The sequence below is a fragment of the Eutrigla gurnardus genome (genome assembly GCF_963514095.1).
Source record: "Eutrigla gurnardus genome assembly, chromosome: 14".
NCBI classification, from domain to species: domain Eukaryota; kingdom Metazoa; phylum Chordata; class Actinopteri; order Perciformes; family Triglidae; genus Eutrigla; species Eutrigla gurnardus.
In genome coordinates this window covers 5,366,077-5,487,972 of record NC_139937.1, presented here as the reverse complement: position 1 = coordinate 5,487,972, position 121,896 = coordinate 5,366,077, and the positions used below count along the sequence as shown (strand labels likewise).

Genomic DNA, 121,896 nt, shown 5'->3' with positions numbered 1-121,896 from the left:
GCAGATGAAGAATTGAGGAAGCCCCGTCACAGATTAAGTTCTGCGGGCTATTATTTATTTACACAAAAGGATGGGGATCATTATACTGGCAAAAGTGCAAGGTCAACGAATGCACTTTAAAATCACAGGAAATATCATCTCAATGTAAATCACAACCTCGCACTCAGACAAATGAGTGAGTTTCCGTGGTTTTGTGTGCAGATCTGTTGGGTTTCTAGCATGCGTATAAGCATCCGTGTAAGTTAATTCCCTCCCTATGTGAATCACCGTTGGCACATAAAGAGATATTCCATTGCTTTCAGCCACGTACCTGAACAACGGTTGAGAGGATAAACATCAGACTGTTTGTTTTGTTTGGAGTTTTTCTGACATTTTCAAACCGCTTGTAACAGTGATAATGCCCTGTAACAATAACGCTTTTGACTTTTCTTCCTTCTGAGCCTTGATCGCCTTTTAACAGCTGCCTGGTTTTGGAGCAACTTCAGTCAAATGGGGAAAAAAAGCCTCCAGACAGAACAATTATGGTTTTATTTACCACGTTCCACCAGCTCTCCCTGTCTTTCCCTTGACTTTGCGATCATTGATCAAATGTAGAGCTTCCTCATGTGATTCATGACAAAGTGTATAAAAATGGGGGGCGCCAAACAATTAGCTGTAACAGATACAGTGCAATTAAAGGGAATATTCAAACTAACAACAGTTATGTTTCTTTAATGAAATGGGGGCTCTGAGGGGAAATCCATTCTGGGTTTCTTGTAAAACCCAATACTTAAGGGAAATATGTCCTTGAAGGCCTTGATTAAAGTGTAATTCTTTTTGCTTGATCTTCAAGGCGGACAGTAAAGTCACCTCCACCAAATCTATCACCTATCACGTGAAATGTGCTCAATAGATCACCCAAGATAGGTCATTTTAAAAAGTCCAGGATTACAGGACTGAGTAGAAACGCAGCGTGTGAATGAGGATGCACTTCAATGTTTGCTTTCCTTTCACATTCAGGACCAGCCTACAGAACCCACCTTTGAAGTGGAGTGAAAAAGCTGTTGCTCAACAACAAACAAAGGGCACATTGTCTGAAGCCGGCAGCTGACATGCAAAGCAGCGGAGCATTCACAGAATGCAAAACATGTTCACACGAACAATGGAGCCACTGATCTGTTCGTGTAAACCGTGTATATGAGCGATACATTTCATAACTGAATCATCTTTCCAGACAGAGTTTTTGTCTTTAGGTCAAATTGGTGCTTACTGTTCATAAACAGACGTCGATCACTTTGAGTCCCATCGCAGGATCCTGACTGCAGCACCGGCTGCACAATGACATTAAGTTAAACATCAAGTTTTACATCAAGATATTAAAAAAATAATTAAAATTATTTGTTGAGGTTTATTGTTTTGCTCAGAAAAGTTATTAAGATAACTAACATGAGGCAGGCTCGAGGTCAACTGTACGGTTTTTATTGCAGTGGGCCTTTTCACTCACTGCTCTTATTGCGATTATCACATCTCATAAAAAACTAAATAAAATCAGTCTCTCCATGTTAAAATGATACGACGGCCTCTCTGCGCCACCAAGTGGTGGCCTTAAGGCTCTGTCAAACTCTCCCAGGTGCATCTGTAGAACTTCCAATAACACACACGAGCGCAAGCGATATTATTTATTACAATGTTATATACAAAATAAAGTCGTTATGAACGCATAAAGGGAGTTTAAAGATGATCTGTTGTTAACATAAATATAGAACTGACAAAGACCACTGAGCATTTTTAAGAGATTGTCCATGAGGAACATCCCTTTAAAAAACATAACACATAAACAGTGTACAAGAAACCCCAGCATGTTTAAGGGACAGTTCATAACACAAGCTGGAAGTTTACATGAACGTTAGCTCCTTCCACAGATCCTGTGGATGTCGACACCTCAGTGAGCTGGAACCAGTTAACAGAAACACATTGCCATCTCATCGGGATACCGCCAATAAAATCCAGACTGAGCTAATGTGTATGTAGTGATCTCAATTAAAGAGAGCAACTAATGCAATTCTGAACCATCCCTTTAACATGGGAGCCAAAACAAACGGGCACCGTTGAGGTTAAAGCTGAACGTTACATAAAAACATCACTTTGAAACTAAGAACAGAACAAATGTAGAAAATTCAAGCATTGGGTATTCCATCTTCAACCAAAACCACCTACACCGAGACCGACATGGTCTTTAAAGGTATAGCGTCACCAACAGAATATACCTGAACAGAACTTATGTTATAGATAGAATTTGTTAAAAGAAAAAGTTACTTGCCAATATATTTAACACATTGCTGCCAAATGAACCGAGTAAGCTTTGTAAAAGATGTGAGGGTTGTAGTTCTCCAGACTCCAAACAAACCTCGTCTTTGGGCATTGTAGTAAGTTCAGACACCGTTGACCAAATGAGCTTTTTCCTCCCTTTGTTTATCCACTGCTTGGTCCATCGCCTCCAGAAACCTTTCTAGAGAGGCTGTCGGAGTCTGCAGGCAAACAAACTGCATTAAAAAAAAAAACATGAATATTTTCCTTCTACAATCTGGGGAACAAAATCAAATACTTACCTTTACAAACAGTGCATGAGCTAGGAACGGTAACTTCCTGAGTGCTCTTCCACTAAAACCTTTGCTTTTTCTGGAAATGAAAAGAAAAACAAAACATTAGCCTGTGGCTGTTTCAGTTCTGACTGGTACTCGATTCGGTTATGAGTCGAGCACAGAGGCTGTGTGATTTGGGCTCTATTGCATTATGGGAGGCTATACTCACAGAGCAATTTTCCTCAGGTTCAGACTGTGTTCAGACACCTCGCTCTTTGCAAAGCCCATCGTCTCGAGCTCAAACATGGTAAACAGCTGCTGCCGGGGGTAGATGACCTGGCACTGCACACATCACACATCATGAAGCATGGGCATATGGGAAATGTATCATCTCACCCTATTAAATTAAACATTACTTTTGAACTGTTGCTGCCTAGTAAAGCTCAACATTATAATCATATTTTACATCTCATTTATATTTTGCACATACTGCTACATATACTGTATATCAGTATTAATTGGAACAGTCCAACATTTCTATTTCATGCAAAAAAAAAAGTTAAATAAAATGTGCAGCTAGATTTGTTTGTATTTCAAGACGTATACATTTTTAAAATAATTTTCTGGAATCCGGTGCTGTCCTCTTGATATTAGTGCAGCACTCCACTTCATTATTGCCTTGCTGTTTTTCCACCTTTCCATCACAGGAATCCACAAGCATCCTCTCAGTCATGTTCTGTGAATGGTTGCGTTTTCTGTTTTGTCAAACGGAATGGCCAAAAGGATTTGGAGAGTGTAGAGAACCCTTTGACACTTTGATAGACGATGCTTGGGGTCGAACCACCCGCCAATCCTTCTATTAGTGGGCAACCTGCTTGATCTGCCAGGCCTTTAGAGTGCGACCAGTTGGGCGTAGTTTTAAGAACTGATCGTTTGATTCAGTCCCTGGTTTGCCGTGGGCGGGCCGATATTATACATTTACTTTCTTATTCCTGTTTACAGTCGCATTATGGCCAAATTATAGACCACATGTGCTAAAGATAATATTTTATATATAATTTTTACATACATCCACAGAGCTTTTAGAAAAGGTTCAGAATCAAAGTATCACTGCTCGTGAAAAAACATTTTTCATTGTGAATTTATCATTTGAAAAAATGTTGACAGGTCCAAATTCAATGTTTTTTTTTACCTCTGTGTGATGTGTGGCTGCGGCTTCTAGCAAGGCATGTGAGCCAACAGAATAACAACGTTGGTATCACATGGTATCTCTGCGTAGTCAGGGGTCAAGAGTCTTTGGGGTTGCCAGTTAGTGTGGAAAAAACGAATGGAAAAATGGCTGAGTTTGACGGTAAGTGGGAGGCATTCAGTACCTAACACCTCCATACAAAGTAACCCACATGTATAATAGCTACATGTTGCAAAATGAATTCATGCCACGAAAGATTCATCACTTCACATGACTGAGTCTGTCTGAGTGTCACGCCACTCGACCATGAAAAAGCAGGTTGTGCAACAAACTGGCAACCCATTGAGGGTGCATGGCTTCGAGCAACAGCTGTGTTGTGACATGAATGCAATGGAGTGCGAGAGTGACATGTAGTGGCTGGATGTTATCAATGTTGTCAACAGCACCTTTAAGAAATGACCATATGGGAACTATAAAGAAAATGTATAATATTTGTATTGCACCTAAATTACAAAGTTAGGCGCACCAGTGCAACCAATGTAAAATGTTAGTCTGGAGCCCTGTCTGCTGAGCCTTGCAACTCATAGGCATCATGATTCTATCTTATGTCAAGATATTGATCTGCAAAATTCCCCCAATAAACATGTAACACCATCACCCACTGCAACTGATGTGGTTTTTTTTTTTTTTTTTTTTTTTTTAAGAAAAACTTGGACAACATGGCCTTTTTGAAGACTTTGTTGGCACATGTTTTGCATTATAAAAGGATGAATAATGAATGAAGTAATGAGGTTCATAATTATGTTATTAATTTCAAATGCGTTTCCTGAGTATCTTTTCTAAAAGGGGAAAGAAATTGCTTCATTGCAAGGTCACCTTCATCAGCTCCTCCAGGCAGGAGAGGTAGATGTTGTAGATGCCCTTCTCAGATGGAGGGCCGATGTACTGCTTGATGTCAGCTCTGTCCACAAACGCCAAGTCTATCTTTTCTGTCACATTGGAAGTTGTCAGGATCACAACGTTGGAATGTCTAAAGTATGAAAAGTCAACACAAAACAAAATAGGACAAAATAAAAGTGTGAAGGAAGTATTTTCAGGTGAAAACAATAATTAAGATTGCAAAACTAAGATCTAAGGTGTCATATTCTACAAGGGAGGTTTTCAAAACGGTACATAGACTATTTTGCTTCCTACCGTTTGATCTGATCCAGTTGAGTAAGAACAGAGTTGACCACTCGGATGGCATCAGAGGGCTCCGTTCCCGCCTGGGAGGCACTCCTGGCTGCTGTCAGACTCTCCACCTACCACGAAACAGGTTCACAAAGGAAGCCGCCTTAGTCACAGCAAAGACACTCTTGAAAATTAGATAACATATAACACGTGCACAAGATGGCCTTCTGTTTTATCTCAGGGAATCTTGGAGCAAATCAATAAAGAAATTAAATCAATACATAAATTGCTCAGATAAGACAGATTACAATATCATGTTCATTTCCAAGAAGCAGATTCTTTACCTCATCAATCAGAACAAACACAAGAGCATCTTTGTCATCAATCAGTTGTTGGATCTTTTGAAACATCTTCGTGACCAGCTTACCGCTCTGTAACAAAGAGGCATGATGAATAGAATACCAGTTCCATCTAGAACATCCTCCAATTAAACCATTTAACAAAAGAAGGAGCCAGGTGTACCTCTGAGAACCACTTTGAGAACAAGCTGTGACTGTTTATCTCGACAAATTGCCCATAAGAATACCTGCAGGGAGAGGATTCTCTTTTGAAATGAAAAAGCAGGTGCAGTTGCTGCTGAAGTGGTTTCGGTAAAATGTGGATTGCCTTACCGACTTGACATTCTGATTGACAGCTTCTGGGCGAGAGCTTTGCACAGTGAGGTTTTCCCTGTGCCTGGGGGTCCTGAATGTAGGCACACACAAAAGCGATCATTTAGTTACATCATCACCAACACAATCTCAACCAATAACATGTCACTGAGATTGCTAACTCGTTATTTACCATGAAGAAGCACAACGCGGTTCCACGAAATCAGATTGCTGTTGACATTTTTGTCTGAGAAGTAAATTGTTGTTGTGACGTAATCCAGGAGCTAAAGAAAAAAGAAAACAATGTGAAGTTTAGCTGCTAGAGGCAACATGCTTCCATCCATCCATCCATCCATCCATCCAATCATCATCCATCCATTCATCATCCATCCACCCATCCATTCATCATCCATCCATTCATCATCCATCCATCCACCCATCCATCCATCCATCCGTCCATTGGGTGAAGGCGGGTTCACCCTGGACAGGACGCCAGTCTATCACATGTATAGAGACAAACAACCATTCACACTCACATACACACCTATGGGCAATTTAGAGTCACCTATCCCCATCCTGCATGTCTTTGGACTGCGGGAGGAAGCCAGAGAACCAAACCGGGAATCGAACCCGGGACCCTCTCACTGTGAGGCGACCATGCTGGCAAAAAGCTTACTAACATTTTTCTCTTGATGGCCATTTCATTTTTACCTGGGTTTTGACTCCACTCTCATATACCAGACTCTCCCAAATCCCATGGAATTCAGCTGAAAAATAGAGTTATCAAGTTATTTTTGTTAAGAAAAACAATCACAATCAGCCAACTAAGGCTAAGTCATACTGAATTGTATATTGAACGCCTAGTAATTCTTTGGTTAACACTGTAGAATGATCACTTCCTATATTGACTTTTTCCTGACTGCCCAACTTCAACTGGAAAAATAAATCATTATCAACATGATGTTCTATTCAACAAGCCATCCTCCACGATGTCACCTGCTGGCAGCAACCAGTGATTGGCTGCTGAAAGCTCCTCATCCTCCTCCAAATTGAGCGTGCTGGGTCCATCCTCATTCAGTGCAAAGATATGAATGGAAACAGCGCAGCTCTTCAAATCAAAGGGCTGAGTGTGGGAGAGTTCATGAAAATAACTATTAATAATAATTAAAAGCATCTTTACATCGTTCTGAAAAAACAAAGATAAAGAAGATATTCACAAAGAAAACCAATATAACAGACCTGTGCTGCCAGTTCCTCCAGATCAAGTATAGCCACCGATTCCACGTGTTTCTGCAGGAAGTCCTCGTCAAACTCGGTCCATCTGTAGTTTCCAAAAACCATGCTGTGGCGATTCAGTAGAGCCAGAACATGCATCCTCACCTCAGACTCTTTAGCCGTGCTGGAATGTGAACAAGAATGATGATTTTGTTATCAGTAGGATAATAAATGATGATGTTCCCAGCTGTGAGTGTTGATATCATATCTATATCAATATGAATACTAGTTTCTAGACTCAAAAATATGATTTCAGGCATGTCCCAATGTAACTGTTTGGAAACTGAGACTTGATTCAGTGGGCAAATGTGTGCCTTTTCTGAATGCATGGTAGCCTCTGTGGTTTGACCTGGACTCCTTATCACATCTGTATTGACTGATACTGAATACGGACTGATATAACGTTACTCGACGAACCCACCTGTGTGATTTAACATGGACCTCAACGTGGATGTCTTGTTTCGGATTTCCGATTTCCATTCTGTCACCGTCCATCACTGTAAACCCCTGGACAACAAAGCAACATTAAGAACATAAAAAAGGGCATCGTTTCCATTTCGTTAACGTTAGCCAAGTCTTAATGTTGTAGCTAGCTAACATAGCCGGCTAACGTAAACGTCCGTGACGGAGTGGATGTAAACCGTCTCGGACGTGGACAAAACTGAAACCATACCTTAAAACATGTATGTAATCGATACGAGCACTTGCATCCAGAGAAGGTCTGGCACCCAAGAAACTAGCGACAGTCGGCTGTGCTGTCAGAGAGCCGACGGTCACTCGAATTCAGCGCGCTGATTTGTTACACCGGAAATATATCGTTTGTTTTGGGGTTATCACTTCCGGTGTGTACTACTAGCCTTCTTGTTGTCTATTTGCTACAGCTAGAGTAACGACAGCGACCGGTGGCGATATCAATGGAATAAACGCACGTCTTCGGATGTAAATACGGAGAGATGGGGAAAAAACACAAGAAACATAAACCGGAGTGGAGAACAGTTGATGGTACCCGAACGCATATTTTGCTATTTGTAACTGCGATGCTTTTGTTTCAGCTAGCTTTACGTTAGCTAGCTTAGCATAGCTAGCTAGTTCAACTGGAAAAGACAGCAGATTTGCATTGTTTTTTGTTTTTCTTAAAATAAATCATCCCTACCAACACGCTGTTTATCCCACATCTGTATGGTATAATGTAATGCTAAAATCCGTTCGTTTGAATTTAATGTATTAAGTATTCTTAGTATGTTTGTTTTTGTCTGTGACAGTAAGTTATAACCTAGTCAAGACACCAAGTTACTTTCTGAAATTGTAACTTAGTGAATATTATGGAATTACCTCCAACAAAACCGCTCAGTAGAATGTATTACAACCCAATAACACAGTAGAGAACCTACAACTTATTATAAAATACACAACCTATCTATATCTAAAGTAATAGACAAGCTTACAGTATTCCTACCAGCTCACGCCAACATCATCCCACATGCTCATCTATTCCTTTTCCTCTTGCACCTTGAATTAATATCTCAAATATCACCTGCCTTTGTTGTAGACTATGAGGACAAGGCTCTTGAGAAGCCCCTGAAGCTTGTGCTCAAAGTGGGAGGAAGTGAGGTGACTGAGCTCTCCGGTTCGGGCCATGACTCCAGTTACTATGATGACAGATCAGACCATGAGCGAGAACGCCACAAAGACAAGAAGAAGAAGAAGAAGAAAAAGTCTGAAAAGGATAAAGACAAATATGTGGATGATGATGAGAGAAGACGGCGTAAGGTTAGTTTACGAAAGAAGATTATACCATATCTGCCCTGCCAGTGTTTTGTGTCTTTGTGAGTTTTAATTTGTATTTAATCCCACCATATAGGAGGAAAAGAGGAAGAAGAGGGAGCGAGAGCATAATGAATCAGAGGCAGCAGCAGCAGCGTCTACTGCTGCCAACACTGGTGTGCCTGTTGAACCTTTCACATTGCCGAAAAGTATAAATATTGGATTAGAGGTGAGTAAACTTAACTAAAACCTGATGATATGACCAATACATTCTTCATGATTTTGCTGACAACACAATTCCATCATGACTGTATCTCATCAGCCGGAGGAGAAGAAAAAGAAGAAAGAGAGAGAAAGGGAGAGAGACAGAGATTTTGAGCTAGAGCCTGAGCCTGAGCCTGAAGATGATGACTTTCACTCCAGTGACAAGGACCTAGATCAGCAAGGAGACAGGCCGGTCCGAGCATGCAGGACACAGCAAGGTAAGAATGACCACCTATGAGGTCAATATCAACCTTTTTATAAAACGAACCTCACATTTTGTTAAAGCAATTATTCTCTTCTACAAATGTTGATAAATCAAATAATTGTATTTTTTATGTTTGCCCAATGCAGAGAGTGAATCCACTCCTCGTCAACAATTGCTGGAGCACTTTCTGAGGCAGTTGCAGAGGTGAGGAACAATGATTCAGTTGAACTGCTGCATCCACTTCTGCCACAGTGCTGCTCCTGTAGAGTTTTAACTAGATCACAGTTGATACTTTAAAGAAACAAAAACACTAAGAGTTAAGGGTAAGGCTGATACTAGTCCTTGAAGATGAATCCTGATGGTTGTGGTGAACCTCTTTTCAATCATCTAACACATGTACACAAGAAATATCATAAATTAATAAAACATTGCTTCCTCTATGGGCTGTTGTTTTGGTCTATTCCAGCATGTATTATTGTGAGTGGAGCATTAGCCCTGTTGTAGCAGAAAAGTTGTGGGTGACCTTGCTGATGTATTAGCCATAGTTTAACTTAAATTCGGCCAAATTCCAATGTGGTGTGGTTTAATCAAATCACAGCACGAGCAAGATTGTTTTTACCTGATGGATAACTTGTGCTGGCATGCTAGGAGCACTTGCACTCAAGTCTAAACAAATCTGGAGGTTGGTGCAATACTGAATAACATCATGCATCACTTGTCCTTCCAGGAAAGACCCCCATGGATTCTTCTCCTTTCCAGTAACGGATGCGATTGCTCCTGGTTACTCAGTGATCATCAAACATCCTATGGACTTCAGCACCATGAAAGACAAGATAATGAACAATGACTATAACACGGTGACAGAATTCAAGGTGAGGATATTTTTCAACACAAATAGAGAGTTTGGATGGTTAAAAAGTGAAGTGTGTGTAAACCAGGGTTGCCTTCATGCCTGTCTGATCACTGTTTTTGCCTTCAGGCGGACTTTAAACTGATGTGCGACAATGCCATGGTGTACAACCGACCAGAGACTGTCTATTATAAGGCTGCCAAGAAACTGCTCCATACAGGATTCAAGATGATGAGCAAGGTAATGAGGTCAAATTGACATATATTTTTGTGACACCAACTTTGTTCACGTTAGCTTGTTTAACTTAACTTATTAGTGACACTTGTATTAGCAATTCAACTCTATTTATTTTTGCTTTTGATCGTGAAATATTTATCCATAAACTGAAAATAAATAGATTAAATGAAAATAAATCAATCAATTTTGCACTTTAAATTTGGGAATTTGAATGTGTTAAACAACAGACAGATGCAGTAATGAGGTCACCGAGAGTCAAATCATGGCACTGTTTAATAATAGAACAATAGAACATATTCAAAGCACTCTGACATTTTATACTTCCCACACACACACACACACACACACACACAAAGCTTATATAGATATAGGAACCAAAAAAGCCATCACAAATGTCAATGTCAGTTGACCAGGGCCAAATATTGTTGCCCAAAGGTTTTAGATATTGACTGTATTGTCAAAAATCATTGTGATTTAAGGTGGATTTCCCCTTTTTGAAACAATGCTGTTATCTTCAACATCTATCCACTATCCATTTCTATTTCATTTCCTCTCAACACATATTCAGTTAAGCACACGACGTTAAGTGTTGCTTCTTTTTTTCTTCTGCCCTGTGCGCAGGAACGTCTGTTGGCTTTGAAACGCAGCATGTCTTTCATGCAGGAAATGGACTTCACCCAGCAGGCAGCCATTTTGGGAGATGAAGATCTTGCAGCTGATATACCTCCTCCAGAGATAATCCCCATCCCAGTGGAATCAGCCAAGAAGTCTAAGAAGCAACCAGTCAAAGACATGAAGGAAGTCATCAGGTATTCCTTATTTGTAATATCTACATTAAATGTTTTTGTGTATGATGTCAGTATAATGATCTGGTGATGCTGTCGCTGTCTCAGTTACCTGTTTGAACCAGAGGGAAACGCTTGCAGCTTGACTGACAGTACAGCAGAGGAGCATGTCCTGGCACTGGTTGAGCATTCTGCAGATGAAGCTCGGGATCGGATCAACCGATACATGCCCAACTCCAAGGTTTGTACTGTGTATACATTTCTGTTTCTACACACGGTTTCTACAAGTGAACATAAAGTCTGCGAGTTACTTCCTATGTGAAGTTTGTAGTGACGATATATTTTCTCTGTTCTGTGTTTTCAGATGGGCTATTTGCGTAAAGAGCAAGACAGTTCTCTTCTATACACTGTTGTAAATCAGCTAGACCCTGAGGCAGAAGGTTTGTTATAACAGTGTTCGTCTTTTAAACATCTTTCTAAGCCTTATGTTCACACCAGACCTGCTCTTCATTAGTAAAGCTATGTGTAATTTTTCTGCAGAAGAGGAGACTCAAAAAGTGGACCTGAGTTCTCTGTCAAATAAGCTTCTGCCTGGATTAACAACCTTGGGTTTCAAAGACGACAGAAGACAGAAAGGTATGACATAACATGCACTGTTGTTGATTTAATACATATTAGTCATTTTAGTTTAATTAACAATTGCTAAAAATTGTCACAAAGTCTTTGACTTTTAAGAGATAATGTTTTTTCCTTGCTCTGTGTAGTAACGTTCCTCAGCAGTGCCTACAACGTTCAGACCCTCCAGAAGAACTCCATCTTTCCAGACCTGCTACCCGACGAGGTGGACACGCTCTATTCAGCTTATGGAGATGACACGGGGGTACAGTGTGCTCTTAGGTAGGGGGACTTTTCCGTCATCAGAACTTAGATTTGATGGGTCGAGTTTTCAGCCTGTAATGTGTTCACTTTCACCTGAAGCATACAGGAGTTTGTCAAGGGCTGCAGCAATGTCACCAAGTGTTGGGTTGACAATCTTCTGGACAAGATGACTGCAGACGATCACACTAAAGCCGTCAGTCAAATCCGACAGGTATCCGACTTGTACATAATATACAGCAATATGCAGTATTGCACACTTTGCTTCCATCATTCTCGTTGTGTCCAGGGTTGCCTTGAACAATTCTACCGCTGACTGGACTTATTATGTGCTTGATGCTTGTTTTACATTTCAGAAAAGAAACATTATGCTCAAACCTGATGAAACCAAATCCAACATCTGTGACTTGCAGGTATGCTGTAGCTTGTTAAACAGTGCTTATGCGTTTACATGATCACCCAGCTGTCTGATTAAAGTGGTGTATTTTGTTGCTGTTTTTTTTTTTTGCAGATGGCAGATGGCACTGGCCTGGGAGAGAGTGGCTCAGTCCTGGACTTCATGTCAATGAAGAACTATCCTGATATGTCTCTGGATATGTCCATGCTGAACTCATTAGGTAATTATCCTCACCAACGCTCTAAGTGGTATTTACATGTACACCAATAATCCAGTCCTAACCTGCATTAATGGGGTAAGGCCTACAATGATCATACCATCTCTCTTTCTTTATCAGCTAAAACGGTGAAAAAGGAGCCGGGCAACGACGAGGGCCAGCAGCAATTTGACGAAGCGGACAAACTCCTGCAGGAATTCCAGGAGGCTCAGGTGGACAGAGTCGGCTCCAGACCCTCGTCCAACCTGTCCTCCCTCTCTAATGCATCAGAGAGGGATCAGCACCACTTAGGTATCTGCAATAAGAGTAAGAATAAAAAACAAAACTAGGTGCTCAGAAAGTAGCACTGCTGATGAATTTTAGTTCAACTGTTAACAACATATTATTGTCTTCTCCATGCTAGCAAGCCATAATACTGTGTGTGCTACTAGATATGAATTAAATGTTACACCTCTGGTTTTCTGCTAAATTCCCGTTGCTTTCCACAGAATTGTAACACCAGTGCAACAACATAAGAGCCCTATGTTCTTTTATCCACAGGGAGCCCGGCACACCTGGGCGTTGGGGACCAGTCTGAAATGGTTCACGACCCCTACGAGTTCCTGCAGTCTCCGGAACCAGAGAGCACAGCCAACAGCTGACCACACTCACTGCCATGTTGTTGTCCTGGTGTCCACAGCACTGGGCAGCCGGTCTCGAACTGTTTGAAAACTGTGACCCATTTTAAAGACTGAATTTGATCGCCCGCCTTCTTTGTAGTGTAATTGTATGGTTTTGTATGAGTGCAACAAATAAATGCTTGCACCTGTATAAATATGTGTGGTTTAATAAGCAAACTATTATCAGCTGGCTATAAATGTGTGTGTGTGGGGGGCAGATTTTAAAAGCTATCAAGCTGTAATAGTCATCCAAAATGTACGCTACGGTAAAGATGTGCTCAGTAGTCGTCCGTCGTTCTTTTGCTATTGTTTCAGTTTGAGAGACACAATAGGGAAGTGAATATAAAGCAGTACACATCCAGTATACATTGACATTAGATATAATGTTTCATGTTAATCACACCTAAGATGAAAATCTGTCATGAATTGAGCTTCATTTATACAAGCAGAAGTGTCGCATGTATTTCTGGTTGCAGTTCCATCTTGCTCGTATGAGAAACACTGGGCGGCAGGTGAATACCTGGCTCTAAAAATATGAAAATTAACTGCAAAGTGTTTGATAAGCAAGAGACATGCGCAGTGGCCCAGTCAGTGAAGGGCCACAGTAACGAAAAAAAAAACTCTGCTGTAGTAGGTTACGCATGCGCAGTAGGACGGTTTCCATAGCGCCGCTCCGACCTGCCGAGCGAGCCGTTTCTCAAACCTCTGATTCACGTCCTTCGGTCACACTATTCTAAGGATGTCGGAGCACTTTATCCGTCATTACGGGAGTTTTTCTCGTTTTTAATTGTTTCGCGACTGTCTGCCGTTGTGTTAGTGTTCATAATGTGACTTTTCCTTGTAGCACCTGTTCGGCTCAGTGAACTTCTCACGGGATATCAACAAATCTCCGTCTGTATTTGAACACGATCCCATGATCGCTTTCTTTCAACGGCAAAGTAAGTAATCCTCCTTGGATCAAAACTCCAGAGTTGATCTCAAAGTATATTGGAAAAAAGTTGGCATGAATGTGTTCTTTAAAAAAAAAACCCGTAAACAAAATATTAAAATTGTTAAAAGGTCATTTTTATGTTTATTTCCACGTTTTGTAGTCAATGTGTTGAACTTTAAACCTGTTGTGTCTGTCGTAAAGCCAGGAGCAAAAACATTGCATGTGATTACAAGACCTTTTACAGATTGGGATGTAGCACTCTGTTCCTCTGGATCAGCTGTTTTCTGAAGGTTATGTGATAATGTGAAGATGGGGAAAGGCTCCTTCCACTGCCTCTGTCACACAATACACAGCTCTGGCCCTTTATTTAGTCCAATTATCTCGACCTAATGACATTTAATGCTCTACCTTCATGAAGTGTATGTTTAGTCTTTGTTCAACTTTACGGTGTCTTTGTTCTCTGCTTGGTATTTCTGTGACTTACATTCCTAATATTTTGTCCACCCTTTTTCTTTTACAGCAGCTGTGTTATTAGTTGCCAGTGAGCTAAACACAGTCTCTAGGTGTAGGTCCATAATGGCTGAACAGTTTCGAGGCCTGTATAATTTCACTCAACTCATTCTCCCAGCAAATGCATCTACGCTGCTCTGGAAATAGACTTGCGTGTAGTATGTCTAATGTGTGGATGGATGTTCAAAGTGCCTAGAGGAAGCTTTTTTCTCATCTGACTGTGTCTATTCTCTAGATGAACTGCCTCGGTCAAAGGCTGAGACGCACATCTCCCATGCACGGCAGCAGCAGAAATGAGCTGGTCCCCTCCAAGCCTGCCAGGATGAACGGATGGTCATGGCCCCCTCAGGCTTTCCAAGTGGTTGGCTGGCTGGTGTACGGCTACCTCGCCACAGTCAGCTTCGGCGTCTGTATCCCTCTTCTGCCTCGGCCGTGGAGCCACGCGGCCTATATTGTATCCTTCACACGCAGATGAAATCATGTCGTCATGGTAGCTGACCGGTAAGTGTGCAGCAATGTGTGTTTAAGATTTGAATACGGAGCAAATGTTAGACTCTGCTGCGTTTTTTTGTGTGGACTGCTAGACAAGACAAGGGTGTTGTTGTGTGGTCTGTGTGTATGGGCTCCAGTCACACCAGACGTGACTCTCTCTCTCTGTTACTGCGGTCTATTAAGCCCAAAATACATTATCAGTGGTGTTTTTGTCGCGTGTTGAATGCTGCATGATGTCAACACTGGTTCATTCAACTAAGCTTCATGCAGCCATAAGAACAGTTGATTTCTTCACTTCTCACACAAGCGTTAACACTTTCTTGTATATTGGGTTAATTACTATTCAGAAGTGTTTTATCACACATTGCTATATTCCTTGACACTTGTGTCCAGCTGACAGGCTTGGCATTTATTGTCCACTTTTTCGCCCACATTGCCGCTGCGACCATCGACCCGGCAGACGTCAGTGTGAGGGCCAAACGGAGTTATTCCAGTCCAGTGCCACTTTTTGACAGGACGAAGCAACCACACGTCATCCACGACCTATACTGTTACCTGTGTGATGTCAAGGTGTACGTTTTGCAGTATTCTCTAATGTGATTTGGCTTCTTTTCTTTTCCTTTTTTTAAAAACGAATATTGATGTCATTTGGAAATCATGCGTTGTGTTTAACGATAATAATCACTCATCATGTAGCGGCCCCAAAGTAAAACACTGTGGTGTTTGCAACAAGTGCGTGGAAGACTTTGATCACCATTGCAAATGGCTGAACACCTGCGTGGGCGGCAGAAACTACTGGTAAGACGACCTTTTGGGTGGACTTCCTGTTTCGGACTTCATGGCCGATGTTTTAATGGAAGGTGGAATGTTTTGTAAAGTGACTTCAGGTTTTGTGTGTTGCCTTCAGGTGCTTCTTTGTGGCGCTGTCCTCTGCCTTGCTCGGCGTCTTCCTGCTGGTTGTTGTCATCTTGTTCATATTTATTCAGCATTACCTGGATCCAAAGAGCCTACGGACTGCCCCGCAGTTTGACAGTGAGTCACCACAATAATGAGCTTTCTGGTCATGATTTTTGTTAATAACACCATTAAAAGCTGTTTGTTATCTGTCTTCTGCGCCGTCTTTCTATAGGTATGTTGGGAAATGGTACCTGGCTGGTGTTTTTACCCTTAGCGCCCACAAAGATGAGTTCAGCTGGTCTCCTCATATTAGCCTTCATAACAGCCTTGCTGAGCATCACCTGTATGCTGCTGCTCGGCCATCTACTGGGCTTCCACTTTTACCTCTGTGAGTCACAGTCTTCTAGACAGACATTTATACTCATCCAGGCATCAATGCTAACCATTCGCCTCCTGGCTTGACAGTTTACCAAGGCATAAGCACATTTGATCATGTGAAGAGGAAGCGCCAAAAAGAAGCCAGAAACACAGAAGCTGCAAATCAACAAGATGCGGAAATCAAAAACAAGGCCGTTCAGGTGAGTCCTTCTGTTTTGTCAGTCATTTGTTAAATTCTGTCAGGTGTTGTAAAACATTGTTTTTTTTTCCCTTTTTAAAGAGTCAAGAGAGCTCAATTGACTGTGAACCAGCATTATCAGAGGTTTCAGGGTAACAAACAATAAATAACAGTTCTTATTATATTATTATTTAAGCTGATTTTGAGAGAGTTAATGCCACTCTGGTTTTCCTCCAGTACCTGTAAATACGACGATAAAGACCCACTCACAAGCCGACTTTCAGGGTCCTTATGCACTGAGGTACGCATATATACTTAGATCTCAGTTGAATTATTTTACATGCATCAAACAGGTGAAACTGCACTCAAATTCTGTTTTGCTTTATAGGTGGAGAACTTTAAGAAATCAGCAGATAAAGAGAATAGTTTCCATTATGGCACCGATAATCCCACACAGGACACAGCAGGTAAGTATTTGACTGCACTTATAAGAGAGCGCTGCAAGAATGAGTCCTAAAACCCCCAAATTCCTTCGAAAATCATTAGTGCTGTTCATTTGTAAAGATTATCTTGCTGAACAAAATGTGCAAGTATCATAATCTCTTTTGCCGCAGAGCTTATGTTCTGCAATAATCCACGCACACAAAAAATCCCATTGGCTTTTTGTTGAGGGAACCGCTGCTATTTTCTAAGGTTGGCCTACAAAAATACATCTTCCTTGCCGCATTCTATTGTTCACCTTTCTTTGTGTCACGCTCTTTTACAAAGATAGAGGAGCAAAGGTATTGGAAACGCAAGACAAATAAATATGCCACAAAATACAGGCTCAGAAAAGTTTCACATTATTTGCAACAGGATTGACTGCAAAACGGCGTAATTGTAATGTAAATAGAGTATGCATCTAAATCTATTGTACACAGGACTTTTGTTAGTCAACTTAATTAGTATGGATGACCAAAGAATATTATTCCACGGCGTAAGTAAATAATACTCCTCTCCTCTTTCCTATGTCTGAAAGGGGAAATGTCTATGAGGGACATCAAAAGCTGGAGGCCGGACACCAAAGAGGCTCAGATCGCCAGTGTGAAGTCTCATCACCACGTCCCTGAAGTGCAGGACCCTCTGGGCAGTTTAGTTATGATTCCAGATGATACTGAGCAGTAACTGCTTGCTTGGTGGTGCATCAGCATATGCTGCTCTGAGGTGAATTTATGATGAAGATATGCATCATGGCACTGAGCCACGCAACCACGGAGCGTTGTGGATGAGGACAGAGGACGACCTGGACAGTGGACATTTGTATGCAGTCTGAGTGACTGCGTACCCGTCATTGTGTTTTGTTCCTCTTTTTTATCTTAACAATGTGTTTTTATAATGGTTGATTTATTTAAAGCAGGGGTCTCAAACTCAACTTACCTGTGGGCCGCTGGAGGTAGAGTCTGGGTTAGGCTCAAGTATTCCACAAAAAAGTAGGCCTACAACCAAGATCCAATCTTCTCAGTCCTTACTAATAACAATTCAGAACATGCAGAACATGAACGGTTCTTCTGAACATGGGCTTCTCTTACTTCCTCCTACTATGTACATACAATACAATATTCAGGCGCACTCATAGTCCGGAAATTACGGTACAAGTGACCAACGTTGCTAATTCATGTTGTTGTCACAAGCCTGAGCTATGGTAGCACACAAGTGTTAAAAAATACAAAACATACAGGGCAACGACTCACGCAGATAAAGTGAAAAAAACAACAACCAAGCTTTGATTTCAGGTAGGGGGCCGCAAGTCTGAGACCCCTGATTTAAAGCAATTTTTGCTGACATGCATACAGTGTAAAGTCCAGCCCAACGTCCAGGCTAGCCTCTGTTCCACGGGCCAGAGACAGACAGATTGATGTGTTTCACATATTCTTGAAAGTGCATTGTATTTTTCTTGAATGCTGCATTGTTAAGCCTACTTGACCACTCAGTGGCACCCTAGACAGTCAAAGTCCCACCACCTCCCGCTAGTGTCTTGTGTTTCTCTCTATAGGTCTCGAGATACTGGGTGGATTTGCCGTTGAACACCCCTTTATCACCAACAGCTGTGTCTATAGCTGAGAATGTTGGGTTGAAGACACAGCATTAAAGAGGGTCTTTGTACACGGAGGTCCAGATAAGGTCCAGTGTGTTGATTCAGCTTGAGCCATACAAGATAGAAAAGTCAAATTGAAATGGATATCCCGACTGTTAATCATGTGGTCGTGTTTGCAGAGGAAGAGCAACAGATTATGAGGTACGGCAGACACGTTTGGTAGGCCAACAGGAAGAAACGGGGGATAAGAAAACTGGAGTGAAAATGACTTGGAAGAAGACCTCAAACACACATAATTAAGCAGTTTGAGAACAGAGCGATGCGTGGCCGGATAAGAGGGCTAGATCACATGGATTGCCCGTGGTGTTGTTGTCAGACACCCAGCTGGTGAAATTAGCTTCACTATAGTCTTGTAATGTCTTGTCACATATTTTCACCACAAGAGGGCTCTAGGCTGGTATTCAAATGACAGGAACGGTTTGAGTGGAAATTAAAGCATTTTGTTTTCTTTCTTCCACAGTCACCTCGACGTGACCTACTTTAAATTGGAGAATATTGTTTAGTTATTTCTTGTAATGGCTTTAATTACATTTCTAGTAGTTCAGTTCTACAAATTGTGAGATATAATTATATTCGGTGACATGTATTATGGGTAGTGTGTGTGTGTGTTTTGTTCAGCGATGGTGCCAATAGTCCAGAGCAATTTTTTTTGTTAATTTCCTGTTATAATAATGTAATATTACTTCTTGTTATTGTTTGTCTGAAAGGAAGACCATACCTGTAAACAGCACCGAAAGCTTGAAGCCTCAAACAGTGAATTTTATCGTTATTAGTTTATAAAATAAGACCATAAATCAGTGTTTTAATGACACAACTAAACACATTGCCTGTAAATAATAGTAGGCTTTGCCCTTCCATTTATTATTTTCCATGAAATGAGAATTTATTGAGAAAACAAAAATGGGCCAAGGGCGGCCATTGACCACACAGTGGCGCAATTGAAGCAGCATGAGATGGACTGTTATGTCATCAAGTCATTTCACTCCGTTCTGGCTGTTTTTCTCTTTTTCATAGACATGCATCTTTTTGCCACTTGCCTGTGTCTTAATAATACAGTTTAATAGAATAATAGAACTGTATATCCGAGAGTTTGCTACTACATCATTTGAACCACCAGTATGACTAGAGGTTACATAATGTCCATCCATGTCCAACCATTAGGCTACTGGTTATGCAACACCAGTTCATTGGACATCACATGACTCCAGATGTTTGGAGGGCAGTCTTGGGGAAGATAAACATCCTTTTTGCCAACTGAGAATTTCCCATCGTGATATAAAGTATTCCCTGGAGTCGATCCCTCCTGGAAACCAACAGACCAACTGGGACATTAAGACATCCTGTGCTTGGACAACAGCCAGGATCAGTGTGCACTCAACTTTCAAAAAATATGTTTTTATAGCTACTGTAAGTGACCACTGACCCCTCATGAACACACACTCATGCTGGCTGTTTATTAACGAGGCTGTAAATAACCCTCAATATGAAACCATCCACGTCCTTTCGTTTACGTCTTCAAAGCAGCAGAAGATGCTCCGAGCTCAACCCGCCTGTTTATCAGCGCCGCACTGAGCTCTGTGGCTCCATCGCAGCCCGCATCAACCCAGGCAAGAAGAAAACATCTCCGCAGCCAATCAGCGCGCTGGTTTCTCTTCAGCATCTCGGAGCGACCGAGCCGCCGCGCAGACTTGAGCTCCGGCAGCGGGGAGGAAGGAGCCTTCAGGAGCCTGCGACGCGCAATTATGCTTTTGTGATTATTGTTTTAAAAAGCAGGTGGAGGATTACATCACCAGGTGATTAGAACCGAATTTGGCGTCATTGCTTGAATTCTTGCTTGTTTTGGCTCATGGTAGACCTGCATGGCTTCACAATACGACAAGAATTTGACGTGTGTGTGTGTGTGACAGCCCGCACGAATTCAGCTGATTCCTGGCGGTGCTTTTTGTTTTGTTTCCGTGTCTTTGCATGCACCGTGTGTGTGCGTGTGTGTGTGTGTGTGTGTGTGTGTGTGTGTGTGTGTGTGTGTGTGTGTGTGTGTGTGTGTGTGTGTGTGCGCGCGCGCGCGCTACTGCATGTGCAACCTGCGATGCCGTTACAGATGTGAGGACGTGTGGCGGCACGCTCACCCACACTTCTCTCACATTCACCTTTTAATGCCACGATCTGCATTGACAGACGTCCATCAGGGGCCGACAATAACACGCCGATGACGTAGACGTGGTGTGAATCTGGCGTTTCATTTGCACGTTTATGTAACTGACACAGCTGCAGCCATGTCCAGTGAGAGGAAAACGAGCCTTTCCTCTGTTTATGTTGTGAACGCGGGCTCGCTGAGAGCTGCAGGAAGGATTCTCCTATAAGACCGTTAGAGCTCGGAGAGAACGACTACAAGGCGTTACATAATAAAGCATCATGCCCTCTTTTATTAGCTTCCTGGTCCTCTGTGAATTGAGATCTGAGGGGTAATAAATAGAGTAATAGGAGGCCATGCAAAGACCGTGTTACTAAGGAAGGTAATGTGTTTATATGTCCTCAGCAAATGAGTTTGGTAACGACGGTCTCCCCATAGGTTACATTAAGTATGCATGAGGAGAAGACACAACCACTGATTTTGTCCCAGATTTCATTTGGCCCAAGAGCCTTTGGCTTCTGTCACACACGATTCATCTCAGACTGTAAATTACTCTATTTTGTTTGTGATGACTCACATTCAGGTCAGGTTTACAAAATAAAAGGATGGCTTCAGGGCAAAATTAAGTGTTGCAGTGCGACAGGACATCAAGGAAGTGTTGCCATTGTGTTTTTGGCGAGACATTATACAACACAGTCTGGCTTCTAAACATCTTAAGATCTTCAGATCTTCAGAGTTAATTTGCTGCTGGATCCACAGCCCCCCTCCTGTCAGGGACACTTATGCTGTCTCTGACATCATGTATTCCTCACAAATGCAGGGTTGCACAAGGACCCCCGGGCTGCCTTTGCACTGCCTTATACCTCTATTTGGCTTGCTGCTGCTGCTGCCGCTGCCAACAATAACCATTTTAACTGCTTGTTTCAAACATCTTGTTTTTCTACCGCACAATGCCAAGATCATTGACTCATAGAGTAGTTAAAGTTTAGGGAGTCGAGGACTGACTAGAGACAGCATGGTGGTGACCTCAGACCCGGTCTGCAGCATGCTGATGTCATACCCACTCTCCTTATGTCTTTGGGGGGGTGAGTGAGGGTGGAGGATTGTGGCCAAAAAATTGCAAAGAGGTTGTATTTAGTGGTGTTGAGTGGTTGTTGAGCGTTAGGGAGTCCACATTGTTGCCATGCTGTCTGTGCCACTGGTTTCTACTGATGATGTAAATCGAAAACAGCTGGGCACTGTAGTTTTTAGTAAATGTTACATTAAAACGAATAAACTGTAAATAGGGCATTTGTTGGGGACTACTTTTTGCTGCGTAGTAATGCACAGGTGCATTCAAATGTAGTCATATTTGATGTCTTTATGAGGTTGTTTACAGTGGAGATGCAAAGAGGGGAGATGACATGGTAATGATGTTAAACCACCATGAACCCCACTAGAACGATGGATGTGGGCTTCAATGTCAAAATAAACTACAATCCACACATTCATTGTAATGAAGCAGCATAAATATGATTAATTAATTAATTATTAATCAGCAGATTATTAATCATTCACTCATTTGGTCTATAAAACATCACTATTTCCTTGAGACCAAGCTGATGTCAACAAATGTATTTATTTTTTGACAAATATATCACATTTATTATAAATTCTCAAATTTAGGGCACTAATGGTGGTGTCTCACATTGAAGAAATCACTGGTATAAAGAGCAGAAAGCTGCTGTGACCACACTGGGGGGCTTCAGTGTAGTAATGGTGGTCTCTGTTTTACACTGATTGACTGACACTGTCGGCAACAACAAGGTAAAACAGCAGCAGCCTGGAAATGACATTTATAGATCGAAAGCAGATGGGATCTCAGCATGCCCACTCATCACGATGGAGAAGTAGGCCTCTGTTAAACACACACACACACACACACACACACACTCATCACTCTGACCACAGCGTCATCGGGTTGTGAGTTAAACACCATCTGCCAAACTAACCATTTGAATCCCAAATGTAGGTTTTTGGTATTCCAGCCTTGGTATTCCTTCCAGTTGTCTACCCGTTGATCTCCTCCCTTGAGAATGAATAGAATGTTCCAGCCATGGCGGCGTATTGTTGCTATGAATAGACGCGGTTCGAAATGGGTCAATTTATGGTTAAAGCACTCATCTGTGCAGTGTTTTGCCAGAAGGCGAGTGTATGTAAGCATGCTGTCATCCAGTCACAGATTTGTCTCTGGAGATCTGCCCTTAACCAAATGGCTACTCGTGTGTGTGTGGAAATGTAGGACAGGGGAAAAAGGCACAGGACAAAACTACAATGACGGTTATACTCGGTCACATTTTTGAAAAATATATATCGGAGTAAGAGTTGCCCCAAAACACCCTATTGGTAAAGTTCAGCTTCACAAATGGTCTCTATCCACACTGTCTTTACAGTTATAATGATGCTATATATTGTCTGTTCTACTTCAGGCCGCTGAACTGTGTTAATGACCTCTCGCTCATGTATTGAACATGATGTGGTTTGAGGAGGCTCGTTGTAGTGAGGGATGGACACTTGAAACTAGCGACTATAAATTGGAGGAGAGTGAAAAGATTCCTTTGTTTCACATTGATTTCGCTGCTGTCAGTGAAGCACAAAGGGAAACACACAGCAAGCCACTCCATTTAAAGCATGTGTCTCCCCACTCTACTGTAAACTTAATTATGATGGAACCTCAGTGTGGGCATCACATGAACAAACAAAGCAGATTTAACTTCATAGTTTACCTCCTTCCTTTGAATGACAGTATAATGCTATTGATTATAAATCTGTAAATATCCCCATGCGATAAAGTAACAGCTACACTTAGATGATAAATTGATTAGGTATCAACAGAAAATAAATTGCAAACAATTTTGATAATCAATTCATCGTTTAAGTTGTTTATCATGAAAAATGGACAAACATTCTGTGGTTCCAGCATCTCAAATGTGATGATTTTATGTTTATTTCTTATATTATCTTAAATTGAATATTATTTATAAATTGTGTGTCTTGGGCTGTTGTACAAAACAAACTAAATTATATAGACTAAATGTATGGTTATTTAAAGTAATTATATATATATACTATATGTAAATTGGTATTGATGCGAGAAGATAAATATACATTTTGTGTGTACTTTAGAGGTGTATGTATGCTAGAGAAATAAAAGACTGAGGCTTCAACAACCTCGATTACTCTATCTAAATTGTCTTGGCCTGAGTCCTCGATGACATATGACTACGAAACCCCTGCCATCAATAGTGGTACTCTGCGATGTCACCATGCGTGTTTAGAAATGGCCATGGGTCAGACAGAGAAGCCACGAGCGTTGTACAATGGGTTCCCAGTGTCTGCTGCTCTGAATGCCATTATTCATTGACATTAATAATCTCTTTTTTCCCCCCCTAAGAATTGACACCCTGATTATAATGGCTTAAAGCAGTGTCAATCTTGGAACTTTTGTACCCATTTAAGTGTCAACTGTACTTAGCGAGGTCACATTTGTGATTGTTGGCCACGGGGTCGTGGAAACAAAACCCTTCGCTTTACGCGGTGCCATCGGGGGTGAGTGAAACATTTCATTGGCATCTTCCCGGCTTGAAACTTTGCGAGCTGGAGCAGAAGGTGGGATCCACGGGGAACGGCGTTTCTCTCCGCTCTGCAGCTTGTTTGTACCTGGTTTTAATTGTAGCAAGTGCAACTACTGGTTTTAGAGACTATGTTGGGGATGTACTTTGCCATGGCAACACACATCCTGTAAGGATGCTGAGCTCAGTATGGGAACAGCTGAAAGGTGAGCAGAGCACCATCACTTATACAAATATAGTTTGGGGTTGCATTTTCTTCATAGAGGGGCTTTTCTTGTTGCTGTTTTGTGTGGCAGTTATGTGACTTCGATGGCTAACTGGAGAGACTTGAGTTGAGACAAATGCTGCTGCTGCTGTCCACAGAAATGCAATCATCTTAAGCAACAGAGGGAAGAAATTTAATTGCTCAGCGTGCAAAATGCAACCTTTGAAGAGGCGTCACAACAAGCAGTGATTAATAGACAGTGATTTGACGAGGATTTTGATCGTGTTCCTTTTCTGTGGTTATTAAAGCGGTTTTCCTTATCTGTAGCCCTGTGTGTCAGACTGGATTACTAGATATTATGTCTCGAATAATTGGAGCACGATTAAAGTGACAAAGACAAGCATGGAATATTGCACTTTTTGTTGTGATGTGTTAATTGCTTTGATTTCTTTTCTGCCAACACATCCTCTCACAGTATTCACCTCCGGTCTCGTCTTTTCCACAGCACAAAGAGAAAACAAAAGTCAGCTAATCCAACCACCGCACAGAAGAAACCAAATTCCTGCACAAACATGGCAGACCAGAAGTAAGTCTTAAAAGTCATGGTGCGAGCCTTCGCCTCACATTCTGTGCGTTTGAGCAGATATCCATCTGCTCTCTTGGTTCTTGAAGTGTACGCCTTTCACCTTTGTGTCAGAACATGCAAGACATTGTTCACAGGCGGTGTGAGCACAGAAACACACCTCTGGAGAGTCATATTGTATACAAAAAAGGGACAGCCAAAGACAAAAAAGCAAGTTGTGTCTTGACATAAAGGCATGACGCATTATTCACTTTCCGCAGAAGAGCTTATCCGATTCAAATTCTTGTAGAACTACATCAGATATTCTTCCTCCTTTTTGAACAGGCTGTGACTAAATGTCCTTTTCTCTTGTATCTGTTGATTTTGATCTCTGTTAGCTTTCCCTGTAAACCTCGACAAGAATTAATTCATGTTGTGACGTGATGTACAATCAACAGGACCACTTGTCTTCTAAATACTCAGTTGTGTGATTCAGAAGGCTTCAGTGCACACACTCATTTTTCTCTGGTAACACCTCCATGCAAAACTGCCATGTACACCTCTTACTCACACGGGTGATGTTTTTTTCCCCCCTCAGAGACAACATAGAGGACTTTAAAGTCCAGACAGCCAAGCATCCCAACATGGCCTCGGTCCCTTTACGGCCGCACAGTGAACACTCTAAAGACCGGCTGTCCAAAAGGCTTTCAACTGATTCTAATGGGACCAGCGACGGAGGCGCGGGCTCGTCCACACCGGTAGAGGTGACCGCTTTGGAAGAGTCGTTTCGCCGCTTCGCCATCCACGGTGACACCCGCGCTACCGGCAAGGACCTGCATGGCAAGAACTGGTCCAAGCTCTGCAAGGACTGCGGGGTGATTGACGGCAAGAATATCACCCTCACCGACGTGGACATCGTCTTCAGCAAAGTCAAGTAAGAAAGGCAATGTTGAAGTTTGATTTTCCTTTCATTGTGTAAAGGTCTGTGGCCCTTGATTAAGATCTTGTAGCAGGCGTGTCACTACAGGATTCTTTATGGTGTGACTTTACTGTTGCAGCAGCAGAGAGGACTACAGGCTATGTCACCCAGATAAGCATGCCCAAAAGACCACTAGAGTGGTGCAAGCATCATTGTTAAGAGAAAATGTGTCTTCTTGTTTACTTCATTAGTGTTCAGCGAAATTAATCAGCAGCATCATCTTTAGTACAGTCAAGTTAAACAGCCACTAAGCTGGTTAATAACACCTGATTAATGTGTCGATTGCTTCATCATGTCTGCCAATGTAACATAAAGCAAACAATGTTTGTCAAACTGAAATTAGCATGAGCATGATAAAAAACACACATACTGAGTAGTTACTGAATTCCATGTTTTCAGTGTTTTGAAAGATGCCTGTTTTTCTTACTTATTAGTTTATTTGGCTGTAAATGAGAAGCAGTAGCCGGAGCAAGAGGCCAGGATGGCTCATCCCGTATCTCCTCAGGTCACATTGATTCATCCTTTACTGCCCGACCCAAGTGATGTAGAATTTAATAATAATCTGTGACCTCAATATTATTTCACCAGAGAAGAAAAACCTTTCATATACAGCTGTGCTTACGTTTACCAAGGGTACTGTGAGTGTTTGAGCTAACACACAGTGACACAGTGTAGATAATAAGGCTGGGTGGCAACAACAACAAAAATTCATTGTTTGAGTCATGGTTTAAACTTTAAATAATGTGGTAAACTAGGCTGGCAAATTTAATCGTGTTGGACCAAAACTTAAAACTCCTATTGCAAATGTGATCCACTGTAAACTATAAACTTACACTTGGGGAGGATTAACTTTTTAAATGGCTGTCTTTTTATCTATAGATTGTGCAAAAATAATCTACAGGTAGTTCCTCAAAGAAAGTTACGGGACTCATCAACTGGCTTAATGATGCTGCTGCTGAATTTCTCTCACAGTACCGGTAACTGTAATGGAGCTGAACAGGACGATTGGACCAACAGGCAGTTGGTTTTTCCTTACTGTGCTGTTTTTTTTTTTTTTAAATCTTATATTACTGGGCGATATTTCTGTAATCATTTAGCCAACAAGTTTTTCTCAAGGGAGGAATTAAAGCCTCTCTGACAAGCCATAATGAGTAACATTAACAGCTTACTAACTAACTTTTTAGCTAGCTAGTTAGGAAACAACACAACACTGAATGTTTATTCTGATAGCATCAGAACAGAGGAATGTGGCTTCAAGCTACTCATCAAGTCGTCAGGAATGAGAATCTCACAATGATCTAATGGATTTTCCATCTGAAGTTTAATCTTAAGTCACTTTGTGTACACGCTTATATACAGGAGATTCCAAAATATGTTTCTGTGTTTCAAACTGTTTATTCATGTTTTTCTAAAGAGAGTGTTCAGGAAATACAGTGCTGAAGTCCTCAAAAGCTAACTGCAGGAAATAAGGTCACATCCCACTCCATTGGTGAGCAGATTTAAAAATGTGCAACCAATGAATACGGTGTGTCTCCTGTCACGTTTCACGGTCAACCTGAGCAGTGTTGTATATATTAGATGCTCAGATGTGGGTCGTCTAGGTTCTGATGAGGGTCCCAGTCCTAGTCCAACATGCATTTTGAATCACGGCCGTGTCAAAGAGGATCGTACAGTAGAAGGTTATGTGTGAACACTTCAGAGGCAGCATAAGAGGTAGACTGGGGGAGGGGCTCATGTTCATGTGGTTTCTGACTGCAGGCATGACTGAGCCGGGCAGGGCTGCCATGCACGAGATGCATATCTCTTCTTTCCCTTTAATCAGTGTCAAAGCTCTTTGCTTGCACACGAGAAATTAAACAACTTAATGAGCACTGGCTAATGAGAGCACGGCCGAACGGAGCCTTATTTATTGTGGGTTCGGAGGTCTGCTGCGCCACGTTGACTCTCTGCTGTGCTGTCTGCCTGCTTGGAGCCAGAACAACAAGGCATAAACTATGGATGAGGTACAAATCTGGTGTGGACTAATTACTAGCATGGTCGTATGGTGACTTTTTCTAGTCTTTCCTAGTATTTCCTCATCACTTAACATGATCATATGGGCGTTGCAGGAGCATGAGAGCATGAAGATGCCCTACTACTGCCAACTCCTGTTGTGTGAGATCATATGGATCAGGGCCGGTGGTTGAACTATGAAAATAAGCAGCTACCCAGTATTATAAAACAAAACTAATAAAGCTCCACTCACCCTCTAAACTTTGTCCTTCTTAACCTTATTACAGCATACACAGATTGTGATTACATGGACTTTAATAACTCAGCATGGGGATATGTGCAGAGGACGGTTATCTTCCTTGGACAGAAAGGGCAGCTGGAAGACCAGTTTCCCTTCTGACATTAGACAGCATGGAACAGGCGCGGTGGAATGGACCGCTCAGATGTTTAACACTGATGGATCGCCCAAACACTACTCACTGGATGAGTCAAATTAATAATAAACCCAAACATCCCTGTTTACCGTGGCTTGTTGCTATGACAGCAGGTTGCCCAGGAACAGTGTGGGCTTTATATGATGTTGTTTAGGTGATTTATCACCACGGCAATGGCTGTTTGTGTTTGTGTTACTATGCACTTTTTGCATGGAAGTGAAACGGGCAAATGGCCAGTTAAACAACTGCAGCACTCTCAGAAGGAGAATGACTGATGATGATGACCTGTGGCGGTGTCAGCGTCTGTCAGCGGTTACGATGGCTTGATCTTATAAATGAAAATAAGGGCATTCGGCAGGTCTAATGTCCCTCGCTGGAATGTGAAAACATTAGGGCTCACAGTCCTGACTACTTCAACTGAAATATATAGCTGAACACAATATGATACACAATATTCAGACACAGTCATATATACAGCCTTCAGACGTCTGTGTGTGTAAGTCTGTGGGGTTGCTCAGACAACAGTTAAGTACAGACATCCAAACAGTGAACGGTCTCTCGTTGTTTATCTCAGCAGGATACCATCTCCATGCTGTGACAGATCTCACATACCTCTGTGTACACTACTGTCCGGGTCTGCGCTCATTTTACACTTTCAAACTCTGCTGACAGGCTGTAGAAAAGGGGATGAAGCAAGAGGAACTGATGTGCTATAGTGTTATCCCACATTTAAACTACTTTTCCACCTGACTTCCAGGAAGAAATCCTGCCGCACCATCACATACGATGAGTTCAAGGCTGCACTGGGAGAGCTAGCCAGGAAGAAGTATAAAGAAAAGACTGGAGAGGAGGCCGAGGCAGAAGTATTCAAGCTGATTGAGGGAAAGACACCCGTCATCGCGGGAGTCACGGTAAGACTCAAAGCGTGAATATTAGTGAACTATCATACCAGCAATCACAGAATAAACTCATATATTTGACTGAAATTCCTCGCAGAGAGCCGTGGCTTCGCCGACAGTGAGCCGTCTTACGGACCCCACCAAGTTTACAGGGTCACACAAGGAGCGGTTCGATGACAGCGGCCGCGGGAAGGGGAAGGCGGGACGAGTGGACATGGTTGACACTTCTGGATACGTCTCGGGGTACAAACATCGAGGGTCATACGAAAAGAAAGTGAATAAACCTACCGTGGGCAAACCCATGTGAGGGCGAGGAAATAAACATTTGATCAGCTACTAGGATAATTTTCTATTAAAAGAGTACTCAAAGAAAGCACAAAATAATAGGATTTCATATATTTCCCCACCCATATATGTTGTGTGTGTGTGTGTGTGTGTCAGAGAGATGTTTTTGAGTTCCTCGCGTGAGAAGTATGAGAACTGGAAAACTGTTTACATCTATTTTTACTAAGTCGTCACCAGCTGGTACATTCCTGTCTGATTGCAAGTTACTGCCAAACACTGAAGAGAACAAGCGAGAGAAAACTGCCATGCTATGAATATTCAAGCTTTGTTGTTATGATAGGGCCTTATATTTATTGAGCACAATGAACATGCCAGGAAAAACAAAATCAGGACAAGTTTCATGAATTAACAACATTGCACTTTTACTGAAATGTTTCTAAATATTCTAAACTTAGTTTTGCAGAGTTTCAGTGAGAATTGGCGCTTTTTTGACAGAGATGTTATCATTGTTTTTCTTTTGAAATCTTAAATTGTTTAATTGTCATCATTGTCTGTCTTCCATAACCATTTGTATGAAATTTGCTGTTCTTTTAAAAAAAAAACATTTTTCTTATAAGCTTACACTGTCATCCAAATAATTTGCCTTCAGCACAAACCAAGAAAATATATTGTCAACTTGTTTTAAAATGTTTGCAGACTCAATTAATTTAGTTAATTCCATATAGTTTTACTTTTGTGAATATGTAAAACATGAGTTCCTACTGTGCAAACATTTTAAATATGCCTGCTTATAACCTCAACAAAAAATAATAGGATCATCTATTTTCTCTCACAATGTTAAGACCACAAGCCATTTTGCCAACATGCATTTTGTTTTTTAAATTGGTGAATTCAGCTGAAGGAAGCTCTAACAACAGAGCTCAGTGGTACAAGATTGTATTTTTAACATTTTACTTATATTTCCTCATCAGATTTCTATACTGTAGTTCTAATATATTTGTGGTAAGATTGTGCATATTCTAAAAGGTTATAGCCACACGGCTTAATTTATGACACTGGCTTTATGTTGTTTTTTCTGTATTGCTGTACTTTGTGCATGTTTATGTATATTGCATTCGATTCTGAAGCATATAGATGACTGTAGGAGTTTATGAACTGCTGTTGAGGACAGACTACTGCACAGACTTCAATATTTTCTTGCTAAATTTGATATTGCGGGATCGTGATAAAATCTTGTAATGCTTGAAATCAATATGTATCAACTTGTACATACGAAATCAGCTACGCTCCAATGCTATTATATCTTTCTGTTGGTAAATTACCTTTTATGTGTGGTACTCTCATCCAAGGCACAAATTCAACTGAATAAGATAAAAAAGGGAAAATTGCAAACAAGTAATACTTTTCTAGAATATTTTTCCAACATAGTGACAGTGTTTGTCACACACACTATCTGTAGCCTTAGCTGATGAAGAATCATGCATCAAGTGCAAAACTAGCAGCTATCAATGTGTTAGGTTTCTGTCTGCTGCAGTAGCTTGATCTGTTTTCCGTGCTTAATACCAAATAACGTGCACCTTTAATGTGGAGGAACAGTATTGTGTTACCTTTTTTCCATCAAATAACTTCTAATGTACTATTGTGCCCTAGTGCATGCAGTGTTTTGGTTCTTTAGATCTCTTAATGTGTGTTCATGATTTGTAGTGCATTTCTGAAAATAAAAACGCACCCTCCAACCTGCTGAGGTTGGTAACAGGGTGTCAGGATCAAACAGTGTTTTTCCTTTTATATGGCTTTTTCAGGATTACTGTGAAACTCCCCACCAGTAGCACCGACCACTGACCTGTAACATTCACACAAAAACAAGAGCTACACTCAGTGTATGCAGTAGCATTCACAAGCTGGCTTGCCAGGTCTTGCATTAGTGTTTGTGAGAGGAGAGAGAGAGAGTGTGTGTGTGTGTGTGTGTGTGTGTGTGTGTGTGTGTGTGTGTGTGTGTGTGCATATCTCTCCAGCCCTTCAGGCAGAGGTATAAATAAAGTCACAGTGCAGCTGGAATCTAGGTGCATTCATTCCACTGCATCATACAAAGCAGATGGAGACACAAGTGACCTAAAAAAAATAATAACGGTGGAAAGCAGCTAAGAGACACAATCTTGCATCTGATCCAGGAAATACATTATGACCTTCTGACTAACATTCCCTCTTGAAATAATTTAACATAACAGCCCTGTCACACACTTATACACAGTCTTCCTTGAATTAATTGCCTTCCCCGTTACGGTTTACATCAAACAAACGCAGCCTATACAGATTTCTTTCTCCCAAAAGAGTGAGGAACTTAATACACACACAAGTGAAATGTACACTGCAATGATACAAAATATAAATAAATAAAAATATAAAAAAACAGTCTATAGCTGCTGGGCCTCAAAGGCAGCCAATGCGATGCTGATACGACGTTCTTCGGTATTGCTCTGATGTTTTCATTCCGTTCAACTCTTCATTCAAATTCATCTTTAAAGTTCCCCATTTCCCTTCAGCTCAGCAAACAAACCCTCACTGGTAGCCATCAGGGACCTGGAGTACATACACACAGACACAGTTTAGGGCTAGTTTAGGTGTGAGAACATCATTGTTGTGGGTGTGTGGATACAGCAAAACCAAGTACCAACAATAAGATGGTCGCATCTTCTTACCTGTGGCTTTCTTGCAGGGTATTTGACAAACCCTCCACTTTCTCAGCCTCATGTACTTTCACTCTCAACCCCTCGATCTCTTTCCGCAGCTCCTCCACTTCGGTCTGAGCTTCTATGAATGTGCAAGTAAAAAGTGTGTGAGTTTGAAAGGTAAATGCCAAAATCGTCACTCGCACAGTGCCTTGCAAAAGTATCAGCCAGCCATATTCATTCCATTTTGTTAGAATATATGTAATGGTGCACCTTGGGATGTTCAAAGTTTCAGATATTGCTTTATAACCCAACCCTGATCTGTACTAGATCCTGATGCACAACTCTGTCCCTGATCTGTTTGGAGAGCTCCTTGGTCTTCCATCTGGTGCCTTTCAGAACAGGGTTGTACTGATATCATGTCATGATGACTAAGACTGCACCCACTGACCCGGGTGGAATTTATTTAACTAATTATGTGAATCAGAAGGTAATTCTTAGCACCATATAGTTAGGTCTTCAGATATTTAGGGGATCATATGCACAACTTACATATACAAATATATTTTTTAAGGTTTTTTTTTTTTCACTTCACCAATTTTGTGTAGGTCCATTACATTAAATTCAAATGAAAATCAATCAAAATACTAGGTTGTATTAAAAAAATAGGAAAGACAACATGGGGGTTGAATACTTTTACAAAGCCTTATACATTTCCACCCACCTTTAATCTGAGTAATAGGTGAACTTTTCATCATAGACTTGAGATACTGCCGTTCTAACTTGATGAGCTGTTTCTGTAGAGCGACATTTTCCTCCAAGACAATTCTCAGCTGCTCATTTAGTTTGCCCTGCGTTAGAGTAAAGACATAAATACAGTGTCCTCATCAACACTATCAAGGCTTCCTAATGCTCAGCATTGTTCTCTAGTGTTGATTCCACTCACAACTGTACTGTGACCGTTCTCCAGCTCAGCGGAGAGGTTGCAAATTTCAGTTTGGTGCTCTTTCTCTCGTGCAGCCGCTTGACAGCTCAGTGCATCAACTTCCCGTCTTAAGGTCCTGACCTCAGCCTCCCGGCTGGAAATATCATTTTCCATCAGAGAAAGGATCTGGACCGCCTGAGCTAGAGCACAAAAATAGAAATGATGATGGCCATTACCTTCAACCTCCTGCAATCAGATAGCACATTTCCCAAACCAAACCCCCAACTCACACAGGAAGTTGTTGTTATGATGCAGTGATCTCTCTCCGGTCCAGTGTTTGTCCACGAGGTTGAGGAGCATCTCCAGGGGTTTCCTATAACAACCCTGGGAGGTGAGATAAGAGATCGGTTGATATGAGAAAAAGAAACAAGCACAATTATGTTATGTACAAGTAGTAAGGACAAATAAATAATGATTGAGTGTGTTAATTCACCCTTTTTTTCTTTTCCCCTTGCTGCGGCCGGCTGGAGTCCCCTTCTGTCTGGTTGAAGCTTGAGTAGGTCAGTCTTGGAGGATGCAAGATGGGGTTGAAGGGGTCAGACAAATTCAAACCAGGGTGACGAGGACTGGGTGGCCGGATGTTAACAAATGAGGAACTATGACGATGACTTTGATCTGGGAAAAATATCGAAAACACATTAAAAAAAATGCAGAGAAATGTAATTGTGGATGTATACTAATGTAAATGAATATTTGAAAAATTATATTATTAAATACAGACATTGTTCTTACCAGGATTGGGGGTAAAATGTCCCTTGGCTGCATGTCTGCGTTTCTCTACATAGGGACCAAAGGATACCTTTGGTCTTTCAGTCACTTTTAATGAGGTAGAGCTTCGTTTATGGGCTGGTTCTTTCCTGTGAGGCACTTTGGACTCTGGGTTACCCGGTCAAATTACAAATGACATAATAAAAACTGATATTAATTCACCCGAGATGTTCATTATTAAAAAAAATAATAATTGGCTTCTTTCTCCACCTAGTGGAAAAAACAGGCTAATGGTCAGGATACCATTTATTTAGTGCCCCTTTTCCAAAAGAAGAAGAAAGTGTTCACCTAAAAACCTTCAAACACCAAATCAAAATTATGAATTATGTTTACAAAAATGCCAATTTTTAATTAATTGATCATAGATCATAATGTCTTTTATCAACAAAAAGTTGCAACTAAAGAGAAATGACGATAGAACCACACAAATTCCATCATAACTGTTGCAATTATAATAACTTTATAATAAATCCCTAACATGCACTTGACTAATTATATACCTCCAATTGCCTCTCTGTACAGAGGACTGAAAAACCTACCATATTTTGTGGAAGGACACCTGAGGATGGACTTAGCAGTTCCCTGAAAAAAGAGCACATACAGTATATATGATAATGTAAATGTACAAATGATAATATTGTTTGACAGTGAAATAAAATCACCTGTTTTGGAGTAGAACACCTCTGTTCTGTACAATCTTTAGATATATCCTCTTGGGTTCCTGTGACAGAAAACAGTTTTAAAGGAATAGACGTTTGAAATAAATACTACTGGTTTTGTTTTGATTTGACAATTAGCGTACGGAAATTGACATCTTACCTTTTGCATCCTTAAGAACTGCGCGGGGCTGAAATTCACTTTCGCTTCCGTGATTTGTCGCAACAAAGTTCAACACAATATCAGAGTCAGTCAGGAGAGAGAGCCTCTTGGTTACGCGATCAACTGAAGCCAGTCTCTGATCACTGCTTCTGGGAACCACAAGCAAGACGGTAAAGGTACAACTCAAGCAAATAGTGGAAAGGTATTTATCTTAATAATGGTAACTTTTATTGGGTGTTTTTGTCATCTGGGGGTTCAATCATAGACTATATTTATAAAGTAGATGTAGTCACTGACATACTAAACCTCAAGTTCAGTATTTTGGCCATAAGCCACCTTGTTTTTATTTTGCAAACAGAAGTGACATGAGAAGAATGTTGAAGTTAGTACAACCAAAATAAGATATTTTTAGTTGAGAATAAGATCTCATGTTCATAATTCTTACTAAGGTTATAAATCTAGTGAGAAGTAGGATCATTTTCTCAGAGACTGCTATACAATCTCACTTATGTCCACGTCCTCAAGATCACTGGCAGACCTTCTATCAAGGCAAAACTGAGCTGCAACACCTAAGCATCTGACAATCAGTGTACCTTTGGTGAGCAACTTCATTCAAAGATGAGCTCTTCTGCCGAGGGAGAAGGTCAGAGGAGAACTGCATTATGGCAGCTTTGCGCTCCGTGTCTCTGACTGAACAACCATCTGAAAAAGGCAAGGGAGGACACTCGGTTATCCTGAAAACTGACCTGGGGGAAGCACAAACGGGGCAATTTATCTATGTCTTACCTAGTTTGCGCAGGTTGGGCATGGCATGCACCAGACGAGGACGGTATTGTGGGTAACTTTTGATCAGAGGATTGAGCCTGAGGTCAAGCTCTCTCAAAGCGGGCAGCTCGTACAGCACTCTCACTTCTTCAAGAGAAGGTATGCGGTTATAGTACAGGATCAACCTCTCCAGCACTTTCAAGTGTTGAACCCCCTGGGGGAAGGAACAATTCAGTTACAGTTACTAACAGAAATGTCATAACAATAATATATAGCAAAAATCCGTTATATGGATGACCCTTTTAAGTTACATTGTTGTGGATTTTATTTAACACCCACATATACGTTTACAGCTGAAATACACGACCCAGATTTGAAACAAAAATCAATTTACCGCGATGGAGACGAGCGCGTTGCAGGAGAGGTCCAGAGACTTAAGACGCACGAAGTTATTCAGTGCGTTTCCCAGATGTATTATCTTCTCCTCAAACGTCCCCGGGAGGCTCAGTGAGCGCACATCACCTGTTTGAAGAGCATAATATATGTATTCATGAGACCTCGTCGCGTTATTTGCTTCTGTGGGCTTTGGTCTGTGGGCTTTGGTTTGCAGCAGTGATCATTTCTACTGGCTATGTTAGCTTCCGTTAGCTTAGCCACTGAGGCTAAGGCTCGGGGAAAGTAACTAGCTACAACTGCTTTACATAACAGAAGCTAAACACCGCGGCTTGACCCGCAATTTTACCAAGTGTTTACTCCTACACAACGTTTGTATGAGCATGAGGTAGCATTACCGAGGTAGGGGTGTTTCAATTGCAATCTCTCCCGTATCCATTGCTCTGTTATGGTTGTCAAACACTCCGCCGCCATACTTTTCGAACTAACTTTAGCTGCCTTCAGGCACGTTTGGTTTTCCAACCCGCTAGACACGTATTGTGTTTAATTCACATAACCTGATACAGCACTAACGATTCAAAATCCTATCAAATTATTTAACAGAGTAAACATAATTACAAGATCGTGTGAAGGCTACTGCACTGTTGGAACAAAAAGTTACTTTCACAAAATAAATGCCACTTGTTTTATACAAACTCAAGTAATATGGCTTTAGAGAATGACAGTAGAAACACTAGAAATCAATACTTTGGTCATTAACAGACCATAAATTGAATTAAGAACTCCAATTAATTCCCTTTGGTCGGGAGTACAGTTTGCGTTTCGTTGGGAACGTTATTCTGCTGGTAGAGTATCAGAGATTACGAGCAGCAGGGAAGGCATCTTTTGGGAGCATGCGCACTGTCCATATCCGGACTTGTCACGTGTCAAAACAAACCTGAAGTTTGGTCCTGTGTGTTTAGCAGATAGCAGACTGATAAAATACTACGACATTCAGATACATGCAACAGTTGCAGTAGTTAACATCACACACGCTCGTTACGAACCACTTTCTCTGTTGCCGTTAGTAACGGTAACGTTGCCACCAGATCAATGGCGTCATGTGTACCAGAGTGGATAACGTCTTGTTCAAACATTGTTTTGTCTGCCACAGCTTTGTACTCTTCTTACAGACTATTTAAGGTAGGTGTCATTCACCTTGGTGCAAATGTAGATACAGTTACAGCATATTAATGTAATAATTACGATCAAACTGATTTCAGTATTTATTCTGGTCTTTGTTTATCTTTTAGGGTTGGACTTTTATTTGGTCAAAACAAGCAGTTTCAGTGTCAATTTGGGCTCTGGGATATTGTGTTGGGCATTTTCTCACAATTTTCTGATATTTTATTGACTTTTCTATACTAATCAAGGGAAATAATTGGTAAGTTAATTGATACTTTATATATCTGTTGGATATTTTGCAGCTAAATTGTCATATCCATTTGTAATACTTAATGCATGTATGTATTCTGGTCACCCCAGGGCTGAGATCTCTGTTAGTTTTAGTTAAATAAATAAATAAATAAGAAAGATAATCAATAAATCCATGTGTAAAACTTTTGGAATTTTACAATGGCCTCTGCATTTGCCTCTCTCGGCAGGATCACAGGGCTTCTTCAGTGGGCCTTTTCCTGCTTGGACTCTCTGCAGCATTCTGCCTCTTGCGTCCCTCCAGCTCATACCTCGTCTCTATCCAGAGAGAAGCAGAGTGGGCTGGCGAGGTTTTGGCTCCAACCCTGGTCTCCTTCGACTTCCTGTGGCTCAGTGAAGACCACAACACAGCACATATTCTCCTGTGTGGCTCCTGTCTGCTGCTGGGATTTTGTGACTGGATTTCAGCAGATGCTCTCACACTTATGACACGCTGCTTAGGTTTATCCTCCCTGTCCTGCTGCTTGACGGTGTGTCTGTTTGCCGGTAATGCTTTAGGGGCCTTCGGCAGTGTGGTCCTCAGCCTCCCGTTGCTTATGGCTCAGAGGTTCGGAACAAACACTTTTGCTCCACTCATTTCTCCAGCTGCAACTGAGGGTCTCATCAAGTGGCTTTTGAAGGGCTCCATGTCTGTTGGCTGTTGGGCCTCCACACAGGCCCTCAGCAGGTTTCTGTTGGATATGACGGACCGATGTAACATAGGCATTTAGACAATGAATAAAGATCTGTGTATGTTGATGGACTGTCAACTGGTGCAGAGTGCAAAAAAATGAATGTGCCTAACTCAAAAGCATATCAGGACATTTGCAAGGATTTGAGTTGCCTTGTGGTTAGAAATAACATTGTTAGGGATTTGCCTTGATGAGCTCATAGTGCAACAGAACAGACAGGTTAACATACTTATAATAAAATCATCATATACATAAGGAACATATTAAAAAAGACTAACATTTAACTTGTATTTTAATGTAATTTTCCAATAGATTAGTGGATTAAATGATTAGTCAATCGTTAGGCAATAAAAAAAAGCAATAATTAAAATGATATTGAAAACTTGAACAATTATTAATCATTTAGCAAAACAAAACAGCTGGTTCCAGTTTCTTAGATGTTTGCTACTTTTCTCTGTGTTACGTCATTATAAATGAAATATCCTTGTATTTAAGAGAGTTTATACATCAACTTTGGCTCTAGGAGAATGCAGGCATTAATAAAAGAAGACAAAAATGCAGTTCTAGATCCTAAATTGGAGACCACATGATCAACAGTATAACTTTGCTTTTATAGATGATTAAGGACATAATGCAAGCAGTAACCATTGAGCAAAAGCAATTGGGCTGAGAAATATTGAAAAACAAATATGATGATGACTGCTTTCATACAGTATTACGCATTGTGTTTAAAAGTGGAAAAAGTCCAATTGTCTGCATGGAAAAATGATTTGAAGGTCAAACTGGAGCTGGAATTTCCAAAATCGTACCAATTAAAAGGGCAGGTTATTCCAAGATCAAAAATACATAAGTTTCGTTACCTATAGAGCTATCTTCATTTATGGAACTGCTCACAGCAAAGTCTGTGGATGATTTTGAGTTACTGGGTCATGTTTCTGGAAAGAGACATTGCTGTTGAGTTTTCCCAAGCCAAGTGCCACATAGTTCCATTATATTATTTACAGACATCTCTACACACCTAAACAATCTGCACTGATAAATAATACGTCAGAGGAAAAGTATGTTTTTCCTTTTGGGGTGGACTGTTCCTTTTTTGTTTCACATTGGGTTTATTACTGTAATTTACAGTATCTGCAAAGCAAAGACCTTGGCTGAACTTCATTTGAATAAAAGCACAGAATTAGACGAGTCAGATGCCACTGAATAAACTCATTTGCATGAGAATATGTGACCACACTTCACAACTGATACCTTGGTGACATTCTGCATCACTGTGATGCAACAACAACCTTTTTAGACACGTTGAGAGCCCTGTTGGGTCGAGGAGGCTCTTCTTTCTCTCAGGCCATATATATCTCTAGCAGTTTTGCCTCAGAGTCTAGGTCCTATTTGTTGTGCAGCCTCAGCACTACCACTGTTTAAATATCTGCAGTGGTCTAAGCTCTTTTCTCTGCTCTTAGCCCATCATGCCCATTTGATACTTATCAGTCAGCTTTTACTGCCTTGGTGTGCGTTAGTGATACTGTTAACAGAATTACCTCAGCTTTGTCCACAGTGTTGTCTTCGCAAGATATTAATATTCTCTCAGGATTTCAGAGTTGTGATCAGTTTAACTGCAGTATATTACAACAAGCATCTGTGGCTGTTCCTGTCTGTGGGACGATGCCTTTTACAGACCTCAGGCACACCAGGGACCAGCGACATTTAATGACTTTGCACATTTTGTTGAGTTTGAGGTGCCAGAATGATAATTATAATTACGCTGACTGGGCTCTTTTTTATGATTCCTCATTCCCCCTTTTTTTTTGGCAACGTGGACGTGTTCTGAAGTTCTGAAATGTCACATGTACTCATATTTGTTCTTTAATGTAATTGCTTTCTGTAAACAAAAAATGTGAATAGATACTTAAAGAAGATTCATTTGACATAACTTGAATAAATAATGCAAATGTTAATCAGAAAATCACTACAGTTAAGTCATTTCACATTGCATTTCAAATATCTCTTATTCTACTGTTGTACCATTTACAGTCCTTGCAAGCATCTCAATATTCGCCAGTGAATTATGCTGCCGTTTCTGATTTTCATGAGCACCTGTTACCTGGCATTTGTCATCCACCTCTGGCCGGTACCAGAGTGAACCACCTCCCGGCTCAATCCGTCTCCATATCTGTCACTCCTCCACTGCAGCGGAGCAGGAAAAAGCACTGAGCATGCTCGCTGCAGATGCAGCCTGTAGATGGAGCAAAGTGGAGAGGAGGAGAAAAGGGGAGGGGAGAGGAGGGCAGAGAGGGAGTCACACACACACACCGCTCGGATGCTGCAGCTCTGAGAACAAGGGCTGCATGGGAAGATTTGTCATTGACAATACAGATGGAGTGTGGAGGGGGAATGCAAATAACTAGGATGCCGGATTGTCATCATCATCAAAGAGGAAAAGATATGTGATAAGGTAAAAAAAAAAAAAAAAAGATTAACATTTCAGTAGGATAAAATGGGGTGATTGTTAAAAAAAAGTCGTCTCTGGAGAAGCCCTGATGTGTCATGACCAGTTTTTACATGCATGCATCCTTTGATTATCGCCAAGACTTGAGTTACAGTAATAACAGTGTAAGAAATAGAATTGTGCCTGCACAATAGAGATGTGTGTAATTATTGATCTATTCTGTCCTTTACAGGGACGGTGTAGAGATGTACGCATTCTACTCCCTTTTAGTCTACATCTTCTACACTGTCTTTAAGAAGGAGGAGGATGAAGCTTTGGAAGGGGCACGTGGATCTTCCCCAGACGTAGGTCTAGTCAAATCATGTCCAGCATCGGGGATGCTCTGTCAGGAAAAAAATAAACATTTTCTTTTGGGGGAACATGCATGCGTCATCTACCACCTGACAGTAAAACAAGTCTCCATCAATAAGGATGCAGAAGTTGGTGGTGTCATTGTCCTGCCATTTGTTTAAATTTCTTTGTATGCATTTTGTAAATATTTTTGCCTGTGTATTACAGTCTGACCCTAATATATGTTGCTGTGCTCAGGAGCCAGGACCTGTTTCCATGGGAACAGGGAGCAGAAGGAAAAATGGCCACACCTCCAAAAAGGGAAAAAAGGCTTGCGTTCAGCTTGGTGAATCCAGTGAGTGCTCACATAGCTTTTATTTATAGTCCAACATATTGGATGTCATATGATATAGAAGAATGATGCATTATTTGTAACGTGGATAGTTTCTACTCATTGATTATTTACTATTCTTAACTCTTTAATGTTTATGTGATTCGTTTTCATCCAGGCAGTAGCAGTGACAGTGATGAAATGTCTCTGAGTGATGGAGGTGAGGACGATGGCCCTGATATCCCAGCATGCACTCCTCTGGCTGCTTTTCTGTCCTTCAAGCAGGAGGCTGAGAAGAGAAGGGCCTCACAGGTTCCGCTGGAAACAACAGCAAAGGTAGAGAATCTGTGTCATAGCCTCAAATGAGCTGCTCACCTGATACGTAAATAAGCAGTTCCCCAAACAGAAACTTCACATTTTATATGTGTGTGCTTCTATACCGCCCAGTTGACAGACTCTCCCTTGGTGGCCGTGATGTCCCACTTGCTGACTTTTCTGGAGCAGTACTCCCACTTCCAGCAGCTGCAGCAGCAGGCCGACCAGTACCGGGTCCAGCTGAAGAGGCACCGCGTCCAGCACCGCCGCCAGATGAAGGCCCTGCGAGCGTCATACCGCCAGCGCCTCAGGGACAAGAGCAGCATCATAAGCAGCCTGGAGGAGGCCATCGGGCAGCAACAGACCCCCAGTCCACTGAGCGAGGGTGAGGGAGGAAGGGAAGGAGGCGGAGAGAGGAAGGGGGATGGGGGTAGGGTGAAATTAATGGGTTTACATTTCCATGTGGAGGGTGTGAGGACGATGGAACACAGAGAAGTAGAGGTCAAGAGGCTGTTTTAATAACCATACACTGGTTGGTTGGAATAAAAAGAGAAGCAGGAAATGGCACTGTGGACTAAAGATTTAAATCAATAAGTTAGAGGAGATCATCTGATGGATGGTGGAAGATGAATTAAGCGGACAATTAATAATAATAAGAAGTCATCAATTCTGTCTTTTTCTAGAAGAACACAGTAATAAGCTGAGGAGCAGACTGATCCGATTAGAGCTTTAGATGTGGGTATCTGCTGTGTTTCAGATTTGACCAGATGGTTCTTTGACCTCAGAGCAGAACAAACTGCACTGTTTTATATCACTTTTCTGTGAATATGTACAGTGTGTTAACAAGTACATGAAGCTGCAGTGAGATTACATTCCTGTCCTGAGGCTGCCTGATACAGCCTCGGAGAAATATGTCATTATGATTGATAAGGTGTGTGATGACCAGACTGGGTTATTCTCTGTGTAGGCCTGTTTATGGAGATAAACATGGGGTCCCCATGTGCACTGATTCTCATTAGTTGCAGGACAAAGATACATGGTTCTGTGACGACGGTCTTTGGTACATGGATAGTGACTCTGTGGCTCCCCGTCATGAATAAAACATGGCTGGGAGTGCTGTTTCAGTCCCTGCAAATGCACTTACAAGGTCTGGCGCATGCAAGACGCCACGTGTACTTGTGTTGGACTAAAAATAGACCCGAAATCCCAAGTGCTACAAGGCTGTTTGGTGTGTTTGTTTGTTTACTGGACTGCAACGTGCAGGCATAAGTGATGCCTCTTGGATGTGCAGTGTTTCCACCTGTAGTACACTTTGGCTGTGTTGTATCATCAATTCTGAATTTAATTTGAATGAATGGCTGGTACGTCATTCAGTGGTCATTCATCAATGTGTACCAGGAAATGTTAAAGAGCTTCATTGTTTTTTCCGGTTGGAGGAAATAAGATTGTCATCATTTTAAGCTGCTGTTTTCAAAATGTACAAAACCATCTCAGTGCCTCTGCAGAGTTTTCACATTTCCTCTTACACCCCTGATGCACAGCTGCAACCTCTCCTCCATTTTTGTCTTCCTGGCACCGGCACCTCTCCTCTCCCTGCACCATTGTGACACAGCAAACCTGACGTGGCGTGTTGATAGTATTAGCATAAGGCCCTGCAATGAAAATCTGACATGACAGAGACTGATCAAGCATTGAGGTGGAAGAAAATGATTAAAATGCTGTTCAGGTGCGTGATGAACATTAGGAGAGTTTTGCAGGTGTTAACCCTCCTCTATCGCTGCAGGCTGCACGTGAGAAGCTGCAGTAATCCTATTTCGGTGAGGTTGCCCTGGAGACTTGAGAGTGGAACCACAGCAATGATAACATTAATGCACTGTGACGACATGGTGTGAAAAGAGCTCTAAATGCATACTTAATGTTCATTAATATTACACATGAGCATTCAAGCATACCTGTAGAAATTAATCATAACTGAAAACATATAGACAGGTCAGGGGAAGGTCAAAGGTTATTGGCTGGTACTATTTCTGGGTGGCATAATATGAACATGGGTCCAAACATGACAGAATATGATGAAGGTTATTAGTTATTCAGGCTAACAATGATGATGATGCAGAGGCTGATTCTAGTTTTGCTTTATTTCTGTCCCCCAGGTGAGTCCAGCAGCGATGCAGGGACACAAGCTGGGGTTCACCGGCTGGTGGAGTCTCTGTACGGTCTGCAGGGTGAGAGGAGTAAGCTGAGAGGAGAACTCCGCCAGCTGCACTCACAGCTGGAGCAGAAGGAAAAGGACAGACACTCTCGTATACAGGCCTTTCAACAGCAGGTAGGCAAATGCCTTAACCGTTTAGCAAGAAATAGCTGTCAAAATCCATAAATTATGACCTTTGTTAAGTAATAAAATAAGAAAGTTGGTTTAAAATGTATGTTTTCCAAAATTAATAGAACCCTCATTAATTAGAAATATCATGTCCATAACAATTTGGAAAATGAATTATGGAGACAGAATTACATGCATTTCTTCATAAATATAAATGTGCAGAATTAAATCACATTGTGCTACAAATAATGGAATGAAGACTTTTGACCCTCTTCATTTCCTGCACAGATCGATGAGCTCAAGAATTGCATAGAGGAGCGTGAGGAGGAGCTGTCAAGACTGAGAACATCCACCGTAAGCGATGCAATCTATTGATTATTAATCACGATTATCACGGTTAATCATTTGTCAAGTCTTTGTCACTTTCCACATCATCAGTAAAGTTGCCCACACACTGAATCCTGGTTTTGATGCATCTCTCATTGTTACGGTTCCTCAGGGGGCAACAGACTCAGAGAAGCGGGTTCTGTGTCTGTCAGCAGAGAACGAGAGTCTGAAGCAGAACCTGAGCGTTACACAGGGCCTCCTGCAACAGCTGTCAACCATGCCCTCCCAGTCCAGCACCATGCTCATCAAGGTGACGCACACCGACACAGCTGAGGGCACCTCGAACTGCAAACACAGACACTTTCTTGATTTGCTTTGTTTCATGTGCTCCGATAGGAGAATGAGAACCTCCGCAGCAGAGTGCAGCAGCTGGAGATGTCCCTGCAGCAGCGTGCCGAGCAGCTGTCACATCTAGAGCGACAGAGCGAACAGAGCGAGTGGAGGAGAGGAGAGGAGCTGAGGAAACGAGAGGACCGGGTGAGGGAGCTCCAGCTGGAGTTGGACAGGGAGAGAGGCAAGGAGCCAGTGGTGAAGGTAAATCTTAAAACACAACAGTGTTTATTGTAAAACAGAATAACGAACATAATTGCAACATTTTTTCTGACGTGACCCTAATGAGATGTTTTTCCTCTGGCAGTACGTCACCCAGACCGTGGAGGTGGAATCGCCGGCTACATTAAAGCAGCTGACCAAAGCCAGACAGAAGAATGAGCTGCTGTCCGATAAGCTGTCCAATCAGAACGAGCGGTGCAAACAGCTGGAGGAACACATCAGGAAATCAGATGAATACAGCTGTAATCTGCAGCACAAGGTAAAAACCAGAGGCCAACAAATTCATGTTGAACTGGTATGGTGTGAATTATTCTGTCATATCTCCTTTGAAGTATTCATACACAGATTTAACTGATTTTTTTTTAAGTTTAAAACAATTTCTACTTGGGTTATATCCGTCTTTCGAGGTAAATAATTGTGCTACACAACTTTTTGAACATGTCTCTGGCAGCAGGACGTGGAGCTTTAGACAATAATGCTCCATAGGAATGCTACATATCAGTACACATTATTAAAGTTGGCTAGCTAGGAAACTAAGGTTACACATCTCAGATGGTCCTCCTGATGCCATCGATCCAGATTTAATAAAGACAGTACCTTAAGTTAAAATAGACCAAACATGCCTTGGCTCGACTTCTTGTGGTTGCCGTCCTGGTTTCCAGGAAGAAGAGAGGCGATGTCCTGCTTTAATCCAGCTTCTGACGAATGGAACTGGCTCCGATTTGTCCAGAAGAGGTCCATTGAGGTCCATAAACAGGAGTGAAGACAGCTTCAAGCTGACGTGGGGAGATCCATGTGACTTGCTATGCACATTCTTTCCAATGTTTTCCCCGGTGCAGTGCCCTGTAATTCAGCCACCCTTTTGGATGTGAACCCACAGTGTGTGACTAATGAAACACTATGGTTTAGCTTTCGCTGCTAGCCATTTTTAGTGTGACTTCTCAACATGTCTTGTTTGGCCCACAGGGCTAATTTGCGAACATTCACTCCTAATAATAATAATAATATATAATATAATATAGCCCCAAACCGGCCACCCTGACCCTCAAGGAAACCCTTGACCCTTGGTGTGTAGTGATTTTGGAGTCTCTGTACTGAATAACAGTGGAGTTATTGATTAATATAGAGCAGCTCAGGAAGTAGCCAGCGGCCTGGAGAACATTGACAGAACCCTGCTCCCTGGCAAGCTGAAGCTCTGGTGCATGCAGTATGGACTACTTCCACGACTCCTGTGGCCACTAAACCTATATGAAGTCCTGCTTTCAAAGGTGGAAAAGCTGGAGAGAGTGGTCAGCTCATATGTGAAGAAGTGGCTTTGCCTTCAGGTGTCTAAGCAGTATTGGGCTCTACGACAGAGGGATGTTACACCTGCCCATTTCCAGTCTGGCAGAGGAGTACAAGTGTGCCAAAGTCAGACTGGAGATGATGCTACTGGATTGGAGCGATCAATTTGTAGCCCAAGCTGCCCCAATCCTGGCCAATGGGAGGAAGTGGACCCCACTGGCTGCAACTGAACAAGCAAAGTCAGCACTCAGGCACAAGGACATCGTGGGCCGAGTGCAGGAGGGGAGGAGCGGTCTTGGCCTTGGTGCCAGTACACCGGCGTGGAGCAAGGCTACTACATCTGAGAGATGCAAGCTGTTGACCAGGAGGTACGTCAAGAAGAGGAAACAAGAAGATGTGCAGTGAATGGCATGGGAAGGAGTGGAGAAGAAAAAATCACCTGGAAAGAGTTGTGGGAGTTGGAGGCATTCAGGGCAACGTCTTGCTCTTGGTTCGGTAAACTCCAGTTGTGAAAAACACATCATGAAAGGAAAACAAGTCAAATGCTGAAGGAGGAAGTTTCCACTTTTACACTGCTGTAAATTGACAACCCGACAATCAATTTCATGAAAAGACGAACTCATTAGACAACTGAGCCTGTACAGATCGGACCAGTCCAGCTGACAGTTTGACAAATTGTTGTGCTGTTTACAGATTGCAGCCTACGAGCGAGAAATCAGCAAACTGAGAGAGGAGCTGCTGAAAGAGATCGGCCACTTGGAGGAGCGGAAGGAGGAGGCTGTGAAGGCTGCAGCCACCTGCTCGGCAGAGCACTTTCAGAACCTGCAGGACCAATTTTTCAGTGAGTTAAAGGAGAAATTTGGTCATTTTTTACCCCATTTTTGTTGTCCCCAGGGTCATCCCGACTTATTAGAAGCAAAAAAACCCAACAAAAATTGATTTGACCTAGCACAAGATGTGTACCTGCCTGCCAGCCTTCCAGAATAGCTCCAATGCTAACCCATAGGGGCAAGTTTTATCTGCTTTTCTAGGCCTCAGAAAATAATTCCAAGACCTATTCAACACAAGTTGGGTCCCTACGAGACACGACAGCGCTCGTTTAGCTCAAATAGTGTGGCGAAACGACATTTTCTTCTCTTTCTTTGGGGGTTTGATGATTCTGCTTAGAGGAGAAATGCGGTCATTTTTGACCCCATTTTCGTTGTCCCCAGGGTCATCCCGACTTATTAGAAGCAAAAAAACAGACAAAAATTGACTTGACCTAGCCCGAGATGACCTATGGGTCTTGGAATTATTTTCTGAGGCCCAGAAAAGCAGATAAAACTTGCCCCTATGGGTTAGCATTGGAGCTATTCTCGAAGGCTGGCAGGCAGGTACACATCCCTGACATTTTCGTCAGGTTTTTTGCTTCTGATAAGTCGAGATGACCCTTGGGACAATGAAAATGGGGTCAAAAATGACTGCATTTCTCCTTTAAGCAGAATCATCAACCCCCCAAAGAAAGAGAAGAAAAGCATGTCATTAAAAAAGTTTTAACACATTGCTTTCTTGCCGAGAATTAGATGAGAAGATTGATATCTTTCTCTATGAGGTTGCAGACAGTAGCCTGTTAGCTTAGCTTAGCATAAAGATCCAAGACAAAACCTGCCAAGCACCTCTAAATCACACAAATGAATATCTGATATCTCATTTGTTTAATCCAAATAATACATTTTTCACTGGTTTTGGTAAACTTTAAACAAACAAAATAGAACATGCTTAAAAGTAGGATTTAGAACCTGGGAGGGAGATTTTATTACCTTTGGCGTTTCCACGTTTCCAGTCTTTATGCTAAGCTAGGCTAACCAGCTGCTGACTGTAACCTTATAATAATAGAAAGATATGAAGGTATCCTTTCACCCAACTGAAGGAAAGCAAATAAGTGCCTTCCCAGCATGCCAAACTATTCCTTTAAATATATTTATTGAGACACTATTTGAGCGTCTACATGGCGTTTTATTTTTATCAGGCTTGCAGAAGCGTCTGACTGCGCTGCCTCCAACTTTACGCTCCATGAAGACAGACTACACCAGTCTGAGGAGCCAGGTTCGAAACTTCTCAGACTTCTATGGAGCAGCCATCAGTGAAGCAAAAAAACAGGTACGTACATGATATCACACATGATGTCTACACAATGTAAAGGAGTAAATCTAACATGATCAACAAGAGTAATAAAGAAATGTTTTGCTATATTTTTGGCAGATTTCAGCAGCTATCAGTGAAATGTCTGAAGCCAACAAAGACCTCCTGGAGAAATATAGGAAGGAGGTGGCACTGCGCAGGAAGTACCACGAGCAGCTGGTGGAGCTTAAAGGCAACATCCGTGTGCTGTGCCGAGTGAAGCCTGTGCTGAAGGAGGACCAGCATGAGGAGGGCCAGTCTGTGGTGGTGACGACGGACCCCAACAACGAGTCCTCGCTCAACGTGCTCAACAAGGGAAAGAGTCGCATTTTTGAACTGGACAAGGTCTTCCACCCTCAGGCCACACAGGAAGAGGTATGAACATGATCAACATACGCAGGAAATACAATTGGAACAAGAACTCAAACTCTTTATTGGTTTTCTTCAGGTCTTTCAGGAGATTGAGCCTCTCGTGACATCCTGCATCGATGGCTACCAGGTCTGCATATTTGCCTACGGACAGACCGGTTCTGGAAAAACCCACACGATGGAGGTATAATCTCTAGTTTTACAGCCGTATGAGCTAAAGAGGCACGACAGAAATAGTCACATGTAGCACATACCAGCAAAGGTATTGGGCGGCAGGCTGAGTATCATTTGATTTTCAGGGCAGTGTAGAGAACCCAGGCATCAACCAGCGAGCCCTGAAGCATCTGTTCAGTGAGATTGAGGAGAGGAAGGACATGTGGTCTTACACGGTCACCGTCAGCTCTGTGGAGATCTACAACGAGGTGCTAAGGTACACTGTGCTGCACTTTTCTTTTTTGGATAGTTAGCCTGCAATATACGAGACCGACTACAAACTACTTGTCATTTTGTTTCTCAGAGACCTGCTGAGTAAGGATGGAGAGAAACTGGACATTAAGCTCAACCCGGACGGAACAGGACAGCTGCATGTGCCGGGCCTTAGGCTCATCGAAGTTAAGAGCTTTCAGCACATTAAGAAGGTGACACAGCGTTTTTTTAAACAATCTGTACCGACAGGATACTAAATACCAATAACCAAACCACTATAAATATAAAAAGTTACATTTATGCCAATTATTCTTGTTTCTCAAGATTTTAGCCACAGCCCGAAGGAACAGGGTCACCTTCGGCACTCTGATGAACCAACACAGCTCCCGCTCCCATGCTCTGCTTTGCATCACCGTTCAGGGAACCGACCTCGCCACTGGAACCAAATCCACCGGTCAGTCACACGTTCTCCTTCTATAGTGCAAGTACTTGAAAGGCTCTGTGTTAATATTGGCTATAAACCACAATCAGATCTGGCCCTCCTCTTTGAATCCCTCTGTTTGAGCTGAGTGCAGTCTAGCTACCGCATAATGCCGAATTAAAAATGATATCTTTGTGAATATATTTTAAGAAAGAATGATGAGAAAGAGAGTAAAGACAATAAAAAGCACAAACGATAAGCTTCTGATCTCCAGTTTCCTCATATCTCTAATTTAACTTTTCTTTCCTCAGGCAAGTTGAACCTGGTGGACCTGGCTGGCTCCGAGAGGGTGTGGAAGTCTGGTGCAGAGGGAGAGAGGCTGAAAGAGGCCCAGAATATCAACCGCTCTCTGCTGTCACTGGGGGACGTCATTCAGGCACTGAGAGCTCGGCAGACTCACATCCCCTTCAGGAACTCTCGCCTTACGTACTTATTACAGGATTCCCTGGGCAAAGGCAGCAAGACCGTCATGGTGGTGCAGGTGGGATTACTGCTCCAAAATTAGACTAAGACACATTTGCATTAAGTTCAGTATTAGTTCTTCATCGATGCTTGTTGTGAGCCTTGTTTTGTTTCTCCTAAAGGTGTCTGCTCTGGACAGTAACGTGGGAGAGACGTTGTGCTCTCTGAAGTTCGCCCAGAGGGTGTGCAAGGTGGAACTGGGACCTGCAGCCAGGAAGATTGAATCTGGTGGAGGACAGTGCGACTGACAGCCTTCAATCGGCCACTTCCTGTCCCCGGTGATCACCAGGAAGCCATGAATGCACCAGATTACCACCCAAACTACCAACCAATCACAATGTTACAGTATCAACGGATCAACGGCAATCCTGCTCAAGGGCTAAATCTGTGGAGGTCTTTGTGGAATCCATATGCCAACCTTTTGAGGTTCGGTTTTGGGGCCTCCTCTTTTGCCATTTTCTGCTTCTGACAAGTGAGAACTGTTAACATTAGCTAATCTGCATGCAGTATTTATCCTCGCACTCCGAGTGCCAACAACATCGGACTCCCCCGCGGTCTAATATTTGATGCTTCCTTGAACTACAACATCTCAGTTTCTATTCATTAAATATCAAAAATCCGGGATTTCTTCATCATCACAGTATTCAGAGCAACATCATGTTCAAACAGCTTCAACAAGCTTCCGGAGCCACAATATCAACAACTTCCGTTTATTTGCAGTATTAATCATTATGCTATTAATGTCTGTATTGTGAGCTTCATCTCCAACGTTGTATATTTTTGAAGATTGTAGTGTGTAGGAGAATCTGTTTTGTAGTCTATGTAGTATGGGCTATTAATCATTTCAATGACACTTAAAGTCACATATTAGTGTAGTTTCAGCGAAAGTCAGACTGAATGCTTTTTGTTTAGAGGCTTGATACGTTGCCTTTTGAGAACAGAGGAAAGCATTTGAAGGAGCAGGTGGCCTTGTGTTAAGAGTGGTAATATAATGAATGTGCAATTCCCTCCTTATTGAGGAGACAGTCTGGGCCTACGTAGACAGAAGATGCACTTTATTGTGAAAGAATAGAAACATTTCAGTTCACAACAGGTATTTAGGTGCTTGCAATAGATCTCACTAGTGAATGTCATACCAAAAAATGCTTATTGTTATCTGTCCATCACCGTTCCTCTATTTATCACCCATTGGATCAAAACTAAGTTGATTCAATCGTAGCAAGACATTAATGTTGCAGTTATTACCATGAGCTCATAGGGGTCACTAGATGGGGACTAAACGGTAATTTTTCAGATCATTTTCTGAATAAATATTATGTACTTAAAAGTGTCTTTTCTGTTATTGGATACTTTGTGACAAAACACTAATAAGAGCATGAAACGTAATGTGACACCTATACTGCGAACATCTCTGGATGTTTGAGAAATATTAGTATCAAAATATATATTGATATAATATATAAATATATATATGATAACTCATGTTGTGATAAAGTTAGTAATCCATATTCCCACCCAGCAAAATCATGGAAATAATTATCAGGCATTTGAAAAACTCACATTATTTTACTTGAAAATGTAAAACTTACAAAATATAATATTGATGGTAAAGTTACCAATCCACATACACAGAATGCATTACTACATATTCATATGTAATAATCAAATAACGCAAAGCAGGACACACAAGGGGATCTGAAGACCTGAGAGAAAACATGACTTTACTCCCTGCAGCGATGGAAGTGGCTGCCTCTTTGAGCACAACGCAGCTGTGACAGTACAGTCCCAGTAAACCAAGGCCATCCCTCTGCAGCCTCCTTTTTGTGTTTTTTTATCCGTCAGAAGTTGGATTCAGTCCGAGTCTCCCTCCTCCAATCCTACTGCTCCCACTGCACTGGCCAACTCCTCCTCACTGCCTCGGAGACGATCCCCTGGACACATAAACACTCAGTCAGTCTCATCCATTCATTCATTCATTGCATTAATGTGTAGATCCTGCATATTGGCTATTAAAGTATTATTCAAGTTGAGTGCACCACTGGCACCCTGTAACCAAGCATTCCTGTTGTTGAGTCAGGCTGACAGGCTGCAGTGTTTCTTCCAACACAAAGTCTTTATAATAATAGTAAAATCGGCCTACTGCCATGTTTTAATTTACATCAAAATGTAACAGTCTCTACATTTGCACAAAAAGCTATAACCAAATTGAAAAAAAGTGACTGCTGTTCATTTTCACTAACATTAATTGGGTTATTGCGAGTACACATGACAGCATGGCTACCTGTATTCTTGGTGTCTCAAATTAAAATGAGACAAACCCCATAACATTTGCATACATATGAAAGAGTTGGACTACCGGTATTATAAGAATGTGGATCACACATCAGTGGCATAATCACTCCATTGACTTAATCAGATGGCTTGAAGCCTCTGTGGAATCTAGAAACCACCAAGCAATTAGCCTAATAATTCACGCCTAGCTCAGACATGTTTGTTGATAAAACGCAAAAATGTGAAAGTGGTTTTACTAACGGATGAGCTCGGCGATGGCTCTCTGTGTTCTCCTTTCCAACTTCTCCAGTTTCTTTGCCACGTCACGCTTCAGATCCCTACATTCAGAATCAAAAAGGACAATGTCAGTCACAAATTATCTATAATTATGCAGAGATTTTACGCGTCACACAGGCTTGTAAAATAATTTGCAAAAGCATCTTACCAGTCTGGTTTTCTCGGAGCAAGGTTGGCCAAATCCTGAGGAAGGAAACCAGCTGAATAAAGCAACTACAACTTCTGTACTTCAACGAAGGAAATCACATCCAGAAAGGAGCACTCACCACTTCTTCAATGATGGGCTCTGGGTTAGCTGCTTCTAACTGGTCTTTCACTTTATCCTCCACTGCAAACAAAGAATATTCTCCATCAGTCATGAATTATGTGATAGTGACAGCAGGAGTCTGTGAGCAAGGGGTGGCGTCCAGTAGCTCAAAGTGTGCTGTATGACCTTCCTAGAGGCTCATGTTTTTTTCAAAGCTTGTATGGGATTTAAAGAGTTCTCACCTGATGCGGGTTTGGCCTTGGGCACCTGCCTCTCCTTCAACTCTTCATCCTCTGGAGTGTAATTCCTCAGCTTCAGCTCTCTGAGGACAGAAATCATGAAGCATTATCAGTGAACAATGCTCTCACTCTTTTTCCCCACACTCATGTGACTGTCCAGGAGATGGCAGTGTAGACAATATATTCCAGAAAAGTAAGCGGATAAAAGACTGTCTGCAAATCCTTCACAGCTGCACATCTAATGTCTCGAGGTGACCGGGTATAATGTCCCTCTTTATTCCTATGGACACGTGCGATTAACATGTTCCACCTGCTCCTGGGCACAGCAAACAGCTGAGGAATGCAGGCCCTGAATTTGAATTACGCAGTCTTTCATCACATCTCTGCACAGAGGAATTTTTGGCAAGCTTAGCCGGCATCTCTGCAGATTATACATATTTAAAATCCAGAGGCAGAGGTAAACTATTGTCTGACCAAGCACATTATCAGCTGCTCTGAGCTTAACATGGATTTGTGATGAGGCTTGAGGGTACACTCTCGACACATTCATCACATCCCTGCTGCCAACTGACAACCCGATGCCTTGTATGGGTATAGGCAGGAAGGCTCGCTTGTTCTGCCTTTGACTGACTCAGAGGGACTCAAATCTCTCACTATGCCTTCTGAATCTCTCCTTAAAAAAGAAATATGTCATTCTATCCATCTCATCCTTCAACTCAAATCTCATGCCACTCATATTGCAGTCACAATTAATCAAATAATAATGTTTTTTATTGGATTAATGTGAATCAAAACAAAATATAAATACAAGATGAACCGAGTCTTTACAACTATAATAAAATAAATTAAATAAAAAGACGGAAACTACATCAATGGTTGTCAAACAAGCCTAAAAAGGAATTTAAATATTTAAGCCCACCTAAGCTCTCCAGCCAGTGTTACACAGTCCAGATGACTGCAAGTTCCTTAGCTTGCAGTTTGTGGGAGCACAAGGCATCTCTGCAGGACGAAATACAGGCTATAATTTATCAGCCTCCAATCGATAATATTGTGAAATAGATAAATAAGGACGACACTTCTGAATTGAAACAGAGTGAAAAGAGTTCTTTCTTCTTCCAGGAACCATGAATGTGCTAGGCACAATTTTAGAAATTATTTACTGTTGCTAAATTGCAGTTGGGCTGCATCATGCAATATATTATGTGGAAGTAGACGTTTTGGCGGGAGGGTGGAACTCGTTTCATAATCCGAGAGTCATGACTAAAAAATATGCAATTGCGGTGGTTTTGGTTATTTCGTTTTGTTTTAAAAAAGAAATGAAAGCACAAATACGAAAATAAACAGAGCAAGGTCCTCTGGGAAGTGTTTTAACAATGTTGTCATTTGATATTTTGTGCAGAAATTGTGGCATGAGGAAAGGTCAAGAGACCTTAACATTAAGATACATCAGATGCGGACTGTGAATATTTCAGCACAGTTAATGGACATTGTGGCATAGTTCTGTATGTATAAGATTTAAAATGTATTTATTTGATTATATCAGATACCTGATTAGTATCCAACAGACTGAAAAACATTTCACCAGTAGCAGGACAAATAAAGGATATACATACTGTTCTTCCTGTATCATGTGTGTGTGTGTGTGTGTGTGTGTGTGTGTGTGTGTGTTTACTTATACAGTTAGTTTGATGCATCCAAACCTTTAAAGAGTGTTTAAACATTTCCACTTCAAGCACACTGTGGCATCACAGAGAGCTAGTGATACATTTAGACCACAGACCCAAGTGTGGCTCTCTGAAAATGTTTGGAGTGAACAGTGGCTGGGGAGGAGTGCAGCAGTGTTCACATGTTTACACTTTACCATTCACCAGAGCAGAATTAACTAAAATGAGCATTTTCATTTACACATGAGCCACAGAGATTGTTAAAGCTTGCGTGTAATTCATCATGTCAATACTTTAGAAGAATGTGACCTTCCCTGAACCTTATTTGCTATTTCCAAGAATTCTTAAATGTTAAAAGAAAAACAGCAGGCCTAACAACACCTGACATGATGTAACAAGAAAAGCTTTTTTTGTGGAATAGGCTAATATGAATGTTTGATAACACACAGGATGCTGAAAATCTCTCGGGCCAAGTTTTACCGTCGTCTTTTGGATCTTTCATTTACGTTGCAATAACTTTAGGGCAAACATGTTGATCATTGTGTTCTGTGATGTCTGAATTTGGCAATTTGATCTTGGCAATTTTAATACATGATACATTACACTGACACCCTGCTACAAATGTGTGTCTTGATTTAGAAAAGCATCGGTTAAAAAAAAAAGCCAGAGCACGTTCGACAGTGAACTTTTCTCTTCACTGACATGTCTAAATTAAGCATTAAAGTGTAAGACCGGTGAAAATGGACCGCATAGTCTTTTTCGCCATGAAAAAACATCAAATAAGCCATCCAGACATTTTTTTTCAGTGATCACCCATGTATCGAGAAAGCCTCCAAAGACGCTAACAGCCCCATAGCGCTAACACTGATTAGATTGGGGCGGTGCGCCTAACGCATCCACAACGGCATATTCTAACCACTAATATTGCTCAAAATAGCACCAAACCTCTTCAGTAGCATGATAAGGGTCCTTACACATAAAACCAACACCAACAACGTAGTTAGCGAACCCGGAGTTTATTAAAAAGGACTGTTTTGAAAGACTTCCAGGTACTCTCGTAGTATAGTCGATCGTACAAGTCGATTATCGAATGCAATGCAACAGGAGATGATTTGTTCCAGCAAAACACGTAAACATTGTGGTTTCATTTCCTTTCATTTCCGTGTCAACACTCGATAGACATCATCACAAACAGCCAAGTAATGCAATTTCCATGGAATTATAAATGTCAAGACTTTCCTCATTGAACTGAACTCCAGTGCATTCGGTAATCGACTTGTATGGACTACCTGTCAACATGGACCTACTGGTAAGGCACAGACTTGTAAACTAGTGTTTTTTAATAAACTCCGGGTTCGCTAACTTCGTTGTTGGTGTTAGTTTTATGTGTAAGGACCCTTATCATGCTACTGAAGAGGTTTGATGCTATTTTGAGCAATATTAGTGGTTAGAATATGCCGTTGTGGATGCGTTAGGCGCACCGCCCCAATCTAATCAGTGTTAGCGCTATGGAGGCTTTCTCGATACATGGGTGATCACTGAAAAAAAATGTCTGGATGGCTTATTTGATGTTTTTTCATGGCGAAAAAGACTATGGGGTCCATTTTCACCCGTCTTACACTTTAAACTCTGCAGCTATTTTCATTTTCATTTTCATTTTCATGCGAGAGATCTGTCCTGTTGGACCGGAGGAAATACAGTGGCACTCCCTCAGTGCTGTCAGTGCAGTCATTAAATATAAACAATGGAAAAAAGGTCTTGTAGGACAGTAAAGAAGGCTGCTCCTTCTTACTGGCTAACACATAAAATTTGAGTAGGCTGCAGGATATTTGAGCAGCTAATAGCAGGAGGCTGTGATCCAGCCCAATGTAAACACTGCATCTCATTACCTGCACTGAGACAGGCAATATAGTGTTACAAGAAGATGGTGTGCAGATAAAAGGAAAGATCAATGTTCAGATGGTGTAGTTCAATATCAGTTTCAGTTCCGTTTGTGCAGCTTCAGAAAAAATCATCTAAACGGATGAGCAACATAGAGCAAGAGTTGAAGAAATAATGACATGCTTTTATGAAAAATATAATTTAAACAAAAACAAGACATTTTCGTGTGTGGGGTGATGAACCAACCTGTGCCTTTCTTCAGGAGTCTCCTCTAGTGAAGCCTTTTTATGCTCTGGCTCCCCATCTTCCTGCTCTATCCCCTGTTAAAATATAATTATGCCATCATTAAAATAAATAAATCAACCACACAAACCACTGGGATACAAATGACGGAATAGAGTTGCATAATGCAGAAAAATTATATTGACCCCAAGTGAAAAGTGATAACAAAGGATATCAACCCCTCCCAGCGTGCACTTTCCTGAAGAGGTTTCCTGCCCACCTGCTAGAACAATTCAGGGGACTGAATCATTCTTGAAGTGTTGTACAAAGGGAAAACAACCCCCAGCATCATGAATGTCAACAGTCATGTATCACACATTGCTAGTGACGCCAGTATGCCTTTGCTAAACACAAGCTTAGTGAAACACAATGTGGTCTAACTGCCAAAACAGTGGCTTGCATATTGAATGGGGATTCCTGTTGCAGGAAGAATTCATATTCAGAACTGAACGATTGCCACAGCGGAATAACTGAGTAATGTGTCAATGGTTCAACACAAACAACAGCCCAACTGAGCAGCAACAGAAACTCTGGTCCAACAACCTGCTCACTATGATAGATAAGTCAAGACCAAAGGTGTTTACGTGATTTTCTTAGTACAATTATCACTGGAAAATGTTGCTCAGCATACACCATCATCTTGATTTAGGCTAATAAAAGTACACATACTGTAACATTTCACTGGACAGTGTGTGGTGGTGACCACAGAGATGTGCTGTTATTTTGTTGTTTTACTGTTTTACTGCTACACATTACAACCCCCCCCCCCCCCCACACACACACACAAACACACACACAAACACACACACACACACACACACACACACACACACACACACACACACACACACACACACACACACACACACACACACACACACTACAGATAGCCTAGTTTTTCATCTGCACCTTTTGCTCAACTGAGATATCCATTTTGTATACTGTGTGATTAAGTACTTGGCAAATGAAAACTAAAGACAGTAGTAATGAAGAAAACTTAATGCAATTCATTTATGAAAGAAGTTGAATAATTGAAATGGACAAATATCAGTTTCTGAATGTGTCTAAATGTGTGAAACGTGATCAGTTCAAATTCCCTAATACCCTCAGAGATTCTGATTATTTTTTACTAATTTACCCCATCTGAAAAATATATCTCTGTGTTCTAATATATTAAAAGACCTCTGAAACCAGTGGCAGCCCTAGATGTCTGGTGATTTTCAAAGAAACTGTGCTTTTGTCACTAAACAGACACACTTTTTCTTTTACATTAAGCAGTAAAGATATTGAGGCCCTGACCTGTTTTGCTCATCATCACCCAAAACACAATATACCTAAATATAGCCAAAACACACACATATAGCTGCTGCTTCAGCTCTGGTTTTACCAGTCTGCATATGATTTGACATGTGGATATAAAATACGAAAGTGTCTTGTTGGGAGACTTGTTTTAACAGGTGATTTCACAACGGATCAATAAGCTAATTGATTGTGGTAATTCACTGTAATAGACATCTAACAGCTGACCACTTTAGATAAAGCTGAACCAGAGATGTGTTTCTCACTCTCGTGGCGGTTGAAACACTATTATAGTTCTCATTCTTCATTCTTATTAACTAAAATGTAGCTATGATATTCATTCGTCGCTTGATACATGAGCTTGAATCACTTTGTTATTGTCTCGGAGTAAAACAGTTCAAATTAGTTAGCTTGGGAATTTAGCTGCTCAAGCAAACTACTACTATAAACGCAGTCTCATATTAAATATTAAACTTAACTAGCTCTAAACATCTAAGCCCACAGCCTTTAAACGCACAACAAAACCACCAACCGAACTTATGACTGCTAACAACATAAATGTGCTAATGTTAGCTACAAGCTAACTCGGCTAAGGTTAGCTCACTTACAAAACGGGCTATGTTGCTGGCTACGTTTAATTTATCAGAAACCAGACATCAGCAGACGAGACACTCACATGAAGCTGTTTATCTCTTAATGCTTTCAGCCTCTCCTTTCTTTTCAGGGCCTGCTCCTGTAGCGACCCAACGTTCCGCTCCATGTTGAACTGTACACGCCGCTCACTGCGCTCTGGAGTCCATTAACCGTCCTAGAGGACGGAAAGCCGACCGTCGAGCACATCGATTGCAGCAGCCTGTTTGAATATATTACAAAAGCAAATTCCTACACACACACACCAATGTTATGTTGGATATATTTGACATGGGGATTAGGCATAACATTGAATTGCTTTCCCTAGTTTATGGGCTACTTTTAAACATGTATGGACTATTAGCAGATAATGAGGAATATATTGATTGGCACACTGCCAGGTCTTGTTTAATAGTAGGCCAATGTCATGGTAATATGAGTCCTTACGGGGTTAAATATTATAAGACTGAATCATATTACCACTTTAGTCCATGGTGGTCCATCAAAAGACAAATTAACTCCTGTTATAGATTAACCATAGCAGAAAGGAAGCAAATTCCATACATGATGCTTTGTTGATGTGTCTTTATTTTAATAAAATGTGTTTAAACAAACATCTGTACTCACCATGTCGTAACATATCATCAATAACTTTCTTTTTTACAGAATGGAAATGTATCTGAAGTCAAGCTATTGACGGACCATGTAGATTTACAGAACAAATTAGCAGATTTACTTCTTATAAATTGATGCATTTTCAAAGTACACAATAACTACTTTCAGCAAGGGAGGTAAGGACCATTCTTCAAAATTAGCACTTCTAATTTCGACACACTTGACACTGGACTCATATAGTTCAAATAAATTCCTATATTTTACTTTCATTATCGATCAATTATAGCAATATAGGGCTGTCGGTGTTTGCAGAATTTTTTTTATTCATGGTCTTTATCAACAATATGATAAACCTATGCAATAATTATTTATTACAGGAGAGCACCAGTTACGAGTCTGAAGTTCAGCTATGTGCCTGTTTGTGTGTCTTTATGTTATCAGTACTGAATATTGCTTGCAGTGCAAAGTCACAACTTCATCCCCAGTCTGAAGGAATTGCACAAGAAAGGTTTTTTTATTCAGGAAAAATATGACCACATGGTTGCTTATGCCTAATTCGTTTTTTTAATTTTTTTTTTTTTAGTAGTAGTAGTAGTTGTTGTTGTAGTAGTACATTGTTTTTAAATGTGTAGGTAGACTTTTACTTCCCCCTTTTCACTTTGTTGTCCTGGAGGAGTCCATCACTGTGTTTATGTGCGTGTGTCTTTAAGAATATCAGCCTACCTGTGAGCATGATCCCCTGTCAACTCCTCACTGTGTGTCTCGTTATACAGTCAGACACTAGTTGACGATGATGCTGCTGCTCATCACGAGAAACACAGGACTGTAAACACACACTGAATCCACACAGGCGGCCTGTCCGCTTCCGTGGGAACTCTCTCCAATAGGAATCCTTCAGCCACAAGCTCTGAACGCGGACATGGGTGTTCCTCCAGACGTGCATTTCCACGCATTTTTGTTCCTGCTCTGATCATTCCGACAGCGAGACGCACCGTCGCCGCACACACACACACACACACACACCGTCACGTTTCTGCTTTTTTTTGTTTTTGTTTTTGATCAACTTTAAGCGCTTTCGCGAGGATTGTCGCGCGTGGACTCGCAGGTATGCTTCACGTCCGCGCGCCGCGTCCTTCGGGGGAACAACTTCAAACAGCCCTGGCTTTCATGGTTTATTAAAATAAAAGCAGCAAACAAGGGGAGATATGAGCAACCACAAGGGCGGCGGGATGGCATCGAAGGAGCGGCTGTACGAGCTGTGGATGTTGTACTACACGAAGGTGAGTGCAAGTGCGGAAGACCTGGCGGGGACACCTGTTGCAGCCAGCGGGTCCTCTGAGCCCGAAGTTGGTGTAACACGACACCGACACACACACACGCGACCGTAGATGTGTGTGTGATCCGAAACGTTACCTCAGCCATGTTGTCTCTGTCGTTTTGTTGTAAACGACAACGTGAGGAAGTCGCTTATGTTCATGTCCAGCAGCTGTTTATTTCCCGGAGCGGTGGATGCTGCCTTATTGTGCATATAGGACCGGTGTAGCATGTCGTACATTATGACTGTGTGTCAGAGGGGTTGAAGTTGTAGAAAGCGCTGAGTGATGATGGTTTTTGAAGCAGATTAGCCCGCTGGATGAAGTGGGTTTGAGCCTGTACCTGCGGTCTAGGTACCTGCGTGCATGTCACTGTGGCTACTTCCTGTTCCTTTCCTCTCCATGTCTGTCTCAGTTAAACATGCCACATTTAAACCATAATGGGATCATTATTTCTATGGAGCCTATATTTCAGGTAAATAGCCTTACCTGTCTGCAACATGTTCTTCACTTGGTGCACGCTTTATATCACTCTGTAGGTCTCCTTTTAAATAAGAAACAGTATTGGTCTAAAAACCAAATGAGCAATGTCCTTAATTGAGTGTCAAAATTATTTTAATTTTGGTCTCAATTGCCCAGTGTGGGTGTGACTGGGGCTCATTCCTCTCGTTGTTCATTAAGGCGTAACATCTCAGCAATAACAATGAAAACAAATTAGTAGTAAAAGGGTATCTGCTATCATGTCTTGTGTGAGGAAGACAGTTTGGCCGTGAACAAAGTAAGGATTACTATTTAATGTGTTTGCAATCTGCTCCCATGCCCGAGGACAAAGAAAACAAGATGAGACTTCTTTCCAAGTTTGCATGCATGTTCAGGGCACGAAGACTGAGCTCTCATTCCCTCAGTGGATTTAAAGGGCAGGTTTATTGGCAACGAAAAGGGTTATTACCTATGTCTATTGAATGTTCCTGCTGCGGTTAACCTGACAGAAGTCAAAGCTGGAATGACTGCAACAACAATAAAAATGCTCTAAATGTATTAGTAACACACCCCTTGCATCATTTACTATCAAAGTGGTCGTTGTGGTCACTTTGGACACATCCTCGAGGAAGTGTGTTTCTGATCCATTACTTCTCCTCTGGGCTGCTGCTGCACGTCTGACAGTGGATTCTCTCAACTCTCCAGCTTATGTCTGTCTTTAAAAATACTCACCAATCATCCATCGCTAGAGACGTGTGTGTGTGTGTGTGTGTGTGTGTGTGTGTGTGTGTGTGTGTGTGTGTGTGTGTGTGTGTGTGTGTGTGTGTGTGTGTGTGTGTGTGTGTGTGTGTGTGTGTGTGTGACAGCTGTCAAGCATCTCTATGGATCGACTACTTCCCTATTAAGCTGCCTCTTGGCTGTATTTCTCATCATTTGCCCTCAAGGTTAAAGGTTTATAATGCTGTGTGTGTGTCTCTCTCTCTCTCTCTCTCTCTCTCTCTCTCTCTCTCTCTCTCTCTCTCTCTCTCTCTCTCTCTCTCTCTGCCCTTGTTTTTTCTACACATTACACACCAGAGAAAGATTTGCAAGCTTTCTTTTTAGATTTTGCATATGTGCAAATGGCCGGCCCTTATTGACGGGCTGTGATGATGGGTGTTGAAGGCGAGGGATTAAATAGAGCCCAGCAGGATTAGTGCCACCACCTTGTGTGACTCAGAGGAACACAATAGGCTGCAGAAAGGCAGCAGAACCACTTCAGAAAACAATCAGCTGCCTCTCCTATATAATACCACACCACGTTGTTGTTGTCTTTCCGTTTGTCAAGTCGGCACACAACTATATATTTTTTTGGAACTGGACACACCCCACCTCTGACTCGCAGCACAGGCCTTGTTTGGTCGCACATCACGGAAAGTTTTTACTTTCAAACTGAACAAGAGATCTGAGCTGTGTTTAATCTGGCTTTTTAATGCTGCAAACAAGCATTTACTTATAGAAGCAATGGCTTGACACTCGGTTTTCAGGGACAGCAAACACGCCCTGGCAGCTGTAAATATTTCCGTCTTGTATGCCTCCATTGATGACTTGTTTCCCTCAGATATTTCAAGGCATTTCCCGCATTCACGACCCTCTGTGTCCTGGCAGCATCTTTGCTCTAAGTGGTCAACGCGTTAGTAAATGTGATTATGAGAGTGAGAGAGTACAACGAAGCTCAAATGAATCCTCACAGTTGATTCCAACGTGTCTGAGAACACGCAGTCTCTCCAGCCGTCGTTGTGTATTTTCAATAAGAAAACAAAACGTGCTCAAGCTTGCCGGTGATAAAGGAGCTCCGCTTCCTCCGATTGTGCAAGAAATCACACACCCCGTGGCAAGATTCTGAGATCAGCAGAGATTCACGACTGAAGACCTTGTGTTTTAGAAGCATCTTGTACCAGTTGGCCCAAAATCAGTAACCATATAGGTGATACTAGCGGGAGAGGAGACAACACGTTATGGATAGATTATATCTTCACAGACAAGCATTTATTTATACACATAGATCTATGAAATGAGTTGAGGATGTAATAGAATGTTCTCACTGAGAGCATGTTAAGTCAAGCAGAACAGGCTCGTCTCTTTCATCTGATGGAGGTAAACACTCCTCACTGGCACAGTTTAGAGATCCACATCTGAGAATACTTTCAGACCCACGTTGAGCGCTCGTTCCTGCCAGGTACGGAAAGAAGAGAGTGGCGACTCGCTGAGAGGAACTCTACTTGTTAGATCGTGTCTGAAGACACAGAAGGGATGGTTTTTGGATAACACAGTAGTACTGTTGGACTGTACTCTGTTTAATCAGTTTTCTTTCGTTACATGTTGGTTGTTTGGCGGGAGCTTTTTTAATGGTTACTTTGAGGATGAATTTAGGAATTCATTAAAAGTTATTTTTGTTCAAGCTAGAATAAAATAAAAATGTACTCATCAATTCAGCTGTTATTGCAATGAAGTATTATTTCTTAAGTAAGCTGGTGTAAGGTTTCACTTTTTGCAAGAGAATGGACACGCAACATTCAGGTAAAGTTGAAACGATTAACTGATTAGTCATAGAAAATTAATTCCAACAATTTTAATAATTGATCAATCGATTAAGTAATTTTTCAGCCTTAAATTAAGACAATCCTTCGTTTTGCTTTCTAACTTGAGAGAGGTGTTGCTTTTTCTGCATCTTTTTGTGAAATTAAATTGATAATTTGTCGGGTTTGGGATGTTAATCAGACAAACACAAGCTATTTTAAGACATCAACTCGGGCTGTTTGGACATTTTTAGGATTGTGTTCATCAGCAGTAAACGATACTCAGTGATGTAGCAAGAAAGCCTTTATGGATACTGAGCTCATCTGGTTAACGCAAGACAGATTTAAGTACAGTTTAACTACGTTATCATTCTGGATGTAAGTGAGAAACAAAGAAGCACATTTGTGTTGACACAGTAATATGAAAGTCTGGCAGAGAAATAGTGTGTTATTATCCTGTGATCAGTAGCTGAGGGACTAATTAAAGCCTGTAGCGGTAGAGATGGACCACAGCAACAACCCGACTGTCACCCCTCCACACCGTAGTGAAACCGCCTCCTCTGCTTGCTATGAGGAGAGAACTAGTCACATTTCCTGGCTTTTATCATCACACTGCCAGTCACACTGCTCTGTATTTGTTTCAGTGACAGATCATTCATGATTCACGTCAATATGAGAGCTGCAGCAACAACAACAACAACAACAACACCAGCCAACCCTGCAGCTCACACGACCGTCCTATGAGCCCCGAGTCTCTCATGTGCCTCCATCTCCCCTGTTTACCAACAGAAAAGCCATCCAGGAAAATCAAAGTGCTCTTTGCTTTCACTTGCAGGAAGCTAGAGCGAAGCAGAATGCCAAGCAGCAGAGAGCGACACAGCTGCTCGGCCATGTGCAGAGAAAAGGGAGATAAATGACACAGTTTATAGGGGTTGGTACCTCATGGGTGGTTTGTGATCTGTTCTAATAGCGTCGTTTTCGAACTGAAAGCATAGGATGTGTGTTTCTTCTGAGGTGTTGATCAATAGTCATATTGTAAGGGATGATTATTTAGGTCAAGGGTGCAGACATAAAGGAGAGCTCTAACTGGTCTCTGAACCAGTTTTACTGCAGAACAACGTCATGCACATCTTCTGGTTTTACTTCTCATTAGCAAACCAGATTCATGTCCGATCCGTGATCTAATTGTTTTTTAATATACTCTAAAAATCTAGCTGTGCCAGTTACACCCTGCAGCTTGATTGTACCTAATCAACATGCCCAAGCAACTTCAGGGAACAGAAATAATGATACTTCCTTTCCCATGAAATTAGAATGCAAAGCTTACGTGCTACGTTTTAGTACAATAAACTAGAGACCGTCTTACTATGTAATCTCACCAGCTGCAACACTAAATCGGGCCTAGGTGGTAAAGTGGGAGGGCCAATGGCCTTGTCCTCATTTCCTAACCTCCAATTTACAATAGCATCAATCTACGGCCTACAACTGTTGCACATTATGTTTTATCAAAACATTAAATTGATACATTTTAATTTCAATGTTCTTACTTATGTACTCTGGTTGTAAATATGAATAGCTTTATTATTATTTCATTATAATTATACACTATTTATGTGCAATAGGCAAGCACCCTACTGGACTATGCACAGACTGTAATCACCCAAATTAACTGGAAACTGTCAAACGTTGTACTGATAGATAGCATTAAGTATGATGAAGAAAAAAGGGAATTCATATCTCATTGATTAAAACACAATACGACATTAGGGAATCTGCTCAGAAAGGAATCATTGCAATCACACAAATTCTAATTGATTACTGAAGTGTATCAGGAATAAAATAGAGAATTTTGTTTTGTTTCCCCCCTGCAAATCTACTGCTACACACTCCAGTCCAATAGGTGGCAGTAATGGACTTATAAGACTGTGAAGCCATTAAAACTCAAATAAAGAATTTGTGGGTTAGATTGCTAACTAGCAAGCCCTTAATGTTTCATCCACACATCCTTGTCACACTATGGAAAGCACTTTGCTATCTCCAGATGACTGGCACGTTTCTGTAACCAGTGTAGCATGAAAGTGTGGTGTAAAAATGATTAGCTAGCCAACCAGCCGCAGCTGCAACTTCAAGTAACACCCCCTTCACGTTGTGTGACGCCCCTCTCATGCAGCCCAGAGACCGATCCCTCTGCACCTGGCAACCCTTGTTCGGTCCGCACCCATCTTTGAAACCTCTGTCATCATTGTGACCTCACTTTCATGCCTGTTAACTTTTGCGACTGCTTGCATGGTTGTGACGCAACAGTGAAGACAAACTGTGTCCAACAGACAGAATGACGTGTAATGTGACGCCCCTCCCACTGTGTTGGAGGCGCTCCGGGCCAACCTCAGCAGGCAGGTGGTTGACATGGACGGGTCATTAGCTTGATTAAACTCCCCTGGGCCTTCCACGATATAAAAGCTGGTCCTCCTCACTGTCTCTCTGCCTTTCTAGATCTGTCATCCAACTATTGAAAGGCTGGTAATGAAGTTACAAATTACATCACTTGATTAACCCCTGTTATTGTGTGTCCTTCTACAGGCTGAATTAGAAGTGATGACATACCCTAAGCAGGGCTGGATGGTTGTCAATAAGAACCTGTTGTTAAATCCAGAGTAACGTTAGGGAGGATTCAGCCACTGAACCTTTTATTGGAAAGTAAAACAAAGCCGAAGGTGTGTTGCCAATGTGTCTCTTGCCTCTCCTTCTCAAGTCTCAAATACCTGATTGTCCAGATGTTGAATGCCAAACAATAGACCGTTTGTTTAGGTTTCCTGTTTTCATAGAGTACATGCGGCGTTTTGTTCAGTTTGTGTGTGATTTGCGTCATTATATTATTATTCTTTCAATTGCTCATCCCATTTTGTGTATAAAGCCTACGGTCACATGGTAAATGCTTAATGAACTCAACTCTTTTCCCAGTATTCTTTACATTATGACATCCATGGCTTCAGCTCGTCACATTTCAGTGCCTCAGCCGGTGACATTATATTCCAAGTGAAAGAGATGAATTTGAGTGTTTCTCCTGCAGCATCTTGGGTTCTTTAAATTTAGAACGTCCCAGTGCTTCATTGTTGCTGTGAGAAGTTTTTTTATTTTTTTTTCATAGAGGCCTGACTCATATCTGTTCACAACTATAGTAGAACCAAAAGAGGAAGGGGTTTGATGAGCAGGCTGCACATGAAGGAAACAAGCTACGGTTAAAGTGACATGTCATTTCCTGGTTTGCTCGCCTGACATTTGGAAGAAACCAGAAAGGAGTCAGACGCTGGTGCTCGTTTTGGAGCGGTGTGCAGCTTCTGAGGCACATCTGAGACTGGGTTCTTCGAGAACCTGGCCCCCTGCTCAGCTACATACAATGAGAGATGGACTGGATCATAAGTCAATGCCACTTGGTAATGTACCTTTAAAATTCACGCTGCATTATAGTTCAGAACTAACTGCATTGGATATCCATGTTTCTCTGTGGGAACTGTGATGATTAGCTGCACAATAAGCTCCGTACTGTAGCAAGCTTTCAAAGTAACCGACATCTACTGCAGCATACTACACATTGCTAATTTCTTTTTGACCTATTTGCTTGATGGCTCATGGGAAGTGCCTGACTTATTGTTGTTTCATGTGCCGTCTGCTGTAGTATATGTTATTTATGTACAATGAGTCAGTCAGACAACGCATGCCCTCCCTCTGCTCTGCAGGAGCGTCAAATGCAACAGTGGCTTCATGCAGCTAATCAGAATGTTCAGGTTGTTCCATCACATGGCTCGTCAGAGAACATTTCTTATCGTCTTGTGGTTTTGAAATTGTGACGCACGGTTCCCACCGCTGAGCCGCACCACTTGAACTGCCGGGACCTTCATCTAAAATGATGACCCGTGTGTCATTTGTGCTTTTTGGTCTGCGGGACATTGAGAGAGCGACGTGAGGAGGGAAGAGTGGCAGGAGGTTGCACTGCAGCGGCAGATTAAGGCTGCGATAAATACCGTTTGTATGTAAACATCCTCACACGATTAAACCATCTGATGACACCATAAGGACGCAGTCATACAGGAATGTATTGTTTAAAGCAATGCGGTGCATACAGTGAGAGGTTGCTGTTGTGTGTTGACCAACTGTGTATTGTGAGTTGAATGTTTGGAACTTGGTCCATGGAGTTTCTTTGAACCTCCCTGTTTTGAAAAAGGAAAGAATTTGCCCATTTGTTCCTCTGTGAGTTACATCTCTTTGCAACATCCTGTTACAAAATCAGGTCATAACGATTAGTCAGTGCCATATTGGAAACCACAGTGTGTCACGGTTAAATGTTTGACCTTTGGCCTCTTTCACATGTGTTCTTTCCTTGCCCCTGCAGAAAGAAGTGGGCTATCTGGAGCAGTGGCTAGAGGCGTTCGTGGCTTCCTTTGAGCGGCTCATTGATGTGACCTCACTGGAGCCTCGGAGGTGTGTAGTAACATTTATTTACAAAACTACCATGCCAGAAGCTTTGTACTCCCCAAAGCAGGATGAACCCTAACCTTTTGTAGAGATACCATTCGACATGTTTATGTTTTGTGTAAACGCAGCCCCTATCATGACCCCCTTTGCCTATTTGCTACTGCCTTTTCTACCTCCCACATCCCCCATCATCCCAGGCCGGAGGAGTGCAGCTCCGAGGTGCCCTTGCTTCCCAGGGAGGTCCTGGTGTTCCTCGGCACCCAGCTATGGCAGAGTGCAGAGCATCTCGGCGCCGCCAACACAGAGACCAACGGCATCATCCCAGAGCCCAACAGCACCACAGAGCCCAACGGCATCATCCCAGAGCCCAACGGCATCATCCCAGAGCCCAACGGCACCACCCCAGAGCCCAATGGCACCACCCCAGAGTCCAATGGCACCTCCCCAGAGTCCAACAGCACCACCCCAGAGTCCAATGGCACCTCCCCAGAGCCCAACACCACCCCAGAGCCCAGCACCACCCCAAAGCCCAACAGCACCCCAGAGTCCAACAGCACCACCCCTCACCCCCTGCTCCTCATCAAGTTCTTCATCATTGTCTGCAGGTGAGGGCCCAGCCTGCTGTGTATGTACATGCCAGTCGCAGCTCAATACAACAGTTTAGTTAATACAAATTATATGAGAAGTTGAAGTAATGTACAGTTCCCTTTTTACATATTAAATCTGGACCAAAAACAAAAGATTACAATTCAGGCTGTGTACTCTACAAACAGACTGCAACTCCATCTCAACAAGTTGTACCCTTACATGAACAATCAGTGCATCCACTGTGTTTGCCTCTTTTGCCATATTGTGTAGGTATCTGGCAGATTTTCTTAACACTTAATCGTACAAGTTTCTCTCTACTTCTAGGAATATGGAGAACATCGACCCAGAAAAGATCCCTGATTTTGTTTCTGAAACCATCAAGCTTTTGAATTTCTGTTTGGATCAGGTAAGACTTTTATAAACTTAAGCTCAAACTGGGCACACAGATTATTTACAGTTATTCAGGACGGGGCTTAGCTCCACTGCATGCTCAGTATATCAAGCATGCAAATATTATTTATATACAGAGCATATTCTGTTCACCACATCCTCATGCAGAAGTAACAGAACTGGTTTGCACTGAAAAAAAAAAAGTGGGTTTGTAGTTGAACTTCTATTCATCGTAATGGAATGTGTTGATTTTGTTGCACGGAGAATGCAAGACAGGTGCATCGATGCTGAACTTACAGATGAATGTGTGTCCAAACTTTGAATTCGGACAGCTAAAGGAGGGACAAGGGGAGCAGTCATCCCTGCAGATGGTGGTGCAGTATGGACTGGTGCTGTGTGAAAGTCTGTTTGACCCTTATCAGACGTGGAGGAGACGCCTGGCAGGGTGAGTGTGCCCTGCTTCGCCCTGCAGATCGCCTACGTGAATGTGTGGGAGGTGGAATTTAGTCACACAAAGACCCAGAGATTATCTTATGAATTTAACGTCTTGCCCCGGTCTTTTGTGCGATGCGTATCCACCCGCTCTTGTTGCCTGTTGGTGGCAGTCCTCGACTGACTAGGCGTGATGCGAGGCAGTGCGGTGACTCGGAGGCTTTGTGTGTTGCAGGGAGGAGGTGAGCTTGCTGGAGAGGAACAAGTATAAGTTCTCCCCGCTGGCCTTGCCAGAGGAGCTGCCTGCTCTCTTCCACGGTGAGACACTCCCTTTTCCTCTGCTCTACCACTGTGATCTCTGTCAGACCTCACATACCACAAGAATCAAACTGTTCCCACCACGGCCCAAACACAGCCAGGATCTGTCATCTTTGACATGGAAACACTGTGACCTTTCCTCTCCTCCCAGTAAACAGTAAATCATGCGTTGCCATGTTGCTTATAATGAAAAATATAACTGCCCAGTCCAGTCAGCCAGTAAGTTTTAGCTAAAAACTTAAATTATTCAGCAACTAATTATCAGGTTGCAATCAGTCCAGTTTAAGCATTTCTAATTATAGAAGCCCATTTGATCAGAGAACACTAATCTATAAGCCATGTGGGAAATCTCAGCCTGGGTACGTTTCAGTATGTACACATTTCAGGAGGATTAAACGTAATAACATTCTTTAATTAGAAAATTAAGAGCTAATTGCGTAAGACGTAGCTAATTATAAAGGCTTTTCTTTTTCATTGAATGGCAGAGGTGGCACTGCAGGGGAGATGTTTGCTTAGTCATTGTACCATGAACATTTTGTACATTTCAAACAAACAAATAAAACAATATACTTTTTTTGCGGGATGGTCGATATTTTAACAGCACTGAGTTAATGTTTTCTATATTGTGGTTAAGAAAAAGCTAGGATAACATTGTTTCTTGGGTTGAATACACATTCACAGAAAGTCTCCAGGAATGCGAGCAGATCCCAGAGCTCCTCACGCTCAGATTGGTTCATCTCCAGGGTGCTGTCATCAGTGGAGGAAAGGTCTGCTAGCCTGTCTGCCGTCTTCATCAGTGTAGAGTGTAGATTCAAACTGATTACAAGGGAATGATTTTGTCCATATTTTCTTTTCCAGAAGAATGGCCTATTTTCCATCACCCCTGACTCTGTTGAGGACCTGTTCGGGGTCCTGCGATCGTGGTGCTACCGGACCCCCAGTGAACCCAAGAGCACGGGACTCCCGCGGCTCACTTTGCAGTGCTTGACAGTGATGATTCACCTGCTGCACTCCAGCAGCCCTGCGGAGCGGCAGGTGGGGCTCAGGGCCATACTGGAGAGCTACTTCCAGCTCCTCAACTGGAACCGTCCACTTAGCAGTGAGCAGCAGGAGAAGCAGAACATGGAAAACAGCCTGATCTCCCTCCAGAAACAAATGCTAAGTAAGACCACACCCACGAGGCCTCCAATCTAGCAGAGCGTGAATCATTCCTTTTTTATTAATCTCTCTCAATCAGATTGAAAGCCAAATAATTGATTTCCCCGGGATGTGATAAATAGTCAACATCATCCTTGCTTTTTATTCTAGCTGCTGTTCCAGAGATCTTGCAGTGCTCCGACAGACCCGTCCTGCAGGCTTTGTTCCTCAACAACAACTGTTTTGAACACATCCTCAGGCTCGTTCAAAACAGCAAGGTCAGAACCCTGTCCATCTGAAGTGTTTCTGTCTGCTGTGACACCTTCTTTATTTATTTATGTCATGTCTATTGCCTCTTTTATTTGCCTGGATCCCACATGCCGCAGTTCAATGTGAAATATCGGGAAAAAACGTATATATGCTTCCAGCTTCTGTTTCCCCGCATGGCTGCAACACGCGTGTCCTGCTGCAGCTGTAGAGACCAGGATCAAAGCTGTCATCGGACAGATGAACTTTTTGTCTAATTGTCCGTCTTTTTGTCTTGTGTGTGTGTGCGTGCGTGCGTGTGTGTGTGTGTGTGTGCGTGTATGTCTTGCAGCTCTTTCAGAGCAACATGCGTAACCCGGAGCGTGAGGTTGAGTGTGACCTCACGACATGTTTACTCTCAGAGGTCGAAGTGGACCAGGTACTTTCCCTCCACTTGGTGTTGATATCGGTCTGTCAGCAGGAAACTCAGCCTTCTCGCCACTCGTTAGCTGCTCTGAGCTATTTAAACAGGAAGCTTTGGGCAGGAAGTCTGGCTTACACTCATTTGTAAATAAAGCAGGTAGTGCGGCTATATGTGATATTTGTTGTCTGGAGTTCCTTTTTTTTAAACTTGACGTATCTGTCTAACTGGAATATCCACTGACAGCCCGTGTCACATGTGATTTACTGTTATTCGGAGCTACTTGAATTCAACTTGAAAACGAAAAAAGTTCAGATATAAATGATCAGAGAGAGGATTAACCTTTGCTTGCGTGGGAGTGTTGATTCATATCACAATTAGAATCGGAGGCTGAATTCCCTGGTGACAACACGGCACAAGAAGAGCATGCTGTGTTTTTCGTCGTGCATGAAATGGTGTTCTCTCAAAAAAATGCATGTCCTTCTTTTTGTCTTGTTTTGGCTGCTCTGTCGTGTGACCGGTTGTGCTTGTGTGAAAGACCTGGCTCATGCCCAGGGGTTTTAATCTTACCTCATTTCCAGCAATAGTGGGGGGGTTGCCTCTGGTTCTTTTTTGTTGGTGGTTGGCATTTGGGTTTTGTGCATGCTGGGATCTATCAGTAATTAACAAAGAGACACTTGTTTGGCGACTGATCCAGCAGTGCACTTACTTTGACCTAGTCTGCTAAAATAACTGTGGTGTGGAATAATCATCCTTTCATCAGGTGAAAAGTTTCCTCCGAATTGATTTGTTTTCTTTTTTTTTTGGTCATGTGCAGTTGGAATGTTCTCACCTTTTTTCAGGCTTTCGGTGTCAACTCGTGATGAGGCACACTTTGAGCTCTGCAGTGCCAATCAACATTATTTTAATACAATCCTTATGTCGATGTAGGTTTGGGAGAAAGGATCAGACAGTATTACAGTTCATGCCTTAGGAGTCCTCACGGCTATAATGAGTAACTCGCCCTCTGCTAAGGTAAGGTCCTTTATGATGCTCTACGGTCAAATCATATATCCTTCATACTTCTGTACGTGTATAAAGCATGTTATACTGTGATAAAATGTCAGCAAATACATAGAGCCTGAAGAGGAAAGCTGTTTTCCGTTCATTTAAAAGATTCCTTCCAATGCATGAAAGTGTGCCAACTAGTTCCCCCCTTGGGAGCCGCTTTCTCCACTCTATTTCTGTCTCGTTCCCCCTCAGGAAGAGTTCAAGGAGAGGATTGGCTACTCCCAGCTGTTTGATGTGCTGAAGAGTCAAGGTCGACCCACCAAAAGGCTTCTGCAGGAGCTGATGAACATGGTGAAACACACATTTCCCTCTCCTCCCCACTGGGTGCAGAGACAATAGAAGTCAATTAGCTTCTTGTTCCTATTTAAATGCCGTTGCTGGTTAACCTGGACTTATTAAGGATGTGGCCACGTCTTATTGACGTGTTTCTGTTGCTCTGTCTCCAGGCAGTGGAGGGCGAGCATGCCCATGCTCATCACCTTGGTATTAGCAATGAGCAGCCGTTGCTGCTGCTCCTGCAGTGGCTGCCGGACCTGTCGGGTCAGAGGGACCTTCAGCTGCTGGTGGCCCAGTGGCTGGCTGCCGTCTGTGGCGGCTCCTTATCCTGTCGTACCGTGGCTGTGGAGGCAGACATGGTGGGGGCTCTGCTGCAGGTGCTCTCGCAGCCCCAGAATCTGGACCGGCAGTGTGCAGACGCCCTGCTGGGCCTGCTGCAGGACCTGGGCTCCCTGTGTCTGAGGCCAGAGGAGCTGAAGAGCCTGCTCAGACTGCTCAGGGTGGATCAGGACAACGGCGCGGTGGTGGGGAAGGTCCACCCCTACTGTGCGCGCGTCATCCAGGTGCTCTCGTCCATGGCGGCGAGAGAAGGCCGGGACAGTGCCTTGCAGTACTTTGACCTTACGCCCCCCATGGCCGGTATAATGGTGCCCACGGTCCAACGCTGGCCAGGCAGTGGGTTTGCCTTTCATGCCTGGCTCTGCCTCAACATGGAGTTCTCCAACCACCGTAAAGCATCTGTCCACCCTGGGGCCCAGCATGACATGGGCAAAGGGCCGCGCAGGAAGCAGCTCTACAGGTAGAGAGACTCATCGCTAGCGTCCACATGTACGCGGCCGCGTTGGTGCAATGTTTTGACAGCGTGTATTTTCTCCTATGAAGTTTCTTCACAGCAAGTGGAACTGGACTGGAGGCCTTCTTCACAATGGAGGGAGTGCTCGTGGTGGCTGTTTGCACTAAGAAAGACTACATGGCTGTCGCGCTGCCAGAGAACCCACTATCTGACTCATGCTGGGTGAGTGTGGACACACATAGTCCACATAGGAGTGTGGCCAACAGTTGTCCTCATTTAGCCTGTCCCAAATAAAAATAGACTCGATCAGGGAGAAAATGACACATCAATTTCCTCAGTGGAGTTGTCTGGGCCTGTAACCTTGGAGCATAATCACTGTGAGAGATTGAGGAGTGTACCTCTTGAAGAGACGATTGGCTCGAGGTTTATCAATACGGTTTGTCAAATGTGAGGCTGTGTTGCTCCATACAAAAAAAAAAAAAAAAAAAAGAAGAATTCAAGCACTAAATGTTGAGCACCAAATTTGCATTTTTCATTGTTGTCACCAGTAGAAATGTGTCCTATTATGTCTCCCCCTCACAGCATTCAGTGGCTATAGTCCACATCCCTGGCCGTCGTCCTTTTGGTCAGAACCTGGTCACCATCTACATCGATGGAGAGCTATGTAAAACTGCACAGCTTCGCTTTCCATCTTTCAGTGAGGTAACTCAGACTAGTATCTAATATATCCTGGCCCATTATTACTGAGTAGTTCCTCTTTTAATCTCACTTCCTCTTTCCCTCCCTCACCTGAACCTGCCTCCTGAAGCCTTTTACCTCCTGCTGCATCGGATCTGCGGGCCACCGGACCACTACCACCACTACCTCCCCCAATCTGCCCTCCTCCTCCTATGCGTCGGCTGAGTTTGCCTTCCCCGCCTTTGGCCCGTCCCTCAACCGGTCCCAGTCCTTCCCAGCCACCTTTTCAGGAGGCCGCTGGGGCCCTATGGGAGATTCCTCAGTGCACACCATCCCAGCAGGACTGCAAGACACCGAGTGGGGAACACCCACGTCCCTGGATGGGCTCCTAGGCACTGCCTTCATCTGCCATGAGGCTCTGCAGCAGACACAGACAAGAGCTCTGCATGCTGCAGGTAGGTCATGCTCTGCTGCAGCGCAAATGTTTTCGTACACATTTTACACCTTCAACATGTCTTTTTCCAGCATTAACCTCTTCCAGACAATCAAATCTACAAGAAACCAGCAATGAAAAACCCCAAGCATACTCCAAGGAGTTTTTTTTTCATTTACACAAAGTAATGTTTGCATAATGACCCACATTTCTGCCCGCCAGGCCCCAATCACGTGTCCTTATTCAAAGCGGAGGGAGAGTTATCTGATCTCAACAGCAAACTTCTGCTCTACTACACTCCACAGGTGACACACTGAAACTCATTTATGACGCTGCTTTTACTATGCCAATTATACACAACAACAGTGAATGTGTGCATTTCTCCTACAGGCCTTCAAGAGCCAGATATGTCTCGACCTGTCGCCCAATTACCATTATGACGGCAGGCTTACAGGACACCGGGTAGTGAACTGGGACATCAAGGTTCGATATGAAACACTTTCAGCTGTCAGTGGTTGTGTCTCCATTCAGTTCATTGTGGAAGATTAAAACACATAATGCATGCCCCCCCTGCAGGATGTTGTAAACGTGGTGGGAGGTATAGGGGTTCTGTTGCCCCTGCTGGAGCAGGTATGTGAGACTGAGCCGGTTAACAACGGCAGTCAAGAGATCTCAGACCTGCTGGGACCAGAGCTCACCTCCCCCAGAGGCCCTGCTGCCCTGCTTCTGCCACTGAAGTCTTCAGGTCAGTTGTTTTAGTAGTTCTGCTAAATCGACTAACAATGCTAACAGCATTGTTCTTCCTGGCTCTTTTGTGCAGTTGTAATTCTATGCCAAGTGCTAAATGCTAACTCTGATTTTCAGCGCAGTTCAGACTCGATGAAGTTTTGAACGGCAGTGAGTCAGAGTCTATGCACGATCTATGATGCACGATGTGCAAGGACAAACTGGATGTTCTAGACAGTCAGAGACACGTGCTATACTATTCAACTGACAAAATAGCAAAGATTGTGAAATCAATGCTAAAGTGTGTAAGAAGCAGCACAACGGAACAAATTTACATACATGAGCAAACGGTCTAACAAAAGTGAGACAAATATCCTTCCCATGACTCACACTGAGATATGAAAATGACATTAAAGTGCTTGGTAATGCATATATACACACGACTGTGGGTAACACACAGGAAATGTTTTGCCCTATTTTCTTCTCTCTCAGAGGGCAGACTAGAGAGAAACAGCATCGCTGCCTTCCTGCTGATGGTGAAAAACCTGATTCGTCATCACCCTGTCAATCAGGAGAGCCTGCTGCACTGCCACGGGCCCAGCACCATCGGAGCCATGCTCAGCAAAGTAAGCACCCTGCACGCTTCACGCTGGCAAGCGGAATATAATTGTGAAAAGAAGTGATTACCATCTGAAAGGGGTTTGACCTTTACCAATGTAGTTCTGCTGTCTAATGAGCAATTATGATGGTATCATAATGCTTGCGTGGGTACATTTATGCAGCGTTTGCCAGCATGTGTGGTCGCTCTGACCGAGAACAACGGATATCAATGATAAAATGTGTTGCCTGAAATGATGTGTTGAAATATATCTGTTTAAAATGATGTGCAGATTAACACAAAGTGGAAAATGACATGTCGTATGACTGACACTGAAGCCACCGTGAGTTGTGATGCCCTGCTGTCACTCCTGCTTTTGGTTCTTGGTTTAATCGTTTTTGTGATTGTCCTCTAAAGTCACAAGTCAAGTCACAATTCATTTATAAAGCACATTTAAAACAACCTCAGTTGACCAAAGTGCTGTACAATTGCAAAAGCACAACAGGTGCGTTCCTTATGCAATCCGCCATGATTTCTTCAGAATGATGATAACGTGTTTCAGTTCAGACGTTGCATTGGCTGCTACCATCGGAGATGAGACAAGGTGTTACACTGGTGTCGCACAGACGTGGTTTCTACTCTGGCAGGATGTGTTGAAATGCATGATGTTGAGGCGGAGCATCCTGTTAGGAAGCTATGTCCTAATAATCATAGGGGGTTGCCATGTTTGACAGTGGCAAAGACAGAAACACACATAGGCCTGCAGTAAACGTGTGTGCTGTATATGCACTCGACACTACTGACGCACTTCTGTGTGTCAGTAGTGTCAGTAGAAAGAAAGACGCCACACAAACCCTCCACACAGATAAATCCATGAAGACCAACTTAAACACAGACCCCTCCTCTGCTGCAGGTTCCTGGCAGCATGATGGACATGAACGTTTTGAGGGCCTGTCAGCTGCTGCTGGAGCAGGTTTTCAACGAGGGGAACAGCCCACTTCTACAGCAACTCTACCACCACCTGCTCTTTGATTTCCGCATCTGGACCAAAAGCCATTTTACCGTTTGTCTGGGTAAGGCACAAGCAGCCTTCACGTGTGAAATAATGAACCTTTGGTACTTTCCATCTCTGCCGGAGCTGTTTATGTCCCTTTTGTAATGTGTGCATGTGAGACTGAAAGGAGCGAGAGGAAGCTCAAAGCAGAAACAGCACGGTTAGAATACATTAATGTTTCCAGTTCAGGATTAAAAGAGAATCTGTGCCTCGAGCTGCACTTCAGTACCTTCTTTTGTAAATTAAGTCACTTCTTTGCTACAAACTCGCATATTGGTTTGACATTTCTAAATGTCACACTGGAGGGAGATGGCAACAGTGTTCTTTCTCTTCCAAAGCCCACGTGCAGTACCTGTCGTCTGTGATACACAAAGGCAAGCAGCGCATCAAGAGGAAGTACGGGGTCCAATATATTCTGGATACCATTCGCACATACTACAGGTGAACCTTCGACATTCACACAATGCTTGCAAAATGAACACAGACATCCACCACGATGTATATTAAGTTTCTATTCTAACTTCAAACCATGATTTCTAACTGTTCACAAGATTTCTTAACTTCTTTACTCATGTCTTTGGTCGTAGTGTGGAGAGAGATGGCAGCTGTCTGTCTGATGACAAGCAGACGATTCAGACCTCTCTGTTCGCCTTTCTGAAGGACATTCTCAAGTCTCCTACACCAGAGGAGCTCCACAGCGTCCTCGCCTATATTCTGACTGTCGGAGAGGAGAAGCAGGTAGTGCTCATATATTTCATCTGTGTTTCTTTAAGGAATTACATTTTGTTATCATTTGACCTTTTTAAGCTTGATATTTCACTTCCATATCTCCCCTGATCATCAAACATTTTTTTTATTCTCATGTTTTGGCAACTCTTTCGACCTCCTCCTGTGAGCGTTTAAAATGTTACCCTCCCTAAATCCATATTTCTTGGTATCTCATCCTCCTCCTTCACCTATATCCTCTGTCCTCATGATTCTCCTCCCTCTCCCGATCAGGCGGTGAGGGCCTTCGATGTGCTGTATGACCTCCTGAGGAGCAGCCCCCCTCGGGAGCAGGTGCAGGCCGCGCTGCTGGACTGGGGCGTGGAGCAGCTGTACTGCTTGCTGATCACTCCAAGCTTCGGAGACGAGGCCAGAGAGAGGGTGTTCAGGGTGAGAGCCACAGACTTAACTTCTACCTTAATTCGCCAGCTTGTCGCTTGACAGATTTTCTGCTTCCCGTCTCGGGTATTATCCAAAGAGAAATCTCAATCGATCGATTTCCCTTTCGATGTTGCAGGTTTTATACAAAATCCTCAAAAGCGAACGAGTGTCTGAGCGCAACAAGCAGCGCATCAAGCTGAGGGACTTTGGGTACCTTGGCCTGCTTTGCTTCCTTGATGAAATTCCAGTAACCATGACAACCGTGCGATGTCTGTACGAGCAGGTCCTTGCTACAGGTAACACCGAAACAGCTCTGTTCAAGCACCTGACCCTAACTTATTATTATTATTATTATTTTATTAAGTATTTCTAAATCATTAAATAAGCAGAAGTCAAGAGAGAAGTAAAAGAGGTGAATCCTCCTAAACTCATCTGCTTCTTCAGGCATGTGTGATTATATTGACAGTTGTGTTTCTCTGATAAATCAGAAGCTTCTTATAAACTCAGCTCAACAACTAAACGGATTAGAACACCAGACTCATAACTTTGTCTTGATTTTCCTGTTATCATAAAGTAAAGTTCTCCTAGAGGATCTTTGTTTCGAGACATTGTTAGGAAATAGCAAACCAGTAAATGTTACCTTTAAATTGTGTTTGGTGCAAATGTTGGAAATGCCTAATATTACCCTGATAACATTTTAACCATTGTTGTTCTAATTTTGGAAGATATAGTTTATGAAGGATCCCAATATTTATAGCAGAGGTCTTCAAGGTCTCTATAATAAAATGATATTTTCTGCTGACCCACAGATGCGACCCCTAACTTCAGAGACCTCCTGGCTGTGGTCTGTTTGTCCCATCGAGCCGAGCTCACCGTCCGCTTAGACGTCTGCCGCAAGGTCAGTCACCTCACATGATGTCCACTCTGTCAAAACCTCCACAGACGACTTGTTGAGTGTGAATTTTTTTATCCGAAGCATATTTGTCATCTCCGTGATTAAAAACCAACCGCGTCCTCTTTTCCTCTCTGATATCATGCCAGCTCTTTCATCTGATCTACTCCAACGAGGACTACGTGAAGCAGCTTGCTAAGCAGCCCGGCTGGCAGGACATGTTGACCAAGCTCTACGTGAAAGAGTTCTACGAGTCCCACGCCGCCAGCATCGCAGGCTCCAGCACCGCATGCTCCAGCACCCACAGCTCCTTCGAGCCAAACAACCGGCCGCCGCTGCGCAGGGAACAGGCTCTGGTCATAGAGGACACCAACACGGACATCTTCCTGAGCTACCGCACCCTGCAGGACATTGAGGATGAGGAGGAGGAGGAAGAGGAGGATGAAGGTGGCCGGAGGGACATCTCTGAGGGATTCTCCGATTTATCCCAGTCGCCTCCAAGTGGCGGCGGAGGTCCGCTTAAAAATTTCACAGGTTCCCTCCATTTTAAGTCGTTTGATTCAGTGGACCAACGGAGCCGCTCGTCCTCCACCTCCAACGCGGTGTATATCCCCACATCGGGCACTGAAGAGGAGGGGAGGGACTACCACCCCCAATCCCCCTTCGGTACCCCGTTTGATTTTGAGCTAGGGGGGATGGGAGAGACTCCCGGGGGTAGTCTGACAAACACGCCATCTCCTCTCGAGCACTGCAAGCCCTTCCCACCCACCAGACCCAGGAAGAGCTCCAGCCTGTCCAACGTGCTGGACGATACCAGCTATGGGACGGACCCTCCAACCGGAGACACCATCTCCAATGCCTCCAACCCACAGGTATGGCTGCTTAGATACTGCTGACACACGAAGCCCATTATTGGTCATCGCTCTAGGATGTGGCACCGTGTGTTGTGTGTTTTACAGCAGACGCCCGAGGAGGAGCTGTGCAACCTGCTGACCAACATCGTCTTCTCCGTGCTGTGGAGTCGCAGCGGGGCGGAGGAAGACGTGGTGTGGAGGGACAGAGGACAGGTCTTCTCTGTTCTCACCAAACTGGGCTCCTCCTGCCAACTGGTCCGCCCTCCCGATGACATCAAACGCAGGTCACTGACACTCGTTCCACGTTTCCATGCGCTCAGCCAACAAACACACTGCGCTGGCAGCCAAGCCATCTTTGCAGTGGAAAAATATATTGAACCACGCCTTCATCTGTGTCGCCTTTTGTCTAAATGTTCAAAAATGTTATTGTGTCATTGCGGGGCGATGTATTCATAGTCCGTTTGCCGCTCTTGTGTGCCAGTCTTTTGGAGATGATGCTGGAGTCGTCTCTGTCGGACCTGAGGGACGCCCAGGGAGTGTCCCTGCCCTTCTGTCCCAGCCTGGTTCGGCTGCTCAGGCTGCTGCAGGACTTCCTGTTTGCTGAGGGCACAGACAACCACACGCTGTGGAGTGAAAAGGTATATCACGTATTGGTAAAGGTGTGACTCGATGAGGGCCGCTAAAGGAAATAAGCCCTTCATCCCTGACAAAGCCTGATATTTTATCTTACACTATATAAGAATATTATCAATAAAATAAACCAGTTGATAATATTCCAGCAGTATGTGTGTAATAATACTTACCAAGTTGTAGCCCAAATAATCCTCAAACATCACATTTCACTTGTATTCCACATCCATGCTGTCGGCTTCCAACGTTGGGTGTATTTTGCTGACTTTAGTCCTTGAGAAAACTTACACGAGTAACAGTCATCTGATTCCCCGTCTGCACTGTGATGACAGAAGGAGTTTCCTACGTACCAGTGCTCGGCAGGCTGCATGTTTGCTTTCTAAAAATAGGCCTAGTACACACCAGGGGAATTTAGATCACTGATGAATAACTAATGTTCAGTCCAGTCAGAGCAACAGTCCAATCTCTTCTTGCCAAAAAGCGATGCAGCAGATTCCTGCTGCGGCTGAGCTGGTGGCACAGAACAAGAAAGGGTGTTGTCCGCCAAGCGAAGGTGTCATGTGATTTTTTATAAAAGCAATAATAAACTACATTGGGGCCACAAGAAACACAGTACATGTTTGAATATTTCAACATTGTCAGGATCTGATGATGTCACTTTTTTGGGTTACATTGGATAAGGAGATCTTTACACGTGATATTAAAGACCAGATCAGATAAGTAAGGCCAACCGTAAACACAAGCATGCTGGGTGTGGTCAGGGGCAATGTTCCTGTCTTACTGGAGGGTGGAGAGACCTGCTTGGGTGTAGGGACCAACTTCTTTTAAACCTCACCTTTTTATTAAAATGTGTGTTCATTTTAATGTACTAAATGGCTTTAGGTTGTCGTCGATGATGCAAGGTGTGGAAACAGGTTTAGCCTTAGTCTTGAGTCCTTTGTTGACGCTGGTTGTTGTTGTATTGCAGATCTTTGAGGGGGTGGTGAACCTGCTGGACAAGTTGCAGGCCTGGCACAGCACCCCCGGCAGCCCCGGGAACACCGAGCTGAAGGAAATGGCCCAGATTGGCCTGCGTATCATCACTGGATACATCCAACAGCAGCACTCACAGGTCAGCAGTCCATCACCACCAGCGCCAGTAAACCCACCATAAATGTAAAAATGTCTCTCACCAAGCATGTCTTTCACAACACAAACACCTGTGCGATTGAACCTCGCTGGAAATACATTTAAAGGGGTTTACAGTATTTATTTAAACTCGATAAGCAAACTGAGATAAAGCCCGTTTGGAAATACCAGGCCTTCTACGGGTTCCTTTTCAAAGACATTGCAGTCATTCCTCTTGGGGAGTGTTCTGTACAAAAGGGCAGCTCCTCTCAGAGTTATGACTGCTGCTGCTCTCGCTGTAGGAGTGTGCGATAGAGTCAGTGGTTATAAATGAACTGACCATAAGGCTTCCCATCGCAGACTGCTGGTGGGGTTCGTCTCCAAAGTAGTCTAGCCCGCCTTAAGCCATTTGTTTTTCCACAGTATCAGGTTTAACATAAATTCACTTGATTGCACCCTGACATCACAGCTGCTGGACTGTTGGACATTAAACAAGCCCGGAGCCTCTTATGTGAAGTGAATGCACAAATCAGAATAAAAGAAACGCTGATGTAGCTTTATTAATTCCAGTGGTGGATTTTAATTGGTGTTACATTTACTCTGGTACTGAATTGAGAGGTATTGTGTTTCATATTTATGATACTTTGTACTTCTACTCCACTACATTTCATTTTTCATGCAAATCATATCATCAGCTCATGGAATATGATACTATTTTATTGTTTAAGCTGCCCAACATATGCAAACTACTTCTTTTAGAATAATGCTTCAGGTGTAACGATTTAATAGATCAGGTCAAAAAGAATATCTATGTACAGAAGGACCCTGCATTTTTTGAAAAATGCTGATAAAACACTTTGACTTTGACTTTAATATAACCGTCACATGGGCCATTTTCCAGTTCCACGAGTACTTTTGTTTCTGATCTATGAATTTTTAATACAGAAGTATTAATACAATGTGGTTTACTAAGAATCAGCATCCTTCATCCACTGATTATATTCACCATGACAAACACTCTCATGAGGGCTGTAGATCTGTAGGTAAAATACCATCACATATATGTTTATTTATCATACTATCTTATAAACTCTATGGCTCTCCGTTAGAAGCATAGTAAATGATTCCCCCCCCCTTCTGCAGGTGTGTGTGATGGCCTACGTGAAGCTCCACAGCCTCCTTCAGACGGTGCTGTGCCTGAGCTGGGAGGAGGTGTGCTTCCTGCTGGGGAAGCTGGGCGTCCCCCTGTGGCCAGGAGGTGTAATGGACAGCACCAACTGTGGACACGCAGAGACTTTCTCCCAGCTTGTGCCCATTGTGCGAACGCTGCTCGACCAGCATGCCGACCCCATCACCCTCCAAAACCTGCTGCCCAACCTGCCGGTGACTAACGGGAGCACCACCTTCGCCCAGGACCTGAAGGATTACTCCCACACAGCGGAGTGGCAGGGCTTTTACCAGCAGCAGGTCAGTGTTTCAGCTGTGCCTTTAAAAATAGATGGCGTTTATCTTTTGTTTAAGGAGGATGACTAAGCTGGTGTAATCACGCATCCTCTCTGAGACACCGCTGACTCTGTTCTTTGTCACATTAGTGTACGTTCAGGATTTCTACAATCTTGCCTCCTGGTCCAGACAGGTTAACTCATGGTGGGGGGGCTGAGAAATCTGCTCCATATTTTTAAAACTGCTATTGCAAGTTTGGAAAGTAGAACCTGAAACTCCCTAAAAAGCTTTCTAGCAGCTGACCCAGAGACCAGATTCAGTTCAAAGTTGAAGCCAGTGCCAGACACGCTCACCACTAGCTGGATTCCTCATCGCCCTGTGTGACAGTGCACATTCATAAATCTGTTGTGTTTAGATTACTTTTGTATATACATCCAGCAATACATTAGCCGGTGTGGCATAACGTTGGCTGACATAACGGTTGTGAAACTTGGCTGAGGCCGGTTTCTCAAGTGTGTATGTTTGCATTTGTTTTTAAATGAATGTATCGGCTAGTTCTAGACGTTTTTGTATTTTTATACAACTTCATGGTTTTTGGCACGACGTGGTAAGTGCAGATGACTTTAGATGATGAAGTAGTTAAAAATATATCTCTTCTAACACAATGGACAATAGATAAGGGGGAACTGTTAAAAAAATGGGGAAGTACAGCCCTGACTCTTATTTGTACAGAGAGAATCCTCTGGTTTTATGCATTGAACATGCAGTATTCTTCCTTTAGGGATTGTATAAATGATGGTAATGATGTCCTCTAAATCCACCTCCAGGTTCAGCCCACCATGTTGCAGTATGAGCTGGACACGTTTGGGAGGAGCCATGACATAATGTCCAACTTCTGGAATTCATGCTTCGACGACCTGATGAGTACGGCTTTTAAACGGGACAAAGACCGATCAGACAGCAAGTCCAAGTTTCAGGTTAAGAAACTTTCAAACTGCATGCATCTAGCTGTGTCATGTAGCAGCTTGCTCATGCTAATGCAAAAATGTGCAGTCGAACCTTTCACATCACTGTGTGATCGTTTGCATCTGGTTGTGTGAAAGCAGGAAGTGATCGTGGACCCCTACCTGAAGCGGGTCAGAAGTGAGAACAGCAGGTACTACAGCTGGCAGAAGCAGAGCTCCAGCCAGCAGGGGGTGGTGTGGCAGCACTGGAGAGCTCTCCGCAGGCTTCTGACCAGTGAGAGAGGAGCCTGGGCCAACAAGTATGACAACTTCTGACTCTACATCAGTATTTTTACCCTAAAATCTCTCCGACCAAGAATAACAAGGAATCCAGTATGAGAGTAAAACATTAATCTGAAACACTATACTGTCCTTTATTGCTGTTCCTTGAATCAACTAACATATGATTTTCCCTTTGCTTTATTGTGCCAGAGTTCAACCAGAGGTGAAACTGAAATTGTCCAATGCAGAGACTTATTCCAAGATGCGTCTCAAACTGGTGCCCGACCACAACTACGACCCTCACATTGAGGCCAGCGCCCTGAGGGACAACATGGGTACGCCACCGGGTCTAAACGTATGATCTCTGATCAAGTAAAAGTAAAATGCACTCAAGACGTTTTTGTGATCTTCAGGAGCCGAAAGCCCTCGTAGCTCTGAGCCCCTCCCATTGGCTGTTGCAAAGGAAGCCAAAGTCAGCGACATGGAGGATGACCAGTTAGGAGAAGAGGACATCGTCTTTTTGGATAACAAGTGAGACGGGTTCAGGTTTCGGCATGTCTGTTAAAGCACATTGAGTCTGCGCGTGCCGCATGAAATGTGCTGTATAAATAAACGTGACTTGACTTGTGGGCCATAAACACAAGGAGGGAAAATTTCACCAAACAAGCCTTGAAATGATTTGAAAAGTCCTTGAATCTGTAATGGTCTAACCTCTTCCCCTGGGTTAGGGTGGAGGGAGAGGACGAGAGCCAGAAAGAGAAACTGGTTCTGTCTGAAGACTGTGAGCTCATCACCATCGTGGCGGTCGTTCCGGGTCGTCTGGAGGTCACCACGCACCATCTCTACTTCTATGATGGCAGCAGTGAGAAAGAAGAGACGGAGGAAGGTAAGAAAATATGCAAGGGTAACATCACGCTTTTTTCTTTTTTTAACTCTTCAAAGGGTCCTTACAGAAGTGAGTAATATCTGTGTCATTAGGAATCGGGTTTGATTTCAAGAGACCTCTGTCTCAGCTCCGAGAAGTGCATCTGAGGCGCTACAACCTGCGGCGATCGGCATTGGAGCTGTTCTTCATAGACCAGGCTCATTACTTCATCAACTTCAGGAAGAAGGTGATGCTCTGATCACATTTAACTCCTTCTGTGCTATAGTTTGAAACGGATGGTTTTAAATTCTTATCGTGTGCCCTCACAGGTACGAAACAAAGTGTACTCTAGGATCCTGGGGCTGCGTCCTCCCAATCTGTTTTACTTTGGCTCCCGCTCCCCCCAAGAGCTACTGAAGGCATCTGGGCTTACACAGGTAATTATTGACTTCAGTTCGCTTCTCAGTGATGTGTTGCAATGATCTGAATTTTCCGATGCTGATGTGTCGAACAGAAATGGGTATGCAGGGAAATCTCCAATTTCGAGTACTTGATGCAACTGAACACCATTTCTGGACGCACTTACAACGACCTCTCGCAGTATCCTGTGGTGAGTTCCCTCCCCCTCTGACAGTGTGCATATGTATATATAAAGAGAGAGAATTATTGTTTATTTGATCATGAATGCACTGTGAGGAGGCATCATGTTGCAGTGTCTTTGGTTTTTCAGTTCCCCTGGATCTTGTGTGACTACACCTCCCCCATTCTGGATCTGGAGGACCCGGCAGTCTTCAGAGACTTGTCCAAACCCATAGGTGTGGTCAACTCCCGCCATGCACAGAACGTCAGAGAAAAGTAAGTGGTCGTATTGAAAGGTTGCAGATCTGAGGCCAGCTGAGATGATTTTTAGATAATGAGGTGATAAAATCCGTCTTCTGTTTTAATCAATGAGCATTTTTCCCCCCCCGTTTGTCTCTAGATACGAGAGCTTTGAGGACCCAACAGGCACCATCGACAAATTCCACTATGGCACACACTACTCTAATGCAGCAGGAGTCATGCACTACATGATCCGTATGGAGCCGTTCACAACTCTGCATATCCAGCTGCAGAGCGGCAGGTGTGGATGCTGCCTGGTGCTTTAAGTTCCCTAAAGCTTCCTGCTATGCTGCGGTCTCATGTTGGTACCTGTCGCCGGTGTTTAGGTTCGACTGTGCAGACAGACAGTTCCACGCGGTGGCAGCAGCCTGGCAGGCTCGCATGGAGAGTCCAGCTGACGTCAAAGAGCTCATCCCAGAGTTCTTCTACTTCCCAGAATTCCTACAGAACATGAACGGTGAGGAAGACCGAACCTTTTTGGGGTCAACTGACAGCTGGAAAGCAAATGAATCTGCTTCTTTTTTTTTCGGTTGAAATGTTGAAGCTAATGCAGTATTTTTGTCTAGGCTTCGACCTGGGACGCTTGCAGATTTCTCAGGACCCGGTGAACAACGTCCTACTGCCCCGCTGGGCCACATCAAGAGAAGACTTCATCAAGCAACACAGGAAAGCCCTGGTGAGTCTTCAAACTCAGCTTATCAACTGTGCATTCATATTCTAACATACTTTATCAAGACAACTATTCAACAACTTGTATCTTAACCTCTAGGAATGTGAGCATGTGTCCAATCACCTCCACGAGTGGATTGACCTCATCTTCGGTTACAAGCAGAGAGGCGACGAGGCCGTGAACGCCCTCAACGTCTTCTACTACTGCACTTATGAAGGTAAGGCAGAAGTGAATATTCCTACTAGTGATGGATGCAACCTGCTACTACTGCTAGTTTGCTCCTGATGTCCCATATGTGCCTTCAGTGTTTTTTTCCTGTGCTCTTGTATGAGACTCACTCTTGCTCCTTGTGTGGCTCCTCTGCAGGTGCAGTAGATTTGGATGCAATCGCAAACGAGACGGAGCGTAAGGCCCTCGAAGGCATCATCAGCAACTTTGGACAGACTCCCTGTCAGCTCCTCAAGGTACAACTCCTGATTCACAGCCTTGATAATCTACTAAATGCTGTAAAATAAATAACAAAATAAAATCAAGTTTACATCATGTTCCTATGTCGGACCAGGAACCCCATCCCCCTCGGATGTCAGCTGAGAACGCAGTGAGGCGGCAGGCCCGCCTGGACACTTTGCCCCCAAATATCTTTGAGCAGCTTGACAAACTCCGGCCATTTGTAGAGGTGGGTTCAGTCATGATATCATTACTTTCATTATTATGTGTTAGTGTGTATCCATGTGTTGACACGTGTGTGTGTGTGTGTGTCTCAGGTGGTTAGTGATGGCCTTCCTCTGGTCCAGGCCGTGGTACCAAAGAGCCAGAATCGCTCCTTCATCATCCAGGGCTCAGATATCCTGGTACGGTTCTACAGTTCTACACGTTAAACTCCACGCAGACAAAACAACTAGAACACGTCATTTTAAATGCTTTTCCTCCTCAGGTGACTGTGAGCTCAAACGGGTTGATAGGGACACACAGTTGGCTGCCATACGACAAAAACATCGCCAACTACTTCACCTTCACTAAGGACCCCACCATGACTAATCCCAAGTGAGTGCCCCCCTAAAACATACGCCAATGTCAAGTCCATGTTTAAGTTTGTTTGGTTTAGGCAATCATCCGTTAAAATTACTAATAAAAAGGTTGTTACCAAAATCTGGTAAATCAAAAAGAATGTGAATCTGAAAATAACAGTATCAAGCTTCTCTGTACTAAAAGATTTTACATTTTTCTGATGAATGTTATTTTTTTTTACTGTTTTTTACTTCAACACACTTAATTCCCACTATTTCATTCATCAAACAGCTGGATGGAAACGTTCCCTCTGTCTCTGACTGTCCCTCTTTGTCTGTGAAGCTTCACAGCCTGTTTTAATAAAGGGAAATGTGGTTTAACCAATCTTACTCTAAACTGACCTTTAACATGGATCACATAAACGCAAAATAAATCAGGATAAGAGCATTTGAACGCTGGATTTCACGCAGGTTGTAATTTGCGGATGTCATGACAGTTTAATGTGCTGATTATAAATCTCCTCCACATTTAGGCCTCGGCTCACTTGTTTCTTAACTTTGATCTTTCTTTTGCTGCTTTGTGGTGCAGAACGCAGCGATTCTTGAGCGGCCCTTTCTCTCCGGGGGTGGAGATCAGCGCTCAGGTGCTGGTGTTGTCCAACGACGGCCGCCTGCTGTTCAGTGGAGGACACTGGGACTGCAGCATCCGTGTCACCCAGCTGGGCAAAGGCAAGCTGGTGGGCAGGATCTGCCGGCACATCGGTGAGCGGATGTTTAACTATATATATATACACACACTCACTGTATATGCTTTGTTTCAACACGTTACTTATTTGTTTTTTCATGTGATTCACAAAGACGTCGTTACTTGCTTGGCTCTGGATCTCTGTGGCATCTACCTCATCTCTGGTTCAAGGGACACATCCTGTATAGTGTGGCAGGTTCTCCAGCAGGTAAACAGCATCAAATCTCACCGCCTTCATCTCGCCTCACTCACACATGTGCACGATTATGAGCTGCTCTCAAAGTTATGGCTTCTCATATGGATTGTCCTTTGTTCTTTCTGTCCTTTAGGGTGGCTTCTCCAGCGGCCTGTCTCCTCGGCCGGTGCAGATCCTCTGTGGACACGACAAAGAGGTCACCTGTGTGGCCATCAGCACTGAACTGGACATGGCTGTCTCAGGGTCGAAGGTCAGTGATGTCACATTCTGTTAACAGTTATAAGCTTGATACAAACATGCAGAGACATTATTTCTTTCTTTTATGAATAGCTTTTTCTGAGCAGCAGGCCAAACATCCAGTTTACCACAATGAAAGGCAAATAAAAGCAGCAACACACTTTCTTGAATATTATAATAGTTGCAAAGTAATTTTTTAATAATTGATGAATCTCTCCATAGTAAACTATTATAAAAGGTTTTTTAAATAAAATGAACCTCTCTTAATAAATTGCTTGAGTTCTGTAGGTTTGGGAAGGCTTTTAAAAATGCTGCTCAAAAAAAAAAAACACAACTTGGATGTTCACCAAGCACAGTGAGATGTGGCTCATTAGAATTGGGAATGCAATCTGTACCAGCTACACCCCCCAAATTACACTCTTTATAGGTATGAAGAGACAGATGTTGCCATCTTATAGCCAGCAGTGGTTCAAACCTGGAGAGCGTGATGTCACCAAGTTAAGGGCAAACCACAGTGTTGGCTGAATTTTATTTTGAACTTTTTTTATAATGTGCTCCAAACTGGTTAAACTGGTTATATTAGAGAAGGAGATGTGGAACATGCAAGACCATTATGGCAAGCTGTAGATTTCAGGGCTTTACATTGATTTGTTACGACTCTCTCCGTTGCCAAAAGTTGCAGCACGACGGGTTGCCAAGTACTCCATAAACTTGGTACTTGTGGGTCCATGTGGCTTTGGTTTGCATGGTGAACCTATTAAAAAAAACATACACAAAGAGTGGAGAGCGGTTTACATCGGCGTCTTCACTGACCCTCTCTTGCTGTTGTCAGGATGGGACCGTGATCGTGCACACGGTCCGACGAGGCCAGTACCTGCGGACGCTGCGGCCCTCCGGGGATAGCTGTGTACCGGCTCAGATCTCTGAGCTCCAGGTGGGCATGGAGGGCCAGATTGTGGTACAAACCTCGCTGGAGGAACGCTCGGAAAGAAAGGTACTTTTAATACATTTAATAACAGTTTATACACAAACAAGTTTCTCAAACTGCTGTTAAAACTGCTAATTCCTACAGGACAAGTACTCCATTCATTTGTACTCGGTAAACGGCCATCTGCTGTCCTCCTTCACCATGGAGGAGCAGGTGACCGCTCTCCACCTGGTGTCCGAACACATCATCCTGGGCACCGCCGAGGGCAGCCTCCACATACGGGATTTATGCAGGTAAATACACTGAGAATGCGCCGTGAAGTCCTTTAAAATGCAGCGCGTTTGGTAACTTTAAGTTTGAACCCTTCTCCGTTTGACAGCCTGAATGCTGCCGTAACACCGCTGGCCTTGAAGGTTCCTGTGAGAAGTGTGTCCGTCACCAAAGAGTGCAGCCACATCCTGGTGGGACTGGAGGATGGGAAGTTAATAGTGGTGGGGGCAGGGAAGCCCGAGGAGGTGAGAAGCAGGCACATCAAGTGATTGTGAGATGCGGGAATGGGGTGGTGGTGTATGTTTGTATGTGTGAGGGGGAGGGGGGGTAATCATATGCTAAGTGCTTGTCGAAAACCCGTTTTTTTTTTTTTCAGATGATAATTGAGCGTCTTTAGTCTGACATCTCCATATTAGTTGCCCTCCGGTGGAGTTTAACATGTTTTCCTCTCCCGTTCTCAGGTCCGCTCAGGACAATTCTCCCGTCGCATTTGGGGCTCCACACGCCGCATCTCTCAGGTGTCTTCAGGTGAAACAGAGTATAATCCCAATGGGAATGCTGGCAAATGAGATTCAACTCTTGAGGACTCTCCTGCCTGCAGATACCTGCACCACCAAGATGCTCAGCAGACTCGACAAGGCCTTTGTTCCCCTTCACAAGCTGGGAAACGATCCTCCTCAGCCACTGATCTCTCTGAGAGAGACTATACACTGTGCACTTTTTAAAAAAAAAATTCTTAAATGATTTGATATTTTATTGCATATTTCATTCACAGTTGTGTACTGTTTTTAATCAGCATCATTCCAAAGAGTGGCCTTTGTTTTTCTGTGGATGGAGAAGAGCTCTGCGTTTGAGGTCGTGAGCTGCTGTTGAACAGTGAGTCACGCTTCAGGGACGTGATTCACGCTGATGCACATGCAGCGTCAGACACTGAGAGAAGTGACTCTGTGAACTCTTCGGGGCTCCATGTTCTTGGCTCCTGACTGGTCAGAGGAACAGCTGTGATCACAGATGTTAAATGTCCCAAAGCCATTGTTTTGGCATTGGCACCTTCTTAAATCTCCTGGAAACTTGAAAACCGCTGTAGATGTTGCTCCAGATTTCCACATTGCAATACTGGTAAATACCACACGGGGGTTGACACTGTAAAAGGAACACAGAGGGGGCCAGCCGATCACTATAGTGAACCAATACTGTATTGTGATCCTCGGCAGTCGACGGCAGGATTTGTCCGATCCTTGCAGCAGGAATGCACCGCAGCACCACAGCATGTGGTCCGGCATTCCTTCAGGCTCTACCGGATGTGAAACTGTTACAATTAAAGCCAACTCTGCTTTGATGGTCAAGTATGTGAAATATATTCACTTTTTTTGTCATGACTGGGGAGCTTGGATGCAATGAAACTCGAGAGGAGTGCCTCCCGTTGCCTTACACACAGTGGATTAACGACCTAAAGACGATCATTATTACTCTGTACATCACACGACCATATCCCCGTTTTTATTTCATCTGAAAAGTGCCTTTTAGTTGGTGTCTTGAGCTGTGTCTAAACACTGAATTCCAGTCATCTGTTTCTTTTAAGATCTCTGTATGTGAGACTGTTGCCCTACTGATCCCCATTTAAACACTCCTTACTGCTCTACTCTGACTCGGATGTGTATAACATGTTGTTAATGGACTCAAACGTTCTTGCCTGTACTGGTATTGTTCTGTTTGATGATGGATATGTCTGAAGACATGAAGACTCGGGAACACGTGAGCCTGTGAGCGAGTTTCCGAGGAATTCACTTCCTGCCAGCGTCTTTTCACTGTGGTTGGAACAAAATAGTTGTTGTGCCGTGTCATCACGGGACAGAGACAAAGGGAGCTATTTGGGCGAAGCCGTGCCCATAACATGGCACACACATTCAAATGATCTTTGTAAATGATACTCAGAAAACCTTACGTGTGAGCAAGTTTGGAATAAACTATATTTGAAATGTTTACTTAATAATTAATCTGCTTTCCACTCTGGAAACACAGAGAATCTTTACATCCAGGCTGTCTGCTGTCACATCTTATTCAATCACACAACTGTGTTGCTGCTCCAGGTTTACTGTAATTGCTACGAATGTAATATTTCTCTTAATTATGCAGTAAAGTTTGGAGTCTTACTTTAATAAATGGAGCATTTGGGTCTTTACATTAACAGTCCTCTATCAAAATAGTTTTTGTATTATTTGTTGTTCAAATGACCTGATTTGGATTAAAAGTGATCCCTACAAAAAACCTTAAGCGAAGGTCTGCACCGCCTTGAATTTGGATTATCCTCCAGTTTTTGTAATGTTCTTGGAAGATGTTGAAAATACACTTTTTAAAAACTTTAACATGACAGTTGGGATTGTGGTTGTCTGTAAGTCTGTCTGTCTGAGTCTTAATGCTCCTTGAAATTGTCTTAATATGGCCAATAGTTGTGAGTGTGCGCTTCTATTTGAGGAATCCACTGTGAACCGCTGCCCATGTCCTGAGGACGATGAATGAAAAATGAGCTCTGATTCTTGTGAACCACAGCAGGAAGGAAACCGATCCGCTGCCACAACGTAGATCATCCAGCTCCTCTACTGTAATCCTAGTCTCACATGCGTCTGTGATGTTAACTCTGGTGGAGTTGAAAAGGTCACGGTGAGCGGCATCACATTTACTTGGAGAGGGGACTTTGATCTCCCGGTGGGCCGAGCATCCTGTCGGCCTCCCCATAAACACCTCCGGGGGTACAATTCAGAGGGGTGGGGAGGGGTGAGGCGGGTGATAAAACCGACCTGGAGACCCCCAGTCAAACACAAACCACAGAATAATGAATAAGGGAAGTGGAGTGGGAGGGCGAGGAGGGATGCAGTGGCTCTGATGTGGCTGCGTTGACAATGGTGGGAGGGGTTTACACCTTGCTCTCAGTTATTGCTAGTATCTCCCCTCTCCAGACCCGAGAGCAGGCTGAGGGGATGGGATGTCGTGAATTGCTGCAATTTTGGTGTTGTTCAAGTTGTTCCTGCCAAGAACCGCGAAACAACCCTCGAACAGGCCTTCCGCCAACGACCTCAGTGCCCCCCCCCCCCCCCCCCCTCCAGGTCCATTTCTCCTCTGCATGTGGACAACAAGTTCATGTTTTTCTTTTTTTTTAATCACTCCCACCCATGTATGACCACAGAGGAACTCGGCCCTCAGATAAGAGTCTGTGGCCCTACGGCTAGGTCATTTAGACAAGAAAAGAAAAGAGAAGTGAGGGGAACTGTTTATTTGTTTGACTGCTGATAAACTTTTATTTGATCACTTATTTGATGTTTCTTTAATGCATTGCAAGCAAAATCCTCATCTTGCCAAGTAGATTTAGTCCTAAAAGCATTTTTCCTTAAGAAAATAACCAGTGTGATAAGATTACTACAACTTATTGCCAATAAAAATCTACTTGCATTAAGAATTTCCTCAACAGAAGTATCGATATCAAATAGAAACAAACGGGATAAGGCAGATTGCTGCACTGGAATTAAGAAATATTACACTTTATTATAAGAAATCTTGAAAAAAAAGTTGTTTTTTTTATTGGAAACATGTCAAAATAAGACATTCCAAAACCCAATAATAGAAAAAAAACTACTTGGCAAGATGAACATTTTTACAGTTCATTGGAGAAAACATCTAAAATGATGAGTATATAGGAGATAAAAGAGAACTCATGTGACTGAAATATGCTTGACGTTTTATCAGAGCAGGAACATCCTCCTCCTCTCGTCCCTCAGCCGGCTTTGAAGTGCAAGTAGTATTGTGTCTGAGAGATCTCTCCATTTGTTTTCCTCTGATGTCTCCAGCCCCCCTGCGATGCATTCACTAGAATTTACAAGGTGTGTAATTTACCCTGCGTTGGTTTTCTAATCTTTAGAATTGTTGAGATCAAACATGTGGTTCTTCTTAAGAGCACCTTGTTTGATTCACATGCTCTCTTTTGTTTCTGATAACAACTGATCACAGCTCTGTGTCAGTATACCCGTAGGGCTGTAAAGTGGTGTAAAATTAGGTTTTATCTTGGAGCCACAGGTTGTTGTTTTAAAAGATCACTTTGAATATAGTTAACATTGTAAAACATAATATGAAAAGCTTTTTACACATTGTGTTTCTACGAGTAAACATAATGATGTAATTGTCTAATCTTTATACATCTGAACTTCTGGGTTCATGCATTCAAAATGGTACTTTAGTCAAATGTACAAGTAGTATTAGTATTGGCATTGAAGTACCAAAAGTATATTCATTATGCAAAATGGTCCATGGTTCAGAATATTGTACATTGCATTGTTATTAACAATGTTATCCAATGCTGAGTAGTTTAATTATTATTGTATTATTAATCTGAATCTACAAAGTAACCAGTAGCTGTAAAGTAGCATATAATTGGAAATTGTGCAGAAGTGCTATACTTGAGTAAACATATATGACCAGAAGTGTTAAATATTAAATAAATACATCAATTTAGATAAATAGAGGCTAATTAAGACATAAAACAAAAAATAGAAACATAAGAAATAGCATTTCATAATACATTATTTCTCTATTTCATGGTTCTTTTACATACATGTTGATGTGGTGGAGAAAGCAGTCAGATCCTAACATCAAAGTACCACAGTGAAACATTATACAAATAATATAAAGGGATTAAAAAAGTAGGCGTAGGTAAAGGTAGCCTACATTAAGTATCATGTCCAACGTGTACCCAAAAATCAAAAGTAAAAATACTTAAATAAAATGTTCAATGTCATGTGTATTACAATTAAATAATCCACATTGTGACTATTTACATAATGGTAGTTTAATATACTACAATGAAATGTTTTGAATGTGTCTAAATGTGTAAGGTAACCGGTAACTATGGTAACTATACAAATTAAAGCATAAAAAGAACAAAAGTGGCACCAGGTATTAATACTCAAGTAAATTAGTACTGTACTCGTACTTACTTGTGTACATCAGGCTATTTGAGTAAACTGATATGTATTCATTATTATTTCACTATGTTCCGTTTCTCAATGTTGAACACTTATATGTGCCTCCATATGCATGACTGCTTAGTGATCTCTTCATATATTCACACATAAATCCAGCAGCATAACGTGACTACTAACCACACACACACACGTCGGTCGCGGTTCTTCCGTTACATCGCTGCTCCCAGCGGCGCGTCGCGGGGATGCAGCCAATCACGGCGCGGCGCTGAAAGCTGAGGAGATGGGAGGAGAAAAGGCCGAGGAGAGCTTGCGGGAGCTTTTTCCTGCCTCATCTGTTGCGAAGCTGCGGGAGAGGTGGCGGCGCCGTGCATCCTGCCAGCCGAAACAGAAGTGACTTTGTGTTGCCTCAACACGCTACAGCAGCAGGGGACGCGCAGAGAGAAGCTGATGGGAGAGTCGACGGATTACACAGCCTGAAAACAAACCAAACAAACAACAACCCATCCGATTGCTGGACCATGAGCGAACTTTTCCCGTTTGCGTAACCGATGCGTTTTACGCGGAGCCGCTTCTTCCAGTGTCACGTTTCGATTCGAAGAGGTGAAGTTTCGATGACACTTTTTATCCGGTTGTTGAGGGCTGCAGACTGAAGGAAAGAAAAAAAGACGCACCAATCCGCCCGCTGGGAGCCGAGGAGGACGTTGGACTTCTGTAGACATGAGACCGCTCGTCATCTGCGCGCTGCTGCTCTTAAAGGTAACCAACAGCTAATGATAATGTTAACACACTCTTCCACTACTCCAACGCCTTCATAGTCTGTTCATTCATATGTCTCTATCATCATCATCATCATCGTACAAGCAGCTGCTGTGAGCTCCAACCACCGACTTCAGTCTTTACACCATTGTTCCCAGAGGAAATCTGTCTCACTCCACACAGCCACATTTCATTAAGGCTGTCACAAGGCCGCTGTTGGTGAATATGTTTGTTGTCGTTTGGTAAATTGGCAGCGGAAAGAGTGAAAGGGCGACGTCAGATTACATCGTATCCTGTCTTTCTCTAAAGTCTCCCGTGACCAAACAAAAGTCAAACTACTGCTTGTTTTGCTGTAATGCTGCTTTTCTTGGACTGTGGCCTACCTACTGTACATCTACACAGACTCCTATGCAGCCTCTTAAGCTTTGATGAGTTACTCACTTTGGAAAATCACATGGCAACAAAACCCAGGAGCATACAATTAAACAAGATTATGTCCCTATGAGTGATAAATGGTGTATTTTAATGGACAAATTACAGTTTTCGTAGCGTTTGATAGCATGTTATTAAGCCAGGATCCATGTGAAAAGAAAACCAGTGCCTCCACTGTTGAAGAAAAAATAATTTGACAATCATCTTACCTCAAAAAGCCCACTGGGCTTGTAGTCCTGTCGGGACATGCTCCTCAGAGTCAGAGCACTTTTGTGAGATCAAAGAATTGAGATAAACCTCCAGTCCTTAAAAGATGTGTATCTCCCTCCTATTACAAGGGTGTCATATCAGAAGGGCTCCTTTGTTAGATCCATGATGTTCTTCCTCAAACAAAGAGTCACTTTAAGTATGTTTCTTCGGCCGCTGAAAGGTTTTAGTGCTGCCTGATGGTGTTATTACTCACTGGGTGATCTAGTGCAGAAGTATCTCACAGCGTGGACCGGGTCTTCACGGCTTTCTGCCGGGCTCTTTTGCTCGTACTTTACTGTACGTGTTGCCATATTTGTTGCTTATGACAATTCCTGGTGAAAATGTGGCTTAGCATGTGGCCAGTAGAGTCTAGTAGAGTCTGGATATCCGGAGCAAAGCAATTATCACAATTTTCTCCCAATTTGTGGTGTGTGTGTGTGTGTGTGCGCGTGTGTGTGTGTGTGTGTGTGGGGTGGGGGGTGTTTGGTTTATTACCACAGTCATTTGAATTTCCATGGTGTAGTTAAGCAGATGTGTTCAAGATCATTAAGGAATTTGAACCACCTCTCAACTCTTTGGTGCGAGTTGGAAAACCAGTAAATTAAAGGTTAACACGTAACTTGATTTAGGATCATAGTTTTGGGTGAGCTTTCTGCCTGGAAAAAAAGGGAAACCCTTGTCCTTTAATTTGTCCCTCATGCTCTCTGTGTACTAATGACAGTAATCAGTGCAGACGGCTGCAGCTTTGACAACTTTCCCTCAGCCCAGGCTCAAAGACCTCTGTCTGTTGGCGTCACAGCCCAGATTGAAGGCTCATGGGGTCGTCGTCTTCACAGGGAGAGAGCATCCTTTTGTGTGTTTATTTTCACGCAGATTAGATTAACTCTGGAAACTCCAGCCTACGCGCCTCAAAAGTGGCCTCACTTCAAAAGGGCAGGGAAAATGTTTCAGGCACAGAGACGGCTGAAGTGTGTGTGTGTGTGTGTGTGTGTGTTTGTGTGATCCGCGTTGAATGAGTGACTCCGGCAGCCGTGGAGTTGAGAGCCCCATTGAAAGCACTGAGCAGTCCTCCTCGGTGGTCCGTCTGTTCTCACTGGGGAATCCCTTCAGATTGCAGCTTCTTACCTAAATGGAAAAAGCAACTGCAGACCCCCCCCCCCCCCCTCTTCCCCTCCAGCCTTCCTGAAGACAGAATACTCTTCGGAGCGTGCAAATCAATCTTTGCTTGAAGTTGATTTTTCCCTGTGTTGTTACAAAACCTAAAGGAAGCACAACACTTTCTATTATGAGGTGGATTTATTGGTCATTATGCCAAATTTGATCTAATGATAATTCAGTTTAAAATCATGTGGTAAACTTTACCGTCTCATTACCTTAATAACTGTAATAAATATAAATTGGTCGCTGAAAAAGTTTCTCACACCAATAAACATGAAGTGGTATCCATATATAATGCTTTTTTATATACTATATTAGATAGTATACATTATATTACATTATCCACATGAGCCTGTAGATAATGACTTAGTCATTCCTCTACTGAGTAGATCAGTGTTCCCACTCGCCTGTAGTGGGGCATGGAGTAAATATTTCATTGTGCACTGGGTGGCAAAGAGCCAAGCCTTTAGTCGTTCCTGTCCTCCAGGCAGGTTTACAGAGCCGGACCAGCCCTGACACACACCAGGCGCTGCGAAATGACAGAAATCCAAGCTGGTGGTGAAAATAAAACAGAGCCACTGTCACCCAATATTTATCAAAGCATATATTGAGGGCTAAAGGTTTTTAGCTCGTGTTAGCAGAGTAGCTCCATCTGTCACATGGGGAGGCCAGAGGTAGTTACTACCAGAGGTAGAAGTTATTATGGCCCAGACTTGGTCACAGTCTGCCATCTCCAAACACCCCACTGGTTCCCGCCTGCTGGATCCTACCAACCCCGACACCCTAATACCTCTGATCTGGGTTCTGCGGCTGCTGCTCAGATATCATCAGCCTCCTCGAGGCGCTGCAGTAAAACTGGCTGTTGCTTTTGGAACGGGGGCGAGCTGCCTTTCAAAGCTGTTTCTCCTGTAGTATCAGCATGGAATATTTCAGTGTTTTCCGTCTGGGGGCATGGTGTGTGTGTGTGTGTGTGTGTGTGTGTGTGTGTGTGTGTGTGTGTGTGTGTGTGTGTGTGTGTGTGTGTGTGTGTGTGTGTGTGTGTGTGTGTGTGTGTGTGTGTGTGTGTGTTTCTGGTGGGCTTCATGATTGAGGCTGGACAGGTTCACACACGTTGCCGTGTTTGCTGGCAGACTTCAGAGACAAAGAGAGACATCAGTTTAGCTGTTACTTTTCCCCTTTGCAGGAGGTTAGTTGTTAGACATCTGTTTGCTCTTGTTGGCCCCCGGGCGGAGAGGGCCAATCTCCCTTAAATGTGTGCATGTTTTAGATGCCGTTGTTCAGAGGGAGTTAGCGAAACACTGACCTTCGCATAGACACACCTGTGACTTCAAAGGCCCCCCTCTCACCCAAACAGACACTTACACGCTGGGCAGCCTTGGTTAACTGACACCCTTGCCTGGGGCTGGAACTGTGTCCTTTATATATATATATATACCCCCCCTCCCCTTTCTGAAGAAATGCACACTCATACAGTGTATTCCCACAAACAGTTACACATTGTCATTCGTAGTGATTTGGAATGAGTGGGAGGGCGGAAGCTCTTTATGCTTCTTCCTTCCTCCCTCTCTCAGTGTTTTCCTTCACCCCTTCATGTCTTATTCTTTCCACTGGTCCAAAGCCATCTGATTAAAGCCAGCCACTCCTGACAGGCACCAGCCCTGCTACACAGGCCGTTAGGAATGTCTGATCTATCCCTCATGTCAGAACTCAAGCTGGGCTCTCCATTACCCACTTGCAGATAAGGACTCTGAGCACTTTAAGGGTGAAAACTGAGGCAGATTGAAAGATAAAAAAAAAAAAGGCAATTTTCAGTTCGCCCAGTTCCCCGCTTCTTCAATCGCACAGGGGCAGGATGTGTGTGCATGTGGTGTAAGGCACTCTGTGGACAAAGAACAGAAAAACAACTATTGGCAACTACCTCAATTAAATAGGAACCCTGTGACTTTCCAAATGGCCCGAGACATATGATAGTGTTTGTTGAGTTACACAGTGGTATTTCTCTTTCTAACTGTCATTTATTTCCCGTAGGCTACTCTGGGAGATGCCTGTGCCAGCGGCCAGCTCACCGAATCAGGGCAGTGTTGCAGTCTGTGTCCTGCCGGCTTCGGAGTGGAGGTAGAGTGTGGGAAAGAGGATACCAAGTGCACACCATGCCCACGGGGTAAGCAATTATAATCTAATGTTACTGCACCAATGTGGAGTATGTTCCACCTGCCTTATCATTATCTCTGTCATACGTCAAGATTTAAACAACGTTGCAGCCGATATTTGTGAGAGAAACACAGTTTCTCCAGACTGACGGTGTTTTTGTCGTCCGTTTCCCAGGAACGTTCTCCGCCTCTGAAAGCCTCGGCCCTTGCCTTCCCTGTGCAAAGTGCCCCCTCAGTGTTCCCACGTTGGCCACTTGCTCTGCCGTTCAAGACACACAATGCGAATGCGACAATGGCTTCTTCTTTTTGAGCAGCCATGGCTTGTGCGCGCCGTGCTCCAGATGCACTCGCGGCGAGGGCTTAATCCGAGAGTGCGGTCCACACGGGGACACGCAGTGCAAGATTTGTGTCTCAGGAACATTTTCTGAAGAGACTATTCCCACCAAACCCTGCCAGACCTGCACCCAGTGCTCCGACAGCGAGGTGGAGATCCGTCACTGCATAACCAACTCGGACACACTGTGCATGGGTGAGTTGTAAGGAAGTATGAGAAAATACATTGAATTTTTAAAATCCTGGTTTTGAATCAATCCTACAGTCATTGTCCTGCTGCTGCGTTCAAATGCACAGCTGAAAATAGTCTGCAACAAACACAATTCACTCCTGTTTTAGCTATGTTTGTTCAAACCAAGAGTGGGGACAGACTAAGGGAATTTGAAAGACAGATTAATGTTTTGTTGGTTTAGTTTTTTAATGGAATTTTCCAGTTGTAGTGCCAGCCTTATCCCTTAAAGATCTAATGCAGGGGAAGGCAGCGATAGTAAAAGATAAAAGATAAAAGAATGAGCTCAAGGGAGGGGGACAGGGAGTGGGAGGGTCTGTGGGAATACAAGGACATGTGGTCAACACCTGCATCCACTCCCCATCTGAGCTGAGAAACATGAGCGGTGGAAAAAGAGCCCACTTAAGTGCTGTAATCCAATTGGTATGAGCTTGACAGGTCTTTAGGTTAGCTGCCCCCAAGAACCTGGAGGCCAAGGGAGGCTGCCGACCCCGGCAACTAGTCGGCTTGCTCCCAAATGGCTACACTCACTCTCCAGGAGTACGGTCATCTGTACACACTCTGGGTCCATATGTCATGACTGTTTGACCCCCAGGAGGTCAGCGCAGCACCGTGTAGTGTTTGATCCGAAAATAGGCAGACCGCAGGAGGGAGAACGAGGCTGAAAATGGGGACAATGAAAGGTTTCAAAACCCCAGGGGACCAGGATGGCTGAGGCTATCATTACATCAGGCGTAGAGGCTTTTGTGGAATTATTTCAGGCCCTAATTTATGCAACCCATATGTGTTTCTGGTGTGCAGATGCAGCGATTCTGGCCCTGACATATCTCCCTTTCTCAAACTCAACAGATAAGAAGCTGCACATTCTGTCTCGTCCTGCTCTGGGGGGGTCTGATGCTCCTCGCTGGCCGGGGGGCGATGGGGAGACTAGTCCTGCCCCTGGAACGGCCAAGTTTACCCCGCAGGATGAGGGAAGCAGCAACAACATTCTGGCCTACGTGTCTGTTCTGGCTGCCGTTGTGCTCGGTCTGCTTCTTTACGTGGCTTATAAATGGTGAGTTTTCGCGAGGGATGAGTCCTGGTCCTTAAATGGATGCAATAAAGATTGGAAGAACCGTCCTGCGATGAAAATAGCTCACTGTGGGCCGCTTAGCTGACATTGTTTTCTTCTGCTCTTCCCAGCTGGCGATCATGTAAACAGAAGAGGGCTCTTTCGAAGGCCCGTGCAGCTGAGTTGGGAGCATCTCCCGAGGGTGAAAAGCTCCAAAGTGACAGTGGTGTGTTTCTGGACTCACACAGCATACAGGACAACCAGCCCAGCAAAGGTGTGTGTAGACTTGATTAACAGGCGGTGACAGTAATGCACAATGAAACAGAGCAATGTGCCAAAAAAGCGTTGGATGGATGTAAACAATGCAGGCTCAATTTGAATAAATGTATGTTTTTAAAAGAATAATTATAAATGATTTATAAATGCATTACACATTTGTTAGGCTTCAAAGAGTGCTTTAGGAAACAATCGCTGAATATGACTAATATTCATATTATTATTGAAAATTGGTTCTTTGTGTATAAATAGCCACATGCTCAGCTAATTATATTTGCGTTTTCCACAGGCACTAAAAGGGACAGCAAGCAGGACAACCGTTTGTACATCAACCTACCCCCCCACAGGCAGGAAGAGGTGGAGCGCCTCCTGCAGGAGGGAGGGGGCCGGGGGTGGAGGCAACTGGGTGTGGCGCTGGGCTATGAGCCTGAACAGCTGGACCTGTTTGGGCGTGGAGAGGCCCCCACTCAAACGCTCCTCTCTAACTGGGCCCAGAAAGAAGGGTCCACTCTGGGACTGCTGTGTTCGGCACTGGCCCGCATTGAGAGGCCTGACGTGGTCACGGCTCTTAACTGCCCCATGCAGGGTGTTTCTCTGGTCTGAAGGCTCCTCCAACGCACGCATGACACGGACTCAAGTGAAGAACTTTCATTGAAATGACATGGAAGGCACTCAGACACCAACATCTGTCACTGATTGTTCTGGTTGCTTTGTTGGACTTACTTTTTTACTAACCAAACAAAAAATATTCATTGTTATCACTTTCCTCTGTACCAGTTTATGACCCCATTAGATTTGACATTGATCCATCTGCATGCCAGCACTCCTGTGACGTGTCCGCCATCGCTACAGAGCAAATCATCTTGCCGGTGCACATGAAAACTCTGAATATACTGTATGTTGCAACATTACCACTAACGAGGGAGCAACATTTTCAATCAAGCCTCAATGGCTTGCTCAATTGACACTGCAGAAGTCTGATCATATTTGGTTAGAATGACAATGAGCTCCACATACACCTACAACAGTACATTTACAATGTTGTTTACATACACATGAAACCTGGTCAAAATGTGGTGCACAAGTGGGATTATCATGAAAAACAAAATCACTGTTTACGTGTTGTGTGGAGAGAAATCAGATGTATTTATCTCCTGCCCCGATAGAAAATATCAGCCTTCCACCTGCTATTAACAATAACAGTTTATCTCATCACATTTCTAGATTGTTTTTAACTTCAGCAACTTCACACACTGCTTTCCAACCTGACGCGACTCTCTATTTGGGATCATTTCTCTCTATTTGGGATAATGTCTCTCTATTTGGGATCATTTCTCTCTATTTGGGATCAGGCCTGAAAAAAGGGAAAACAACTCCAAGAAACCAAATTTGGTTGACATGGCCAGGTGATCAACCTTCCTGATGTTGCTTGCTAAGAAGACGATCTAATGTGTAGATGGGAACTACTCACTCGATTGTTTAAGTTTGTTGTCTTGTTCTGTTGTTTTGTTTTGTTCCCCCTTCTTTTTCTGCTGCAGTCACTAAGTAGCCTTGGTATTTATTCATACTGAGGATATATCATGCACCAGCGATGTTTGAAATTTCATTAGAAAGCACAGAAATTAAGCATTCTGTGAATTATAAAAACAACTTTCTTAGCTCTTTAATAGCCATCTATGATTGTAAATATCTTAAATATTGATTTGTTTTGAAATGAGATCATTCATGAACTGTGAAGATGGAAGAAAAGGAAAAGAAATGAAATTATTCTCCTTACATTCGAATTACACAGCTCCATTTTGGTTGCCTTGATTTGACACATAAACACAAAATCCGAAGACACCGTTAACATCGATGCTTGTGTCCAAGTTGCCATCTTGCTTTTGTATTTATTTCATCACTGTTCCAAGTATAAAACTAAATAAATCTATGAGAGCCATGGACATCGGCTGTGTGCTAGTTACACTTTATAGATGGCATCAGATGGTTTGATATTTTTTTACCGCCAGCCGTGTATGGTTTTGTGTATATATTTCCTAATGGTCTATGCCCCAATGTGTTTTTGTAAGAGTTTTATTCATTTAATAAATAACTTTGATTATTCGGTGTTTCTTTTGTTGTAACAGAAGTAGCCCTACCTATGACTATGACGATGTTCATGTCTTTATGGATTCGATGTGCCCACCTGTGCCGTTTCTTGTGGTGTGATTGTGGAGTAGCTTAATTGAATACAAAATGAATATACTTTTAAGAGTGCCTGAATAGGCCTACTTGTTAGCAAGCAAGCAGAGAAGTTGAGAACAGCTATAAGCAATGGCTACATAATAGGGCTCATGGCTGAGGATGTGATCTAAAAGGGTTCATTTTTATTTTTAACTAAACAGTTTGCTTAAACTAACAGATAGTGAACTAAAATGAATGGATTCATATGCTAACTAAAAGCAATGAAACAGTCCAAATATCCAAAAGTAGCCTACAGTTGAAATAGTTAGCTTAATCTAATGGATGGGGAGCTGCTACATTAGAGGATAAATGCTGATGTTTCAACGTAGTGGATAAATGGTTAAAATAAACTACATAAGACAAAAGTAATGGACAAACAGTTGATAGTTAGCTAAACATAATGGATATATAGATAGGATATAGATAGAAGTAGACTAATATAGATGGCTAGAATAGACAGATAGCTGATAGTTAGCGAAATTAGCCTAATGGTTTGCTAAACGGTTTTAGTAGCAGCTAAGTCAATAAAGCAGCTATGATAAATGGTTGAAATAAATGTACTTGCGTCATTAGTTTAATACTTGTAGTTTTATTATTTGACATCTAACTAGATGTTTAGCACACACCCATTGCCTTTGTGTGTATTGCTTGTTTCCCTCCAATGGCAAGAAACATTTTTTTTAACATAATATGAAAATTGCTGGACTCCAACCACAGCCCTATAGACATGTCTGTCACTTACACTGAATCTCAAATCCATTTGATGAATCACACAGTTAGGAAGTCTGGACATATTTGGAATATACTACCCCATATCAAGGGATTTAGTATTTAATAACATTTCCTGTGCAAAACCCTGACGGGAAATCAGTTAAGAGGTATTTAATAATTTTTGGGTGAAATGAAAATAATAGCTTCATCCAAAAATATTCAGGCGGTAAAGTTTCCCCCGTTTCTCTCAGAGACACAAAATCCTCCTCCTCCTCTGCTCACTCAAATCTGTTAATGATCTCTTTGCATTCAGTCCTAAGTGGGAGCAGGCATCTTGCATGGCCTGGGGCAGCGCTAGATGCCGTCACACACTCCAGACGGGACTGCTTAACTGCGGTCTGGAGCACACAGACATGGGGCTGCGGAATGTGCGTACACTGGGAGGGGGGTTGGGACCGAAGGGAGAGAGGGGAAGCACAGCAGCCTCTCTCCTCTCGTCACGGGTCTCCGTATTTAGAGCACACAGGACGTCTCTAATGCAGGCACACAATCACTTTGATTCCCTTGGCTGGGGCCGAACATCTGGCTCGACACTGCATGTGTGCTGCAGGGGCACTCGTGCCATGTGCAGACCCGTACGAGAGGAGGGAGCCGGTCTAATGTGGATCGGGTGTGCACTCACTCAGCACTTAATCGTGCAACAGAGGTCACTCGACTTAACGCCCAGGTGAACCCGGTTCAATTGCACAGCAGAGAAACAGTTTATCTTCATTTTACAAAAAAGTTTATTATCTTTTAAAATGTTTGTACACTCAGTATGACAATGTGCTTACACAATACTTACAGTAGAATAGGGTGAAACTTACTTTGTACATAGAAAAATAATAATAAACAGAAACAAAAAAACAAAAAAAAAGGAAACAAAAGAAAATCCCCCCCACTGCTGAAATAAAATAGAGGACTGTGAGTCAGTGGGGTCCTAGGTTTGACAGACTGATGTGGGAACTGCATCAGGAGGGCGGAGCTGGTCAGGATGAGTGGGTGGGCTCCCTGACCCGACTCTCCTGCATACAGCCTTGGTAAATTTACACATTATTTACACTTTCAATCATGAAATGATAATCCTTTTACAAAGTGTCTGCTTATTTAAACATTCCCAAAAACTATTATTCAATATATTCACATATAAAGCAATGTACATATGTTGGAATTTTGTTAAATGCAATTTAATAGGCTGGACCAAATCAGTGAACTTATGCTAATGAAACGGCCTCGACATTCCTGAAAATCTTGTAACTTAATGAATGAGTTTGTGGAGCAAGGCTGAAGAAAATTGTTGCCTAATTAGGACAGTGATAAAAAAAAAGAACCAGAACACACAAGATGTTTAGAAATGGTTAAAACTGCAATGCTACAACCTTCATTATCAGAATTATTCCTATAAGAAGAGACCAAACAGAACGAGTTGGGAGAATGGACCGGACAGGAAATGTAAGAGCACATCAAACATGGCATTTAAACCCTGCTCCCGTTAATTATACATAAATTCATAAAAGACATATCGATCAATGTGTCTACCTGCTGGTTCCTGGCTGATCCCTAAGTGTGTTGTGAGTAAAAGCTCATCCCAGTGAGGGCCATGTTACTTGAAGCAGGAGATATGGAAAACGTAGGAATTTCCATAAGGATACCACTCAGACCTCAGCCTTCATCATGCATTCATAAAACAACAGAGGCTCCAAAGTCTTGTGGTTAAGAAGGCAGGGCTTGAGGAGTGGAAGCTTGGACTTCCACGGCCCAGTTAAAAGCAGCACCAGATACAGAGTCAGTGGCAGGGGGTTGAAGCGTGCACAAGAAAAGGGAAGTGGGAGGGGGGGAAAACACTGGACTGTTCTGTCGTTGATCCATTTTTAACAGTGGAAAGTAACAAAGAGACTCTGATAAATATGATACCAAAGCTGATTCCATTGAGTAATCCTCATTCAGGACTAGAAGAGTTTAAAAAGTGGAATTGAGGTGATCATCTCGGGAACATTTAAGAGCCACAAATGAAAAGAAAAAGCTTAAAATCAAACAGTCAGTGACAACATTAGTCTCTGTAGCACCCCGCAGCGTTATCCCCTTGACAACACTACACCTGGAGCGCTCAGGTCGTTCAGCGACACTCGAGCCTCCGTCACCCTCAGGGCTCCTCCGTGATCCACAGTGCCTGGAGAGCTTCTTGGGCAGCAGTGCAATTCTTAAGTCATAAATATGCGTAAGAAACGACTTCACAGCTCGGGCAGGCCAGCGCGTACATGGAGGAGTGTATGGAAAGGCAAATCTGTGCATCCCCTGTGTTAGCGCAGGACAAGTGTAACGTTTGTGGTTTCTGAGGCTAGTACACGGCCTCGGTGTCCTCCTTGGGCCTGTACACGGTGCCAAATCTCTGCATGTACTTCTTGATGTACTCCTTGGTCTTGTGCTTCACATTCTCGTTACACTCAAGGTCCTCAGGATTATTGCAAGCTTTCAGCTCCTTATTCATGACTCCGTGAGTTAGCTACAGGAAATGGGCAGAGATGACGAAAGATTTAGACGTTTCTGGTAACCAGACAACATGAAATGATATAATTACATTATAGACGTTAGCTGCGGTAGAGCCGATAAATGGAGATTTCTCTCTTAGTGACTTTGCCCTTTATAATTTGCCCTCCAAAAAAAATGCAAATCTCTAAATGAGTGAAACCCAGTGCGTCTCTCTGTTTCTTGTACCCGTGGTATGTCCGAGTGGCATTCGCTGTGCAAACCACTCCCTACATACACAATCCACGGACCCACTGGGAACCATGGAAAAAAGAACACTACGCTTTGAAGAAACGCTGGTTGAAAAGTGCTTTTAGAAAAGAATGAGTAAAACAAAGAGGGAGATAATAGTTTACATGTACAGTGTATTCTTAGTCTCCTCCAGAGGCACAATACAAAAACATTTGGCTGGAAAAAGAAATTGTGGGAGCTCAACTATTTAGTTCTGGTTAGAAGGAAACTTTGAAAACTTTGCCTTTAAAGTTAAACGCTGACCAATACTTTCATTGTGCTCCGACCAAGTAGAGGCCAAGGAAAGGTTTACAGCTTCCCTAACAAATTCTAACAGTATTTGTGAACACCTTATCTTTCCATTTTACCTTTCTAGCCAGGTGTTTGAAATCTTCTGTGTTGCTGATGCGTCCGAGTTTGCAGTCGGGCTTCCGATAAGGATTTAAACATTGCACAATGAACTGGGACATCTGAGTAAGACAAAAGAAAATACTTGTTAAAAAGAAACTTGCTAGAGAAGGTTTGGAACATTGAAACATGATGTTAACAGAGACTCTTGCTCACCTCTTTACGAAATGTCTCTTTACTCTTTTTAGCCAGCTCACTGGAAGTGTCTGCTTCAGCAGTCTTCGTGGAGAACTGTACCAAGAAGAGACGGTTGAGAGGATTAAAAACACTTGCAAACAAACATAGTTCTTTCACATGAAACCCCTTGGCTCGCAAGTGTAATTTGTCAAAACGAGTTAGACCATGTCATAGTGATATAACCAGGCAGAGTCATTTTCTACAATTAAAATCACAAGTGAGGCCCCACCTGTGTGTCTGCTCAATCAACCATGGCAACTGGCCGCAAAACAGTAGCTATCAAGGTCAGTGGGGCATCAAACAGCACCTGCTCACCAGCTACTTGACACAAAGCAGGGATATCCTGCCAGGATGCTGCCTCTCTGGCACCAGCCTTCAACAACAAAGGCAAGTAGGCAACAGCTGACTGCCTGCACCCACAACAAAGTGGCGAGGATCAGAAGCAAGCGCCGAGGGTTCACACCAACACAGTGCCAGGGACAGCAAATCAAAACCAGTTAAATGTGGGACGCTCTGCAAGTGCAGAGCATGTGCCGTCTTTTCAAGTGCTGGACGTGGACACACCACCACTGTCTAACACATGCTGCTGGGAAATGGTCCATGACCTTGTAGCTGTACTTGGCGGGAAACATGGCATGAACAAACACGGAGCCTTCCATCTCAGTTTTTGATGCCGTTTTCCAACTTACGTCTTTTTAAAAAGAGAGAAAAGGGACACTTGCGTAGTTGAAACCATAAAACAAGAAACCGCAAATAAATGAATGCAAGGTCTTCCACATGGTTTCTATTATCATCAAAGTCGGGATAAAAATGAAGAGGGAAAACAAACGAGGCAGAGGAGGAAGAGATGAGCTGAGCCACCCCTCCCCTTGTGGCCTTGAGGCTAGGGGACAGACAGCTGAGCCGGGGGTGGAGTGAGTTCAATCCCTCTTCAAATCTTCTTCTGCATGTAGATACTGATGGAGCCATTTTGCGAGGAGGAGTCATCAACGAGGACATAACACTCACTGAATATGGTGTCGTGCTGAAGGCTTTTCTTTTTTTTCTCCCCCCCTTGAGACACAGCTGAAAGTAATCACTAGTGCAGCATCTTCAATTACCTCAAGAACAAACACTATAATCATGTTCTGCATCCCAGCACATTCCTTCCGGGAACCAAACAAAAATGTGAAGTAGATTCTTCCCCTTTGTCAAATGAGGAAACGTAGATGTTTCTACTATCAAAAAAGAAACTCCAAAAAAGGTCTAGCCCACAATCGCCACGCATATTTTACATTTTATAGGACTCTTGTACGATCACTGCTAAAAACTCACCTTGGAAGGATTCTCATCATAAGTGGGTGTTCCCAGGTCCATCTCTGATTCATGGTCCACACTAGTGTTGTCACTACATCCATCCCAGGTTGGAGGATCCCACTGTGTTTGCCTAATGCACAGAGAGAAACCATGACAAATAGAAATAAAATGCAGGGGGGGTTCTAGAGGCACAAACACACACTTCACAGACACACAGCAATACTTACCTTGTGGAAATATGGTAGTAGTAGATCTTGCCTTCAGGGTCCCGGGCCACTTTCCAGTTGGGAGGTAGGACGATAGTTTTGGGTTTGGGGGGAGAGGGGGGTGGAAGGTCTATCACATTGTTGGGTACAATCATTTCCTGTAGATGAGAAGAAATGGAAAATAAGTATTCGTATAAAAATCCATGTGGCTTCACTTTGAAGTGCCTCTTTTGGATTCTTACATGGCACTTTGTCATTATGAGAGAGGTCCCACATACTGTAGCTCTTAAGGGCTGCATCATTTAGATGTATTCTACCCCCTTGTGGCCACACGGAGACAGGAGGTTTCCTCAAAATCGCATTCTGAAAAGCCCAAAGCTCCTCAAAAGCAGACTAAACTGCCCTGACAGAGTGTGTGCATGCATTACCTGTTGGACAGTTTGGGATGTAACAATGGTGGTGACTGTGCCTCCCTGCTGCACCACCACTCCCTGCTGATGGCCAGGATACACAGGCTGGCCGTGCAGGTAGCTGGCTGTGGGTTCAGCATACGCCTTCAGAAATACAAAAATACAAATCAAATTAGATGGTCACTATGCACATTTAAAAAGCACTTACCGTGTAGTGATATTCAATAATACCATATTTGTTATTTCTATTATTTTGTTTCTGGAAGAAAAAAAACCCCAATGAAATCGGTGAGGCAAAAGGATGTTACTATTACAGTAACATATAAAGTCCAAACCACAAACATTTTTAATTGTTTTATATATTAATATAGATAATATACGTTAACATTGTTTGTTTTTTAACATTGTATATCATTGATGTTGGAAAACACAAGTTAATCAAAGCACAGCAAAATCACCAGAGTTTATCAGGCGCAGGCAACCCTACCTGTATAACTGGAGTGTTGGCCTGTGGGTAGGCGGTGGGGATGCTGTAGATGGTCTGACATGGCTGACCCTGGTAATAGATAGCTGTCTGTGTCTGAGCCTGTGCTGGGGCTGTGGCGTACTGCTGTGCAGGTTGTGTCTGTACAGTCACTGCCTGCTGAGTAGTGGGATCCCAGAGAGTAGTGTAGCTCTGCTGGCCCTGTACCTGAGGGGCCACCTGGGCAGGTACAGAGAGGACAGCCACGCCTGCGTCCTGAGGTGCTACAGGTGGCGGGGCATACTGTTGGGGGTTGCCAGGGGTGAGGTCGGTGGTGGTGATGTGCTGAGAAAGATTAGCGACTGGAGTGGCCTGGGAAGTGGAGGATGGAGAGGCCAGTCCCAGGTCTGTGATCAGACGCTGGGGAGGTGTCTCTTCATAGTTCATGCTGGGGTCAACCGCAGGGGTCGGTAGCAGTACTTTGCCTAAATTGGGGTTGGTAGGATCTACATAAGTCTGGATGGGATATCCAGGAGGGTAGGTGATGAAGCCAGGGCTGGAGGCATAGGCCAGAGAAGGGTCATAAGCCATGGTTTGTAGCTGCTGCTGCTGCTGCTGCTGCTGTTGTTGAAGCTGCTGTTGTTTCTGGGCTTCCCGCTGAGCAACCTCCTGCTCGAACAGCTTCCTGCGCTCCTCGGTGGACAGCTTGTTGCGCTCCTTGGCACCAACTCCCCGTGCCTTGCTGCTGTTTGATGTGTCAAACCTTAAAATTCCAGAGAACAAAACCATAGTTGAATACCAAAACGTCATTATGATATCTAGCTGTACACAGATAACACTATGCTTGGAGGACTCGCCACAATGTTCCCCCCCAAAACAAGAATTCTAACCGTTCTTCAGTGCGTCGGCTGCTCCTCTCGTAGGATGAGGGCGGCGAAGAGGAGCGTCTCCTCCGTCTCTCCGTGCTGCGTTGGGGAGTTTTGTCAGAGACTCGATCTCGATCACGGTCGCGATCTCTGTCCCGGTCTCGGTCCCTGTCCCAGTCTCGATCCCTGTCTCTTTCATAATCTCGGTCTCTGTCACGTTCCCTGTCCTTCTCTCGCTCCCTTTCCCGTTCTCGACTACGTGAAGTTGTGCGTGGAGTCAAAGCTGTTTCTCGATCTCGGCTGCGATCTGTGTAAAACAATATAGTTAGCAAAAATCATATGGAAAACAAATCCAGGCCAAAAAAGTCAGAATTGGAATCCACTTACCATTTCCCTCCTTTTCCACCTGACTCTTCTTCGGTATTCTGTACACCTCCTGGAAAACATGCAAAACTTTTGCTGTCAAACTTAACTACAAACAGATCGTATTTCTTTGAATTTTTCATTATGTCTGCCTTTAAAAGTCAACTTGTTTGAGCTCACCTTCAGATCTTTCCAGGTGTCCAGAAGCCTGGCAGCCATGCCACTAATGTCCAAAGCATTGAGTTGGGGCTCCTGACTCCTCTCACTCTCCACATCTGAGACACCTTCCTCTTCATCCTGAGAAGGAGTTCCTATCACTGATGGGTCCACGGGGGTCGCTATGACCTCAGAGGGGATACTGGCCTCAGTGGTCTCAGAGGTTGGGGCGGCATCAGTAGTAGATTCGCCAGGTTGCGCCTCGCTGCCAGGAGGAGGTTTCTCAGCTTCTTGTGTCTCTGCCTGGGCCTCCATATTCTCTGAAGGTGGATCAGGTGGAAGGTCAGGAACATCTGTTAGGATGGATTTACTCTCTGGCTCAACATCTTTGACAGTGGGTTGCTCTACTTCCAGTTCAGCCTTTTCTGTCCCTGGCTGACTGGTCTGCTCCTCGCCACTCTCCTGTTCTTCACTAGGCTCTTTTGGCCCATCAAGTTCATCCGCATGACAATCATTCATGTCAGCTTTATTCTCAATCTCAATCTCAATCTCCTTCTCCAAATCTAACTCCATTTCTTCTTTTACCTCCTCAGTTTCCGGTTGGTGCTGGCTGCTTGAACTCGTTCCCGTCTCTTCCTCTTTCTCCCCTTTGATCTGACCCTCTTCTTTTTCCGACTCTTCCATTGGTTCCTTTGTCGGCTCTGCAGCTTCACACACCGGCTCTGCCTTCAACGGTTTGCCATCAGGATGTCCTGCATGCGCGGATTCATCTTCTTCCTCATCATCATCCTCCTCCTCTTCCTCCTTCCCATCAGATGCTTTGCTAGCATCAGAGAGCGCACTGTCCAGACTGTTTTCACTGATGATTTTAAGGCGACGGTACACAGCGGGCTTGGAGGTGTCCCCGTCCAATTCTGGTCCCAGTTTGGTCGAGGGACCATCGGGAGTGTTGAGGGGTGTTTGAGCACGGGAGGTGTTCTCACTGGAGTAGCCGTCCATCTCAGCAGGATGAGGGAGAGCTTTTGTCTGGGCCCATCGCTGGATGAAAGTAAGGACTCTGCTCTCCTCCAACATGTTCTTCGTAGATATAGGCAGCACAGCCAGGGTCTTCATAATCTATAAACAGAATCATATAGTATCAGTGATCAAACAGCGTATATGACCGTACAGGCTCTGAGGATTTCAAAATCCCTGTCATAAAATGATGAATGTTTTATGCAAAGTCAATGACATATGTCACCTCCAACTGCAGTTTGATGTTATTGGCACAGTTGCCTTTAGCCTCAGAAATCTCCACCATGAAGATCCACAGCAAAGACAATCCATGATGGTCTAGGAACTGCTTCAGGCATGATGGATTTTGCGTATCCTGTGCAATGCAAATGTGGCATATTACATACTGCAAATGACAATAACAAATGTCAACAACAGTTTAAAAAAAGCATCAACCATCAGGTCTTACATGTATGAGCTTAAGACAGATGAGTTTCTGCTCCATGGTTTCCACTCGGACCATTAGCCTGCAGAGAGACACCACCTGTTTCTCATCATATAGGCCTTCTCCATTCTCTAGCAACGCCTCAAGTTCCTCATCAACCTGCGGGAGGACAAAGTGATGTCAGCACTTAAAATAACACATTTCACTTGGAGAAACGGGCTGCGAGATATTGGCTTGTATCGATGCAATGGAGTGCCAACATCACCACGGTTAACACAAACTGATCTAAAAACGGCATGCCAATTAAAGCAGATTAATTTAATTATGGTGCTTGTGACTTCTGTGTAACCACATTAACATTACTGGCAGTAAACCGATGACAGGACGCACTTCAAATATGACTCAAAGAACTGACCGTGGTGAGAGCACTCTTTCGACTGCGGTCTTTCTTCATCTTCCCTCCAGCTGCCCGAACACTAACTCTGTTCTCCCCACCCAGGAAGCCTCTGCAGCTGGGTGCTCCACAGAAGCATTTCTGTGCTTCTTTGCTGTAGAAAAACATCAAACCATAAAAGGTTAGAATCACTGCAGCTAAACTATCAGTTTAGGTTAAATAAGCACTCTGGATGAATCTACGTGATGATATTAAATTTCACAACATAACACAAACGTGCTTTTAGACGTGCTGCCCAAACATTGACAGCATGAAATAAAAGTGTAGGGACAGAAATGTCTGCAGAGACACCATACCCATATCTCTGGAACTGGTAGTCAAACGTCAGTTCGGTTCCTGCAGTGACTCCCTTGGAGGTGAAGAAACCGACTCTAAGCTGGCCATTGACAGTCCACTGAAATGGGATTAAAATCATCATCAGGTAAGTCAGCAGTCAAGAAGTTCATCTGATAAGAGTGTTGTTTATGTTGCCATGGTACCTTTTGGGTTTCACAGTTGGGCTCGCAGCTGTGGTTCATAAACCGAGAGCAATTACCCTTCAGCGTTGCATCAATGATCTGAAGAGCACATAAAACAATGTTCACTACTTCTACCAATTTACCCAAATCATTCAAACATATTGCAGTTTAAATATAAATATTATTTGCAATGTGTCTTATAATCCCGTACCTCATTATTCTTTAGCGACATGAAGTAGTAGTGGATGTTCTTATTGCGAGCATATTCTTTCACCCTGGTTTTGAACTCCTTGTGGTCCAATACCTCCCCGCAGTATTCCAGCACAAAGGTGTTTCTGGGATCGCAATAAAAATATGATATAATAATACAATCCAATAGAGTAGGTAGGTCTAATTTTGTAAATATTTTGATAATAAATGCTAGAAAAACATAAAAATGACTTACGAAGCCAAGTCTCTAGCTGCCCTTAGACCCCAGCCCTTGTCTTCTGTGAGGATAACCTCGAAGTCTGCATGTTGTTTCATCTGAAAGCGGCGGTTGGAGCAGTAGGCTCCATTCAGGCAACGTGAGGAACTGCAAAAAAATAAATAAATCTTCATTCAAGAGACATTTATAGGAGATGTTTTTCCATTGCGAACAACTACATTTTAAAGGCTTAACTAAGCTGAATATTTATAGCATGATTTATAATGACTACTCCATCCATCCATTGTCTACCGCTTATCCTGTATTCAGGGTTGCGGGGGGGGGCTGGAGCCGATCCCAGCTGTCATTGGGCGAAGGCAGGGTACACCCTGGACAGGTCGCCAGTCTATCGCAGGGCCAACATGTAGAGACAGACAACCATTCACGCTCACATTCACACCTACGGGCAATTTAGAGTCACCAATTAACCTATCCCCATCCTGCATGTCTTTGGACTGTGGGAGGAAGCCGGAGAACCCGGAGAGAACCCACGCTTACACGGGGAGAACATGCAAACTCCACACAGAAGGAACCCGGGCCGACCCGGGAATCGAACCCAGGACCCTCTTGCTGTGAGGCGAGAGTGCTACCCACTACACCACCGTGCAGCCTATAATGACTACTCGTTCCTATTAATTAGTCCATGTTACAAGATGTGTATATTGCTGAATAAGTCAGGGGTTGAAAATCAGATAACGGGTATTTGAACACGTCTGTCTATACCTTCTACACTAATTGTGCAATCATTTTGACTACCAATTAAAACATGTGTTTATTGTAAATCATTTTCCTAACCTAAATGTTTCATATAATAACATTGTGTTCTTCCATGTTTTATCTGTAATAATCAACTTACCACTCAATCATCAGCAGGCGGTTTAAACAGTCTTCCCCGCATGCCAGTACTCCCCTCGAACGCTCCTCTCTGGGCAGCACAGGGCACTCACATTGCATTCTCTTGATATCACGATGAGATTTGCTCTTCTTTCTGCAAAAAAAACAAAACAAAAAAAACATTTTAAAAATGTTCAAAGCTCAAGCCTGGAATGTGTTAAATGTAAATCTTTATAGAAACAAAATAATGTATTTTGTAACTAAGGCTGGACAACAACTTACCTCTCAGTCAGATACAGGTTCTCCTCAATCAAGTCAAAGTAAGGTGGCATCTTCTTAGACCTGGAGTAGTCTTTCCATTTATTGGCATCTCGAAAGTCTCGCAGATTGAGTGTTGGACGCTGCACCTCGGGTTTGACATGAGTTTCCTTAGAGAAGTCCGTGTCTCCTTGACGCTCCCTCTTGCCTGCAGGCCCAGCTTCTGCCTCATTGTCTGAATCCGACTCAATCTCTGGCCGCCTTTTCTTGGGAGGGCCCCGACCTCTGTGGGGTCTAAAATGGTCTTCTCTCGGGGGATCGGGCACAGCAGAGCCTCTGCTGTTGCTGCTTATTTCATGGCCTTGTACAAAGCTTGAGGTGTTGGGTCCACTGCATTCAACAGCTGTTTGACTGAGATCAAGTAGTTTATCCCCGCTGTAGTCGTCGTGGTCATTAGTTAGGGAGTCGGGGTGGATTTCACCTGCAAGATCCTGATAATGTTCATGCACATGGAGGTAGGGTTGTCTGCTAGTCTGTGTGTTTGGTGATTGGTGGTTCCAGGTGGCGCTACTCTGCCTGAGCTCCTGTCCCATAACAGGGGTTTCAGTCAGTCTAGTGCTTGGCATCTGTGGCCCATGACTGCTATCAGGCTGCTGGCACGTACTACTGGGCAGCTCTGGTTGCGAAAAATCCCAACCCAGGCTGAATCCATTCTTGTCACCAATATTGTCAGCACTGTTGAAATCAACCTGTTGGTAATGGGTGAATGTCTTTTCGCCTCTGCTGCTTATATTATGCTGTTGGTGCCTTTGCTCACACTGTCTGGAATTATCAATGCCGTGGGCAGGGTCTGTGGCACTTCCGTGGGCACTGATGTGACCAGCAACGTAAGGCTGCGCGCTGACAGAGCTGGAACCCTCTGAATGGCTGGTGCTATCGATCATATTACTCTGGGATAGACACAACATGCGACTATAGGATATATCATGAACACCAGCACATGGTGTGGAAGAACTCCCCTGCGTTTGCTGAAGTCCCTGATTTGGGATTTCACCAATATTCTCATTCTGCAGTTCTGATCTACTCATTAGACTGCATGGGGATGCTCCTAGGTGCTGTGTATCTATTGTGAGGGAAGAATTCTTTGGCACCACCACTACAGAGTGCAATCGTTTTATAGCCTCGCCGCAATCGGAGTCATACTCCGAGTTGTCACTGTCACTGACTTCACTCTGTTCTCCGAATGCATCCTGATTAAGCAACGTTCTCTTACTCAATTTGCTCTTGTGAAAGTCGCCCTTGGATTTATCTTCGTGATCATCGCCATTCCAACTTTGCATCTTTGCAGCCTTGTCGACCTGTGATGCATCATTTACATGTGACGGCTCATCCGTGTTTGCTTTTTGAGAAGCGCTTAGTTTTAAGTCACAGTGGTCAACGCTGGTGCTTCCTTGTGAAGGCTCACTTTGGTCTTTGTATTGATCGGTCGTGGATTTGCTGCCTGAGCCGTCTTCCTGCTTAGGGATCTCAGCCTGCTTAACCAGTATGGAATGTGTTTTAGCTTCATGCTGAATAGTATCTGTTATGTCTTGTTCGGTATTGTCTTTAGAAAACTCTATTTTTTTGAACGAGATCACTTTTTTAACAGTAGGCTTGCTCTCGACACAAACTGTCCTTTGTGAATTATCGCTCTCTGAGCTGTCCTGTCCAACAATATCCCACCTGGACCTTTTGGTAGCACTGCTGCTCTTTTTAACATTATTCATATTTTGCTGTTCAAGTGTAAGCTGTCCCTCAGATTCAAGACATGATGATTCAGAATTGGGAGGCAAACTTGTGCCAGATGGCACGTCGACTGTCAAAACTTTAACAATCTCTGGTTTAGTGTTCGGCTGGACATCATGGGTGACAGGTGTATCAGCTGTGAAAAGTAAGGATTGTGACCCTGGTGAACAGTCAACAACCTTCTTGTCCTGGCTGCACATTATAATATCATTACTACTGCATGAATTCAAGGTAGCTGCATTCGAATTCAAATGTGGTCGATTATGAGAAGAAAGGCTATCCTTCACATTGGTCAAGTTTTCCAGGGCGGTATTTACATGCATTAGGCTTTCACTTGAGGTTAGAGCTGAGGTCTCAATTTCAATATCGACTTTTGTTTCTCTTGATCGCTTGGATGACGATTCTTGCAAACTCTTATCAGTGCAAGACATCATCTCCTTGAATTCCTGACTACTATGTTCAATTCCACCTTGTTGACAAATCGATTTTTCGTTTTCACTCTGAGAACCTAATTCTGTGGTGTTTGTACATGATGGTGCTTGGCCACTGTGTGATAGGTCATTTGATTGTCTATCATGTCTGCTGGTTTTTACAGAAGCTCTAGAAGCGGTCGCCTGCTTTGAGTCTGGCCTGCTAGTTTTTTTTAGGGAGTTTCTACAGTTCTCCTCTGAGCCAGAGCTTTTGTCAGAGGCCTGTGATTTCACATTGTGATCTGCCTCAGAGTCACTAGAGCTACTTTTTTGCCGTTTCTCATATGTTTGAGGGTGGGTATGCATACTGGAAGAAGAGGATTTGCTGTTGGTCTCTGACTTGTGATGGGTGCTCGATTTACGGTAACTGGAGTCCAGATCAGGAGAGCACTTTCGCTGGGAATCAGAGTCTGATATCCGCTTTGAAGTCCTCTCAGACTTTGACGATTGTGTTCTTTTATCCAACTCTGAAGAATGGGGAGAATCCGCAGACTTAGAACCTTTCTCAGATTTTGAGTAAGAATATGATTTAGACTCTTTATATGAGCTTGAATGGGAGGACAATCTACCAGAGTCACTTGTCCTTGTCCTCGTCTTCCTATGGTCATCCTCAGAGTCAGAACTGTCACGAGTTCTGTCAGTGCGAGAGCGCGAGCGTCTTCTCTCTCTGCGTGGAGAACTCCGGTGTGATCGTCGATCAGAATCGTGATAATATGACCTTTCCGAGCGTGATCCTCTGTCGCCTCGGGATCTCTCTGATCTGGAGTGAGATGAACTTGTTCGAGACCCTCTTGATCTCGACCGTGATCTCGACCTGGACCTTCTGCGATCTTTGTCAGATCGAGATGAGCGTGAGGATGTGTGTCTAGAATCACGGTCTGATTTGGAGTAACTTGAAGACCTTTCGTAATTCTCTGAGCGCTTAGAGGAGCTTTTTTCCTTTTCGTCCACATGTGAACCAGAGGAAGACTTTTTCACCTCTTTGGTTCTGCTGTCAGAGTTTCTTTTACTTTTGGAGTCAACTGATTTGCGACTAGAAGACATCTGCCCTGAATCTCCATCAGATTCTGAGCCAGGGGGAGCGCTATCAGATTGGGACCTGGTTTTCCTTTTGTCTACCTTACTATCCTGCTCAGCACTGCTGGAAAGCTCTGCATCTTTTCCTGGAAAAGCAGCTGGCTTCTTGAGGCTCGGGGTTCCCTTCATCTCAGGGGCTTCAATGTGAGCATTCTCAGAGAGGCAGACGTTGACGACATTCTGAGGCTGGGGTACTGGAAATTCTGGTACACTGGTTGGTTGCTGCAAAACCTGCAACTGAGGAGAGTGGGTTTCTTCTGGCACAGCAGATGTTGTTTTATCTTCAGTCACAGAGACACTGATAATTTGCTTCTTGAAATGCATTATAGGCAAGTCCATTTTCGGTTTGGTGGCTGAGGAGACTGGTGTTGGAGAAGGTGTCTCTGCTATTGATGTCTGCACCACGGCTGCCTGGTTTTCTTCAGTTGTGCTGTCTGTATTCTGCTCTCCTTTGTCTGAGGTTGACAGTGATGAGGCAGCGGAAAGCTCAGTGACAGACTTTTCGGGACTGGTGGGGATGAAGAACGGGCTCTGCAGTGGCTTCTTGGTCGGTGCGAAGCTGAAGGACACTTTCTGGCGACCCTGATCTTCAAGGTTGACCTTCATCTTGGTCCCTTTAGGGAAGAGATGGTTGGACAGCATGACTCTGGGAGACAGGCTTTTGATTAGAGCTGCCTTGGATAGACCCTCCACTGTTACCTACAGTAAAAGAGAGACATTTTTTAAACTTAAGTTTTTGGAAAATCGTGAAATTAAGACATACGGTTCATTAACTTTGTTTAGACTTACCGAAGCACCACTCCCCTCCTCTCTGGTTTTACACAAGAGCATCATGGGAACATACAAGAGAGGAAAAACAGAAATCAATTTACAAAGTTCATACAGCACAATAACTTCAACCCTCATCCTACCAACATATCTAACATACATGGACCACTGACTGAGGGTCCTGGGAACCCTGAGGAAACAACTATCATAGCAAAATGGTAACTTATTTCTCCTCAAAACATTATTAGTTGTGTTATTAATGTTATATGAAGAAATAAAACAGTTATTATTTTAGGTAATTTGCATATTATGTAAACTGAAAATAAACAGAAAACATAAGGAAATCTGTGTCTGCTGCATCTGTGTGACACCTTCAAAATGGCTGAGTCACTTTAGATAGATAAAATGATTGAGTCCTAATTTATTCTATTTCATCATTATACACAAATTATTTAAAAAGATGATTTGAAAACAATGATATGAAACAAACTGATTGACAAAGTAAAACATTGGAATGATGACAAAGCATCTGTGAGATATGACAAAAAGACATAGGACCCCAGTTGGTAGAATGAGAGTTAAGAAGATCAGGAGGGATAAGAATCCAAAAATTGCAGCCAAAATGCAGCCTTGTGGGACGTGAACATGTCCCTAAACATATTGTGTTTGCTGCTAAGTGTTAATGACTTTGAAGCACAACACCTGCGGCCCAATCTACAACAGTATTGGGTGGGCTCCTTCCACTGCCTGCTCTTGTAACTCTGTTTTCACGTATCTTGAAGCAAGCCTGTAATACTTTAAATAAGAATACTTGAGATTTTTATTCATAAAAATAATTTCATTTTAGCCACTTCTGCCATTTACAAATAATGTAGATAGACAGGAAATATACTGGATTATCCAAAACTTTACACAGCGATTAAATCATTGGAATAGCTGAACAAAGGGAGTATGTGGCCATTGTAACTTGAATACAATTAAAGTGTTTTTTCATTATGAATGTTTCATTATGAATGTTTTATGTTGTCTGATGATGGTAAAACAGCAAACAAATGACAATCAGTATTCGCCATGAAGCTGTATCAATATCAGGGCGCTTCTTTCTCACTAGTGCATAAATAGTGCATGGTTTGAGGCCAAGTGCTTAACTGCTGTGTTCGGGGAACAGGATGATAAAACAACTAAGTTCAAAATAAAGTTATTTATTAATTTAAGTACCAACTAATTTCTCAAAGCCAGTGCCTTGCTCAACAGCAGGAGCATGACTTTGGCATAACAGGAAACTGACACACCCCAGTGCTCGCACATGCAAGCAAAATTCTGTCAAGCACAACTAAACTGCTGCACCTGACATTCAGAAGGTCTATCTGTGCATCTTTGCTCCTCCTCAGAACCTTAAAACAACAGTAAATTAAAATGAAGAAATATTGTTTTTCATCAATACCAAGCTGCGGTGCTCGTTACACCTGCCCCGCCTGGCCTTGAAAGGCCCAGACAACACATCATCGGCGGAGGCAACTGCTCCAACACGTCTCCCCTGTTCCTGGTAAAATGCCTAATCCTGAAAAGGAACCTTCCTTGCTGATCCTGACCGATTCAGTC

General features: G+C 43.1%; 10 protein-coding genes across 18 annotated transcripts in view; 6 read left to right on the top strand and 4 right to left on the bottom strand.

Moving 5' to 3' along the window:
• Positions 1-1,644: 1,644 nt before the first annotated feature.
• trip13 (thyroid hormone receptor interactor 13) lies at positions 1,645-7,656 on the bottom strand. The gene is made up of 14 exons (XM_084026898.1): positions 7,519-7,656; positions 7,267-7,352; positions 6,810-6,969; positions 6,567-6,693; positions 6,282-6,337; positions 5,764-5,854; positions 5,592-5,664; positions 5,443-5,506; positions 5,265-5,351; positions 4,945-5,051; positions 4,627-4,780; positions 2,791-2,903; positions 2,589-2,658; positions 1,645-2,507 (listed from the first exon to the last, which is right to left on the bottom strand). Exons 2-14 carry the CDS (start codon positions 7,338-7,340, stop codon positions 2,412-2,414), a joined length of 1,272 nt encoding a protein of 423 aa, XP_083883024.1. The 5' UTR covers positions 7,341-7,352; positions 7,519-7,656; the 3' UTR covers positions 1,645-2,411.
• A 46-nt stretch (positions 7,657-7,702) lies between these two features.
• On the top strand, positions 7,703-13,228 carry brd9 (bromodomain containing 9). Of its 2 annotated transcripts, none has more exons than XM_084026788.1 (17): positions 7,703-7,847; positions 8,395-8,615; positions 8,707-8,838; positions 8,932-9,091; positions 9,225-9,282; positions 9,806-9,950; positions 10,058-10,168; positions 10,787-10,974; positions 11,059-11,191; positions 11,315-11,390; positions 11,491-11,586; positions 11,715-11,847; positions 11,929-12,040; positions 12,183-12,239; positions 12,338-12,443; positions 12,561-12,746; positions 12,981-13,228. In XM_084026788.1, the coding sequence occupies exons 1-17, from the start codon at positions 7,799-7,801 to the stop codon at positions 13,079-13,081; spliced, it is 2,064 nt and encodes a 687-aa protein (XP_083882914.1). In that variant the 5' UTR covers positions 7,703-7,798; the 3' UTR covers positions 13,082-13,228. The 2 variants fall into 2 exon arrangements, with proteins under 2 accessions (XP_083882914.1, XP_083882913.1); XM_084026787.1 differs by having other exon boundaries at positions 12,561-12,731; positions 12,981-13,227.
• Positions 13,229-13,752: 524 nt separating this feature from the next.
• Positions 13,753-19,749, top strand: zdhhc11 (zDHHC palmitoyltransferase 11). The gene is made up of 11 exons (XM_084026336.1): positions 13,753-14,037; positions 14,776-14,994; positions 15,426-15,604; positions 15,729-15,830; positions 15,940-16,064; positions 16,162-16,317; positions 16,395-16,507; positions 16,588-16,637; positions 16,723-16,786; positions 16,874-16,952; positions 17,504-19,749. The coding sequence occupies exons 2-11, from the start codon at positions 14,776-14,778 to the stop codon at positions 17,647-17,649; spliced, it is 1,233 nt and encodes a 410-aa protein (XP_083882462.1). The 5' UTR covers positions 13,753-14,037; the 3' UTR covers positions 17,650-19,749.
• Positions 19,750-20,261: 512 nt separating this feature from the next.
• tppp (tubulin polymerization promoting protein) lies at positions 20,262-31,488 on the top strand. 3 transcript variants are annotated; one of them, XM_084026338.1, is made up of 5 exons: positions 20,262-20,412; positions 25,072-25,152; positions 25,727-26,062; positions 29,291-29,444; positions 29,530-31,488. In XM_084026338.1, the coding sequence occupies exons 2-5, from the start codon at positions 25,139-25,141 to the stop codon at positions 29,737-29,739; spliced, it is 714 nt and encodes a 237-aa protein (XP_083882464.1). In that variant the 5' UTR covers positions 20,262-20,412; positions 25,072-25,138; the 3' UTR covers positions 29,740-31,488. The 3 variants fall into 3 exon arrangements, with proteins under 3 accessions (XP_083882464.1, XP_083882465.1, XP_083882463.1); XM_084026339.1 differs by lacking the exon at positions 20,262-20,412 and adding an exon at positions 24,315-24,338; XM_084026337.1 differs by lacking the exon at positions 20,262-20,412 and adding an exon at positions 24,405-24,567.
• On the bottom strand, positions 31,151-36,596 carry cep72 (centrosomal protein 72). Its single transcript, XM_084026340.1, has 14 exons — positions 36,515-36,596; positions 36,118-36,245; positions 35,745-35,937; positions 35,552-35,660; positions 34,959-35,107; positions 34,802-34,860; positions 34,679-34,721; positions 34,104-34,247; positions 33,805-33,986; positions 33,602-33,695; positions 33,333-33,511; positions 33,111-33,237; positions 32,417-32,528; positions 31,151-32,297 (listed from the first exon to the last, which is right to left on the bottom strand). The coding sequence occupies exons 1-14, from the start codon at positions 36,588-36,590 to the stop codon at positions 32,237-32,239; spliced, it is 1,656 nt and encodes a 551-aa protein (XP_083882466.1). The 5' UTR covers positions 36,591-36,596; the 3' UTR covers positions 31,151-32,236.
• A 3,962-nt stretch (positions 36,597-40,558) lies between these two features.
• Positions 40,559-51,517, top strand: LOC311024401 (kinesin-like protein KIFC3). Its single transcript, XM_084026786.1, has 19 exons — positions 40,559-40,712; positions 40,939-41,050; positions 41,295-41,391; positions 41,546-41,703; positions 41,815-42,067; positions 43,836-44,008; positions 44,291-44,356; positions 44,502-44,639; positions 44,726-44,923; positions 45,027-45,200; positions 46,919-47,066; positions 48,234-48,364; positions 48,467-48,760; positions 48,834-48,938; positions 49,054-49,184; positions 49,272-49,392; positions 49,505-49,634; positions 49,913-50,142; positions 50,246-51,517. The coding sequence occupies exons 2-19, from the start codon at positions 40,952-40,954 to the stop codon at positions 50,369-50,371; spliced, it is 2,772 nt and encodes a 923-aa protein (XP_083882912.1). The 5' UTR covers positions 40,559-40,712; positions 40,939-40,951; the 3' UTR covers positions 50,372-51,517.
• Positions 51,518-51,669: 152 nt separating this feature from the next.
• On the bottom strand, positions 51,670-59,138 carry ccdc12 (coiled-coil domain containing 12). The gene is made up of 7 exons (XM_084026789.1): positions 58,980-59,138; positions 56,969-57,042; positions 53,181-53,260; positions 52,958-53,019; positions 52,840-52,874; positions 52,656-52,732; positions 51,670-52,054 (listed from the first exon to the last, which is right to left on the bottom strand). Exons 1-7 carry the CDS (start codon positions 59,061-59,063, stop codon positions 51,975-51,977), a joined length of 492 nt encoding a protein of 163 aa, XP_083882915.1. The 5' UTR covers positions 59,064-59,138; the 3' UTR covers positions 51,670-51,974.
• Positions 59,139-60,331: 1,193 nt separating this feature from the next.
• On the top strand, positions 60,332-92,970 carry nbeal2 (neurobeachin-like 2). 4 transcript variants are annotated; one of them, XM_084026782.1, is made up of 55 exons: positions 60,332-60,828; positions 68,287-68,375; positions 68,567-68,974; positions 69,282-69,363; positions 69,680-69,792; positions 70,015-70,097; positions 70,779-70,864; positions 70,956-71,259; positions 71,406-71,512; positions 71,833-71,919; positions 72,832-72,915; positions 73,144-73,242; positions 73,398-74,026; positions 74,110-74,242; positions 74,603-74,722; positions 74,829-75,153; positions 75,354-75,436; positions 75,522-75,614; positions 75,708-75,876; positions 76,350-76,483; positions 77,369-77,528; positions 77,848-77,950; positions 78,097-78,247; positions 78,509-78,664; positions 78,792-78,951; positions 79,465-79,553; positions 79,697-80,419; positions 80,510-80,685; positions 80,883-81,039; positions 81,999-82,142; positions 83,282-83,605; positions 84,409-84,558; positions 84,688-84,845; positions 85,018-85,142; positions 85,221-85,338; positions 85,536-85,693; positions 85,786-85,919; positions 86,002-86,109; positions 86,187-86,282; positions 86,403-86,527; positions 86,652-86,792; positions 86,878-87,008; positions 87,118-87,227; positions 87,321-87,438; positions 87,588-87,685; positions 87,784-87,897; positions 87,986-88,072; positions 88,156-88,265; positions 88,818-88,990; positions 89,087-89,181; positions 89,303-89,419; positions 90,239-90,400; positions 90,479-90,627; positions 90,714-90,849; positions 91,066-92,970. In XM_084026782.1, the coding sequence occupies exons 1-55, from the start codon at positions 60,754-60,756 to the stop codon at positions 91,171-91,173; spliced, it is 8,667 nt and encodes a 2,888-aa protein (XP_083882908.1). In that variant the 5' UTR covers positions 60,332-60,753; the 3' UTR covers positions 91,174-92,970. The 4 variants fall into 4 exon arrangements, with proteins under 4 accessions (XP_083882908.1, XP_083882907.1, XP_083882910.1 ...); XM_084026781.1 differs by having other exon boundaries at positions 80,507-80,685; XM_084026784.1 differs by lacking the exon at positions 71,833-71,919.
• A 2,925-nt stretch (positions 92,971-95,895) lies between these two features.
• On the top strand, positions 95,896-104,312 carry nradd (neurotrophin receptor associated death domain). Of its 2 annotated transcripts, XR_014598295.1 has the most exons (7): positions 95,896-96,333; positions 100,201-100,333; positions 100,498-100,851; positions 101,734-101,938; positions 102,067-102,209; positions 102,501-103,523; positions 103,564-104,312. XR_014598295.1 is itself a non-coding variant. In XM_084026687.1 (6 exons), exons 1-6 carry the CDS (start codon positions 96,295-96,297, stop codon positions 102,812-102,814), a joined length of 1,188 nt encoding a protein of 395 aa, XP_083882813.1. In that variant the 5' UTR covers positions 95,896-96,294; the 3' UTR covers positions 102,815-104,312. The 2 variants fall into 2 exon arrangements, 1 of the variants encoding a protein (XP_083882813.1); XM_084026687.1 differs by having other exon boundaries at positions 102,501-104,312.
• Positions 104,313-105,916: 1,604 nt separating this feature from the next.
• The window catches only part of setd2 (SET domain containing 2, histone lysine methyltransferase), a 20,217-nt gene continuing 4,237 nt past the window's right edge, over positions 105,917-121,896 (bottom strand). For both annotated transcript variants that reach the window (XM_084026158.1, XM_084026159.1), the window contains 20 exons: positions 120,316-120,337; positions 116,219-120,225; positions 115,959-116,090; positions 115,082-115,210; positions 114,848-114,971; positions 114,658-114,735; positions 114,475-114,572; positions 114,140-114,272; positions 113,749-113,883; positions 113,527-113,655; positions 112,311-113,402; positions 112,155-112,203; positions 111,792-112,074; positions 110,926-111,664; positions 110,457-110,582; positions 110,050-110,186; positions 109,841-109,952; positions 108,506-108,580; positions 108,310-108,411; positions 105,917-107,687 (listed from right to left, as the gene is read on the bottom strand). In XM_084026158.1, the coding sequence (XP_083882284.1) occupies positions 107,523-107,687; positions 108,310-108,411; positions 108,506-108,580; positions 109,841-109,952; positions 110,050-110,186; positions 110,457-110,582; positions 110,926-111,664; positions 111,792-112,074; positions 112,155-112,203; positions 112,311-113,402; positions 113,527-113,655; positions 113,749-113,883; positions 114,140-114,272; positions 114,475-114,572; positions 114,658-114,735; positions 114,848-114,971; positions 115,082-115,210; positions 115,959-116,090; positions 116,219-120,225; positions 120,316-120,337 (7,867 nt within the window). In that variant the 3' untranslated portion in view covers positions 105,917-107,522. The remainder of the gene's footprint in view (positions 107,688-108,309; positions 108,412-108,505; positions 108,581-109,840; positions 109,953-110,049; positions 110,187-110,456; positions 110,583-110,925; positions 111,665-111,791; positions 112,075-112,154; positions 112,204-112,310; positions 113,403-113,526; positions 113,656-113,748; positions 113,884-114,139; positions 114,273-114,474; positions 114,573-114,657; positions 114,736-114,847; positions 114,972-115,081; positions 115,211-115,958; positions 116,091-116,218; positions 120,226-120,315; positions 120,338-121,896) is intronic.

Bases quoted from the DNA above. Each gene is read 5' to 3' on its own strand.
- trip13 (XM_084026898.1), bottom strand. From the start codon at position 7,340: ATGGACGGTGACAGAATGGAAATCGGAAATCCGAAACAAGACATCCAC. The intron at 5,855-6,281 runs GTAAAAATGAAA...TTTTTTCTTTAG, and splicing joins AGAGTGGAGTCAAAACCCAG to CTCCTGGATTACGTCACAAC. The intron at 2,904-4,626 runs GTGACCTTGCAA...TGATGTGTGCAG, and splicing joins GCCTGGAGGAGCTGATGAAG to TGCCAGGTCATCTACCCCCG.
- brd9 (XM_084026788.1), top strand. From the start codon at position 7,799: ATGGGGAAAAAACACAAGAAACATAAACCGGAGTGGAGAACAGTTGAT. The intron at 8,616-8,706 runs GTTAGTTTACGA...CCCACCATATAG, and splicing joins ATGAGAGAAGACGGCGTAAG to GAGGAAAAGAGGAAGAAGAG. The intron at 12,240-12,337 runs GTATGCTGTAGC...TTTTTTTTGCAG, and splicing joins CCAACATCTGTGACTTGCAG to ATGGCAGATGGCACTGGCCT.
- zdhhc11 (XM_084026336.1), top strand. From the start codon at position 14,776: ATGAACTGCCTCGGTCAAAGGCTGAGACGCACATCTCCCATGCACGGC. The intron at 16,065-16,161 runs GTGAGTCACCAC...GTCTTTCTATAG, and splicing joins GACTGCCCCGCAGTTTGACA to GTATGTTGGGAAATGGTACC. The intron at 16,318-16,394 runs GTGAGTCACAGT...CTGGCTTGACAG, and splicing joins GGGCTTCCACTTTTACCTCT to TTTACCAAGGCATAAGCACA.
- tppp (XM_084026337.1), top strand. The intron at 25,153-25,726 runs GTAAGTCTTAAA...TTCCCCCCTCAG, and splicing joins ACAAACATGGCAGACCAGAA to AGACAACATAGAGGACTTTA. The intron at 26,063-29,290 runs GTAAGAAAGGCA...CCTGACTTCCAG, and splicing joins ATCGTCTTCAGCAAAGTCAA to GAAGAAATCCTGCCGCACCA.
- cep72 (XM_084026340.1), bottom strand. From the start codon at position 36,590: ATGGCGGCGGAGTGTTTGACAACCATAACAGAGCAATGGATACGGGAG. The intron at 35,108-35,551 runs GTACACTGATTG...TGTGGTTCCCAG, and splicing joins AATGAAGTTGCTCACCAAAG to AAGCAGTGATCAGAGACTGG. The intron at 34,722-34,801 runs GTGATTTTATTT...CTCTTTTTTCAG, and splicing joins GGTGTTCTACTCCAAAACAG to GGAACTGCTAAGTCCATCCT.
- LOC311024401 (XM_084026786.1), top strand. From the start codon at position 40,952: ATGTACGCATTCTACTCCCTTTTAGTCTACATCTTCTACACTGTCTTT. The intron at 41,051-41,294 runs GTAGGTCTAGTC...TGCTGTGCTCAG, and splicing joins CACGTGGATCTTCCCCAGAC to GAGCCAGGACCTGTTTCCAT. The intron at 48,365-48,466 runs GTACGTACATGA...TATTTTTGGCAG, and splicing joins TCAGTGAAGCAAAAAAACAG to ATTTCAGCAGCTATCAGTGA.
- ccdc12 (XM_084026789.1), bottom strand. From the start codon at position 59,063: ATGGAGCGGAACGTTGGGTCGCTACAGGAGCAGGCCCTGAAAAGAAAG. The intron at 57,043-58,979 runs GTGAGTGTCTCG...ATATTTTAACAG, and splicing joins TAAGAGATAAACAGCTTCAT to GGGATAGAGCAGGAAGATGG. The intron at 52,055-52,655 runs GTTAGTAAAACC...TTATGTGTCCAG, and splicing joins AGCCATCGCCGAGCTCATCC to GGGATCGTCTCCGAGGCAGT.
- nbeal2 (XM_084026781.1), top strand. From the start codon at position 60,754: ATGAGCAACCACAAGGGCGGCGGGATGGCATCGAAGGAGCGGCTGTAC. The intron at 71,260-71,405 runs GTAAGACCACAC...TTTTTATTCTAG, and splicing joins CCTCCAGAAACAAATGCTAA to CTGCTGTTCCAGAGATCTTG. The intron at 73,243-73,397 runs GTGAAACACACA...CTCTGTCTCCAG, and splicing joins TGCAGGAGCTGATGAACATG to GCAGTGGAGGGCGAGCATGC.
- nradd (XM_084026687.1), top strand. From the start codon at position 96,295: ATGAGACCGCTCGTCATCTGCGCGCTGCTGCTCTTAAAG. The intron at 96,334-100,200 runs GTAACCAACAGC...TATTTCCCGTAG, and splicing joins GCGCGCTGCTGCTCTTAAAG to GCTACTCTGGGAGATGCCTG. The intron at 101,939-102,066 runs GTGAGTTTTCGC...TGCTCTTCCCAG, and splicing joins CTTTACGTGGCTTATAAATG to CTGGCGATCATGTAAACAGA.